Consider the following 144179-nt stretch of genomic DNA (forward strand, 5'->3'; position numbering starts at 1 on the left):
TTGTTCATCAGGGTTCTGATGTCGTCTGTGACTGAGATGATGGCGGTTTCAGTGCTGTGGTTGGTTCGGAATCCGGTTTGTGAAGGGTCGAGCAGGTTGTTGTCTTCCAGGAAGGTGGTAAGCTGTTTGTTGACGGTCTTCTCTATTACCTTGGCAGGGAAGGGGAGGAGCGAGATGGGGCGGAAGTTTTTCAGGTCGCTAGGATCAGCCGTAGGTTTCTTTAGTAGGGCGTTGACTTCGGCGTGTTTCCAGCTTTCGGGGAAGGTAGCAGAAGAAAATGAAGAGTTGATGACGGCCTGGAGGTGCGGGGCAATGATGTCGTCGGCTTTATTGAAGATGAAGTGAGGGCAGGGGTCCGATGGGGTGCCGGAGTGGATAGAGTTCATGGTGGTTTTGGTTTCTTCAGTGTTGATGTGGGTCCAGGTGTTGAGGGTGATGGCCGGGGGTGTGGGTTCGGTGATGCTTGGTTGGGTCTGGTGTCCGAAGCTGTCGTGGAGGTCGCTGATCTTGCGATGGAACAAGGTGGCGAGGGAGTTGCACAAGTCTTGTGAGGGCGTGACGGCGTTGGCGTTGGAGAACTCTTTGACGATGCTGAAAAGTTCTCTACTGTTGTGGCTGTTTTTGTCCAGTCTGTCGGTGAAAAAGTTCCTTTTGGCTGCACGGATCAGGTGGTGGTGTTCGCGGGTTGCGTTTTTGAGGGCGGTCATGTTGTCGGCGGTGTGGTCCTTGCGCCAGGCCTTCTCGAGGGCGCGACAAGTTTTCTTCGATTCTTTAAGGGTGTCAGAGAACCAGAGAGGTTTTTTGGTGATGGCCTGTTGATGCATGCGTCTGAGGGGAGCAAGGTTGTCTGCGCCGTTGGAGATTCAGTTTGAGAGGCTGAGGGCTGCGTCGTTGGGGTCGGTGGTGAGGGTAGGTTGGTTGATGGCGAGTACGGAGAGGAGTTGCTCTTCGGGGATTTTGTTCCACTGTCGACGAGGGATGGGTTGAGTGCGGAGGTGGCGGGTCTCGCGTCGGAATGTGAAATGGACACAGCTGTGGTCGGTCCAGTGTAGAGCGGAGGCGTGGCTGAAGGAGACGTGTTTGCTGGCAGAGAAGATAGGGTCAAGCGTGTGTCCGGCGATGTGGGTGGCGGTGTTCACCAGTTGCTTGAGGCCTAGGTTGGCGAGGTTGTCGAGCAGGGCGGTGGTGTTGGGGTCGTTGTTTTGTTCCAGATGGAAGTTGAGGTCGCCTAGGAGGATGTAGTCAGGCGAGGCGAGGGCGTGCGGGGAGACGAAGTCGGTGATGGAGTCGCTGAAAGGGGCGCGCGGTCCGGGGGGACGGTAGACGAGGGATCCTCTGAGGGTGGTCCTGGGGTCGGTGCGAATCTGGAAATGCAGATGTTCAGCAGCGAGAGGGGTGTCTTCGGTGGAGGTGGTGACGCTGATGGAGTCTTTGAAGACGATGGCGATAACTCCTCCTACTTGGTTGGTGCGGTCTTTTCTGGAAATCTTGTAGCCTTCGGGGATGGCAGTGGCGATGTCTGGGGCCGAAGAGGCGTTCATCCAGGTCTCCGTGATGAAGGCGACGTCTGGTGTTGTGGAGTCCAGGAGGTCCCAGAGTTCCACGGCGTGCTTGTGGACAGATCGAGCGTTGACCAGGATGCACTTGAGGTGGTTGATGCCGCGTGGGCTGGTGGTCGTGGTAGTTGCGTGGTGGAAGATGCGTTTGCAGGAGTTGCAGGCGAAGGGTCCATGGGTGCGTTTGGGGTGAGCTTGGAAGACGGAGGACGAGGAAACAGAAGAACAGGAGACAGAAGAACAGAAGAACAGAAGAACAGAAGAAACGAAGAACACAGAAGAACACAGAAGAACACAGAAGAACACAGAAGATACAGAGGACGAAGAACAGAAGGCAGAAGACCACCGAAGAAGATGAAGAAGAAGAGAGGCGACAGGAGAGGCTGAGAAGCACACAGATGAAGAGAGAAGACGGGGAAAAGAAGAGTACAGAAGAAGATTACAGAAGAGGAGCGAGGAGGAAGAACAGAGAGGAAGAAAAGAAGCAGGAGCAGGAGAGAGGGTGAGTAGCACGGGGCAGGGTGAGGGGCTCGGAGGTACTTACTGCGAGGTAGCTGGGCGGTCTCAGGAACCTGGAGGAGCTGGAGGAGCTGCAGCGGCAGGGGGAGCGACCTACCCTTGGGTCAAGGGTCACTACCACTGTCGCGCAGCGGCCGCCATAAGAGGGAGGAGGGGGGGAGGGGTCAGCTGGGGGCGAATGGGAGCTGGGGGGCGGGGGCGTGCAGGAGGTCGCGGCGGGAAAGCGGGATGGAGGGGGGACAGGTAGAGTGAGAAGAGCTGGGGGAGGGGGGTTTAAGGGTGGAGGGGGGTGAGTGTTAGGAAGTTTAGGAGATTAGGGAGAGAGATAGGAGTAGGGTTGGGAAGATAGGGGAGGGGGGGTTGTAGAGGTGGGTGAGGGTGAGAGGTAGAGTGAGAGGATAGGAAGATAGGGGTGGTAACAGAGGGGGTGGCGGGAGGGGGGGAGAGATAGAGAAATAGGTAGATAGGAGGAGGTGGTGAGTGAGGGAGATAGATAGTGAGATAGAGAGATAGGTAGATTGGTAGGTAGGAGGAGTGAGGGAGGCAGATAGCGAATGGGGTAGATAGGGGTGATAGAGAGGGGGAGGCGAGTGAGGGAGAGAGATGAGACAGGAGCAGGAGGGCAGGCGCAGGAGGAGCAGAAGACGGAGGACGAGGAAACAGAAGAACAGGAGACAGAAGAACAGAAGAACAGAAGAACACAGAAGAACACAGAAGAACACAGAAGAAGATACAGAAGATGAAGAACAGAAGGCAGAAGACCACCGAAGAAGATGAAGAAGAAGAGAGGCGACAGGAGAGACTGAGAAGTACACAGATGAAGAGAGAAGACGGGGAAAAGAAGAATACAGAAGAAGATTACAGAAGAGGAGCGAGGAGGAAGAACAGAGAGGAAGAAAAGAAGCAGGAGCAGGAGAGAGGGTGAGTAGCGCGGGGCTGGGCGAGGGGCTGGGAGGTGGGGGGTACTTACTGCGAGGTAGCTGGGCGGTCTCAGGAACCTGGAAGGAGCTGGAGGAGCTGCAGCGGCAGGGGGAGCGACCTACCCTTGGGTCAAGGGTCGCTACCACTGTCGCTCAGCGGCCGCCATAAGAGGGAGGAGGGGGGGAGGGGTCAGCTGGGGGCGAATGGGAGCTGGGGGGCGGGGGCGTGCAGGAGGTCGTGGCGGGAAAGCGGGAGGGAGGGGGGACAGGTAGAGTGAGAAGAGCTGGGGGAGGGGGGTTTAAGGGTGGAGGGGGTGAGTGTTAGGAAGTTTAGGAGATTAAGGAGAGAGATAGGAGTAGGGATGGGAAGATAGGGGAGGGGGGGTTGTAGAGGTGGGTGAGGGTGAGAGGTAGAGTGAGAGGATAGGAAGATAGGGGTGGTAACAGAGGGGGTGGCGGGAGGGAGAGAGATAGAGAAATAGGTAGATAAGAGGAGGTGGTTAGTGAGGGAGATAGATAGTGAGATAGAGAGATAGGTAGATTGGTAGGGAGGAGGAGTGAGGGAGGCAGATAGCGAACGGGGTAGATAGGGGTGATAGAGAGGGGGAGGCGAGTGAGGGAGAGAGATGAGACAGGAGCAGGAGGGCAGGCGCGGGAGGAGCAGAAGACGGAGGACGAGGAAACAGAAGAACAGGAGACAGAAGAACAGAAGAACAGAAGAACAGAAGAACACAGAAGAACACAGAAGAACACAGAAGAAGATACAGAAGACGAAGAACAGAAGGCAGAAGACCACCGAAGAAGATGGAGAAAAAGAGAGGCGACAGGAGAGGCTGAGAAGCACACAGATGAAGAGAGAAGACGGGGAAAAGAAGAGTACAGAAGAAGATTACAGAAGAGGAGCGAGGAGGAAGAAAAGAGAGGAAGAAAAGAAGCAGGAGCAGGAGAGAGGGTGAGTAGCGCGGGGCAGGGCGAGGGGCTGGGAGGTGGGGGGTACTTACTGCGAGGTAGCTGGGCGGTCTCAGGAACCTGGAAGGAGCTGGAGGAGCTGCAGCGGCAGGGGGAGCGACCTACCCTTGGGTCAAGGGTCGCTACCACTGTCGCTCAGCGGCCGCCATAAGAGGGAGGAGGGGGGGAGGGGTCAGCTGGGGGCGAATGGGAGCTGGGGGGCGGGGGCGTGCAGGAGGTCGCGGCGGGAAAGCGGGAGGGAGGGGGGACAGGTAGACTGAGAAGAGCTGGGGGAGGGGGGTTTAAGGGTGGAGGGGTGTGAGTGTTAGGAAGTTTAGGAGATTAGGGAGAGAGATAGGAGTAGGGTTGGGAAGATAGGGGAGGGGGGGTTGTAGAGGTGGGTGAGGATGAGAGGTAGAGTGAGAGGATAGGAAGATAGGGGTGGTAACAGAGGTGGTGGCGGGAGGGGGGAGAGATAGAGAAATAGATAGATAGGAGGAGGTGGTGAGTGAGGGAGATAGATAGATAGTGAGATAGAGAGATAGGTAGATTGGTAGGTAGGAGGAGTGAGGGAGGCAGATAGCGAACGGAGTAGATAGGAGTGATAGAGAGGGGGAGGCGAGTGAGGGAGAGAGATGAGACAGGAGCAGGAGGGCAGGCGCGGAGGAGCAGAAGACGGAGGACGAGGAAACAGAAGAACAGGAGACAGAAGAACAGAAAAACAGAAGAACACAGAAGAACACAGAAGAACACAGAAGAAGATACAGAAGACGAAGAACAGAAGGCAGAAGACCACGAAGAAGATGAAGAAGAAGAGAGGCGACAGGAGAGGCTGAGAAGCACACAGATGAAGAGAGAAGACGGGGAAAAGAAGAGTACAGAAGAAGATTACAGAAGAGGAGCGAGGAGGAAGAACAGAGAGGAAGAAAAGAAGAAGGAGCAGGAGAGAGGGTGAGTAGCGCGGGGCAGGGCGAGGGGCTGGGAGGTGGGGGGTACTTACTGCGAGGTAGCTGGGGGGTCTCAGGAACCTGGAGGAGCTGCAGCGGCAGGGGGAGCGACCTACCCTTGGGTCAAGGGTCGCTACCACTGTCGCGCAGCAGCCGCCATAAGAGGGAGGAGGGGGGGAGGGGTCAGCTGGGGGCGAATGGGAGCTGGGGGGCGGGGCCGTGCAGGAGGTCGCGGCGGGAAAGCGGGAGGGAGGGGGGACAGGTAGAGTGAGAAGAGCTGGGGAGGGGGGTTTAAGGGTGGAGGGGGGTGAGTGTTAGGAAGTTTAGGAGATTAGGGAGAGAGATAGGAGTAGGGTTGGGAAGATAGGGGAGGGGGGGTTGTAGAGGTGGGTGAGGGTGAGAGGTAGAGTGAGAGGATAGGAAGATAGGGGTGGTAACAGAGGGGGTGGCGGGAGGGGGGAGAGATAGAGAAATAGGTAGATAGGAGGAGGTGGTGAGTGAGGGAGATAGATAGTGAGATAGAGAGATAGGTAGATTGGTAGGTAGGAGGAGTGAGGGAGGCAGATAGCGAACGGGGTAGATAGGGGTGATAGAGAGGGGGAGGCGAGTGATAGAGAGAGATGAGACAGGAGCAGGAGGGCAGGCGCGGGAGGAGCAGAAGACGGAGGACGAGGAAACAGAAGAACAGGAGACAGAAGAACAGAAGAACAGAAGAACAGAAGAACACAGAAGAAGATACAGAAGACGAAGAACAGAAGGCAGAAGACCACCGAAGAAGATGAAGAAGAAGAGAGGCGACAGGAGAGGCTGAGAAGCACACAGATGAAGAGAGAAGACGGGGAAAAGAAGAGTACAGAAGAAGATTACAGAAGAGGAGCGAGGAGGAAGAACAGAGAGGAAGAAAAGAAGAAGGAGCAGGAGAGAGGGTGAGTAGCGCGGGGCAGGGCGAGGGGCTGGGAGGTGGGGGGTACTTACTGCGAGGTAGCTGGGCGGTCTCAGGAACCTGGAGGAGCTGCAGCGGCAGGGGGAGCGACCTACCCCTGGGTCAAGGGTCGCTACCACTGTCGCGCAGCAGCCGCCATAAGAGGGAGGAGGGGGGGAGGGGTCAGCTGGGGGCGAATGGGAGCTGGGGGGCGGGGCCGTGCAGGAGGTCGCGGCGGGAAAGCGGGAGGGAGGGGGGACAGGTAGAGTGAGAAGAGCTGGGGAGGGGGGTTTAAGGGTGGAGGGGGGTGAGTGTTAGGAAGTTTAGGAGATTAGGGAGAGAGATAGGAGTAGGGTTGGGAAGATAGGGGAGGGGGGGTTGTAGAGGTGGGTGAGGGTGAGAGGTAGAGTGAGAGGATAGGAAGATAGGGGTGGTAGCAGAGGGGGTGGAGGGAGGGGGGAGAGATAGAGAAATAGGTAGATAGGAGGAGGTGGTGAGTGAGGGAGATAGATAGTGAGATAGAGAGATAGGTAGATTGGTAGGTAGGAGGAGTGAGGGAGGCAGATAGCGAACGGGGTACATAGGGGTGATAGAGAGGGGGAGGCGAGTGATAGAGAGAGATGAGACAGGAGCAGGAGGGCTGGCGCGGGAGGAGCAGAAGACGGAGGACGAGGAAACAGAAGAACAGGAGACAGAAGAACAGAAGAACAGAAGAACAGAAGAACAGAAGAACACAGAAGAAGATACAGAAGACGAAGAACAGAAGGCAGAAGACCACCGAAGAAGATGAAGAAGAAGAGAGGCGACAGGAGAGGCTGAGAAGCACACAGATGAAGAGAGAAGACGGGGAAAAGAAGAGTACAGAAGAAGATTACAGAAGAGGAGCGAGGAGAAAGAACAGAGAGGAAGAAAAGAAGCAGGGGCAGGAGAGAGGGTGAGTAGCGCGGGGCAGGGCGAGGGGCTGGGAGGTGGGGGGTACTTACTGCGAGGTAGCTGGGCGGTCTCAGGAACCTGGAGGAGCTGGAGGAGCTGCAGCGGCAGGGGGAGCGACCTACCCTTGGGTCAAGGGTCGCTTGGGTCAAGGGTTCTCCCACTTCAAGGGAGGCACCTGGTATAAATATTGGACCTCAGGCACCAAGTCTTCAGTGTACTTCTGGACCTGTGGAGGCTCTGCCATGTGAACTTAAAATCACAATTAGCTTGCACTGTAGAAATCTAGGGCCTGATTTATACTTTTTTTTAGCGCAGCATTTGAATCAATTTTTGACGCAAAAGCGACGCAAACTTACAAAATTCAATTATATTTTGTACATTTGCACTGCTTTTATATAAAAAAATTATGCAAATGTTGCACTAAAAATGTATATATCAGCCTCCTAGTATGTTAAAATTGATGATCCAATTTGTAGTATTTTTTTATTCCCTCTAAAGAAACCTCATTATCTGAGTTCTTCCTAATCTCCTCTGGTTCTATTGGGTATCACAGTGAATTATTTATTGGATAGTACAATCTTCCTGTAATGTCTTTTGACTATTTTGCTAGACAATATCACTGAGGTCAAAACCCCGTATTACAGAATGAAGTTAAAAAGCTTTGATAACTGAAACATTATTCCCCTGCAGGCTATGATAATTTATGAAATGGTTTAAGTGGTGTCACACGGCCACATACCTTCTGTATTATCTTAACATTATTCTTCACTTATTCACTGTGAAGGCAAATGGTGTTTACTGTGGATTGGTGCAGTTCTCATGCTATCCATGGAAACATTTGCACTGAACTGCAGACACGCCAGTTGTTGTGATAACAACTAAGGGATCTACACAGTTTGCAAAATATTTGGGCAGCATGTGAAGGTAAAAATAAAGAGAGCAATAAGGACTGACTGGGAGGAAGAATCAATAAAAGCTACGAAAGGGTACAAAGATGAGAGAGGATAAATACCAACTTTTGAATGTGAGAAATAAAATCTTATATATCTCTCAGTACTGAAAAGAATAAGGTGAAACCAAAAATGCATTTAAGTAGACCGCAGAAGTGGATTAACTTCACACACAAGCAGAGGTATGTTCGTTACAAGACAAACAAAGCAAAGGTTGCACTTATACGAAGTATATAACACCAGTTGGGCATTAAATTTGTTATTTTCTGGGTAAGTTGCATTATCTGTGCACTGTGTATATAAATCACAAATTATGTGCTTCTAATATTAAATACTCAGTTCACTGACCAGCACTTTTTGCTTGATCTGACATAGAGGGGAGTGACTGCTGTCAGATCTGACAAAATAAGCATAGTTCGAAGAACAAAGTAGACCCTTTCCTTCCTAATTGCAAAAATAAAAGATGAAAAAGTGGATGCACCCAAATATCAAAAAGTTGTATTAAAACATATTAATAGAGAGTGATTTTACTCAGTATCAGTGGGTATATTAAAATGAAAGAGAATCTTATTCACTAGTTGTCACTGAGTAGTCTCCCGAGTAGATCTGGAGAATGATTAAATGAAAGGTATTATTTATAAGGAAATAGGAAAATTGGAAGATATATCTGGCCAGAGAGTTTATCAAAGAACCAGTGTCCTGCACAGTGAAATTAAAAATCATAGGCCTTATTCACAAAGGTAAATCTACACATGCAGATGTACTCACTTGCAAATTTACCCTTGTACCTATGTGTAAATATACCTTTTTTGCTATTCAACAATTTTTGTGTAGATTTACTCATATGAGTAGACTTACATGCCTTCACCATCTATATTCAGGGGGTGGGGACATCTAAGGCTGAAATGACAATTGTAAAGTACGAGTAACGTTCCCCACAAAAGCAATATCTCTACTACCAGGTCTTAGATCTTCACCACTGGCGTGGAGATCTCCACCATCGGGTCAAGGAACTTCATCTCTGGGTTGGAGATCTCCCTACAGTTTTATCAAGGGAAGTGATACAATTTATTTTCTTTTTTTATATATTAATAATTTTTTATTGCAAGACATTGTAATGAGTATTATTAAACAATAACTAATAAAATAACATTTTACAGTACATTAACTTAGCTACGTACACGTCTATTAAGTATTTCAATAATTAAAATTTAATAAATTAATTTATAAATATAATTTTTTAAAGAAACACTCATCCTCACTAGGATTTTAATGTTTCAATATTTCATTAACATTTAGCAAATTCATTTAAAATGACCATGCAATTAATTTAAATTACTTTTGTTTTTTATTAAACATCTGAATGTTTAATGTTTTAATTTCATAGTTTCTAAATAAGTTATTTATTCATTTAAAAAGTTATTGTAACTTTGTCCAAGTTATTAATTTATTATTAATTTCCAAATATAGGTATTTATTTAGCAATGTGTATTTGGGGAGATAGGTTAAATCCCTGCTTACTTTATTTTTTGAAGTTGTGTGTCTCTGAAGTTCTTTAATGATAGTGAAATATGTATCAGGGATTGTTTTGCCCATTCCAGGGTGGCTTGGATTGGATGGTATTTTACCAACAAAAAGTGGCAATACTGTGCCTGGAGTGGTGAAAGGCCTTTGTCATTTTACAGATTGGCATGGATAGCACTGTGCTAATCCTATGCTTTAAGACTTTGCTGTATAAATGGAAAAAGACAGTGTCACTTTCTAGCTTGGCATGGATGGCACAGTGCTAATCCTATGCTTAAAAACTTTGCTAGAAAAACAAATATTTTACGTGAGCAAATTTAGAGTGTTGCTGGTGTTATAAGGGTGCTCTATACTGGGGAGCTGGTCTCTGCCTGAACTTGGGAACTACGCAGAATAACATTTTTCATTTAGAAAAAATATAAATCTCTTAATTTAAACATTATTACTTTAAATATGAGATAAATATTGTAAATAAAAAATAATAATTTACAAAATTCATAAGCAATGTTATAATTTATCAATTAAAAATAGTGGATATTTAATTATTACTTAATTAACTTGCCATCTTCCACCCTTATAAACCTAGAAACCCACACTATAAATATAACTAAAACAAATAGATATAACACAATTTACATAATTGATAAGCAATCAGATAACTAATTAACAATTAGTCATTAATTGTTAATTGATTATTACACAATATACATCCCATACAATAAACCCTACAAACCCAGGAGCCGGCACCTTATATATCACTAACATATATGGTAATGACCCAATTTACATAATTATTATTTGATTAAATGTTTAATTATACATGCATGTTTCTTGTGTTTTACACGAGGAGTGCTCTCTGATGGCCACACAAGTATTTCACAACATTTTGAAAAAGATTTCTGAGTCATGAGATACCACTTATTTGAGACAGATTAAACAAAGTTGTTTAATATGTAATTTAACACCAAAAATCTGTAATTTTAAGCCCTTAGGAAGTTGTGGGAAGCATAACTTTGTGATGAAGCACATGTTGGAAGAGAAGCAATAAAACCTTAAAGTGTGACAAATAGAAATCGGACTATTGATATGATTAGAGTGGAATTTTAATTTTGTGTGCTCGGGGATGTTTCTTATTCTTTAAGGACAATTTGGTCTATTATGGGTGTCAGGTGACCACCTTTTCTTTGGAGCACTGTAATAGAAACATAAGTGTACAGCAAGTATTATTTGTCCGATATTACAAGTGAGCACGAGGGATACCCAGTTATTGTTGGACTTGTTTTAAAACACATTAAAATGATTGAAAAACAACATTCTTTACATCTATACTATTCAAAATGATAATAAAAACAATGATATTCTTAACAACAATATTTCTTAATCACCATATCTTTGTATCTCAATATATTTTCTGATACTTTTGCCTCCCAATATTTACAACTCAATATTTTCCCAAAATACCTTGTTAACCTCTACTATTTTGTAATAAGTATTCCCCACTTTCCAGCCACTCCCCCTAGGCCCTCCATATTTACTACTAAGGCCCTGCTTAGACGTTTGGCAGTCCGTGCACCCCCATGGCAGTGGTCCGCCCGCCACCGGCTTGGCAATTGGCCCACTGTATTACGATGCTGGTGGGCTTATAGAGCGAAGACCGCCACGGTCCTGCTGGCACCACCAGGCAGCGTAGGCTGCCACGGTGATGAGGCAAGACAAACAGGCTGACAGTGCCAGTGTTTCCGTCAGACACATTATGATGTTGCACACCGGCACTGTGACCGTGGTGGTCCAACCACCATGTCCAAGCTGGTGGAAATTGACAGTATAAAGCAAGCAACTCACCTGCAGGCAGCGTTAAATGTCCTATGCCACCATAGAGCCCATCATGTACTTACTGCAGCTGCTCATCGAAGGTGCTCAAAATCCACACCGCCATGGATGCACCCGATGCTAAGTACACACACATTCCTGTGTCATTAATCTAAACAAACCATTGCACTGTCATCCACAAGATATGGGGCCTATGCTACAGGCACCAAGTGCACATGTCATTGTGTCCACAGTCAAAGCCATTCACAAAGAATGACACATTCACAGCCACAACACCCCCCCTTTGGGCAAGTCACTGACACTGCACTGCAACACTCCACAGAAACACACGTCGGACCATCTCAGGTACAGGGACAGCAAAATGTAGACTACATTGTGTCACACAACAGCAACATCATAGCTACAAATACAACTGGCACCCTCACATTGCAGACATGCCATGGACTGTCATCAGATTGAACACACATATGTATGGATGTGTCATATAACACGAACACCCCTCCCCTCCCATAAAACAACCCTGCAAAGGACCTACACATCAGCCACATTGGAACAGAATGGAAGGACAATGGCATGCACAATAGTTTGAGAGACAAATATGCAAAGCTCACTATGCAAACAATACCTGCACAATAAGGATGGGGACATCAGGATCTCTCATGGAAGGATGATGCCCTGGGACACATTACACTTTGCAGATGCCTTTGAAACAACATAAGCACACAAACAGGCACTTCATGTATATCAGGAATAAACAATAGTAGAGCTAAGTGTCATGCCTATCTGCTTAATGTGAAAGTGCAAGTCAAGAAAGCAAATACAGCAGCAACAGCATGGGTCATACATCTAGATGAAGTAGCTGCAAGGTATACACATAAAAATGGACACATACACAGTCAAATACAAAGGAAGCTAGCACAACGGAACACACTTCATGTGGGGACAAACAAAACTCCAGCTTCCAAACATGAGACGAATGTACAATCCATATCAGGGGGACAAGTCTAACACCATATATGCTGACATTAAACAACACAAGATGAAATACTTACCTTACCAAACATAACACAATACAGTGACACCCAATTTGGATTAACACAAAGTCCGATATTGCAAACAACAGCAAATGGATCAGCAATTAGGCGGAAACTCACATAACTGTAGTCATACAACACAAGTTACTCACGAACAACATAAAGTGGAAAAGGAATTGCAGAACAAATGTGTACGCCCCCCAAAAAAACTTGAGTTTATTAACTCCGAATAATTCAGTACATTGGTCAGTCTAATTAGATGTCCATGTACATCACTGTGCCCACACTTGACTCTAATCACTGCTAGGGAACCTCCAGAGAAAGAGACATTTAGTGGGCAGGCAAGCACATCAGGGTTCATCCTCGGGTGGAGTGGGATCGGATTTGGGATGGGTGGTTTAGGGAGCTGGATATTATTCTTTGGAGGGATGGGCTTCTTCCTAGGGGGTGGGGTGTGGGTGCTTGTAGAGGGACAGGTGTTACAGGGGAAGATGTTGATGTGGAAGCGATGGGTTGGAATGTGGGTGGTGGCCTCTTGGGTTTGGGAGGGCAACGGAGGGAAGGGGGAAAGGGCAAGCAAAAAAAGAAAAGTCTCCTTGGGAAATGAGGAGGGTCTGCAGAAGGGGTTTTGGATTTGGAGGTTGAGGGAGCGGCTATCTTGTGTGTGGGTGTGATGACTTGGGTGTGTGCATGTGTGACATACTGTTTGGGTGGTATCTGTTGTGTGTGTGAGTGTGGGTGTTTGTGTGTCTTGGGGGCTGGGAGGTGGATGTGCTCAGTGATGTGGAAATGGTGGATGTGTGTGTGTGTTTCTGTTGGGGTGGTGTCTGTGGGTATGCTGGATGTGGTAGATGTTTGTGTGTCTGTTGGGGCTGCACCTGCAGGTAGGCTGAATGTGGTGGATCTTTGTGTGTCTGTTGGGGTAGTGTATACAGGTATGCTGGATGTGGTGGATATGTCTGTGTGTGTTGTGCTGGTGTCTGGGTGTATGGTAGGTATGGTTGATATGTCAATGACTGTTGTGGTACTGTCTGTGTATGTGCTGGATGAGGTGTGTGGGTCGGTGGAGGTGTCTGGTGAAGTGGTGGCTGATGTGTTTGTGGCTGTATGCTGAAGACCTGCATGCTGGTGTGTCTTGTGGTATTTGTATCAATGTGTGCTGCTTGTGTCTATTAAGGTGAGTGACAGGTCGGGGAATAGGGGATTTTAACTGAGAAGAAGGAGGTAGAGGGGGGAGGAATGTTGGGGATGACTGGCTGCCATTAGTGAAGAGGCCAATGCCTGAAAAGATCTCTGTAGGTCAGACATGGCACTATGGCCCTCATTACAACCCTGGCTGTAAATCCCACTTACCGCCGTGCTGCCGGCCACCAACATACCGTGGCTGCGGCGGAAATCAGCTACAGGTACTATGACCCACATCTAGAAATCCGCCACAATACAGACACCCACACAAGTCCGCCACACCAAAGGTCGGTGTTAAACTGGCGATAGTAAAACCCACACCATCATGCCAACAGAAATACTCCAACACTATCATGACCCACGAATCAACGCGTCGGTCTTTCAACGGCGGTAAACCATTAGCGGTATACAGCGCTGCAATCAAAATACAAACACATTTACAAAACACAACCACATCGGACTATTCAAAATACACACACCTGATACACATACACACACCACACACTCACACCACTATAAAACACACACCCAAATTACCCACAACCCCTTACAATGTCAATTTTGGAAGAAGCAGAGAGAGAGAGAATAGCAAAGACAACGCCAGCATCCAGAGGCCCACAACACCATCACTCATACAACATCCACGCACCTCAAAGAACACACCCCAAAACATTACCCCGCCCATCACATAAACCATCACCTTACACAAAACTCACACCACATCATGGCACCTCAAAGACACCCCATGTTTTCTCAGGAGGAGCTCAGGGTCATGGTGGAGGAAATCATCCTGGTAGAGCCACAACTATTCGGATCACAGGTGCAGCAGACATCGATAGCAAGGAAGATGGAGCTATGGCGGAGAATTGTCGACAGGGTCAACACAGTGGGACAGCACCCAAGAACATGGGATGACATCAGGAAGAGGTGGATCGACCTACGGGGGGAAGGTTCATTCCGTGGTATCCAGACACCAGGTAGCCCTACCTCCTCCACAACAACTAACAACATGGGAGGAGCAAGTCTTGGCGATCATGCATCCTGAGGGCCTCGCAGGAGTAGCAGGAGGACTGGACTCTGGTAAGGCAAATCTTTATCCCCACCCAACCTGCATGCCATCGCAAACAACAACCCCTCCCCTCACCCCCATCACCCCAACACCTCACAGATACCCCACTATCACAACCCACACATCCCAAAACCAAGCCCTGCATGTGACAACAATGTATGCATACCCATTACAGACCTGTATGGACACCCATCACCAAAGCATGTCCAGTAGAGAGACACAGCCAGGGTGCACAATCACCACTCACACAAGGGCCAAGGCAATAATGCAAGCACAGGATTAGGGGGTAACTCACCCATTGCACAAGATGGCGCACACACAGATACAATAACAATGCATTTACACCCCAACAGGACCCCTACCCAAAGTCACCGGACAGGAGGTGCCAGCCATATCCAGTCCCCCACACAGAAGAGGCCCACAGTGACAACAGCAGCTCTGCATGCCTGGATCAAGATGACCAGCCCGGCCCATCAGGGACCTCTGGACAATCGGTTCCCCTGCCACAGTCACAAACCACCACTGAACCTCCCCCCTCAGGAAACACCAGCACAGCACCCACCCAGCTGGCCCATGCCACTGTCCCCAGGACACGTCAATCAGCAGTGTGTCCACCATTACAGGGACCCCAGGCAAACCCACAAACAAAGGAAAATCAGGGACCTGGGGTCAGTGGCAGCGGGCACACAGTTCAGGGGACAGAGGCACAGGACAACAGGGAAGCTAGGACTGCTGGGTGACAGGGAGAGGACAGGCCCAGGGAACCCACTCTCCAGGAGGCACTCTCCAACATCATGGTAGCATATCACCATTCCCAGGAGGCCATGGGCACGGTACTGGCCAAGTTGCAGGAGACCCATCTGCTGCAGAAGGAACAATACCAGGGGATCACGGAGGACTTGAAGTCCCCTATGCCCCCTGGGACAATGCACCTGTGATTCCAAGAGACTGGACTCTACCATGGATATTCCTCCACCATCAACCCAGCCCATTGCACATCCTCCACTTATTAGCACTGAAATAAACACCCTTGAATCACAAAACAATCTGGAGTCAGTCTGTACTTTCACTAATGTGTTATTACAACCTCTCTGACAAATGTTAATGTTCATTTGCACATACCAAAGTATGACAGTTGTTGGGCAGCAGTGAACATAGCAGAAGGCAGAATGTGGTACCCAGATCTGTGAAAAGGAAAGGCAAAGTGAACTGTCAGGGTCCATACACAGAAGTAAAAAGGCAGACTTATACAATGTCCTACAGTATTCTGATATGAGAGGAGCAGTGCCAGTCTCTTACGTGTGTCTCACTGGAAGTATTGCATGATGATGTTGTTTCGGTTGTCAATATCTTCTTCTTCTGCCTGCTCTTCTTCACTGTCCACAGGCTCCACAGCTGCCACAAGACCAACATCAGGCCCATCCTCCTGGAGAAAAGGCACCTGGAGTCGCAAAGCCAGGTTGAGCAACATACAGCATGCCATGATTATCTGGCACATCTTCTTCGGTGAGTAGAATAGGGAGCCACCTGTTAGATGGAGGCACCAGAATCTGGCCTTCAGGAGGCCCAAAGTCTGCTCTATAATCCACCTAGTTCGCCCATGTGCGTGGTTGTAGCGTTCCTCTGGCCTTGTCCTGGGATTCCTCACTGGGGTCAGTAGCCATGACAGGTTGGGGTAACCAGAGTCTCCTGCAAATATCGAGGGGTATCTGTTAGACATACAACAACCTTAGGGACTCTCCTATACCCAGACACCTATTCAAACTGTGTTGGGACCTTGGGCTCACCTATTAGCCACACATGGTGCCTCTGGAGTTGGCCCATCACATAAAGGATGCTGCTATTCCTCAAAATGTAAGCGTCATGCTCAGAGCCACAATACTTGGCATTCACATGAGAGATGTACTGGTCTGCCAAACACACCATCTGCACATTTATCAAATGGTAGCTTTTACGATTTCTGTACACCTGTTCATTCCTGCGGGGTGGGACAAATGCCACATGTGTACCATCAATGGCACCAATGATGTTGGGGATATGTCTCAGGGCATAGAAGTCACCTTTCACTGTGGACAAATCCTCCACCTGGGGGAAAACGATGTAGCTCTGCATGTGTTTCAGCAGGGCAGACAACACTCTGGTCAACACGTTAGAGAACATTGGCTGTGACATCCCTGATGCCATGGCCACTGTTGTTTAAAAGGAACCACTGGCCAGGAAATGGAGCACTGACAGGACCTGCACCAGAGGATGGGATTCCTGTGGGATGGCGGATAGCTGACATCAGGTCAGTCTCCAACTGGGCACACAGTTCATGGATTGTGGGACGATCAAGTCTGTAGGTGATAATGATGTGTCTGTCTCCATTGTCGACAGGTCCAACAGGGGTCTGTACACCGTAGGATGACGTCATCTCATCAGCTGGCCCAGCGGATGAGCCCTATGGAGGAGAATGGTGAGCAGAGGCTCATATACCACATAGGTTGCACAAGGGTGTTCTGCACTATAGTGATTTAATCAGTGTATGGCTTCGTCTGTCCGTATTCCTGCTCAAATGTGCTGTGACGCAGATAGGTACCCTGCCATGTGCCTCCCAGAAATGGCGGCTGCCTGACCTGTAAGGAGGGACAAGGGCAAATGAGGTAACTGTGTTGGTGTTGTGCAGCATCGCGGTAGGCAGTCAAAGACCGCCACGCAATTCAGCATTGGTTATCATTGGGCCCTATGGGTTCCAGGAGCCAATGGCGATGTATGCCGGCGGTGACGGTACGCACCACTGCAGACGTGACTGCCTTTTTCTATCTGTTCACTCACTTGATACCTGACCTTCAACAGGAGAGGACCTACACTGCAAGGGCTGCTGTGACCTGAGTCTGGAAGCGACAATGGCTACAGTGTCTGGGGAAAGGGCCCCTGCATTCACTGTGGAGGAGTTGGACAAACTGGTGGATGGGGTCCTCCCCCAATACACGCTACTCTATGGTCCTCCAGACAAACAGGTGAGTACACTGTGAGCATGATGGATGGGACATGAATGTATGAAGTGGTCTGGATGGAAGACAAGTGGGAGGGGGGCTGTGGCCTGCATGTGAGGATGGTCGGTGTATGTGTTTCAGGGCATGGGTGGGAAGTTGTGGCCAATGATTAAGAAGAACCGGACAGGGGAGTAAGTTCCATTCTTACTTTACCTTTCCTGTTGGTCAGCGCCCACCAGAAGAAGAGTATTTGGCATGCCATTGCCAAGGATATGCGGACCCTGGGGCTCTATCATAGATGGAGAACCCACTGCTGCAAGAGATGGGAGGACCTGCGCTGCTAGAGTAAGAAGACAGCGGAGGTCCAGCTGGGGATGGCCTCCCAATGTGGAAGTGGTGCCTGTCCCACCATGACCCCCTGATCCTGCCGGTAGCATATCCGGAGTTGGATGGGCACTTGAGGGCATCACAGCAGCCACAAGGGGGTGAGTACAGTCTCATTCAGCTGACTCTGCACGCTGTACGAGGTGTCTGAGTGGTGGATGTGGGCTGTGGGTTCCCCTAGGCCAGGGTGAACTTGCTAGGGTAGGTCAGTTGTTAGGCAGGCTCTGTGGCACTCCAACCCCAATAGTGGTATTGCCCATCGACAACTAGTCAGGCTCCTGTGGGTTCCGGCTGTGTATCACATGGGGTTAGGCATAGTCCCCCATGGGCAGGTGATTTTCCTAACAACTGTTAGCGTATGGCTTAGTGCATAGGGCTGCTCCCTGTGTGTTATGTCCTCCAACGGTAGTGGTGCTGCTGGCATTGACCATGTGTGTCCTCTGTCTTTCCCCCCTTTTTGTTTTGTCACCCTGTCCTTGTGTGCATTAGCATCATCTGGTGGAGGAGCAGTGGCACCGGAGCAGGAGGGAGCTGCAACCCACATGGCCCAAGAGGGTGAATGTACGAAGTCTGAAGGCACCAGTGGGGCGGAGAGCGAGGGGATCTTCACGACGGGGACAGGAGGGGACACCAGTGACAGCGACTCCTCCTCTGATGGGAGATCCCTTGTGGCGGCGGGCACATCTATGCCCCCTGTAACAACAGGTACAGCCGCCCCCCCCCTACCAACACCGCCCTCCCAGCAGCCCCTCAGCGTGTTTCCCCTGCCCGCTCACCCAGGAGGGTGGGCATCTCCTTCGCCCCAGACACCTTAGGTCCTGCCCCAGTCAGCCCTGCTGCCCTCAGTGAGGAGGCTATTGACCTCCTGAGATCCCTCACTGTTGGGCAGTCAACCCTTCTGAATGCCATTGAGGGTGTCGAGAGGCTTGTGCAACAAACAAATGCATACCTGGAGGGCATTCCTTCTGGCGTGGCAGCCCAACAGAGAGCATTTCAGGCTCTGGCCTCAGCAATGTCGGCACACACCCACTAAAAGCCATCCACCTCACAATAGCCTCCAGCCCATGCACCTTCACCCAAACTCAGCAGACATACACCTCCTACAACCACTACCTCTTCCTCCACTCCCAAACCCCATCCATCTTCCCATCCCAGTGTGTCTAAAAAACGTTTCCTAGCTAACTTTGACCTCTTCCCTTCACCTCCCCCCGTCCTTCCCCTAGGGCCAGGATGTCTAGATCCCAGCCCAGAACCTCAGCCACCAAATCCTCATCCAGTGTGGTCCCTACAAGTCCAGGAAAATCGAAGGGGGCACCTATCAGGGCTGCCAGTGTGCCACCTAGTGCGGCCACGGACCAACCTATTCCGCCACCTGCCAAGGTAAAGAAGGGGACAGCATGCTGAATAGAAAAGCCTCATCAAACACCCAGCAAGTCTGCTTCCAGAACCAAAGAGGACAACGCCAAGGTCCCAGCAGCCACTTCCAAGGTGGGGAAGGGACACAGAAGCAAAGGGAAGTCAGCTTAGGGCACACAGCCTCTGGGTGAAGGATTGGTGTCACCCCTTTTGCAAGACAGGCCAGCAACCTGTTCGGCAGTGGGCACCACCGCAACGCTCGCCACCTGCACGGCCACCTGCACGGCCATCTGCACTGCCCTCTGCACTTCCCTCTGCACTGCCACCTGCACGTCTGCTGCCTCTACTACAGTCACCAGTATCATCCCCAGTGGGCAGCCTTCCAAGGCTGCAGGAGACGGCCTAAAGTCTCCCTCTACTAGTGCAGACACCTGCACCACCAGCAGCATCTCCGCTGCAGACACCGCCGCAGCCACTGCCACTGCCACCTGCCCCGCGATGTGCCCAGCCAGTGCCACTAGAGCGGACATCAGCAGCATCCCCAGTGGGCAGGCGTCCGAGGCTGCAGGAGACGTCCTGGACCCTGCACACACTACCTGAGGCACCACCACCAGCACTGGCACTACCAGAAGTTTGCAGCCTAAGTCGTCGCAAGGAAGAGTGTGGCTCTGCCTCCATGGAGTATCATGCTACCTGTTTCCAGCAAATCTCGTGGCTCAGACTCCCATGTGAGGGAATGGGAACTGCCACACCGCTGGTGCAGCATCACTGGACACCATGCCCCCTCCAGAACCAGTGGAGAACAGCATCCACTCACCCAGTCCTTGGCAGGCTGAAGCACTCTGGGCACCAGGCCCCCTCCAGAACCAGTGGAGAACAGCTTCCACTGACCCAGTCCTTGGTACGATGAAGCACTCTGGGCACCAGGCCCCCTCCAGAACCACTGGAGAACAGTATCCACTCAACCAGTCCTTGGCAGGATGAAGCACTCTGGGCACCAGGCCCCCTCCAGAACCACTGGAGAACAGCATCCGCTGAAGAGACTGTGGCTTTGCACTCCTCAGGATAATGCAGTGGGCAAACCACCGACTTGAGAGACTGTGGCTTTGCACTCCCCACGACCAAGCAGTGGGAAAACCACCCACTTAAGAGACTTGAGAGACTGTGGCTTTGCACTCCCCAGGATAATGCAGTGGGCAAACCACCCACTTGAGAGACTTGAGAGACTGTGGCATTGCACTCCCCAGGACTAAGCAGTGGGCAAACCACCCACTTGAGAGACTTGAGAGACTGTGGCTTTGCACTCCCCAGGATAATGCAGTGGGCAACCCACCCACTTGAGAGACTTGAGAGACTGTGGCGTTGCACTCCGCAGGACCAGGCAGTGGGAATGGAGCCCCCTCGAGGAGCACTGGCGTCGCCCCATCATCTGGCTGAGGTGCCCCCCCTCCCCTTTCCCCTGAGGTGCCTGTTTTTTTTTTTTACCTGATGCCCCTGCAGTGTTCTCTCCATTTTGAGGCAGGTGTCATGTGTGGGCTTCGCCCATGCTTTGTGGGACCACTGGTCCACAAACATTTAATGGGACAGTATACAGACTTGTGTACTTGCTGTAAATATTTGTATCTACTGATGATTTAAAGTTATCTTGGGCTACCTGATTATTCAATTATTACACTCATTAAACTCATTTCATTTGGTCCTTGCATTCTTCCAGGGGGTGATGGGGTGTATCTGTGATGTTACTGGATGTGTGTGTGTGTATGTTGTTGTGGCTGGGGGGTGGGAGTGTTGTGTGTATGTGTGTCACTCTCTTCCTCCCTGTGTGCTAGGTGCAGTACTCACCATCGTCGTTGCCGCCATATTTGGTGTTCCTGGTAGATGAGGAGGTAAAGCAACATGGGCAGGAACTGTAGCTTGGGCTCAATGGTGTCCTGGTTCCTCATTGAGTGTCGAGAGGTGAGTGGTTTCCGTTCCAAAACTGTTTCCGCCGTGCTTTTGATGGCGTTGGTACCGCCCCGGAAAAGGTGAGTGATTGGTGCCTTGTAATAGTGTGGGCAGTACATTGTCTTCCACCTGGCTGTTGGCAATTACCGCCGAGGTGTTTGTTTCTACCGCCGTGGCGATCGGAGTGCCACCAGGCAGGTCGCTGCCCCCATCTGCCACGCAGCCCCCTGTGGGTTGAACCTCCGTTGCCGCTTTTGCCACCTGACTACTCGCTCCCTTTTTTTCTGTACCCCTGCGCTTGGCTTCTGTGCCACTTCGTTTTTTCATTCTGTGCCCCTGTGTTTTGCTTTCTGTACCCCTGTGCTCTGTTGTCCCTCTCCCACCGTCTTTTCCCGCTGTTTTTTCCCCGGGTTTTCCCCGGGTTTTTCCCTCGCCGCTGAGCCCCTGCTGCCCCGCCCCCTTCACTCCAATTGGCCGCCCGCTCCCACCTCCCAGCTGCTCCTCCCTCCCTCTGCCCTCATATGGAGGCCGCAAAGTGGTGGTAGAGAGCGACCTTTGACCCTGTCACCAGGCAGGTCGCTCCCCATTGGCCACGCAGCCCCCTGTGGGTTGAACCTCCGTTGCTGCTTTTGCCGCCTGACTACTTGCTCCCTTTTTTTCTGTACCCTGCGCATGGCTTCTGTTCCACTTTGTTTTTTCATTCTGTGCCCCTGTGTTTTGCTTTCTGTACCCCTGTGCTCTGTTGTCCCTCTCCTGCCGTCTTTTCCCGCCATTTTTTCCCCGGGTTTCCCCTGGGTTTTTCCTTCGTTTTTACCTCGCCGCTGAGCCCCTGCTGCCCCGCCCCCTTCACTCCCATTGGCCGCCCGCTCCCACCTCCCAGCTGCTCCTCCCTCCCTCTGCTCTCATATGGAGGACGCGAAGCGGTGGTAGAGAGCGACCTTTGACCCTATCACCAGGCAGGTCGCTCCCCCCATCTGCCACGCAGCCCCCTGTGGGTTGAACTTCCGTTGCTGCTTTTGCCGCCTGACTACTCGCTCCCTTTTTTTCTGTACCCCTGCGCTTGGCTTCTGTGCCACTTCGTTTTTTCATTCTGTGCCCCTGTGTTTTGCTTTCTGTACCCCTGTGCTCTGTTGTCCCTCTCCCGCATCTTTTCCCACCGTTTTTTGCCCGGGTTTTCCCTGGGTTTTTCCCTCGTTTTTCCCTCGCCGCTGAGCCCCTGCTGCCCCGCCCCCTTCACTCCCATTGGCCGCCCGCTCCCACCTCCCAGCTGTTCCTCCCTCCGTCTGCCCTCATATGGAGGCCGCGAAGCGGTGGTAGAGAGCGACCTTTGACCCTGTCACCAGGCAGGTCGCTCCCCCCATCTGCCACGCAGCCCCCTGTGGGTTGAACCTCTGTTGCTGCTTTTGCCGCCTGACTACTCGCTCCATTTTTTTCTGTACCCCTGCGCTTGGCTTCTGTGTCACTTTGTTTTTTCATTCTGTGCCCCTGTGTTTTGCTTTCTGTACCCCTGTGCTCTGTTGTCCCTCTCCCGCCATCTTATCCTGCAGTTTTTTCCCCGGGTTTTCCCCGGGTTTTTCCCTCGCCGCTGAGCCCCTGCTGCCCCACCCCCTTCACTCCCATTGGCCGCCCCGCTCCCAACTCCCAGCTGCTCCTCCCTCCCTCTGCCCTCATATGGAGGCCGCAAAGCGGTGGTAGAGAGCGACCTTTGACCCTGTCACCAGGCAGGTCGCTCCCCCCATCTGCCACGCAGACCCCTGTGGGTTGAACCTCCGTTGCCTGACTACTCACTCCCTTTTTTTATGTACCCCTGTGCTTGGCTTCTGTGCAACTTCGTTTTTTCATTCTGTGCCCCTGTGTTTTGCTTTCTGTACCCCTGTGCTCTGTTGTCCCTCTATTGCCGTCTTTTCCCGCCGTTTTTTCCCCGGGTTTTCCCCGGGTTGTTCCCTGCCCGCTGAGCCCCTGCTGCCCCACCCCTTCACTCCCATTGGCCGCCTCGCTCCCACCTCCCAGCTGATCCTCCCTCCCTCTGCCCTCATATGGAGGCTGCGAAGCAGTGGTAGAGAGCGACCTTTGACCCGGTCACCAGGCAGGTCGCTCCCCCCATATGCCACGCAGCCCCCTGTGGGTTGAACCTCCGTTGCTGCTTTTGCCGCCTGACTACTCGCTCCCTTTTTTTCTGTACCCCTGCGCTTGGCTTCTGTGCCACTTTGTTTTTTCATTCTGTGCCCCTGTGTTTCGCTTTCTGTACCCCTGTGCTCTGTTGTCCCTCTCCCGCCGTCTTTTCCCCTGCGTTTTGTTTCCCGGGTTTTCCCTGGGTTTTTCCCTCGTTTTTCCCTCGCCACTGAACCCCTGCTGCCCCGCCCCCTTTACTCCCATTGGCCGCCCCGCTCCCACCTCCCAGCTGCTCCTCACTCCCTCTGCCCTCATATGGAGGCCGCTAAGCGGTGGTAGAGAGCCATCTTTGACCCTGTCACCAGGCAGGTCGCTCCCCCCATCTGCCACGCAGCCCCCTGTGGGTTGAACCTCCGTTGACGCTTTTGCCGCCTGACTACTCGGTCCCTTTTTTTATGTACCCCTGCGCTTGGCTTCTGTGCCACTTTGTTTTTTCATTCTGTGCCCCTGTGTTTTGCTTTCTGTACCCCTGTGCTCTGTTGTCCCTCTCCCGCCGTCTTTTTCCGCCGTTTTTCCCCAGGTTTTTCCCTCACCGCTGAGCCCCTGCTGCCCCGCCCCCTTCACTCCCATTGGCCGCCCCGCAACCACCTCCCAGCTGCTCCTCCCTCCCTCTGCCCTCATATGGAGGCCGTGAAGCGGGAGCGCAGCGGGCCCGCGCAGCTGCCGCGCACAGCGGGCTCGCCGCTGGTGCGCCGAAGGCACACCTAAGGCAAGCCCATCTGCGCCCGTCCGCGCCTGGACCGCACCCAAAACCAGAACCCTTGGAACCTGCACCCCCCGCAATGCCAGACTGCACTACGACGAAAGCACCCTCCACGCACTCAACACCAGACGAGACCACCCCTGCTACCCTGCCACCCCGAAACGCACCCAGGGGCCTTTCACCTGCCGGAACTGCAGATTCACCAGCATCCAACCCTCCACACCAGCAGCCAGAGAACCCAACCACCGCCGCTGCATCCTCCTCAACACCCGCTCAGCTCGCAAGCACGCCATCGAACTTTGGGACCTCCTAGACTCCACCGCCCCCGATGTCGCCTTCCTGACGGAGACCTGGCTGAACGCCACCTCAGCACCAGACATTGCCATAGCCATCCCACAGGGCTACAAGATCTCCCGCAGAGACCGCACCAACAGAGTGGGAGGAGGAATCTCCATCATCCACAAAGACTCCATCAAAATCTCAACGAACACCGATGACACCCTCACCACCACCGAGCACATGCACTTCCAGATCCACACCGACCCCAACACCACCCTCAGAGGAACTCTCATCCACAGACCTCCCGGACCCCGCCCACAGTTTAATGACACCATCACCAACCTCATCAGCACCCACGCCCTCGCTTCCACGGACTACATCCTCCTCGGGGACCTGAACTTCCACCTCGAGAACAACAACGATGCCAACTCCACCGCCCTGATCGACAACCTCGCCAACCTTGGACTCAAACAGCTCGTAACGACACCTACTCACGCCGCTGGACACACGCTCGACCCCATCTTCTCCACAAGCCCCCACGTCTCCTTCAACCACACCACCGAACCACAATGGACCGACCACAGATGCGTCCACTTCACCTTCAGAAAACCCTCCACACACCACCGCACCCAACAGCTACCACGCCGCTGCTGGGGCAAGGTCACCGATGACCAACTGACTACCGCCCTTGCCCTGAGACCACCCACCGACCCAGACACCGCCGCGACCAACCTCACACAGTGGATCAATGACTGCGCCAACACCCTCGCCCCTCTCGAGACCTCTACAACCAACCACACCAACAAGAAAGCCGCCTGGTTCACCGAGGACCTCCAGATCTCAAAGCACACCTGTCGGAAGCTGGAGAAGAAATGGCTCCACGACCAAACACCAGACAACCACACAGCCCTCAAGAGCGCCACCCGCAGACACCACCAACTCATCAGGACCGCCAAGAAGACCGCCTTCAAGGACCGCTTAGACAACAACGCACACAACACCAAAGAGCTCTTCAGCATCGTGAAAGAACTCTCCAACCCCAGCTCCATCACCGCCATCCCGCCATCTCAAGACCTGTGCGACTCCCTGGCCACCTTCTTCCACCGCAAGATCACCGACATCCACGACAGCTTCAACCCCGACCCCCCGCACCCACCACCGAGTCCACCACCCCTGCGACTACCACTTGCACCAGTCGCCTGACCATCTGGTCCAGCGTCAGTGACAAAGACACCATCAAAACCATGAACTTCATCCACTCCGGATCCCCATCGGACCCCTGCCCTCACCACGTCTTCAACAAAGCCAGCACAGCCATCGCGCCCCACCTCCGGAAAATAATAAAATGTTCCTTCGAGACAGCAACTTTCCCAAAAAGCTGGAAGCACGCCGAGATCAACGCCCTTCTGAAGAAGCCCAAGGCGGACCCCAAGGACCTCAAGAACTTCCGGCCCATCTCCCTGCTCCCTTTCCCGGCAAAAGTGACCGAGAAGATTGTCAACAAACAGCTGACCCGCTACCTCGAAGTTAACAACATCCTGGACCCTTCCCAATCCGGTTTTCGCAGTAACCACAGCACCGAGACCGCCCTCATCGCCGCCACTGACGACATCCAGACCCTGATGGACAAAGGAGAAACAGCCGCCCTCATCTTCCTGGACCTATCAGCAGCCTTTGACACGGTCGGCCACCGCACCCTATCAGCACGCCTCCATGACGCCGGTATCCAAGAGAAGGCCCTGGCCTGGACCACATCCTTCCTCTCCGGCAGAACCCAGAGCGTCCGCCTCCCACCCTTCTGCTCCAAAACCACCGAGATCATCTGCGGCATCCCACAGGGATCCTCCTTCAGCCCAACACTGTTCAATATCTACATGGCCCCCCTCGCCCACGTCGCACGACAACACAACCTCAACATCATCTCCTACGCCGACGACACCCAGCTGATCATATCCCTCACCGAAGCTCCCCACACCGCCAAAGCTAACCTCCACCGAGGAATGAAGGCCGTAGCCGACTGGATGAAGGACAGCAGACTGAAGATGAACTCAGACAAGATGAAGGTCCTCATTCTCGGACCCACCCCATCAGCCTGGGACGACTCTTGGTGGCCCACGTCACTAGGCACAGCCCCGGAACCCACGGACCACACACGCAACCTGGGGGTCATCCTCGAGTCCACTCTCTCCATGACCAGGCAAATCAACGCCGTCTCCGCGTCCTGTTTCAACACCTTCCGTATGCTCTGCAGGATCTTCAAATGGATCTCCTTCGACACGAGAAAAACCGTTACCCAGGCCCTCATCACCAACAGACTCGACTACGGGAACGCCCTCTACTCAGGAACTACAAACACGCTCCTGAGACGACTCCAACGCATCCAGAACGCCTCAGCCTGACTCATCCTCGATGTCCCCCGCCGCAGCCACATCACACTCCACCTGAGAGGCCTGCACTGGCTCCTCGTCAACAAAAGGATCACCTTCAAGCTCCTGATCCACGCACACAAAGCACTGCACAACACCGGACCCACCTACCTCAACAACCGACTCAGCTTCCACACCCCCACCCGAAGCCTCCGCTCAGCCAACCTCGCCCTCGCCACAGTCCCCCGCATCCGAAAAACTACAGCCGGCGGCAGATCCTTCTCCTACCTCGCCACCAAGACCTGGAACACTCTCCCCACCATCCTACGACAGACCCAGGACCTGCTGGCCTTCAGAAGACTCCTCAAGACCTGGCTCTTCGACCAGTAGCACCACCCTCTCCCCAGCGCCTTGAGACCCTCGCGGGTATGTAACGCGCTTTACAAATGCAGTGATTGATTGATTGATTGATTGATTGAAGTGGCTGTCTGTGTTGGCGACTTCCGCCATGGTTATGATTCCATTTTGTTTTACTGCCGGCCTGTTGGCGGTATTACCACCACTTTATCACTGACCGTCAGTTTTATAATGAGGGCCTATTTCTGTCTTCCAGGAAAGGATTGGTCTGCTGAAGTTGGCTGGCCAATTCCTGGATGGCATTCACAATGACAGTCTGTCTCACAGAGATACTACTCAGGAGATCAATAGCCCTCTCACTCACGGCAGCAGAGGTAAGAGGGTCTGGGGCAGAGATGCCTGTAGCAAAGGGGACACCCACTCTCTTTGGTGAGTGGGCATGGCCAACTGGGTAGGAAGCAACAGGAGGGTGACAATAGAATGGGGGTGGCAGACAATGATGGTAGAGAAGTAGGTCTTGATGGGTCCGCCACCACTAGGGACCAGTGGAGGTATAATCCAATGATGACGACATTGATCCTGTCTCCTCTGTGGCACTCCCCTCACACTCCGGACCACTGGGTTCCTTTGGGTTGGTGGGGTCATGACTCGAGGTACCATGGCCATATGCTTCCCCACTCAGTTGCGCCCTGTCTCTCTCGCTTGTTTGGGCGGATGCTGCAAATATAAAGAGGAAGAGGGTCACTGCATGTTCTTGATCACACTTGACCAACAGCTGTGGTTAGCAAACATTACCATGATTTCAAGTAGGCCCCAGCAACAGACTACATCAAAGTGTCTCATTCATGTGCCCTGCCCTGTGTGTGCATGCTAGCTCAACTGTCAACAATTGCCAACAGGAAAATCAGGATCTCAGACTACTACAGTTGCATGGGTAAATGCAATCACAGAAACCATTGAGCAAGTAGGAGACCTTTTGCCATACAATTGTAGGCCAATGACAACTTAATTCCCACAGATGCCCCTCAAGTCATGCAGACATTTATTTGTCACATACACAATAACACAACAAGAAGAAATTATGTTCCCTAAGACCTGCCCTGTTGCTTACAACAGTGCAGTAGCCTGAAGAAGGTGACATGTCACAAAGGAAACATATCAACAATGCACAATTTACCATGTATAATTGGTCCTAAGGGAGTCATGGAGGTAATACTAATTTTGCTCAGGTATGCTACACATTTGTCATGGAAATGTACACTGCAGACAAAATGTGCAAATTGGCAGGGAGATATATCTGTAAAATCCACAACACAATGAATCCACAAGCCCCAGGGAAATCAACACTAATGGCTGGCACCTCTTACAATGGCATACTCTGATTGCATCAGTAGATGCCATTAGACCTTTGTATGCTGGAGGAGTACTTGTAGAAGGCCCTCAACATGTTGCCCAATGGAAAGCTATATCAGTGTCTCCATTTTGGTCCAGCGAACCCAAATGTTGTGGATGAAAGGTCATACCCAAACACATATGATTTCAATACAACTGCAAGTCACTCCATGATGCTTGCCAACAGTCAGGTACCAAACCTTCCCCATTACACATGTGTAGTGCACTTTTCCACATTATGCGACATCAATGGTTTGGAAATGCACATTGTGTGTAAAAACTCTAGTCCCACCCATCATGTCCTTCATTGTTACTTCAGTTATACATGCCAAATGACATGCTATAATTGGTGAGGGAATGTGTGAGCCAACAATCAATAGTGACACACTCCTGTCTGTGGCACCACATGAAATGTAGCATCATTGTAAAGGTCTTATTCCAAACATAGGTTGTCATGCACATATATGTGAGGGAAGACAGGAACATTCCATGAACACAGGTGGACCATCCATGAAACAGCAGTGTACACATTTGGTCAAAATAGAAAGGGACACATGCTAACATGTTTTCACAATGAATGTTGGCAACAGTGATGGCACATAAATCATGTCAATGGACATTCCCCATTTACCAAGGGAAAGAATTGATCTGTAGCTGACCCAAAGAACAATGTATGCAATGCCACATGTATAAAGTATTGATCTGTAGCTGACCCAAAGAACAATGTACAACATTTTCACATTACAGACAGTAGTGAGGCACCAGCACTCGTTAAATACTGAAGACAAGTGGCCTCTGGGGGGCAAATGCATATTTACTGATCTGACCAGACACATGGCTGGGGACAGTGATCCATCACTTCTTTTTCTTTGGCTTGTAACACTAAGGAGTAGTGGTCTGTAGCATTGAATTTATACGCAAAACACCAAACATTACTTGATTGATCAATGTAAATAGCCATGCATTATCCCTGTGGATTATACACAGTTGTGTCCTAGGTCCCTGTGCCAATAGGCAAGGCACATCAGTATACACAACATTACATATCAATACAGAGAGTTACTCATCTATGTTGTCACACAAGGCTCATCCCTAATCATCAGGGGGAAATGTCAGCACCTAACTTTGCAATGTGACAGGCAGGAATATGCCCTATACTCACCCCCTTATGACTGCTGTGCTCTCGTCAAATGGTCATCAAAGTCCGGGTATGCCATCGCCAGAATGTGGTTCATTAGGGGGGTCATGGTCCGATGTGCGCCACACCCACATTGGCAGTGCAGTCCCATCTGGATCGCTGTGATCTTCCAGGCCCAGTCTCTCTGGTCCTCCCACCTCTTGCGAAAGTGGGCGCTCTGGTGTTTGTGGATCCCCAGGGTCCGCACCTTCTGGGCGATAGCTCTCCATTTCTCCTTCGTCTGATAAGCATTTCCCTTTATGGATGTAAGAGACAAATCAAGCACACTTTTTTACCCAAATCGTTGTATTACACATGTCAGAAATACCAAGCAAAAATGGTAAATTTATCAACACGCTACAAATGTAAAGCACAGAAGCCAATAAGTACAGGGACATGACTACACACTTTTATATCCATCTGCAGACTAACCCACTACCCTACTCATGACCTAGAATGACTAAGCAAGCCTACTCACATCAGGTAGCCCATGCTCCAAAACATTTACTGTGATGTGAGCCACAATAAAACACTACACACCTATGTGGCTTTGAGTTTGGATATTGTTCAGAGACTTTTTGGAAAAACTGTGAAAGCACTCTTAAAAGAGAGGGGGAGTTGTTCATACCTTTAGAAAAGTATGTAAAGTGTGCATGATCTGTTGGCAATAAATGACATTATTTCAAGGTACTATGTAGCAATAGTTTATTGTAATTGTATTTATATTGCGCTTACTACCTCTGATGAGGCGTCAAAGCGCTTTTCAAGAGGAATTAATGGTGGATTAGTATAGGGAAATATGAGTGCAGTATTAGTATAGGTAGGAGTTAATTTGAGCAGAGGATAAGTGAGTTTGTTGGTTGAATTGAATAGAATAATGGTGGGATAGAAGAGGGACAATTCCAGAAATGTTAACTGGGAGTTTATAATAATAGAAAGAGGGTTGGGATGAGTAAAGGAGAGATGGAGGAGAAAAGAGTCTGTGGAAAGAGGTTAAGGAGATCATAGTAGCAGAAGGAGTTTTGAATGAGTCAAAGGTGAGGTAAACGAGGGAGAATTTACTAGGGTTGTTAGGAGATCATAGTAGTAAACTGAGGTTTGGGGTGAGCTAGATGCAGTAGAGGAGGGCACAGCTTAGGCAGGGTTATTTAGAGATCAAAATAGTAGAATGGATTTGGGATGAGTCAGAGTGGGGATGGAAGATAAATTGATAGAGACATAAGGTGATGGGGAGACAGAGGAAAGCTTAAGAGGGAGTACATTTTATATTAATATTATAAATATTTTTAATTCAATTCTTTATTTTTAAATTGTATTTATAGATTGATTTTCATTCATTTGTGTTTATTTTTTCTCTAGTATATTAAGACTAGAGTAATAAATAAATAGACATGTAAATATAAAGTAAGGGAACATATGTGCAAGGAATATACTGATGGGTAAAATAATATGAGAAGTAAAGTTGTATTTTATAAGCACAGACTTTCAAGATATATAATATTTGATGTTAATTAATAAATTTACTTTTATAACATTATTTTATTTTTCCTCAATTTTTCAATAGCAAAATGCTTGCTGTTAAATAGTTAAGATAACATCTGCTCATTGTGATATAAAAAAGAAAGCAGTGATTCACAAGTATCTAATATAACAACTTGTCATGGAGCTATGCAAGGCACTTACCGCCATGCCAACTGCGGCCAACATACCGTCGCTGTGGCAGATACCAGCTACACATATTATGACACACACATACCAATCCATCACTATTTAGCCACACACTAAAGTCTGCCACACCACAGGTCAGTGATAAAGTGACGCCCACAACATTATGACCCACGAATCACCTTGGCGGACATTCAACCGCAGTAAATCATTGGCAGTACATACCTCCACGCTCAAAATACACAGACACATACAAAACAACACCACATTGGTCAATTCAAACTACACGCACCTGACACCCATACACACCACACCTACATACCCACACCACTATGAAACACACACCCAAATTACCCACAACCCTTAACGACCCTTTACGACTACAAACAATTGCCACAAGAGAGATAGCAAGACCACAGACAAGACCACAGCCACACACCACCATTACCTCTACACCACCCGCGCACCCCAAATCACATACCCCAACACATCACCCTACACACCCTCAACCACACCACTCACACTACACCCATGACACCACAATGACACCACAGGTTCTCTGAGGAGGAGCTAAGGGTCATGGTGGAGGAAATCGTCCGGATAGAGCCACAGCTATTGGATCACAGGTGCAGCAGATATCCATTGCTAGGAAGATGGAGCTATGGCGGAAGATCTTGGACAGGGTCAATGCCGTGGGACAGAACCCCAGAACAAGGTATGACATCAGAAAGTGGTGGAATGACCTACGGGGAAGGTGTGTTCCATTGCAGCAAGACACCAACTGGCTATACAGAGGACTGGTGGTGGACCCCCACCTCCTTCCCCACAACTAACAATATGGGAGGAGCAAGTCTTAGCCTTCATGAATCCTGAGGGCCTGGCAGTAGGAGGAGGACTGGACTCTGGTAAGTCAACTCAACTCTTTACTACTATCACCCCCCTACCTGCATGCCATCACATACCCACACCCTTACCCTCATTCCCATCACTCTACCACCTCCCACACACCCCACCATCACAACCCACTCATCCCAATGCCAAGCCCTGCATGCACCATCAATGCATGGACACCACTCACAGACCTGCATGGACAACTATCACCACAGCATGCAAACTAGAGGTAAACAGCTAGCCCACCAAATAACAACTCACACAAGGCAAAGCTGGCAGGGCAATAACAACCATAGAGGGCAACACACCTATGCACATAATGTCACACACAGATAAAATAACACTGCATTTATATCCCCACAGGTAACCCAGCCAATGTCTCCGGCGGAGAGTTTCCACCGACATCCAGCCCCCCCCCCCCCCAGAAGAGGCCTACAGTGATGACACCAGGATCTGGATGACCAACCTGGCCCACCAGGGACCTCTGGACAGTCGGTTACCCAGGCACACTCGCATACCACCACAGAGCCTCACCCCTCAGGAAACACCAGCACAGCACCCACCCAGCGGGCCCATACCTCTGTTCCAAGGACATGTCAATCAGCAGTGTGTCCACCACTACAGGGACCCTAGGGCACCCCAAAAACCCAAGACAATCAGGGACCTGGGGTCGGTGGCAGTGGGCACACGGTTCAGGGGACAGAGGCACAGCACAACAGGGAAGCTGGGAGGACTGCTATGCGACAAGGGGAGGACAGGCCCAGGGAACCGACCCTCCAGGAGGCACTCACTGTGATCCTGTGAGCATGCCAACATTCCCAGGATACGCTGGGCCAGAGCCTGGGCAAGTTCCAGTAGAACATGCGGCTGCAGGAGGGACAGTACTTGGGGATCAGGGAGGACTTGAAGTCCATTAACACCACCCTGTTCTCCATTGCAGGGGTACTGGCTGACATGGCAAACAATATGAGGGAAGCAGTGGCACAACAGCGGGTCCCTGACACTAGCCACACTACTGCACAGCCCTCCACCTCTGCTACCACTACTGGACAGGAGGCCACACCACAGGATCAACAGGCCACCAGCACCCCTCCAATTGCAGAAGGAGAACCACCCAGCAAACGTTCCCTGCAATCTAGGCAGTAGCCAGAGACTATTGCCAAGACCCCCGCCAGGAAATAAGACTCTCCTGAATGTCACCCTAGTGTTCCATTCTGTCACCCTGTCAACCTTGAACTGCCATTGCTGCCCTTCTTATTCCCCGTTGGACACTGCACCTGTGTTAAAAATAGACTGGACTCTAGCTTGGACTTTCCTCCATCATCACCCCACCCCAATGCACTTGCCCCCCTACTCCTTAGCACTTAAATAAACTCCCTTTGAAAAAATACAAGTATGGTGTATGTCAAATCATTTCAAAATGTATTCGATTAACAAGGTTCAAACATTGCAATTCAATTGTACAGTAAAATTTACATAGCAAAGACCTGTAGTCGGCTTCAATGAACACACAAGAAGCTATAGTGGGGCAACAACATCTGCAAAAAGAGATGCCAAAAGGAACAGTGATTGGGAATAGAAGTAGAAATCCACAGCCTGCCACTGAAAATGTCACACATAAACTGTCTATGACATGCTAAATACCACTGTCTTACCTGTGTCTCATTGGAAGTATTGACGAATGACTGCACTTCTGTTATCCTCATCCCCTGCCTCCTCATCTTCACTGTCCACAGGGTCCAGTGCTGCCACACGGCCAGCTCCATCCTCCTCCTCCTTCAAAAAAGGCACATGGTGGCGCAAGGCAAGGTTGTGGAACATACAGCATGCCACGATGATCTGGCAGACCTTCTTGGATGAGTAGCACAGGGATCCACCAGTAAGATGGAGGCAATGAAACCTGGCCTTCAGGAGACGGAAGGTCCTTTCTATAATCCGTCTTGTATGTCCATGTGCCTCATTGTAACGTTCCTCGGCCTTGCCCTGGCATTCCTCACAGGGGTCAGTAGCACCGAGAGGTTGGGGTAACCAGAGTCACCTGCAAATATCGAGGGACAACTGTTAGCCACACACTCACCTTTAGGGCCCACACCATACCCATACAGCAACATCCACTGGGTGGGAACCAGGGCTCACCTATTAGCCACACCCGGTGCCTCTGGAGTTGGCCCATCACATTTGGGATGCAGCTATTCCTCAGGATAAAAGCATCATGCACAGACCCGGGATACTTAGCATTGACATAAGAGATGTACTGGTCCGCCAGGCACACCATCTGGACATTCATGGTGTGAAAACTCTTTCGATTTCTGAACACCTGTTCATTTTGCCGGGGGGACAAATGCAATATGTGCCCCATCCATTGCCTCAATGATGCTCGAGATATGTCCCATTGCATAGAAGTCAGCTTTTACTGTGGCCAAATCCTCCACCTGGGGGAAAATGATGTAGCTGCACATGTGTTTAATCGGGGCAGCCAACAGTCTGGTCAGCACTATTCAGAACATTGGCTGTGACATTCCTGCTGCCAAGCCCACTGTCCCTTGGGAAGAACCAGTTGACAGGAAATGGAGCACAGATACCACTTGTACAAGAGGGGGGATCCCTGTGGGGTGACGGATAGTAGATATCAGGTCAGGCTCGAATTGGGCACACAGCTCTGTGATCGTGGCACTGTCAAGTCTGTAGGTGAGAATAATGTGCCTGTCCTCCATTGTTGCCAAGTCCACCAGGGGTGTGTGCACTGGGAATGTCTCCATCTCCTATTCATCCGCAGCAGTAGCAATCTATGGGGCAAAAGAGTGAGCAGTTGGTCATTATCTGTACATTAAAACAACAACAGTGCAATGCATTTTGTGATTGTTACAATATTGTGGTGGGATATGTCCATAATGTGTATTTCTGTACTGTGACGTAGTTAGAATCCCTGGCCTGTCCCCCCTCTGAAATGGCATCCGCCTGTCCTGTGTGGAGGGACATGTGGGAATGAGGTAATTCCTCTGACGTTGTGCACCGTTGCGGGAGGCGGCGAGGACCGCCGTGCAACTCTTCATTGGTTTATATTGGGCCCTATGGGGGGGTACAGTCGCCAATGGTGATGTACGCCAGCGGTGACGGTACGCACTGCCATGGACGTGACCATCATTTTCTATCTGTTCACTCACTTGCTACCTGACCTTCAACAGGAGAGGACCTACACTGCATGTGCTGCTGTGACCTGTGTTTGGAATCAACCATGGCTCGTTTGACTGGGGAATGGGCCCCTGGCTTCACCTCAGCGGAGTTGAACTGATTGGTGGATGGGGTCCTACCCCAGTACCGACTGCTGTATTTGCCTCCAGACCAACAGGTGAGTACATCGTGTGTATGATGCATGGGGTGTGAATGTATGGAGTGGTGTGTATGAAGGCCTCATGTAGGGGTGGGTGGGTGAATGGGCCCTGGGCGGCATGCAGCATGTATGCTGGGCCATGTCTGTGATACTGGGGATGGGATGGGGCATGGTAGGCCATAGGTGTAACAGGCAGGATGGTCAGAGTAAAACCTTTCCCTGTGTCTATTTCCTCTGTAGGTCAGCACCCACCAAAAGAAGGGTATTGGCGTGCCATCACCAAGGATGTGTGGACTCTGGGGGTCTAAGGCAGGCGGAGCACCCACTGAAACAGTGGGAGGACCTGAGATGCCGGGCACGGAAGACGGCGGAGGCCCAGCTGGGGATGGCATCCCAATGAAAAAAGGGTGGCTGTCAAACCTTGACCCCCCTGATAGCCCTCATACTGGCGGTGGCCTATCCGGAGCTGGATGGGTACTTGGGGGCATCCCAGCAACAACAAGGGGGTGAGTACAGTGTCCTTCATTACTACATATGCCTGGTGGGGTGGTATCCAGGTGGGGGATGTGGGCCTGTGGGTGCCTCTAGGCCACACATGACATAGCAGAGTAGGTCCCATGTTGGGCAGGGTTCTGATGTGCAAGTCCTCCAACCAAGCTAGTAGGAATCCACTACTGGGCAGGGGTCTGTGGGTCTCAGGTATGCTGCAATTGGCATTAGGTGTCCCTATCCAGTGGCTGGTGACTAGCATTGTGACTGGTAGTGCATTGCCAAACGCGAGGGCTGTTCCCTGTGTGTGAGTGTGTTGTGTACGCAAATGGTGGTGTTGGTGCTGCCACCGACCAAATGTATCCTTTGTCTCTCCACCCCCTTTTTGTTTTGTCACCCTGTCCTTATGTGCATTAGCATCATCTGGCGGATGAGCAGAGGCCCCCCGCGATGGAGGGAGCTACATCTCACAGGACCCAGGAGGCCGAATCCACCGACGGTGAGGGCACCAGGGGGATGGAGGGTGAGAGGAGCACCAAAGCGGAGACTGCAGGGGACAGTTCGGACACAGATACCTCCTCCGATGGAAGCTCCCTGGTGGTGGCGGACACCTCTGTGCCCACTCCAGCTACAGGTAAAGCTGCCACCTCTGTACCAGCAACACCCTCCCAGCAGCCCCTCAGTGAGTTTCCTGTGCCCGCTCACCCAGGAGGGTGGGCATCTCCTTCGCCCCAGGCACCTCAAGCCCTGCCCCAGTTAGCACTGGTACCCTGAGTGAGGAGGCTATTGATCTCCTGCGATCCATCTCTGTTGGGCAGTCAACCATTGTGAATGCCATCCAGGGCTGGCAGTCTAAATGCAATAGACAAATGCATTTCTGGAGGGCATTCACACTGGCTTGACAGCCCAACAGAGATCAATCCAGGCTCTGGCCTCCTCTCTGATGGCAGCCATTGTCCCTGTTACCATCCTCCCCCTCCACCTTCCTCTACCCAATCCCATTCACCTCAACCCCTACATATCCCAAGCACACAGGCAGATGAGCATGCACACAGGACAACACACAAGAGTGGACATGGCAAACACAAGCACCACACATCCTTCCACAGGCACTCACACAAACACCATCCAGAGGCAGACATACCAACATCCACTGCATCCACTGTGTCCCCACCTCCTTGTCATCCACCTCCCACCCAGTAGCATCTCCACTCACACCTGCATGCAATATATCCTCATCCACTACCACAAGCGCACCTATCAGAGCACATCCCTCACTGGCAGTCACCAGCCCCACATCCATGCACACGTCCCCTGTGTCCTCTCCCACTGTGTCTGTGCCCCTCTTCCCAAAGTACACAAGCACTCAGACACGCAACAGCCATTCACCTCACAACAGCATCCAGCCCATGCACCCGAACACAGCAGTCTGACACCTCCTACAACAACTTCCTCTTCCTCCACTCCCAAACCCTCTCCCTCTTCCCGCCCCAATGTCCCTAAGAAGCTTTTCTTCTCCACCATTGACCTTTTCACTCCCCCTCCTCCCCCCAATCTTTCACATCAGGCCAGGGTGACGAAAACCCAGCCAAGCACCTCAGCCACCCAGCCCCCGGTCACAGTGGTGTCCACAGCTTCTCCAGGTGGAAGAGGATCCCGGGCACCAGGCAGCCACACTTCAAGGAGCCACTCCCAGCTGTTGCAAGGAAGGGAAAGGAGCAATCCCCAGCTGCTGCCAAAAGGAGCAAGGAGCCATCCCCAGCTGCTGCCAAAAGGAGCAAGGAGCCATCCCCAGCTGCTGGCAGGAAGGGTAAGGGGCCTGCACCAACAGGCAGAAAGGACAAGAGGCCTGGTGCTGGGACTCAGTCAGAGCCCACACCACCAACCATGGTGGTGCAGCCATACGAGACTGCAGGGGATGGTCTGGAGCCTCCCCCCACCAATGCCAGCAGCAGCACGATCACTGCCACCCATCACCGCCGGCAGACAGTGTGTAGTACCTCGTCCATGGGCTGTTGTGCGGCCTGGCCCCTGCGAATCATGTGGGTATGACACCCAGCTGAGAGACTGTGACCTTGCACTCCCCAAGATCTTCATCACTGGGTACGATGCCCCCTCCAGAACCAGTGGAGATGCCACCCACTTACCCCATTCTCCCCAGGATGAAGCTCACTGGGCACGATGCCCCCTCCAGAACCAGTGGAGAAGACATCCACTCACCCCATTCTCCCCAGGATGAAGCTCACTGGGCATGATGCCCCATCCAGAACCAGTGGAGAAGACATCCACTTGAGATACTGTGGCCTATCACTCCCCAGGACAGAGAACAGGGCATGTTGCCCCCTCCATAGCCAGTGGGCAAGTCACCCACTTGAGAGACTGTGGCCTTGCACTCCCCAGGACAGATCAATGGGCATGTTGCCCCCTCCAAAGGCAGTGGGCAAGTCACCCACTTGAGAGACTGTGGCCTTGCACTCCACAGGACCAAGCATAGGGCATATTGCCTCCTCCAGGACCAGTGGCGTTGTATCATCTTCCAGCTGAGGTGCCTCCCGTTCCCCATCCCCCTGAGGTGCCTGGCTATTTTTGACCTGATGCCCCTGCAGTGTACTCTCTGTGTTGCTGCAGGAGTGAGGTGTGGCCTTGGAGTTTGTGATGTTGCCCTGTGGCCCACAGACATTGAGGACTTGGCAGTGTCCCTTGCATTGTACATATCTATTTACTGCTAGGTGGCTGTAGTCACTGTGGTCATCTTTTCCGACGTTGGTGTTCGTAGTGAAGCAGCACGTAGAAGAGCATGGGGAACACATGCAACTCACACTCCATGGTGGCATGGTTCTTCCTTGAGTCTCCAGAGGTGAGTTGTTTTCCTTCTGTACAGTGTTTCCGCCAGGCTTTTGATGTTATTGGTACTTCCTCGTAAAAGGTGACGGATTGGTGTATCATATTACAGTAGGTGGAACATAGTCTTCTGCCTGGCTGCTGGCAGTTACAGCCATGGCGCCTGTTGATTGCGCCCTGGCTGTCAGTGTGTTAAAGTGGCTGTCCGTATGAGCTGTTTCCGCCGTGGTCATAATCCTGCATGTATTACCGCTTGCCTGTTGGCAGTATTGACACCACTTTATCACCGACCGCCTGGGTTGTAATGAGGGCCACTGTCTTTTTCTTGTATGGTGGTGTTTTAAGGCAGCGTGTTAACCTTGGGCGGAGGTTTCTTTGTTGAATGTATTTGGTTATTTTCTTTCTGATGAAAAGTGGTCCTGTTCCATGTATAGCTTAGTGGGTGATACAAAGCAGTTCGATGGTGGATCTTCTGGCAACCAGTAACCAGTATAGTACTCTCAAAGCAGGGGAGATATGGGTTTGTGGTTTTACATGTAATAGTAGCCTGGCAGCTAAGTTCTGAATACGTTGTAGTTTTTCCTTAATAGATAGACTTGATCCATGGTAAAGGCCATTGGCATAATCCGGTTTGGAAGAGTACAAGACAGATAGCAGCCTGCACCTTGTGTGGAAATCTGAGGTGGGGAAGATGCGTTGCAGAGTATTCAAGGGGATGAAGCTTAATCGTGCTGATTTGTCCACTTGGCCATTCATTGTTAACTTGGAGTCCATGGTAATTCCAAGGTTTTCAATTTCCTTTGATACTTGAGGAGGTTGTCCCAGATCATCAGGCCAGGCAAACAGTGGGTCATTATTTTTTCAGTCGCCCCATGTTTGTATTTCCATTCTGGAAGCATTCTGTTTCAGATGGCTCCAAGTCATCCACTGATCTACGGCTCTGAAGCAACTGAAGATCTGTGAGTTTTCAATGTCTTTGGGGCATTCCACTTTAGGTAGTATTTGTTTGTCATCTGCATAGTTGTAGCATGTGAGTTGAAAATCATTGATCAGTTCTGGTAATGACATGTAGATGTTGAAAAGCATAGGTGAGATGATTGATCCTTGGGGGACCCCTACTTTTGTGAGGTAGGGTTTGTATGAGAAAGAGGGGAAATGGATGATATTAGTTCTGTTTTGAAGGTATGATGTAATCTAGTCAAGAGCAGTCCCTTCTATACCAGCTTTGTAGAGGCTTTGAATTAGGGTGTCATAGTCAACAGTATCAAAGGCAGCTGAGAGGTCCAAGAGCAGTAGTGCAGCAACTCCATTACAGTCAACTGTATTTTTAAGATCATCCCAGATTGCTAGGAGTGCCGATTCAGTGCCTCTTCCTGGTTGGAATCCAGTTTGGTAGTCTGAAAGTATGAAGTTGTCTTCAGTGAATTGTGACATCTGGGTGAATGCTGCTCTTTCTATCAGTTTGCCCAGGAAAGGTCCATTTGTAATTGGTCCGTAATTGTTGGAGTCCTGGAGGTCTAGGTTTGTTTTCTTTAATAACAGAGATATGTATGCCTTTTTCAGGTCTTCAGGAAACATTGCTGTAGTGAAAGAGTTATTGGTGACTCTCCTTACAGGTGTGGCAGCAGAAGTAGATAAGAGAATGTTTGTGAAGATGTGTGGTGGACAAGTGTCAGAAGGGCAGATGGAAGGCCTGCTTGTTTTGACCAAATGTATATATTCACCTTGTGATATTTGTTTGAAGGAGTGTAGAGACTGGGTTTGTTTACTCTTGAAGGGGATTTTAGGAAATGGGTTGGAGCTGACAGTTTTAAATAGGAGTCCAATGTGTCTGCCTCAGTTGTGTAATGAATTGCCAGTTTGTTTTTGAAAGCTTGAATAGTGGGATGACTTACTTCCATGCATTTTTGTTTTATAATTCATTGAGAATTTTATATAATTCTTTAGTTGCAGATTTAGCATTTAGAATTCTGCCTTAGTACCCTTTTTAGCTTTTTTGATTGATGATTTGTATATTCTGTTAAGTTTGTGTAGCTGATGTTTGCCTTTAATGTTGTTTGTTTTGTGCCAGATCAAGAATGATAACTATTAAAAAAAGGGCAGGAGTCAGCGATAAATGACATAACTAAAAAGGGAATGAGGAAAGAGGTAGTAAGATATAAAATGGAGGGGAAGGGTTATAAATGCAAGATATAGCCACAGCTTAGACATGGGGAGAGGGTTGGAGGAGCAAGTGAGATGACCAGAGTTAAAAGTAAAGGGAAGAGTTTGAAGGGCAAGTGACATGGCCAGAGCTAAAAGGAGAGGGAGGGGTTGAAAGGGCAAGAGAGATGGCCATAGCTAAAAGAAAAGGGAGGGGTTGGAAGAGCAAGAGAGATGGTCAGAGCTAAAAATGTGAGGGCTGTAAGGTCGAGAGCAATGGAATGAGCTGAACGACGAGGGGTGCAAGAACAATGGCCTGAACTAAAAAAAGGGCAATAGTGGTGGCCAGAGCTTAAAGTAATGGCAGGGGCAAGATAAATGGACAAGGGTAAAAAAGTTTAAAAAAAATAAAAATAAAAGATAAAAGAGGGGAAGGGTTGTGAAGGCAAGAGTAATGGCCAGAGCTACAGAGGGAAGGAAGTGCAGAGCAAAAGTCAAGGCATAAGCAATGTAAAACAATGGTCAAAGCAAAAGAGGGGAGGCAGAACAATGAGTATGGAGATTTTCTGTAGGGAGAAATACAGTTGTAGTAGGAGATTTTCTTGCGCTGCAGGAGTTCACATAGAACAGCAAGTGAAAGATTTGCTGGGGGGTTAGGTGCTGCAGATGACCACGTGATTGCCAGAGGGAGATTAGCTGAGGTGGACGAAGGGGTGTCTAATGAGGGCCAGAGGAGTATGAGGGGAGGTTACATCGACCAGAGCAAAAATGGACAAGCACTGATAGAGCCAATAGGTCTCATCTTATATATGAGGAAAGTGTGAAAGTCATCAAAATGGAGCTGACAGGGAGAAAGCAAATAAGCAAGAAGTGAATGTGTGGGAAGTAGGATGGGCACAGAGGAGAGAGAAAGTAACACAGATTGGAGTAGGGGAAGAAGCACACGAAAGACAGCAGGAAATCATACACTTGTAGAATGCTTGAACAAAGAGAAAAAAGTAGCACCTGAACAAGCGAGGTGTGGACATACATAATAATGTGCCCATGCTCCGGGGCAAAAAAGAAGAGGAACAAAAGTCCCCACAGTAAGCTAATAAGTAAGCCTATGAGAGTGACAATGAAGCCAACCAATAGTAAGCAATGGGTGGGCTTTATGCATGCTATTGGTTAACAATATGTGTCCAACAAACAGTGCCTGCGTTTGCTTGAGTTAGAGCTATTAGTGTTGTAAATTGTTTACTGGATGTTTCCAGCAACATAAATTGAAATTGAAAAGTAAAACATTTGACATAATCGAGCCGATTCAAAGCACCACGTCCGCAATGAGCATGAGTGCGAAGGACAGACGCAAAAGGAAAAAGAAATTCACTTGCAGTCAAACAACTAATTATCCATGCAACAGGGTTGATGGCCAAGGCGGTAACAAAACTGCCCCAAGGATGAACAAATGTAAAGCATTTTCCAATGATAATAAAGGATTTTTGAAAGGCAAGCCCATGAAGGAGTGATGGGCGTGCTTTGGGTGTGGTCAAAAGCCCACAGTTAGATTACAACACATCAGAGTGCTTACGCACTTGTGCTAAAAAAGGAATGGTGGCAGACCAGAGCAAAAGGTCAGGGTGGTGATGAACAGATATAAAAGGTGGAGCTTACCCAGAGTTCGCAAGTGTGTTAGGGATGTCCAGAGAGTAGGACATAGCCATTGCCAAAGCAGAGAGAAGAAGTCAGCAATAGTGTGGCTCTGAACACTGACTAATGTCTTAGTAAATAAGCTAAAATTCTTTGACATCTCTCTAGTGCCCACTACACAACTTTGGTGCTGCATTCTGTGTGTTGGTGTAAGGTAAATTTTATTGCATAGTTAAGTTTAGTCCAGAAGACTCATCGGGGCCATACAGTGCAGGTGGCCCAGAGTGCAGCTCTGTGCCTCGTAGGTGTCTTGAGGTGTTCTTTTTTATCATTTGCTGACGACCATCAGTATCAGTGAAAACAGATTGTACTTTTTAAAATAAGCAAACACTTCATAACCTCCATGTCTTGAGTGTCAGAATGTGATGGCGCAGTAAAGGGTATCAATTATTTTGTTCCTGTAACTCCACCAGCGAGAAGATTAGACTCTACATTTGAAATTTGGCAACAAATTGAACGCAGTACATTTAAAAAAATGCAAACTGGTATTTCTCAAGGTATCAATTAACTAAACATGAGTATCTATTAAACAATCAAGGAATGAATTGATAGAATCTACACAGATGGAGACCTGAGCAGCAAAAATAGTAGCTGACTGTATCCTTACAGTTACAAAAATCTAGATGGTGAAGAGGTGGTAATACAAACATAAATGTTACTGACAAAAGTTAAGCAGCATCATAAAACATGATCTATGCTTTCAAGTCTGTAGCCTCAGCAGCCAGTGTTTTGCGTCTCGTGCAATGTTGCGTAGGATGACAAAGACAAATCACAGGTCCACATTTATTTTCAAGTCAATGGATATGGTCAGATGTTGATACATATGAGGGCTTCTACTACTAGACATAAAGAGGCCGTCAGACCCCCTTTTCTCAAAATAGAGCTTATCCGCTAAAATTGAGAAACAATTGTTATAGGATACTTCAGAAGTCCTGAGAGAGTGGGACTTGATCTTAGGATCATCAAAATTTTTTCTGGCGAGGAGCGGTATCTGCAGTCGGATGTCATTGAGTTAGATTTACATAAGGAGGTAAGCCAAATTTTCGTCATAAATTACCTTGGAATGTGCCTGCAGCTTCTAATTTGAACCACTACCTACCCGTCAAAGATGTTCAACAGTCATACACTGACATCTTTCAGCTCCATGCTTACCACCTTCAGAAATTGGTAGATGGGGTGACAATTAAAATGATGACCGAACGAGAGATTAACGGGAAGCGAGAAGACTATTAGCATTTATGGACCTGACTGGTTTCTTCACAATTACATACCTGCATCTTTCAAAGATGAACAGGCAGGTGAGGACTACGGGCAGACAGATAAAGATATGCAGGTGTACGCCAGTGAGAGGATTGTGAGGTGAGGTCATAGGTAGCGATAAGTAGGTGACGGGTGACATGAAAGGGATAGGCACTGATTAAGAATAAAGAGGGTTTAAGGGCCTCCTTCCTTGTGTGTTGATTTTTTCCCTCGACCTCCTTGTCTTCTTCCTGTCTCCCCAACAATGAGCCCATGTGCCCCTAAACACACCTCACCTTCTAGGCTGGTCTTCCTGTACAGCGCCGCGCTCCACTGCACAATCCCCAGGCTCTGCAGCACCAACCACCTCCTTAAAGACACAACCAGCAAGACCCTAATGTGGTATTTGATTTACAGCCCAGAATCCCTAAAACCTAAAATCCAGCGTTTGGGAAATCAGAAGTCCTAAAGCATGACACAGCATGCAGTCCAGGGTCCAGCAATCCTGCTTTACAGTTCCTTTGGTTGTTCCTTATGAACGTTCTGTCCCACCTGCTAAACTTGTGCCACCTGTAACATTCCAAAAAACATGCTATTTCAAAAATGTGGCAATTACTAAAGATGCACAATCTAAATTGAACATATGTCAGATGACCTGGAGGATGCTTGCTCATTTCCCTAATGATCAAACAAACAGTTGCCTGTGAGCCTGGGGCTTTGCTTGGCTTTGTTGTTTTTGCTCCACTCACCTGTCTACAGACAAGTCTCCAGTCGAGTTCCAGTGTTCCTCGTCATCTGGCTTGTCTCCAGTCAAGTTGTGGTGTTGTGCTTCCGTAGCTGCTGATGATCCTGTATTTCCTGTAAAAGAGAGCAAACAAGAAAGGTGAAAAACACGGTTTGGGTTCCTTAGAAGTTTTCAAGCAACTAACTCAGTTACAAGGTGAAGAGAGATTAATCGCTTATGCATGCAGAACTAACAAGAGAAAAAAATCAGACCTCTGTTATTTAAATTATGCTGCTACAATAAGAACTAGCGCAAATGTGTTGTTTGGTGGGATTTCAAGATACACTAAAAGAGGCATGTAACGAAACACACGTTTCCTATAATAAAAGTTCCCCTGAGAACTAGGCGATTAGAAACTGAGCAAAGTAATCAGAACAATAATTGGCAAGCAATTACTCCAGAACTTTTTATAGAATAGTTTATGTCAACTCAATCTACTAATGTGGTCATTCTTTTGCAGCCCAGAATCCCTAAAATCCAGCAGTTGGGAAATCAGAAGTCCTGACGCCAGACACAACACGCAGTCCAGGGTCCAGCAGTCCTGCTCTACAGTCCACAGAGTGGAGGTCGGTATTTCTCTTCTTCTCTTCCCAAATCCCCGTCACCTTAAAGATTTATGAGAGGGCAGCGTAATCTTCATCCTGGTCTCTTTAGTCCTCACCGGGATTGGGGAATTGTCATCACCCAATAGGAGCACATGGAATTCAGGGGAGTAGCTCTTATCAGAACAATGGTCCAACACCGCAGACGGTATTTTTGGCAGCCAGGAAATGTAGTCAGATTTAGACGGGCAATTGTATAGCAGATAGTTGGGTTTCGCCCGTATCCATGTTGTGGACAGATGTGTTGACAACCACAGGCGTCCCATGTGACCCTTGTGTACTCGCCAGATAAAATATATACTGTCTGTCTTGTCTATCAAGTCAGAAATGGTATGCAACATATATTTTGCTGTAGACACACTGACAAATGTTACAAATAATGTAATTTCACACAAAGGTACCCTGGGAGAGGAAGGATGCGACAACCTCCTGTCTAACATCCACTGAAAGACCTTCAGACCATGGAGGAATACCACATCATCCAGTTATACCACCTGGAGAAGCAAACAGTAGTGGACTTATGCCATCAGTTGGAGCCAAATCGGATCATAGTTAACAGTAATCCAACCTGCATACCACCCATTGTACAAGTCCTGTCTGTATTGCACTTCCTGACCACAGGGTCCTTCCAACATACAGTGGCCCTATTTGCTGGTATGTCCCAACCTATGTTCAGTCTTGTGTTGAAGGATTTCCTCTCAGCAATGTTGAAACACATTGACATCTGTTGGACCTGGGCCTTTTTGCAAGGTCATCCCCAAACGCTGTGCCTTCTTCCTCCTATTTTTTTCTGATTTGTTTTTGTTGGCTTTAGCAATCTGGGTACTTTACCACTGCTAAGCAGTGCTAAAGTTTAGTCGCTCCCTGTCTAAGTTGTATTGATGATTGGTTTAGCCATGATTTGCATATCTGATTTACTGGTGAGTCCCTAGCAAGTGCACCAGAGGTGACCACGGTGTGTAAATCCAAAGCTTCTAGCGGGCCTGCAGATAAATTGTGCCACCCACATAAGTAGCCAGTAAACATTTCTCAGACCTGCCTTTGCAGTGTCTGTGTGGGCAGTTTGGAACTACCAGTCTGACCTGGCAAGTGCACCCACTTGCCAGTCTTAAACCTTCCCTTTTACTACATATATGTCAACCCTAAGAAAGGAGCAAGGCAGCCCTAAGGGATGAATGCAGTATATTTAAAATGTAGGGCATGTACTGGTGTGCTTTACATGTCCTGGTAGTGAAATACAGTCAAAGTTGGCTTTTACTATTGCATGGCCGATAACTCCCATAGATTAACATGAAGATTGTCTTGAAATATCTTCTAAGTGCAGTTTACCATTGGGAGCAGATAAAGAGTTGGAGATTGGGGTCTCTAAACTCACAATTTAAAAATACATCTTTTGGTAAAGTTGTAAAGTTGATTTTTAGACTGTAAGTTTGAAAATGCCACTTTTAGAAAGTGGACGTTTTCTTGCTTAACCATTCTTTGCCTCTGCTTGGCCACTGAATCCACATCTGCGTCAGATGGACAGTTGGACTGTTTGTGAATTCACTCTAGACATTGAAGCAAAGGGAGCTGATGGGTCTTCCTGGGCTAGGGTGGGAGGGAGGATTTGACACCTGCACTGTAAAGGGCTGTGTCTGGCCTCACACAATACCGTCTCCAACCCACTAACAAGTGGCTGGGCCAGGGCAAGAAAGAGACAGGGTCTTGTGCACTACAAAGACTTTCTTTTGAAGTTTGCCCACTTCAAAGGCAGAAATGAGAATACGTTTTAACCCCTTCGCTGTCAGGGCTTTTCCTCTCCTGTGCTAAGCCTTTTTTTGGCTATTTGGGGCAGTTCGCGCTTAGGCCCTCATAACTTTTTGGTCACATAAGCTACCCACGCCACATTTTTTTCCAACATCCTAGGGATTCTAGAGGTACCCAGACTTTGTGGGTTCCCCTGAAGGAGACCAAGAAATTAGCCAAAATACAGTGAAAATATTGTTTTTTTCAATGGGAAAAAGGGCTGCAGAAGAAGGCGTGTGGTTTTTCCCCTGAAAATGGCATCAACAAAGGGTTTCTGGTGGTAAGATCACCATCTTCCCATCATTCAGGAACAGGCAGACTTGAATTAGAAAACCTAATTTTTCAACACAATTGTTACATTTTACTGGGACATACCCCATTTTTAAAAATTTTTGTGCTTTCAGCCTCCTTCCAGTTAGTAACCAAAATGCGTGAGAAACCAATGCTGGATCCCAGAAACCTAAACATTTCTGAAAAGTAGACAACATTCTGAATTCAGCAAGGGGTCATTTGTGTAGATCCTACAAGTGTTTCCTACAGAAAATAAAAGCTGAAGGAAAAAAATATTGATATTGAGGTGAAAAAACAACCATTTTTCTCCACATTTTACTCTGTAACTTTTTCCTGTGATGTCAGATTTTTTAAAGCAATATACCATTACGTCGGCTGGACTCCTCTGGTTGCGGGAATCTATAGGGCTTGTAGGTTCATCAAGAACCCTAGGTACACAGAGCCAATAAATGAGCTGCACCTTGCAATGGGTTTTCATTCTATACTGGGTATACAGCAATTCATTTGCTGAAATATAAAAAGCGAAAAATAGGTATCAAGAAAACCTTTGTATTTCCAAAATGGCCACAAGATAAGGTGTTGAGAAGCAGTGGTTATTTGCACATCTCTGAATTTCGGGATGCCCATACTAGCATGTGAATTACGGTGCATTTCTCAAATAGATGTCTTTTTTACACTCTCTTATATTTGGAAGGAAAAAATGTAGAGAAAGACAAAGGGGCAATAACACTTCTTTTGCTATTCTGTCTTCCCCCATGTGTCCCGATAAAAATGGTACCTCACTTGTGTGGATAGGCCTAGCGCCCGTGACAGGATTTGGCCCAAAACACAACGTGGACACATCACATTTTCACAACGAAACCAGAGCTGTTTTTTGCAAAGTGCCTACCTGTGGATTTTGGATTCTAGCTCAGCCGGCTCGTAGGGAAACCATGCAAAACAGTGCATTTTTTAAAACTAGACACCTAGGGAAATCCAAGATGACTATACACCTAGGGGAATCCAAGATGGAGTGACTTGTGGGGCTCTGACCAGGTTCTGTTACCCAGAATCCTTTGCAAACCTCAAAATGTGGCCAAAAAAACCTCTCATTTTGGTGACAGAAAGTTCTGGAATCTGAGAGGAGCCACAAATTTCCTTCCACCCAGCGTTCCCCCAAGTCTCTCGATAAAAATGGTACCTCACTTGTGTGGGTAGGCCTAGCGCCCGCGACAGAAAAAGCCCCAAAACACAACGTTGACACATCACATTTTCACAAAGAAAACAGAGCTGTTTTTTGCAAAGTGCCTAGCTGTGGATTTTGGCCTGTAGCTCAGCCGGCACCTAGGGAAACCTAGCAAACCTGTGCAGTTTTTAAAACTAGACACTTAGGGGAATCCAAGATGGAGTGACTTGTGGGGCTCTAACCAGGTTCTGTTACCCAGAATCCTTTGCAAACCTCAAAATTTGGCCAAAAAAAACACTTTTTCCTCTCCTTTTGGTGACAGAAAGTTCTGGAATCTGAGAGGAGCCACAAATTTCCTTCCACCCAGCGTTCCCCTATGTCTGCCGATAAAAATGATACTTCACTTGTGTGGGTAGGCCTAGCGCCCGCAACAGGAAAATCCCCAAAACACAATGTGGACACATCACATTTTCACAAAGAAAACAGATGTGTTGTTTGCAAAGTGTCTAACTGTGGATTTTGGCCTTTAGCTCAGCCGGCACCTAGGGAAACCTAGCAAACCTGTGCAGTTTTGACAACTCATTTAAAAATGATACTTCACTTGTGTGGGTGGGCCAGGTACCTGCAACAGAAAAAGGCCAAAAACTTGTAGTGATTGAGGAGATAGCACAGCGAGTTGATAATCACATATTTTTGTTTTGTACATCTTTTAGGTTGACTCTGCTTAGGAGACTCATGCAAGTGAGGTATCATTTTACTTGGGGGACGGAGGGGAACGCTGGGTGGAAGGAAATTTGTGCCACAGCGGTGATCCTACAAGGAAAAGTGAGGAAAATATGATTTTTTATGCAAATTTTGAGGTTTGCCAAGGAGTCTGGGTAAGAAAATGTTGGGGGATTCAGGCAAGCCACACCTCCTTGGACTCCTTGGGGTGTCTATTTTTAAAACATTTCTGGGTTTGGTAGGTTTCCCTAGATGAAGGCCGTACCCGGGACCAAAAACATAGGTGCCCTCCGCCCCCAAACACAGGCAGTTTTTCAATAGATCATTTTGGTGTGTCCACATACTTATGTGATGTTCCAAACACAAAAATTATGAAAAGAAATGCGCTTAGGTTATGTTAAAAAGACCCCTCACCCACCAACCAAGTTGGTAGCATGCTTCAACATCGGGGTCCCACAGAGACACCTAGCGTGTCACAGGTGTGCTGCGAACCCTGATTACAGCGGAGCAGGTTTTGTAATTGTTACCACACATGCTGGTTGGATTTGGCACGAGGGTGAGTGAAGGTTCAGTGGATCAAATTTTATTAACAAGAGATTTCACAAAAATGAAATGCACTGTTAATAACTGAAAGGCCAAAAACTGAACCAACGACTCACAGCTTGTTAGCTGTAAAGGCAAGGCACCAACCGTTTTACGGTCCATTCACACACCTTTCATACATGACATGTACAAGACCATTCACGCCGGCAGCTACGGGCCCAGCACATTACAACACTTGATCGATAGACAGCGCCACTCAAGGGCCCATTACTTACATATGCCCACATGCCTGATACAGCAATCACACCAGCTGATGGGAGTGTGTTGACTGGCGTTTGGCTGGCAGTGTGTTGCAGTAGCCAACAGCAAGTCAATATGTACACTGTCAGCCAAGCGCCACTCCACACACAATGGCATCACTTTTTTTTTTTTAACAAAGAAACCACTAACTAATTAGAAATAATTACAAAACTAAAAAAACACAAAAGCTCTAACTAAGTACATGACAGAAATGCCAACCATGAAACTGAACACATGAAAATACAAAACAGGCAGTTTACACTCATGGTTGTTCCCAGTAATTCTTCTGGGTGTGGTAATTCTTGAAACAACCACCCATACACAGCCCAGGCTTTGAAGGGCAATCTGGGCAGTACATTCGAGTCTCCCTCCAGATACCTCTTCAAGCACACACTCTACATTTCTTAGCTGGAAAGTCTTTTTTGGGTGTGGGAAGAATGTGCTTGGCAAAGTGGCGATCTTTCAATCTAGCCACACCCTCCACCACAGCTTCTCTAGGAACTCTGGCCTGTTCCACCACAATAAGGCTCTCTATCACTGACTCCTGAAATTTCACAAATGTCATCTTTGACTCTGGAGACCTATCCTTAAACACAATAAAAGCATTAAAAGTTGCTAAGTGGAAGAGGTGAATTGCTAACTTCTTATACCAAACGTAAGACTTACGAATAGCAGTATAAGGTTCCAACCTTTGATTAACTCTATGTGCACATCCCATGTGTTTAATATAATCTAAAATGCACACAGGTTTGCGCACTTCAGCAACCTGGCCCCAAACAGTCACGGGGGAAGTACTCTCATCATGCATGGTACTTAGCATGTAGACATCACGCCTGTCTGAAAATTTCAAAGCTAGCAGCTCATCATTCCGCAAGGCACTGCACTGTCCCCTCTCAAGTTTTTTACAGACAAACTCCCTTGGATAGCCTTTCCGGTTACAACAAGTTGTGCCACAAGCAACAATGTCCACTCTAAACCATTCCTTGAACAACTGCACTCCAGTGTAGAAGTTATCTACATACAAATGGTGATCTTTGTTGAACAGTCGTCTACCAATTTCCCACACAATTTTCTCAGTAACTCCAAAAGTGGGAGGGCAACCAGGGGGGTCAATAATGGAATCCCTACCAGTGTAGACACGGAAACTATACACATATCCTGTTCTTCTTTCAGACAGCATATACAATTTAATTCCACATCATGCCCTCTTGCTAAGAATGTACTGCCTAAAAACCAAACGACCCTTGAAGAGGAACAAAGACTCGTCCACAGCTGTTTCTTTGCCTGGAACATAGACCTCTGAAAACTGATCTACAAAATGATCAATGACAGGCCTAATCTTAAAAGGACGGTCAGAATCAGGGTAATCTTGTGGCAAGGCTAATGCATTGTCAACAAAATGCAGCATCCTAAGAAGAAGCAAATACCGATTACGACTCATGGTTGCAGGAAATATAGCTGTTGCCATCAAGGGACTAGTAGACCAATAAGAAGCCAGTGATGGCTTCCTTATCAACCCCATCAAAAGAGTCAAACCCAAAAACCTTTTCACCTCCTCCAAATGTGTGGGAATCCACTGGGTAGCTCTAGAGTGTGGCCTCAGTCTAGGAGTATTGTCCCTAAAATACTGCTCAGCATACCAATTAGTCTGCTCAACAGTCTCCTCCAAAAACACATCATCCACAAATAACTCAAAGAAATTGACAATCAAAAAGTTCTCTGTATTGACTCTACACCCCGGGAGACCAGTAAAGGCAGGCAACTCTGGCTGCTCCATGTTTGGGGCAACCCAGAGTTCAGGTCCTCTAATGGGAAACCTTTCAGCCTCAGATTGCTATATTAATGGCACATCAGTGTCCTCCTCTAAAACAGGCCCTTCATCTGCACTGAGTGTGGCTTCCTCATCAGAAGATTCCTCTCTGACAGAAACTTCACTGCCAGAATATCTCACTTCCTCCTCTGCCTCAGATGCAGAGTCCGTCTTATAATCATGATCAGACAAAGACTCAAAAAGCATACCTGCTGAGCTGTCATCCTGCAGCTAGCCATGACCTTTCCTACGAAAATTTACTGGACAAATGCACCACCAATAACCAGCACTGTGTAAGATAAGTAATAAAGTGTAGCTTTATCGGTAGGAGTTATAAACTCAAAAACTATACCGCTCACTTGCCTGAAAAAGCTTGACTCACCAGCAACTACTCTTCACAGACACAGCAGTCACAAATGATATCCCACCAAAAAGAAAGAAGGAAAAGCAAATTAGAAATAAGACAACACAAATATCATTGTGCACAAATCTAAGGACAATTTCACACACAAACATGCATTTAGTACACCACCTACAAACATGTCATTCATGCATGGCAACAATACTCCTTTGGAGTCAATTGTTTTTCCTTACATAAAACATGCAACTATGAAAACCGCTGGTCAACCACTGCCAAAACCGCAAGGAGCCACAGCAAAAAAGCAAAAGCCTTGAACTAGAACAAAAAGGAGAACATTTTGTTTTATCACAAATGCAAATACTTTGTCAATTGACAAACACCCAACCATCAAGCATTTAGAAATTGGTGCCTAAGTGGATTCTGTCATAAGGGCAGATGGGCCTACTAAAAAATAGGCCTATCTGCCCCAAAGAGGGTAGAAATTACATTTAGTAGTGTGTCCTCATGGGGAGCGACCCTTGCCCAAGGGGCCACCCCCAAACAAAAAAAACACACACACACTATCCCTGGTGCCTAAGTGGCTTCTGCCCCCTTGGGGGCAATGGGCCTAAAAGAAAAATAGGCCCATCTGCCCCCAAAGGGGGCAGAAATTGCCTTGGTACACGTGCCCCCAAAGGGGGATCAAGGGGACACCCCCACACATAAATAAACATACACAAAAACATCCCTGGCATTCTAGTGGTTCCTGCCCCCCTTGGGAGCAGTTGGGCCTAGAAAAATAGGCCCATCTGCCCCAGAGGGGAGCAGAAATGGCCAACAGTCCAATGCCCCCCTTGCCCAAGGGGATGCACCCCACATAAATAAACATACGCAGAAATGGCCAGAACAAACATGCCCCCCAAAGGGAAGTGAGAGAGTGTAGCTTATATAATCAATATTAACATGAAATGTTTATGAACTAATGTGTAATAATGCTGCATAGAAAATGTATCAACGTATTTTGCTAAAAAGTGCGCTTGAAATGTGCCCACGGGGAATGGCCGTCAATATATACGGGAAATAATGAAACTGACTAAAAATGATCAAATGTTATATTAAGAGATGATTTTGAACTAATAATAATAGGTTATACGTTACGTTTTTGTTAATAAATCATTAGGCCTTAGTTAGCATGAGTCAAGGCCTAGCTACCTGGTTTTCATAATAAGGGGGTCATTACAACCATGGCGGACGGTGTTAAAGCTGCGGTAATACCACAAACAGGCCAGCGATAAAAAAAAGGTAATTATGACTGTGGCAGAAACCGCCAACATAGACAGCCACTTTAACACACCGACCGCCACGGCGGTACAGACAAGCAGCGCGGCGGTCACCGCCAACAGACAGGCGGAAGACAAAGTACCGCCCACATATTACAACACACCAATCCGCCACCTTTTCCGGGGCGGATTCACCGTGGATAAAAACATGGCAGAAACAGCTTTTGCAATGGGAAAACGCTCACCTGAACACACTCCACGAGGAAGGAGGCCACCATGGAGCCTGAACTCCAAATACTCCCTGCGCTTGTCTTCCTGCTCCTCTACGAACACCAGCAACGGGGGCGCCGAAGACGGTGAGTACTGCACCTATGACATAGGGAGGGGGGAGGCAAAAGTCAGGGACACACACACGCAACACCCCCACCCTCAACCCGACCCTCGCACACTACAACACACACACCAATGCATTTCCAAACATCACAGGACCAACCCACAACCCCCCCCCCTGGAAGAATGCAAAGACAAAACCAAATTACTTGAACCATTGTAATGTATCCAAATACAGTAAGCTCATATATACAGAAATATATACACATTCCAAATATATACATCACGATTAGTAGTGCAGGTATGCACATTTCAATGTCTGTGGACCACTGGGCCCACAATGCATGGGCGAGGCCCACAATAGATACCTGTCCACAAACGGAGAGAACACTGCAGGGGCATCAGATGGAAATACAACAGGCACCTCAGGGGGAAGGGAAAGGGGGCACCTCAGCCGGATGAGTGCACCACGCCAGATCCACAACGGGGCTCCATGCCCATTGATGTATCCTGGGGAGTGCAAAGCCACAGTCTCTCAAGTCTCTACAGTGGGTGGGTTGCCCACTGTTCCATCCTGGGGAGTGCAAAGCCACAGTCTCTCAAGTCTCTACAGTGGGTGGTTTGCCCACTGCTTTATCTTGGGGAGTGCAAAGCCACAGTCTCTCAAATCTCTACAGTGGGTGGGTTGCCCACTGTACCATGCTGGGGAGTGCAAAGCCACAGTCTCTCAATTCTCTACAGTGGGTGGGTTGCCCACTGTACCATCCTGGGGAGTGCAAAGCCACAGTCTCTCAAGTCTCTACAGTGGGTGGTTTGCCCACTGCTTTATCCTGGGGAGTGCAAAGCCACAGTCTCTCAAGTCTCTACAGTGGTTGGTTTGCCCACTGTACCATCCTGGGGAGTGCAAAGCCACAGTCTCTCAAGTCGATGCATGTCTCCACTAGTTCTGGAGGGGGACTGGTGCCTAGAGTGCTTCATCCTGTGAAGGATTCAGGTAGTGGATGCAGTTCTCCACTGGTTCTGGAGGGGGACTGGTGCCCAGAGTGCATCACGCTCCCCGTGACGATCCCAGTTCCGTCACTGTCCCAGCTGCACATGGGCTAACGATGCTTGAGTTGGCGGTCTTTGCTCTGTTCAGCGGTGCTTTGCCATGGCGGTCTTTGCCCTGTTCAACGGTGCTTGACTTTGCTGTCTCTGACCTGTTCAGCGGTGTTTGGCCATGACAGTCTTTGCCCTGTTCAGTGGTGCTTGACTTTGCTGTCTCTGACCTGTTCAGCGGTGCTTTGCCATGGCGGTCTTTGCCCTGTTCAGCGGTGCTTGACTTCGCTGCCTCTGACCTGATCAGCGGTGCTTGCCATGGCGGTCTGTGCCCTGTTCATCTGTACTTTGCCATGGCGGTCTTTGCCCTGTTCAGCGGTGCTTGACTTTGCTGTCTCTGACCTGTTCAGCGGTGCTTGCCATGGCGGTCTGTGCCCTGTTCAGCGGTGCTTGACTTTGCTGTCTCTGACCTGGTCAGCGGTGCTTGCCATGGCGGTCTGTGCCCTGTTCAGCGGTGCTTGACTTTGCTGTCTCTGAACTGTTCAGCGGTGCTTGCCATGGCGGTCTGTGCCCTGTTCAGCAGTGCTTGACTTTGCTGTCTCTGACCTGTTCAGCGGTGCTTGCCATGGCGGTCTTTGACCTGTTCAGCGGTGCTTGACTTTGCGGTCTCTGACCTGTGCATCGGTGTGTGGCATGACGGTCCCTCAGTGCCCAGCGGGGCTGTGGCTGCCGGTGCCCTTCTGGGCACTGACTCTGGCGGTGGTCTCCGGACCAGTGACGATAGTGCTGCCCTCCTGGGCACTGACTCTGGCGGTGGTCTCCGGACCAGTGACGATAGTGCTGCCCTCCTGGGCACCGACTCTGGCGGTGGTCTCCTGACCAGTGACGATAGTGCTGCCCTCCTGGGCACTGACTTTGGTGGTGGTCTCCGGACCAGTAACGATGGGGCTGGCGGGGGCATCCTGGCCAACGGGGAGGATGGCGGCCTTCTCCACCGTGCTGCTCTTCCCAGACTTTGGAGACTTCTTCTGCCCCTTCACCACCTTGTGAGGAGTCACAGTTGACTCGGCACTCCCCCCGGGACCCTTATGAGCGGCTTTGCCGGCAGGAGTCTTCACCCTCTCCCGTCGGGCACTGTCCAACTTCTTGTGCTTTACAGGGGGTGGACTGGCAGTGCTTTGGCTCCGTGTCACACTGGCTGCCCTGGTGCCTGGTGCACTCCATATACCTCTAACACGCACCACTGGAACCAGACTTTTTTGGGCTGAGGTGATAGTACGGGGCCTATGAAGTGGAGGGGTGGGGGTGGTGGGAAAGAGGTCAACGTTGCTTAGGAAAAGTTTGTGACGAACACTGGGATGGGTAGCTGGAGGGGGTCTGGGAGTGGAGGATGAGAAGGTGGTTGTAGGAGGTGTAACTTTAGATGATTTGGGTGCAGGTGCATGTTCTGGAGGCTGTTGTGAGGTGGATGGATGTTGGGTGTGTGGGTGCCCACGTTTGTGTACTTTGGGAGGGGGCGTCTCAGACACATTGGGAGAGGACACAGGGGACGTGTAAATGGTAGTGGGGGTGGTGAGTGCAGGTGAGTGAGGTGTGGTGCTGGGTGTTCTGGTGCGAGTCCTAGGGGCTGTAGATGTAGTGCATGCAGGTGAGAGTGTAGACGAGACTGGGAGGGAGGAGGGAGACGACGAGGAGGGGGACACAGTGGAGGCAGTGGATGTTGCTGTGTCTGTATGTGGGTGATGCTTGTGTGAGTGCCTGTGGGATGTGTGGTGCCTCTGTTTGCCTGAGCTGCCCTTGTGTGTTGAGGTGGGTGTATGCTGGTCTGATGGTGTGCTTGGGATAGGCTGGGATACAGGGGACTGGGTCTGGGTGGAGGAAGTTGGAGGGGGAGGCTAGACACATGGACAATGGCTGCCATCAGTGCTGAGACCAGAGATTGCAGGGTTCGATGAAGGGCAGCCTGACCAGAATGAATGCCCTCCAAGAATGCATTACCGTGTTGCAACTCCCTTTCTACACCCTGGATGGCATTCACAATGGTAGACTGACCAACAGTGAGTGACCTGAGGAGGTCAATGGCCTCCTCACTGAGGGCAGCATGGGTGACTGGGGCAGGGGCTGAGGTGCCTGGGGCGAAGGTGATGCCACCCTCCTGGGTGAGCGGGCACGGAGCGAAGGCTGAGGGGCTGCTGGGAGGGCGGTGCTGGTAGGGGGTGTGGCGGCTGTACCTGTAGAAGTGGTGGGCACAGATGGTGCCGCCACCACAAGGGAGCTCCCATCGGAGGACGAGTCTGTGTCGCTGTCTGCTGATCCGGTGACCGACGTGAAGCTCCCCTCGCCCTCCGTCCCACTGGTGTACTCAGAGTCTGTGGTGTGGCCCTCCATGGCCATGTGGGATACAGCTCCCTCGTGCTCCGGTGCCACTGTACCTCCGCCTGATGATGCTGATGCACAAAAGAACAGGGAGAGCACAAAAAGGGGGGGGAACAAAAGAAAGACAGGTTGAGTGCATGGCTTACCGCTACCGTTGGCGGACAATACAGACACAGCAGCCCCCTGCACTACGCCATGCTCTTGGCCTCTACAGATGCAGTTCCTGGGATATGGCCTACATGGCTATGAGTGTCATCTGTCCACATAGATGACACAGGGGCATGTATACCTGTATTTGACACTCTACAGAGGTGGGGTGGAGTGGCACATGGCCTGCATTCCGGAGGGGCCTAGCCTACGGAACTCGCCCTGGCCTAGGGAAACCCACAGCCCTCCTCCCCCTCCCAGACCCCTCCACTGCACGCAAAGTCATCAGAATGTGAGCGTACTCACCCCCTTGTGTCTGCTGTGATGCCCTCAAGCGCCCATCCAACTCAGGGTAGGCCACCGCCAGGATCCAGAACATCAGGGGGGTCATGGTGCGACGGGCACCCCTCCCACGTTGGAGGCCATCCCCAGCTGAGCCTCCGCCGTCTTCTTGCTCCAGCGGCGAATGTCCTCCCATCTTTTACGGCAGTGGGTGCTCCATCTCTGGTGGACCCCCAGGGTCCGGACTTCCTTGGCGATGGCACGCCAAATATCCTTCTTCTGGTGGGCGCTGACCTACATGACGTACAGGGGAAGAAGAGAAGTCATTAGCAACAGCACCGTCGAAGTGAGTGACCCACATCCCTGCCCTTGCCATGTGGCGCATGCATTCACACTCCTTCATGCTCACATAACTCTGCCCCCTTCCTACTTACATCCAGGCCTCTCCACCCAGGCATAGCCCATACAACTTGCACCCTATGTACTCACCTGTTGGTCTGGAGGACCGTAGAGTAGCATGTACTGGGGGAGGACCCCATCCACAAGCTTATCCAACTCCTGTGCAGTGAAGGCAGGGGCCCTTTCCCCAGACGCACAAGCCATTGTCTCTTCCAGACCGAGGTCATAGCAGCACTTGCAGTGTAGGTCCTCTCCTGTCGAAGATCAGGTATCGAGTGATTCAACAGATAGAAAATGGAGTTCACGTCCGTGGTGGTGACGTCTGCGGCGGTGCGTATCATCACCGCCGGAGCACTTCGTCATTGGCTCCTGGGACCCATAGGGTCCAATGTTAACCAATGCAGCATTGTGCCACGGTCTTCGACCGCCTACCGCGACGGTGTACAACGCCAGTGCAGTTACCTCATATCCAATTGTCCCAGTTTAGAGGTCAGACAGCCACCATTTCATGGGCCCACATGGATTCATTTACAACTGCGTCACACATACCTAGGCCTGGACTCAACACACTTACAGACAACTTTTTGGATTATGTTTTGTGTACTGTGTAGCTGTGGGTACATACCTCTGAGTTGCTTGACTCTGTGGTCGCTGTTGTCCTTCCTAGGCACCGTCAGCTGGGACATGTGAGGAGATGGCGGAATCCTCCGGTGTACCGACCGCTGGTGGACCTGTTGACAATGGAGGAGCAACCTCACCATTTAACTTCCCCCTCCAATATCTTGCATTTAAATAAACACACAGGAGGCCAAAGGTGCGTTCGATCACCCTCCTAGTCCGCCCATGGGCCTCATTGTAGCGTTCCTCTGCCCTGGTCCTGGGATTCCTCACTGGGGTCAATAGCCATGACAGGTTGGGGTAACCAGAGTCCCCTAATAGCCACACACTGTGCCTCTGGAGTTGACCCATCACATACGGGATGCTGCTATTCTGCAGGATGTAGGCGTCATGCACTGATCCAGGGAACATAGCATTTACCTGCGAGATGTACTGGTCTGCCAAACATACCATCTGTACATTCATCGAATGATAACTCTTCCGGTTCCTGTACACCTGTTCACTCCTGTGGGCGGGGATCAAAGCCACATGGGTACCATCAATGGCACCTATGATGTTGGGGATATGTCCCAGGGCATAGAAGTCACCTTTAACTGTAGCCAAATCCTCCACCTGAGGGAAAACGATGTAGCTCCTCAAGTGTTTCAGCAGGGCAGACAACACTCTGGACAACACATTGGAAAACATAGGCTGGGACATCAAATGGAGCACTAAGGGCCATATTTATACTTTTCGACGCACAACTGCGCCAACGCAGTTGTGCGTCAAAAAATCTAACACCGGCTAACGCCATTCTGAAGCGCCATGCGGGCGCCGTATTTATTCAATGACGTTAGCCGGCGTTAGCCGGCGGAGCTGCCTGGTGTGCATGAAAAAAAATGACGTACACCAGGCAGCGCCGGTGTAGGGGAATATGGAGCTTGGGCGCCAAAATATGGGGCAAGTCAGGCTGAGGCAAAATTTTCGCCTCAACCCGATTTGCGCCATTTTTTTTTACTCCCAACCCCCATTGAAATGACTCCTGTCTTAGCAAAGACAGGAGTCATGCCCCCTTGCACAATGGCCATGCCCAAGGGACTTCTGTCCCCTGGGCATGGTCATTGGGCATAGTGGCATGTAGGGGGGCACAAATCAGGCCCCCCTATGCCACAAAAAAAAAATAATAATTACGTACCTGAACTTACCTTATGTTCCCTGGGATGGGTCCATCCATCCTTGGGCATCCTCCTGGGGTGGGCAAGGGTGACAGGGGGGGTCCCTGGGGGCATGGGAGGGCACCTCTGGGCTCCTTCCGAGCCCACAGGTTCCTTAACGCCTGCCCTGACCAGGCGCTAAAAAACGACGCAAAAGCGGCTGGACGTCATTTTTTTTGACCCACCCACTCCCGGGCGTGATTTTTGCCCGGGAGTGTAAATACGGCGCACATGCCTCGGAGTCAATTTTTTAGATGGGAACGCCTACCTTGCATATCACTAACGCAAAGTAGGTGTCCACGCTAAAAAATGACGCAAACTCCATGGACTTTGGCGCTAGACGTGTCTAACGCCAGAGTATAAATATGGAGTTCGTTTTGCGTCGAATTTGCGTTAAAAAAAACAACGCAAATTCGGCGCAAACGGAGTATAAATATGGCCCTAGGAGCACCTGCAGTTGAGGGGGGATTCCTGTGGGATGGCGTATTGCTGACATCAGGTCTGGCTCCAACTGGTTACATAGTTCCTAAATTGTGGCACGGTCAAACCTGTAGGTGATTATCAAATTTCTTTCCTCCATTGTCGACAGGTCCACCAGCGGTCGGTACACCGGAGGATTCCGCCATCTCCTCACATGTCCCAGCGGACGGTGCCTATGAAGGACAACAGCGACCACAGAGTCAAACAACTCAGAGGTATGTACCCACAGTTTACCCAGAACACCAACCATACACAAAATGTGGCCTGTATGTGTGTTGAGACTAGGCCTAGGTATGTGTGACGCAGTTGGAAATTAGACCATGTGGGCCCCTGAAATGGCGGCTGCCTGACCTCTAAAGTGTGACAATGGGATGTGAGGTAACTGCGCTGGCGTTGTACACGTCGCGGTGGGCGGTCGAAGACCGCCGCACAATCCTGCATTGGTTGACATTGGACCATATGGGTCCCAGGAGCCAATGACGATGTACGCCGCTGGTGATGGTACGCACCGCCGCGGACGTGACCTCCATTTTCTCTCTGTTGATTCACTCGATACCTGATCTTCAACAGGAGAGGACCTACACTGCAAGTGCTGCTGTGACCTCTGTCTGGAAGAGACAATGGCTCGTGCATCTGGGGAAAGGGCCCCTGCCTTCACATTGGAGGAGCTGGAGAAGCTTGTCGATGGGGTCCTCCCCCAGAACACGCTACTCTACGGTCCTCCAGACAAACAGTAAGTACACAGGGAGCATGTTGTATGGGCTATGCCTGTGTGGAGAGGGCTGGTTGTAAGAAGGAAGGGAGCAGAGTTCTGCGTGCATGAAAGACGGTGGGTGCATGTGCCACATGGCAAGGGTAGGGATGAGGGCCACTCGCTTTGACGGTGTAGCTGGTAATGACTTCTCTTCTTCCCCTGTACATTTCATGTAGGTCAGCGCCCACCAGAAGAAAGATATTTGGCATGCCATCGCCAAGGACGTCCGGACCCTGGGGGGCTACCACAGACGGAGCACCCACTGCCAGAAAAGATGGTAGGACATTCGCCGCTGGAGCAAGAAGAAGGCGGAGGCCCAGCTGGGGATGGCCTCCCAACGTGGGAGGGGTGCCTGTCGAACCATGACCCCCCTGATGTTCAGGATCCTGGGGGTGGCCTACCCGGAGTTGGATGGGCGCTTGAGGGCATCACAGCAGACACAAGGGGGTGAGTACACTATCATTCTGCTGTCTTTGCCAGGGCGAGTTCCGTAGGCTAGGCCCCTCCGTAAGGCATGGCCCTGTGGCCCCCCAGCCCACTTCTGTAGAGTGCCAAGTACACCTAGTCATGCCCCTGTGTCATTTATGTGTGCAGTTGTTATCCATAGCCTTGTAGGCCATTTCCCAGGAATTGCACACTAGAGCCCAAGAGCGCGACGTAGTGCAGGGGGCTTCTGTGTCTGTCTTGTCCGCCAACGGTAGCGGTAATCCATGCACTCAACATGTCTTTCTTCTGTCCCCCCCCCCTTTTTTGTGGTCTCCCTGTTTTTATGTGCATTAGCATCATCAGGCGGAGGAGCAGTGGCACCGGAGCACGAGGGATCTGCATCCCACATGGCCATGGAGGGCCACACTACGGACTCAGAATTCACCAGTGGGACGGAGGGTGAGGGGAGCTCCACGGCAGGGACAGGAGCTGAGACCAGCGACACAGACTCGTCCTCTGATGGGAGCTCCACTGTGGTGGCGGCAACATCTGTGCCCCCCACATCTACAGGTACAGCCGCCACCCCCCCTACCAGCACCGCCCTCCCAGCAGCCCCTCAGCCTTTGCCCTGTGCCCGCTCACCCAGGAGGGTGGGCATCACCTTCGCCCCAGGCACCTCAGGCCCTGCCCCGGTCACCCCTGCTGCCCTCAGTGAGGAGGCCATTGACCTCCTCAGGTCCCTCACTGTTGGGCAGTCTACCATTTTGAATGCCATTCAGGGTGTAGAAAGGCAGTTGCAACAAACTAATGCATTCCTGGAGGGCATTCATTCTGGTCAAGCGGCCCTTCACCGAGCCTTTCAAACTCTGGCCTCAGCGCTGATGGCAGCCATTGTCCCTGTGTCTAGCCTCCCCTCTCCAACTTCCTCCACCCAGACCCAATCCCCTGTACCTCTGCCTATCCCAAGCACACCATCAGACCAGCCTGCACACACCTCACCACACAAGGGAAGCTCAGACAAACATAAGCACCACACATCCCACAGGCACTCACACAAGCATCAGACACATGCAGACACACCAACATCCACTGCCCCCACTGTGTCCCCCTCCTCGTCATCTCCCTCCTCCCTCCCAGTCTCATCTACACACACACCTGCATGCACTACCTCTACAGCCACTACGTCCCTCACCAGCACACCCACCAGCACACCCCGCTCACGTGCAGTCACCACCCCCACTACCATTCACACGTCCCCTGTGTCCTCTCCCAGTGTGTCTGTGACGCCCTCTCCGAAGATACACAAACGCAGGTACACACCCACCCAACAGCCATCCACCTCACGACAGCCTCCAGCGCATGCACCAGCACCAAATGTCACCAAAGTCACCAAACGTACACCTCCTACAACCACAACCTCTTCCTCCACTCCCAAACCCCCTCCAGCTACCCGTCCCAGTGTGTCCAAAAAACATTTCCTGTCCAGCCTTGACCTTTTTCCCACACCTCCCCCCACGTCCATCTCATAGGTCCCGAACTAACACCTCAGGCACAACTTCTCCGGGACCAGTGGTGCCTGTAGTCACAGGTATGTGGAGTGCACCGGCCACCAGGACAGCCAGTGTTTAACGGAGCCACAGCACAGCCAGTCCCCCCCTGTGAAGCACCAGAAGTTGGCCAGTGCCCGGCAGGAGAGGGGGAAGACTCCAGCCACCAAAGCTGCTCCCAGGGGTCCAGGTGGGAGTGTGGACTCAGCTGTGACACCTCCCAAGGTGGGGAAGGGCCATAAGAAACCTGGCAAGTCTGGGAGGAGCAGCACGGCGGAGAAGACAGGCATCATCCCCGCTGCCCAGGAGAGCCCCGCCAGCCCCATCCTCGCTGTCCAGGAGGGGCCCGCCAGCCACAGCCCAGCTGCCCAGGAGGCCACCGCCAGCCCCATCCTCGCTGCCCAGGAAGCCACCACCAGCCCCATCCTCGCTGCCCAGGAGGGCCCCGCCAGCCACAGCCCAGCTGCCCAGGAGGCCACCGCCAGCCCCATCCTCGCTGCCCAGGAAGGCCCCGCCAGCCACACCCCAGCTGCCCAGGAGGGCCCCGCCAGCCACAGCCCAGCTGCCCAGGAAGCCACCACCAGCCCCATCCTCGCTGCCCAGGAGGGCCACGCCAGCCACAGCCCAGCTTCCCAGGAGGGCCCCGCCAGCCACAGCCCAGCTGCCCAGGAGGGCCCCGCCAGCCACAGCCCAGCTGACCAATGAAGGACCGCCGGCCCCAGCCCAGCTGGGCAATTAAGGACCGCCAACTCAAGCACCGCTGAACAGGGCAAGCACCGCTGAACAGGGCACCGCCAACACAAGCACCGCTGAACAGGGCACCGCCAACTCAAGCACCGCTGAACAGAGCAAGCACCGCTGAACAGGGCACCGCCAACTCAAGCACCACTGAACAGGGCAAGCACTGCTGAACAGGGCACCGCCAAATCAAGCACCACTGAACAGGGCAAGCACCGCTGAACAGGGCACTGCCAACACAAGCACCGCTGAACAGGGCACCGCCAACTCAAGCACCGCTGACCAGGGCAAGCACCGCTTACAGGGCACCACCAACACAAGCACCGCTGAACAGGGCACCGCCAACTCAAGCACTGCTGAACAGGGCAAGCACCGCTGAACAGGGCACCGCCAAATCAAGCACCGCTGAACAGGGCACCACCAACACAAGCACCGCTGAACAGGGCACCACCAACTCAAGCACTGCTGAACAGGGCACCGCCAACTCAAGCACCGCTGAATAGGGCAAGCACCGCTGAACAGGGCACCGCCAACTCAAGCACCACTGAACAGGGCAAACACCGCTGAACAGGGCACCGCCAACACAAGCACCGCTGAACAGGGCACCGCCAAATCAAGCACCGCTAGCCCATGAGCGGCAGGGGCACTGACGCAACTGGGACCGTCACGGGGTGAGTGATGCACTCTGGGCACCAGTCCCCCTCCAGCACCAGTGGAGTCATGCATCCACTACCTCTGTCCTTCACAGGATGAAGCACTCTGGGCACCAGTCCCCCTCCAGAACCAATGGAGACATCTGGGCACCAGTCCCCCTCCAGAACCAGTGGAGTCATGCATCCACTACCTCTGTCCTTCACAGGATGAAGCACTCTGGGCACCAGTCCATCTCCAGAACCAGTGGAGTCATGCATCCACTACCTCTGTCCTTCACAGGATGAAGCACTCTGGGCACCAGTCCCCCTCCAGAACCAGTGGAGACTGTTATCCACTTGAGAAACTGTGGCTTTGCACTCCCCAGGATGCTGCAGTGGGTAATCCATCCACTAGAGATACTTGAGAGACTGTGGCTTTGCACTCCCCAGGATGCAGCAGTGGGCAACCCACCCACTGTATAGACTTGAGAGACTGTGGCTTTGCATTCCCCAGGATGCAGCAGTGGGCAATCCACCCACTGTATAGACTTGAGAGACTGTGGCTTTGCACTCCTCAGGATACATGGATGGGAATGGAGCCCCCTCGTTGATCTGGCATTGTGCACTCATCTGGCTGAGGTGCCTCCTTCCTTTCCCCCTGAGGTGCCTGTTGTATTTCTATCTGATGCCCCTGCAGTGTTCTCTCTGTTTTGATCTGGTATCGAGTGTGGGCCTCGCCCATGCATTTTGGGCCCAGTGGTCCACGGACTATGAATGGTGCAATACCTGGACTTGTATTATTGTGTATATATTGTTTTATAGTGTATATATGTATAGATATGTATTAGTGTGTGTGTTGTAGTGGGTGAGGGTGGGGGTCGTGGTGTTGCGTGCTGCGTGTGTGTGTGTCACTGTTTTTTGCCTCCCCTGTGTCGTAGGTGCAGTACTCACTGTGGTCTTCGCCGCCAGCGTTGGTGCTCCTGGTACAGGAGCAGGAAGACTATCGCAGGTAGGATTTGGAGTTCTGGGTCCATGGTGTCCTCCTTCCTCATGGAGTGTGTAGAGGTGAGCGTTTTCCCTTCGAAATTCCTGTTTCCGCCGTGTTTTTATCCGCGGTGAATCCGTCCCAGAAAAGGTGGCGGATTGGCCTGTCATAATAGTGTGGCCGGTACATTGTCTTCCGCCTGTCTGTTGGCGGTGACCGCCGCGCTGTTTGTTTGTACCGCCATGGCGGTCGGAGTGTTAAAGTGGCTGTCTTTGTTGGCGGTTTCCGCCACGGTCGTAGTTCCAAAGTTTTTACCGCCGGCCTGTTGGCGGTTTTACCGCTGCTTTAACACCGTCCGCCAGGGTTGTAATGACCACCTTTATGTCAATGGGAAACGGCTATGCAGATCAAGTCACAAGGTTTTGTGCATTGAATTGTATATAATTTCGAGATCAGTGGGAGTTGTTGCCTGAAACTGAGAATGAAACATGCTTAAACTTTGCATTAAGAGTGGTTGACACATTAGATGAGCTAAAATCACAGCAGGGACGTGCCAGCAAAGAGGAGAAACGCTCCTGGCAGAGAATGCAATGCGTACAGAGAGCTGATGACTTGTGGGTCTCAGAGGAGGGGAAAATGGTTTTGCCAAACAGTCTTCTGTCACAGTTTGCAAGGTTTTATCATGGTCAAGCACATGTAGGGAGAGACGCAATGATCAGGTTGTTCAAAATCGATTGGTACAATCCAAAATTCAGACAAGCTGCAGAGGTTATCTGTCACAGGTGCATCATCTGTCAGCAGATGAATGCAGGAAAAGGGACTGTGGTGAATATGAGTCGCGTTGGGAGAGCTGGTCGTCCATTTAGCAGGATGCAGATGGACTTCATTGAAATGCCTGTGTGTGGAGGATTGAGGTATGTGTTGGTGATTGTGTGCGTTTTCAATCACTGGATTGAAGCTTACCCTACTCGTAGAAATGACAGCCTCACAGTAGCAAAGCTGCTGCTTAGGGAATTAATACCACATTTCGGATTCCCGATCTCTTTAGAATCTGATAGGGGCAGACACTTCGACAATGAGGTGATTAAGCTCTTGTGTGCTGCATTGAACATTGAGCAGAAGCTGCATTGTAGCTATTGCCCTAAAGCATCAGGACTAGTGGAACAGATGAATGGTACCTTGAAGTCGAGAATGGCAAAAATATGCACAGCTACCAATTTAAAGTGGCCAGATGCATTACCCTTAGTACTGATGTCAATGAGAAACACACCTGACAAGAAGACAGGATTATCTCCACACGAGATTCTAATGGGTCGAGCTATGCGAATGCCCGCAGTGCCTGCAAATGCTCTTGTGAATATCACAGAGGATATGGTGTTGGACTACTGCAAGGGTCTGGCTGATGTGGTCCGCTCTTTTTCTCACCAAGTGGAGGCTACCATATTGCCGCCGATAAGTGATCTAGGTCACACCCTGAAAGCCGGTGACTGGGTGGTTGTCAAGAAACACGTGAGGAAATCGTGTTTGGAGCCACGTTGGAAGGGGCCATATCAAGTACTACTGACAACAACTACTGCTGTAAAATGTGCAGGCCTTCCGAATTGGATACAGGCCAGTCACACAAAGAAGGTGACGCGTCCAACTGATGAGGAACTTGAAGTGTCGAAAACAACAGCTACAGAGAAGGAAGTCTCAGGACCGGAGGGTATTCAAAGGGGAACTGAGTCTGAAGGAGAGCCCGCTGAGGATGGCTTAGTCACTCAAAGCGAGTTCCAGAGGGGTGACAGTGAGCCTATCTCAGTTGAGGTAACAGGGGAACCGACGCAAAAAGAGGTTCTCCCAGAAGCAGACGGATACGGGTTTGAAGTTGAGCCCGTAACAGACCCTGAAGGCGAAGGGAGCGCGGTGGAAGGAAGTCAAGGTGTTCTGACTCCTCCTGAGCAACTTGCAGGGCCATCAAGAGAAAACACCACAGCACAAGAGGAGGGCGCTGTTCAACGTTCTGAAAGGCCAAGCAGGAAGAAAACACATAAGGGAGATAACTGGCCGAAGCCACAAGCTGCAAGGGAGAAAGTGGTTCCTAGTGAAACAATAGAAGAAGAAGTTGACACAAGCTGAGAAAAAGAGACTGATAAATTACCAGATGTGACATTGATAACCTGAATTGACTTTGAAAAACCGATTATGACAAGCTGCTAAACTGATTTGACAAAGGGGTCCTGGAGTGAGTGAAATGCTGTAAATACTCGCAGAGAGAGAGAATTTTGTATAGAAAAAAAAAAAAAGAGCTTTATATCACCCTCAAGTGGATTGTTTGTTTTGTATTATTCTGCTATCTGATTCTTTACAGATCATGAGTTACTCTAGTGGTAATAGTAAAAAGAGTAGGATGTGTGGTTGGTTGAGTGCTGTTTTGGCTATTGTATGTGCAATAATAATTATAGGTGTGATTGTGGGAATGCCATTGGTAGATAAGAAAGTGACAAACAATGCTTCAAATCCTGAAACTGCTACACTAACACCATGGGAGAAGTTTGAGCAGGATGCAAAATACTTGCATGAGGGAACGAATCAAAAAGGGGAACTATCTACTAATGTCTTCTATCGCTTGCTGAATGAGAATGTTGACACAATGGATGCAAAGAATTGTTATGTGTGCACAAAGATTCCTTCATCAGTACAAGAAGGGGTTACTTATTATAGTATGCCACTAACAAACGGGGTAAGCTGTAGTTTGCTGTTAACAAGATTCTATGATCAAGAACATGTGCAATACTTCTACTCTAATTTAGATGTAGTCTTTTCCTTTGTGCCCGTGATTGACTTTCTAAATAAATTAGCTAAAGAACACAGCATAAAATTAGTTAGGGGTTTCTTTGAGCCGACACTGACATTTGGGGCAGCTTATGAGCACCACAATAATCTAACTTGCTTACCAACACCCGTAGAAAAGAGCTTCTTAGATCACACTGATGATAGACGAAAGGCATTAAAAGAAAGGCTAGAAAAGGGATTAGAAAAACACACACTTTCAAATCACTATGCTTACACCTCAAAAATACACAGGGTAAATTAGCTATAGATGCATTACATATAGGTAGGCTTTGTATATATAGGCCGAAATCTGAGCATGACACTTTATTTGTGGGAACGAGCGAATGCAGGCATGTGTTTTTGTTTCAGAGTAAATGGACGTTCATGTTAAATGGACAGGATCCAGCAATCCCTGGGATCTAATATATATGTGGACTCAATGCTTATTACCTTCTTCCAAAGGGATGGTATGGGACATGTTATTTGGGAATAGGTTTCCCAAAGATTTACCAGATTGATGACTTAAAGCAAATTCCTAAAATGTCTGAATTACATCATACTAGACAAAAGAGAGAGACAGCAGCTGCTGTCGTTGGTGACATATTTGGAGCCATGATTCCTTCAGTAGGGGTAATCTTAAACTCCATGAAGATTCGAAAGTTGTCTACTATTGTGGATAACATGCTGACAAACTTCAGAGGGGCTATACTCCTGATGGATACTGAACTTGCTGCGGAGAGGGCTATGACTCTTCAAAACCGGTTTGCTTTAGACATTCTTTTAGCAAAAAGTGGCAGAGTCTGTAAAATGCTTAATGAGCGCCATTGTTGTGCGTTCATACCTGACAACAGCAAAAAGATTAGAGGTATGCTTACTAACCTAACAAGAGATAGTGCAGAATTGAAGGAATTGAAGGAACCTGAAGTTTGGGAAAGAGTTAGGAAAAGAATTACCCAGGTAGGGAATTGGTTTAGTAGTATTTGGAATGGGGTTCTTGTAAAAATATTAGGGGGTCAATTGATTGTCCTGATATGTTTATTGGGATTATGGTTATCATGTCAAGTTAATGAAATAAGTAAAATAAATTTGACAAAACAAAACAAAAGAAATGAAGAAAAAGAAAAGGAGAAAATGTTCATATAAATTTGGGAAAAATCACACAGGGGGGATGATGTTGAAATGCGTATATTGAGAAAAATGAAAGGTTGAGAAGGGAAAAGTTTTGTGTGATGACAAGTGTCATCAGAGGAGGGACTGAGAGAGCGTAGCTTATATAATCAATATTAACATGAAATGTTTATGAACTAATGTGTAATAATGCTGCATAGAAAATGTATTTTGCTAAAACATGCACTTGAAATGTGCCCACGGGGAGTGGCCGTCAATATATACGGGAACTAATGAAACTGACTAAAAATGATCAAATGTTATATTAAGAGATGATTTTGAACTAATAATAATAGGTTATACGTTAAGTTTTTGTTAATAAATCATTAGGCCTTAGTTAGCATGAGTCAAGGCCTAGCTACCTGGTTTTCATTTTAAATGTGTTTTTCTTGTGTGCAGTGTGCTGACTTGCTGAAGGACATGAACTCTTGTTTTTCTTCAAACTAGAGGCTGAATGTAACTGTAGTAGATCAGTTCTAATGAAATTCGACTTGCTTGTAGAAACATTTTAGCTGAATGCAAAAGTGTAGATTAATACCAGGTACAAGGACGCCTGAACCGGTACAGACAATGGAGCCACTGACTAAAGATGTGCAAAGGACCACGAGAGTATGAAATGATACCGGATATTCCACCCACTAAAGACGTCAATCATAAAGACCAATAAACTACGTGAGAACTGTTATGGGGTGACAAATTTGATGAGCTAATTGAAACTCTATTGGAGGGAGATAGTGGGGTGCAACCCCTCATCCAACCAAATTTTAGGGGAAGGTACAACAAAAATGGGATAAAAACCCTTGACACCAGGAAGTAAATCAGAACAGGAGAGAATAGGAGACTAGGAGACAGTTAGGGAGATGCTGATGCGATTTGCTATGACCCAGACACTTTGTCACTCTGCATAGAGACTTTGCTGTTTGGTTCTTAAAACCATTCTTGCCTTATATTGCCCGTTTACACTTTACCTCCTTGTGAGGGACGTGCCCCCTTTTACCCGATTGCTGAATTCCTGATGGCGAACCAACTGATGTCCTGAGGACGAAGACCGAACCTGAGTGCTGACCCAAATACGGAGGGTAACTATATGACAATGAAATTGTAATTGTCTGTTTGCTTTTCCTTTCTAGGTACCAACTGCTTCTTTTGACAGAGACCATAGTTAGATGTTTTCCAAATTGGTGTTACTAAATTGTTTTGCATGAAGCCCAACATGCCAATACTAATTCGAGGTTAGGAGAGGGATTCACTATACTGACGCAAATAGACAAATGACTGAATCTATGCTTTGTTAAATAACGTGATGATACTCTGCTAAAGTGAATCTATGTTGACGCCGTGTTATGTTTTAATATTCATGATTCTTTCTTTGATGAAATCTTATCAGAGTTGCTATATTGTGACTATGCTAATGTGTTTCTTGGTTTTGAGATTAATAAACTTGCTAGTAGAATTGTAATCAATAGGGAATAAACTTCACAAAGTTATATTAAACTGGTGTGGTTATTCATGACTGAAAGGTCATGGTGGTTTGCCAGTTCTATTAAATGTCTTTGATTAATTTGAATTGTCGTATTACTGTGAATTTTGATGACATTATTGACATATTGTTTGACATGCTGATTAGCTATCTTGTCCTAAGGTGTCTTCAATCAGGGTCAAAAGATTCATTGGCCTAAAACGAGTCCCAAAGTGATTAAATTAGCTCTAAGGGGACGCGTTAGCAGGAGCGACCCTTGCCCAAGGGCCGCTCCCCAACACAAAACACAGCAGAAATAAACAAACAAAAAAAAACCCCGGCGTCTAGTGGTTTCTGCCACCCTTGGGGGCAGATCAGCCTAAAAATAATAGGCAGATCTGCCCCCCAGGGGGGCATAAATGGGCAGAACAAACATGCCCCCCAAATGGGAGCAAACCTTGCCCAAGGGGCCACTCCCCAACACAATACACAGGAGAAATAAACAAACAATAAAAATCCCTGGCGTCTAGTGGTATCAGCCTAAAAATATTAGGCCAATCTGCCCCCAAGGGGGGCAGAAATGGCCACAACAAACATGCCTCCCAAATGGGAGAGACTCTTGCCCAAGGGGCCACTCCCTGACACAAAAACAGCGTAAATAAACAAAAAAATCCCTGGCGTCTAGTGGGCATTTCTGCTGCCCGATCGCAATGCGATCGGGCAGCAGGAATGCTCAAGGAGACACCGGGGGAAAGGAAAAGCCTTTCCATTCCCCCGGTGCCTCTTTGTTCCAAACCACCCACCCACCCACCCGAGGAGAAACTCACCTGTTCTCCCTTGATCGCACTGGAAGCAAATGGCTTCCAGTGCGACCGGCACCCTGTAATGATCTCAGCGCGCAATCGCGTGCTGATGTCATTACAGGGGGGCATGGGGGGGCTGGGGAAGAAGGGGAAGGGCTTTCCCTTCCATCCCTGCCTTGGGGGGTGGGAGGGAACCCCACAGAGGGAGCGCTAGTGCTCCCTCTAAGCTCAGTGCCCAGGACGTAATGGTTACGTCCTCGGCACATGAGCACTGTGCAGTAGGACGCAACCATTACGTCCACGGCACAGAAGGGGCTAAACTGCTGATCCCACAATTGTAGATTACTTCTAAATCAAGAGGAAACTCTGCCAAGGAGAAGAGGTGAAGAGCTGTGAGGAGGAGTACAGCCCCTTTGCTGTGTGTGTTGTGCTAGGTTGGCCTGCAGTTGCTGCTTCTGCCTTACAGAGGACAAAGACTGGAGTTTACGGTGTATCCTGTTTATGAAGCCTGTGTGCACGTCAAATCCATCACCTGCCCTGCAGCTTAAAATTCAATGCAGTGCCTGCCTGGTGCTTAGAGAATCGACACCGCGCCTGCTCTCAATGTGGACACTTCACACAGTGTGTCGGAAATTTCCGTGCACAGACCCTGGGTGCCAAAACATCAACATAACCACACAAACCTGAGGCTGCCTGTCGGGAAATCAATGCATCCCTTCCCTGCAAGGAAAGAATCAATGTATTGCTTTCCTGGTGGTAAAAGAAGCAACACAAGCCCTCACCAGCGAGTAAAAAATCATTGAATCCCTTGCCTTTTCTGATGCACCCTTGCCCCTGCGGATTTAATTTGGACGCATACCAGGTACTTTTTGCTCAAACAAAGCATCCATAGATTTCTATGGACTAAAACTCTTTTTACTTCCCAAATTGATATCTCTTTTACAGTATGATGGATTTGTGTCATTTTGGTCTTGTTTGATTTAGATAAATATTGGCTGTTTTTCTAAACTGGTGTGAAGTCTTTTTTGTGGTGTTTTCACTGTGTTATTGTATGTGTTTATCCAAATACTTTACACATTGCCTCTGAGATAAGCCTGACTTCTAGTGCCAAGCTACCAAGAGGGTGAGCAGCAGGGGTTATCTGAGCTGTGTATCTCCTTTACCCTGAATAGAGTGAGGGTCCCTACTTCAACAGGATGTAAACTGACTGCCAACTTGAGACCCCATTTCTATCCACACCTATATCTGGTTACCCCTACGTTAGGATTTGGCCAATGTGAAGGATAACTTTTATGGTTTTTCCCACCTCCCACATGTGGTGGAGGCCATTGATGGCACACACGTTCTGTTGGTGCCACTGCAGGCCACTGAGCAAGACCATTGCAACAGAAATACCTTCTATTCCATCAACGTGCAAGTAGTCTGTTTGTCAGATCTCTACATCTTAAATGTGTTCGTTATCCTGGATCAGCCCATAATTCCTTCACAATGGGAAACAGCACCATACCCCAGCTGATGTCACAACTGCACCCAGACAGGGCTTGGCTGGTTGGTAAGTCACATCTGCCCTAATTGTGTGTGAGCAATGTCAGGTGCTACAGTCATGGAGTGAGTGACTCATTGTTGCACTCATGTCACAACAGAAGTCTCAGCATATCCAAACCATCCTTGGTTGTTGACACTGCTGAGGAATACAACTATGCCAGGGGAAGTTTGCTTCAATGAGGCCAAAGGAAAAAAACAGCAGGCAGTGGAGCGGGCTTTTGGAGCAGATTTCGGTGTCTACACAGGACTGGTGGGGCCCTCCTCTTCTCACTCGGGAAAGTGTGTCAGATCACTGTGGCATGCTTCATGCTCCACAACATCACCCTGCAGAGGAATATCCTATACATCCCAGAGGAGGGCAAGCCTGCAGTGCCACCGGGTGACAATCCTGAAATGCCAGCTGAGGATGACAGTGGTGAAGAGGACGGAGCTCACTTGTAAGAAGATCTCATCCACATCTACTTCTCATGAGTGTAAGTATGTCATGTGATGTCAGGACTGTGACGGTTCAATGAACTGTAGTTGTGGGAATGTGTGGAGATGAGTGTTTCGATGCAGCTAGGGAGCTGATACTCTGCAATAATCAGACATTTCTGACATACAAAGTGTATATGGATTGTTCCAGGTAATGTAGGACACAGAGGTTGGGTGTGTGAGACCTGTGCCAAGACAGCTTTGGGTGGAAGGTCAGAAGTGCCCATTGAACTTCTTTTGTGTGCATTGGTGGACCTGATGCATCATGTGTATCATCATGTGGTCATATAATATGTAGTCCTAGCTTACGACCAAGTCATTTTTCATTCACATTGGCTAAACACTCTTTTTTTATGACCTGTATGAAGACGTGGATGTGTTTCATCATTGTAGGCCACAGTGCCTGTGCCATAACACTGACATGTTTGTGTCACACCATCAGATGCATGGGCGTTAGAATATGATGGCCCTATGATCAGGGACTGTTGTACTGCCATCTGTCTGTATCTTGGGTTATTTGATGGTGAATTACTTTGTTGTGGTACATGATAAGGCCAACTGATGACATCAACCACATTAATGTTTGCCTATTCTAAAGGACAATGTCTGACAAATCCTTTCCTTCTGTGGTCTGAGGGCCTGTACCTGTCAATATGTTCATTTACTCAGTATGAGTCAATCATTCATGATTTCCAATAGTTCAGACACATTGACAGTCTATATGCTGAACATTGTCATAACATTTTTAGTTTGAACAGACACTTGTATGTATGTGTTTGTGTGGCAGGGTTGTAATCCTGATTTGAAAACTATTTACATGTTACATATCCCATCCGTATGGTTAACATGGTCTGACATATCTACATGGCTAAATATGAAATAAAAAACAGCAGATAATGAGTCAGTGAAGAGTGATTTTACTGTGCAGCTATGATTAACATAAAATATACCTGACATGACGTGGGTTCAGCTGCTACTGAGGCAGGGGTGTCTTGGGCTTGTTGTTCCTCTGTCAGGGACTCCCTTCCAGTGGCTGGTACCTATAGAGTGGTGTTGAAAAGCCCTGCCTCTTGGTGGTGTATATGTCCCTTAATCCCCCTGTTAGGGAGGCCATGTAGGTATTGTGGGCCTCCATCTTTTTCCACATGTCCCTATTTATGTCCCTCTGTACCTGCTTGATTTCCTGGAGTTCGGTCAACACCTGGACTATCACGCCTTGGGACACTTGATAGACTCCCCAAGACGTGGCTGATGGTGTCTTGGCCAAAAGCAGCCCCAGTGGCCTCAACCCGCTGGCCCACAACATCTCTCACATGCACCATTCCCCACATGGTCCTGTGCCCTTGACACAGAGTACCCACTCCAACTTGTTCCTGGACCCTCGTTGTCTGAAGTGTTGCTCTGCAACCCAGGATCCAGGAATGGGGGGGAGGGCACAAGATGGTGGCCACTGTGCTAGGGACACAGGTTGGGGGGGGGGTAAATGCTTGCCTGTGATGTTGAAGCAACAGGGCTGGGAGGTGATGTTGTGGGCACAGTAAGACTCACTGTTGCCATCTGACCAAGATGCCCAGATACTCCAGAATCATCTTCCATGTCCAGACATCCATGTCATCACTGAAGGCTTCATCCAGAAGGGTAGTGGCAGTCTGTCCTAGTGCAGATCCACCTTTGGATGTAAAACATACATTGTTACTGGTTGTATTGTGGCACCCACTTCCAAAAGTTTAGTGTAACAGTAAACAGAAACCTTGTACAAAGTTAAGTTATAGTTAATCCAATTGTGGCACATACCCATGGTATTAGGTGAATGGACATGGCATGTAGGAAACATGCCAACCCAATTTGACTCAAGCAGCTGCTGAGATGTGCAGGTCAATTGTACTTTGGAGGATGGCCTGAAAATGACTTCTTTCTACCAGTGCAGCCAACACAATGGAGGCAAGATATGGCTTTGCTATTTTGAGGCCTAGTTGAGTGTGATGCAGGCAGACCCAGGACTTTCTTGTCTATGTATCTGGAGACATCATGTGCATAGTGATGTGTCAATGTGTCTTCTGCTGCTGCCATGCTGGTTATTCATCTTGAGGCCTTATGAATACTTGTTGTACACACTAGGTGAGGTGTCATTCCTGTCTTCAATAGTTTCATTTTGGCATAACAAGTCAAGGTGGGGCTAGGTAATCAGAGATGTCTCTGATTTGAGCATGATCTGTGCTTGATCACTTCCGGGTGAGTACACTTCATTTGTGAGTTGACAAACACGTGTTTTTTTAACACTGTGATGGTGTTTGGAGTTACAGAAACAGGGCCTGCTGGAAGTCACCCTTTCTGCTCCCCAATATTTGTCCAATGTTCTCCCCTCAGTGGTGTAAACTTAATTTATGAGTTGACAAACAGGGGTATATGGGAAGGTGACCACTGTACTTATGGTTGGAGTTACAGAAACAGGGCCTGCTGGGAGTTGCAGTCCGTTCACTCTCTGTACTACCCAACACTTGACAACTGTTGTGTATTACAAATCTACAAGCAGGCTGCATTTATGTTTAAGCATACAGTTTCATTTTCAAGGATGCCATGGATCCTGGAATGTGTTTTTGTTATTTTGATACTTCTAAGCCCCATTTGGACATATGGCTTATGATGGGACTTGGTAAGTGTGATGTTGGGTCCAATGATACACATTGGGAGTGTTCAAACTCAGATACTGTAGGTATTGAATGTCACTGGGGTACATGAACAAGACAGTGACAAAAGGCGATCTGCGAGCATGCATGACATTGCATTTTAGTGAAAGTGTTTGTGTTGTAATTTACCAGACTCCACTCCCCCAGGCATTCCTTTCAAGCCCTCAGGATGCAGGATGTCTGAGACCATCTGCTCCAAGGAAAAGAGTATTACTGGGGCACTGGAAGGACCACCACCATCGTTCTTGGCCTACAGCTGGTGCCTGGAGACCAGAGGATGGACATTGATCTTGAGGTCGTTCTTAGCCGATGGGTAGTGAGCTTCGCTCTGCTGGCAGAGTTAGCAGAGTTTTTGGCACTCCGCGTTCTAAGCCAAAAACTCTGCTAGCCCCGGCTGCAGAGCAGAGCTCACCGTATGAGCACTGCAGCCCAGTTATTGGTCACACACCACAAGGAATGTCTGCACATGTGCTGTGTGGCACATAACTAGGCTGCAGTGCAAACTCAGCCTAAAGAAGAGGTTGGTGCTGGCCGGGTGTGGCTGCAGAGCTTCTGAAAGCTGCTGCTGAGGGGCTGCACCTGCACGAGCTGTGGATCCAGGCCTCCCTCCTTTCACTATCCTCAGCAGCCCAGAAGCGGGGGGCAGAGGGAGGCAGAGAACCAGACCGCTGGCAAGGTGGACCCAAGTAAGTTCTCATTTTGCTTTCTCTTCTATATGCAACGGGGGCCGGCACTGGGAATGGACAGTATTTGCACATGAAAGGGGTCTGTGGTCTTGGAAAAAAGGAATCTTGCCGTCAGTGTGCTACTTGAAAAGAACTGATTTTAAGTCTCCATAGTCCCTGTTAAAGGAAGTGGTGTTATGGGGTACAGTGCTGAGGCTAGCAGGGGGAGCTGGAGACCAGGGGAGATTCAGCTGACCCCACCAGATAGACATGTGTGTGGCTTGAGAGAGTGCATTAGAGCCCACTGGCAAGCAAGGCTAGGCACTTTGTGAAAATACCTGGCTGCTGGTGGTGAGCTGGTTTGCTGATGCTAGTGCTGGACCTTAAAGAAAGGGCGGTCTGAAGATGTGTATAAAAGTGCAGTTGAATCGATTGCAAGGCTGGTGCAAGAAAGGGAGTGTGCTTAGCTCTCTGAAGCAAGTTTGTGAAGGAGGGCTGCTGGTGAAGGGAAGTGTGCAGGTGTGGCTCCACGCCAGTGGGCTGTGTCAGCAGAAGAGGCCTGAAACAGCAGTTTTCGCTGTTGTTTGGGCATACCCTGGCCTAAATGCACACAAACTCGGAAACGCTAATCAGGGTTGGATATGGTTAGTACTACTGACAAAGCCCGACCCTGCTTAGTGCTTCCGAGTTCGGGTGCATTCAGCACCAGCGTGGTAGGACAGGCAGCATCCCGCTGCATTTGGAACTCGTGGAATTCCACAGAGTAGAACTCCATGAGCTCTGCCCACTTCTAGTCATTCTACCTCTTACTAATGTCCTCCTTAGTGCGCGCAGGGTGGTACCTAGTGCATTCAATCTGTCAACGGTCCTGTCCCATGTTTCAATTTCCCTACTGAGAGGAGGGTGCTGGACTTGTGCTCCAAACAATTGTGGCTCTACTCTTCTGATGTCATCCACCAAGACTCTTAACTTATCTTATTAACAGATCTTTTTTTAACATGCCATGGTGGGAAAAAAAAAAGAAAACGGTTGAAAGGAAATTACTTAACAGGGAAACTGCAATAGGGTGTGAAAGGTCAAAAGTGTTTGCAGGGTGTTCTATGGAACGTACTTTACAAAAAAAGGTGCTCAGGCTTCGTTGTCTTCCAGTGGAAATGCAAATAATTTTGGTCTGTGAAGGGGTGTTTTTTATAGTGTCCTTTGCAAGTGAGTCCACTTGGCCAATGCATGTCAGCTGCGTTGTTTTTTAATTTGTCCAATGAGTAGCGCAAGCGTGGCTGTGTTGCGAGGATGATTGCTTTTGTTCAGGAAGAGACACCTTCCTGCGAAAAACTATCCCAAGAGGCATTTTCCTCTTTCTAAGGGCCAGATGTAGGTACAAAAAAATTAGCGACTCGCAATTTGCGAGCATGTGCGTCTCGCAAATTGCGTGTCGCTAATAGGAATGCAGGTACAATTTCCGTGGACAAATTGCGACTCGCACCCGGAGTCGCAACGCAGATAACGAGTCCACTCTCTGCGAGGTCGCTGTTTGTGACCGCGCAAAAAACGGACACGCAATTTGCGAGTGGGTGTCGCAAATTGCGAGTACCATGTAAATTGATTGCAGATGCTGCAGAACACTCCAGAAACCACTCCAGAACACTCTGGAAACACTTCCTGGCACATGATGATGACATCACAGCCAGGAAGTTTACTAATACACCTGGGAGGAGGGAGGACCACACCCATTTTAAACTGCTGAACAGCCAACAGGAGGAACAGCAGCTACAATGGCAGAAACACCCAGAAAGAGGAAATTAACATTTTCTGAGAAGGAGCTGGAGGTGCTGACAGAAGAATGCTGTCAGCACTATGATGATCTTTTTGGGAAGGCAGCCCTCAATGTGCCAGACTCAACAAAAAAACAACTCTGGCTGGAAATTCAGGAAAAAGTGAACTCCCTGGGGGTCAGCCACAGGAGTGTGGATGAGATCAAGAAGAGGTGGTATGACCTCCGCTCCCGGACCAAGGACAGGGTGGCAGAAAGGCTCCGGAAAATGAGAGGCACAGGAGGGGGACCATCATCCGTACCACCACCCACACCCCTGGAGGAAAGACCCTGGAGCAGGAGGCAGTTACAGGATTCAGAGATCTGGACACCTCTGAGCCCACAACATCAACCGGTGAGTACCATGTGATATGCCTGTACCCCCATCAATGACATACCCCCACCCAACATGTACACAGGGGCATGCACAACCAAGATAGCTCCATTTCTGGGTAGCAAACACCAGAATGATGCATTATGGGCAATGTAGTCAATTAGGCAGTCAATAGGCAAATGTTTATTAGGAAGTGCGCAACAGATAGTAGACACTGACAGTCTGTTCCCCATGTCCCACAGGTCTCCCACAAGACACCACCACAAGCCACAGCAGCCAGGTGCCAACAGTCAGCCAGCCCCATGAGGAAAGCACAGGAGCTGCCACCACTCCCACCTGCACCACCAACACTATCCCCTTGATGACTACACCTGCTACAACAGTGGTTCCGGAGGCTGCGCCAGCAACAGCCAGGAGTGCCACGGTACAGCTCACAGGGCATCCACCGCTGTGCAGGCGACGCAGGGTGAGGAGAGCAGGGCTGCAGGCTGAGTCCGGGCATCCATCGACCACCATGACCGAGGCACAACTGCTACGTGGTCAGCGCCTGCAGAACCAAATGTTAGGGAGAATTAGTGGGGTTCTGCACCGCTTTGTAAGGAGCAATGGGACCAGCATGCAGCAGCTCCATGCACAATTGGATGTCATAGGCACAAACACTGGGGACCTAGCCCTGTCCATGCGGGAACTGGTGGCTGGACTACTGTCACAGAGCGAGGGTGGGCGGCGCAGGGACCGCCAGCTGCTCCAGAGGCTGGACAGGATGGCCTCATCAATTGGCAGACTGGCAGTCAACACCACTGGCCTGTCAAGAAGGACAGTCGGCCTCCAAGTGGAAATGGGCCACTTTGCAGGGGATGTGGCAAGAGGCCTGGGCCGGATCACCCATGTGATCGATCTAATGGAGGCACGGCATGTGTCCAGGGGTACAGAGGACACCCCCCAGGACAGCGAAGAGGGCTCCACTGTGAGCAGTGTCTCTGCTGGTGACACTAGGGTGCTCCGGAGTGGGAGTACCAGGCAGAGCACTGCAGAACAACCTGGGACCAGCCAGGCTGGCAGAGGCCGCCGTAGGTCATAGACTAAACCCTGTCCCTGATGTTGGGGCACATGACGGCAATGTGCCCCATGCATGGTTGGCTTTTTTAAGTCCCTGAACAGTTTGTCATTGTAAATAGTTCAATTTCTGCACATATTAAATAGTTTTTTTGTTCCACTTAACAAATGGAGTTTTTGGTCAGTAGGTGAGTATGGTTGAAGTTGACACGTACCTTCCAAAGTATTGTGTTGCAATGTGTTCCCGTCTCAGTCTGCCTTGATTTGCGATGCTCCAATCCCCATGATGGCGATGTGGTTGCTCCTGCTCTTCATCCTCGGAATCTGGGTCTGCAGGGGTGAGAGGTAGCCCACGTCGGGTGGCAATATTGTGCAGGATGGCGCATGCGACAACAATTTTGAATGCTGTAATGGGGGTATACTGGAGGGCACCTCCACTGCGGTGGAGGCATCTGAACCTTGCTTTCAGCAATCCGAAGGTGCGTTCAATCAGGTTCCTGGTCCTCTTATGTGCACTGTTGTATCGCCTCTCGCATTCATTGCTGGGTGTTAAGAACGGAGTCATTATCCATGGCCGTAGTGCATATGCACTGTCACCTGTTGGGCACAAACAGTACACTGTTAGAAAGTCCTGGTTGGTGTGCACATTGATCTGTGTGTATGTCTACAAGGTGTATGCAGCTCTACCTAGGAGGTATCCATCTCCAAACTCCCACGTTCCAGGCGTTGGTGTATCCCACTGTGCCTAAAAATGTAAGAGTCGTGGGTTCTGCCTGGAAATTTTGCGACAATGTCAGTGATGACATAATGGGCGTCACAAACAACCTGAATATTGAGTGCGTGGGTACACTTTCTGTTGCGGAAAAGATATTCCAGGTTTGCAGGAGGGCATATTTGAATATGTGTCCCATCTACACACCCTATGACATGGGGAAAGTTGGCAATCCGGTAAAAGTCCAGCTTGGTGATGTTAATTTCTGCCTCATTCCTGGGTAGGTATATGAAGTGAGACATGTGTGTGAGTAAGGCATCTGGGAATGCCCTGAGGAACCTTGATAGTGCACTTTGAGATACCCCACCTGCCACAGCAATGACCCCCTGATAGCTCCCTGAGGCCAAGAGGTGCAGTGAGCATAGCACTTGCACCTGCGTAGGGATGGCGCAGCCGCGCAGAGTCTGGCGTTCTAGCTGTGGTTTGAGTAATTCAATTAATTCAAGTATAGCTGCGCTGCTAAGTCATTATTTGTCGTAGATCTCCTCCTCAGTTTGCTAGAAAAGAGTCTGCCTTGTTCTGTAAATCTTCTCCTGTCTCTGGCTCCTCCTCCTCCTCTGCTGGGCTGCGTGGACTCTCCTCCTCACTGCTATCAGGTATATCTCTGCCATCTTGAGTAACCCAGATGCCTTCTGGGTCTCCTTTTATACTTTGGTAATGATTACCACCTGCTCTGAGTTAGTGGTAAATGGGACATGCAAACTGGGCTTTTTGCGACTAGTCGCAATTTGCGAGTTGCAATTGCATATGGTTTGCGACTCGCAAATTGCGACTTCCTATTTGAGGTCGCAAAATGGGGTCGCACATTTTGCGAGTCGGTAACGGCTCGCATCGCTTTTTGCGAGTCGGAAATGGGATTTTTGCATTCCATTTCCGATTTTGCGCAGTCGCAAATAGCGATTCTGGCCATTTGCGACTCGCAAACCTTTGCTACATCTGGCCCTTAGTGTGCTGCAGAATGCAGCACACATAGAAAAAGGAGAAAAAAAAACTAGGACAAATAAACATATTTCTCCTTGTTGTGCCCCCCCTTTTATGCTTTTGACACATTGCCAGAAGGATTACAAATCCTTCTAAATCTGGGCATGCATAAAAATGCATGGGTCTTGTGTGGGAACACCTACTGCAAAACCCATGGAACGCTTCTATGACGCAGAGTAAGGGAACTGTTTGGCCTAGACTCTTGTAGGATGTTGATGTTGTTTTTTTTAATGCATGTTTAGCACTGTCAGTGCTACTATACTAGAGATATCGACCAGGGACATTTTTGCAGAAGACCGTCAGTGTTTGGGATATTTTTGACAGTTTTATGTTTGTTGTTTTGTTATTTATTATCCTGACTGATTTTTTAACTTGATTTTCTCTTTTGCTCTTTTACTGGTGGTCCATGGGCCTAGGGTTACGCACAGGCACAATTGTGATATACAATTGAGCTTTCTCTGCAATAGTACAAGTGTTTGCTGGTGGAAGAGGAGGAAGGAGTGCCTCCTAGGCCAGGCAACCATTCTGTCTCTGTTTTCAATTTTGTGAAGCCAGTATGCCTCAAAGGCGTCCGTTTCTTTTTGCTCCATGCCCACTGCCTTTCCTTGTCATGTGCTTCTTCACCATCGTGTGAAACCAGCCATGTGCTTCTTCACCATTGTGTGAAACCAGCATGTGCCTCTTCAGTGGCCATTTTGTCTTTTTTCTAGATGCCATCTACCTTGTGTTTGTGTGTGTCATATTGTTTCTTCTGCAACATGTTTTTTTTCTCTCTGCCTTAGTTGCAGAGGCAGCAGGGACCAATCAATCATTCATGCTGACGCAGCCTATTTAGGAATGTCAGTACACAGTGGTGACTGAATGAGTCCAGTGGAAAAGAAGTCTGGATCAAATAACAAGCTAAAGAAAGCTAAATAATAAAGAAGACTTGATTTGTGACTCCATGTGAAACGCAATAGTGAGAGTTGGATTTATAACTGTGACTGAAATCCTCTTTTAAAAACACTATGCAGTGAGAATTGGCATCTGGAAAGTCGATCACGATATACCTGTGGTGTTTCTCTGACCACTGGGGTTTATTCTCAATGCTCCTTCTGTTTTTCCCCTGAAGATCTGGGTTCCAAGTTTACCTTTATGAAATCTGAAGTACTAGCAGTTAGTCTGGTCATGGTATCTGATTTTATAGCCCTAGACAATCTTCAATCTTCCTTAGTCACTACAGCCACTTACTTCTGAATTGTTGCAGAATTATTCAAAATATTCTTTAGTCCTCTGTTTTTCCTTTTTACCTCTATATTCCAGTGCTGAATCACACTGTCCAAAGTCTATATTGTTCAGTGATCAAATCATGCACATCAATCTGACTGTATGAACTGGGACTCTTACACTCTCTATTCAAATTACCACAAGAAATGTTGGTCATCACATTGAGTGTTTGGCTCTTAAAGGGCCTGATTACGAGTATGGTGGTCCGAAGATTGCCATACCTGTGGTGGCAGTCTGACTGTCCCAACCTCGGTGGTCCCACTGCCAGGTTACAATGCTAGGGGTTGGACCACCACAAGAATGCCTCCACTGCTGATATCAGCACTGCTTTGCTGATCACAACTTGCCTTTCTGCCAGCCTTTCCACGGAGGGGACACTGCCATAAAAAGCCTGGTGGGAATGCAAAGACGGGGCCACAAGAGAGCCCCCTGCACTGCCTATGCCTATGCCCCAGTCAGCGCATTCAGTGCAGCTGGCATTGGCCTCTGCTCTCTTTAAAGGCCAGAGCCAATGCCACTGCACTGACTGTCCCACCAGCCCCGTGGGAACATCATAATACGGCAGTCAGATGGTCGACTGCCAAACTCATCTCAATTCACAAGATGCACACTAAATTTGTTCAGGAAATGTATGATTACACTATCCAACATTCAAAAATATTACCTATTTAACACCTACATTCATAACATCTAATTTCTAGGATTTTTACAATGATCATATTGCAACTCAGAAATATATCAATATTAAAATATAACTTGCTGATAATTACATTCAGGTTTCAGTGTTTCTTTGATTTTCAACTAACACTTCTCACTAATTTAATGTGTATGCAGCTTTATGTTGCACCAAATTCCTTTGGGCTGCCAACAGCTGCATGCCTTCAGATCCCCAATGCAAAGCATCAAGTATTGGGAGGGATCTCCAAACATTTCTTGAGTTTACTAAGACCTGTTAATGTTGCAGAACTGGCAGTAGAGTTCCGTTAAGCATGATCATCATCCCTGGGCACCCGAAGGCCCAATGTAAAATGGTGAACATAAAGGTTTTTTTTATTGTAAACTTGAAGAATAGTATGCCTTATAAAGTAACTCAATGGGTTGGCTAGTAATATTTCTTAAAATGTCAACAGCATCAAAGAAGTGGCCATGAAACCCATCAACCAGGGCCAATGCTGAGACCACTTGTAGATAGCACTCATACCAGGATCTTGCCTTGTGATTTTGTTACAGTCTGTATTATCATTGACTATTAATCATTTTATGACACTTTCAAAAGCATTGTTCTTGGAACATTGTATGTATGTCTCTTTAGAAGACCACAGATATTTCCTTATGTTCCCTTTTTCATGTAGTTCCAGTTATACATTGTGCTTGTGGGCTGGTTGTAGTAATCTATTGTATTTGGTTGGTATTATTTTAATTAACTTAATCCACTTTTGAATGCCTCTACCTGGTGGACAGAGGTGTCCGCATGGCTCTGAAGGAACACCAGGGCAGTATTACAGAAAGTGGCACTGGAATGCAACTGTCATGAAAGCCCTCTTTGCATACTCCAAGGGCACGTTGGTATTACAGAAGTGGCCGCGGAGGCTTGTGCAGCCCCTTCTGTAATACATATAGCACTGGTGCACAGGTAGTGCCAGTGCTATCTCAATAGGGCAATCCATAATTTTCATGGGTGCGTGGCCCCATGTAAATGATGGAATCTCTTTGCTGCTGAATCTGCACTGTAATATGGATGCGGGCACAAAGGCAAAGAAACCATCAGGAGGTGCACTGTCTGCAACACAAAAAGGTGGTGCACTGTCAGTTTGCCCCTGATGCCAGCCCTCTGGATGGTGACATCCCCTTGAAGGAGAGAGCAGTCACTCTCTGCACCCACCTGCAAAAGGAGTTCTAATCCTCCTTTAAGGTGCCAGTGGATTTCTGCCTGCAGTGTGAAACACAGAGTGACTTATAAGCAGCCTGAGTTTTCAGATGCCCTAGGGGCAGCACATTGACTGTAATAGGGTGCACTCTCCATGTTTGCACATGGGGCTCTTATTTAAAGGTGCACCAACAGGAAAAATGTGCCCTATGTGTAAAAGGGTCCCTGGTAATTGTTATTTATGTAGGCCTTCACTGATGTTTTGCCCACCTAGTACCTGGTCAAACAAAAGGACAATTGTCTGATAGAATATAATGACCAAAAATATCAGAGAGACTACAATATTGCATCAAAAACATTGTTTGCCATAATATTCAAAAAATCAATGCTTTATTCTATTCAAATATAATAATGAAAGCATAACATGTATACTTACGTGCACTAAACTTGGTAGATTAAGATGATTAATACATGATAAAGCAAATATTTTATGTAGCATTGCCTTGCAACATTTCATGACACATTTAAAAAAAGAATTTACTGTTCAACAGACTTCATCCCCTTTAGTAACTGTAAAAAGCTCAAAGCTGGTCTGCACTGTATAAAAGTATACCTTTTCAGTAACTGAATAAAAAATAAGTTGTATAAATACAACAAATTCTACATAGGAACACAAAATGTAAGCGTGTCTGAGCAGAGGACTCACCACTAGGATACATGCATATATAGTAATCATCATGTTAGCCTAATGGGAAACAAATTTGGGTACAAATGGCACCTGTTAAAATGAATGTAAGGAGCGTGTGAATAGTTCTACATCTTTCCTTTCTGTATATCTCTCATTCAGAAACAAGGTCTGCAATTTTTTTACATCAGATTTGTAAATAGAAACTGGATCTGTGAACAGATCAGGTGTCCCCCTAGGCCTCTAAAATATCTCTAATATAGAACAACCATGGAATTTGTAGGCATTCCTTAACCATTCAGACAATCCTTAATAACAGATGGATTCAAGGAAGCAAGGGGAATGGACCAGAGTGAAAACCAGAGTGTTAATGGAGTTAATTTATTAACATCTTCAACATAAGGAAGACCAAGCACATCATTACAAGTTAAGGTCAAAAAAAGAGGGAGGGAGGCCCAAACAACGGTGCAGACAGCCATTCTCAACATGGTGAATTTATTGCACATTTTAATATCCTCAAATTCCTGCTTCACACAGAGCAACTGGAATAGACTGCCTTTTATGGATTTCCATCAGAGGAGCAAGAGGCTTGTTACTTATTGCAGAGGATAAGCAAAACACATCACCCACCGACTGACGTGGTTATTGGCTCCAAACAAACAGGTTATGATTCCAAGAGCTGGAGAGGTTGAAAGGTATACCCTAATAAGGGAACTGAGAAACCTTAGCCAGAGGTTGGCCATTAATTCTTATACTCTTTAAAGTTTGTCCATGACATCTATATACCCTTATTTTCAACTTGATATAATTGGTCTCCAAGTCTGATTTTGAATTTTAGTTTACACAGTCACTAACGAGGAGCTTCAGGCTATTTGGAGTGTGGGTCATTAAGACTGCGTCATCTGGGTACAATAAATCTGGTACAGGTAGAGATTTACTTACAGCCACATCCAATCCCTGCTTCACTAAAACATATTGAAAACATTAATGTAAGAAGGAATAAAAGTGATGCCAACACACAAACCAGTTTCATTCTATGCTCTAATCTAAAAAGTACAGAGAGCTCACCAATTGGATTAAAACATATTCTGGCCTCCAAGTCGCTGTACAAATCTGCAAGAGAATATCAGGGACTCATGAAGGTCCTGCTCGTGGAGGATTCTCTAAAACCTAGGTTGATTTAGTGGGTCAAAAGCACATGATATGTCCACGGAGGCCAGGTACACAGAGCGGCGCGTGGGGATAACATATTTGTCAACTATAAGATAAAGGTTCACTCACTGCTCTAGTGTACATAGGCTTAGTGGAAACCATATTGACAGGGATTGCTGCCCTCATGCTCTGAGACCCAGCCACTAATCCTGTTGTAAAATACCCTTCCCAGGATTTTCATGGTTGAGGCTATAACAAAAATCACTCTGGAGAAATGGGCTGCTGTCTATTCTGTTTTTCAAAAATGGTACAATAGTGTCTGATAAACATGAGTGTGCCATACAGTTAGCACATAACTTATTAACTATATTTATAAGTAACAGTGGCCAAAAAACAATATTACTCTTCAGAAGGTTAAAGGGAACCCTCTCATAGCCCCAAGACTTTCTAGAGAGATTCTCCTTTAAGGCCTTGTTAACTTCATAGCTCAACAGTAAGGATTTCATATTGATGGTGTAAGATTACGTTTGGAAGTAGCACATCTTGATAGGTCACCACAGAACAGATTTGAGAAACTGAGCAACATGTAATAGGCCAGGGCCCCTCACCATCAGCCTCAGTCCGACGACACAAAACTGACATCAGACACTCTCTGTTTGTAGTCTGGGTGTGTCATTGAATGATCCACTGCCTTTTTATTTAAACCTTGGGTCACAACTCAGTCGCTGTGAGTGCCTGTATAGTGCACGCAAATGGGACCCTGAGCAGGCTTACTGTGCACACAATCCTGCTTTTCAATGTCCTGGTCACTCCGGTGAGCAGCGGGTGGAATGGCAGGTGTGGGCCTATCAGCTAGGAGGAGGTGGGCACTGCAATACCAGCATGAAGGTTGAAGGATTGGGATCATTGTCACCAGTGTAATAGGCCAAGGGCCCTCGCAGTCAGCCTCTGTCCAGGGAACACAAAACTGACACCAGACACTTTCTGTTTCTAGTATGGGCATGGCCTTGAGCGGCCCATCACCGTTTAATTACACCTGGGGCTGTGCCCAGCCTCCGGGGTGTGTGCTGCAGATGACATAGGTCCAGACCAGGTGGTACTCTACACAACCCACTGTTCAGGGTTTTGTGCATTTTTAAGGTAGATGTGTAAAGATCATTATCACTAAGGACTATAATAAGCTCTCAAAAATGATTTAGCATTGAAACTAAGATCATCAAAATTGGGTAAGTACTTTTTAAGTTATGCAGTTTTACAGTTTAGAAAATGCCTCAATTCTGTGCGTAATTACACACCAAAGGAATCAATAGAGACATAATTTAAAAATGCATAGAAAATAAGGCAATGCGTTTACCAATGTCCCCTTTTACAGATAGGTTGAGGTTGTCAGTGGGCCTTGTGGACCAGCTGGAGAAGATTGTGTGGCTCCTGGTTTCAGCAGGAGCAGCTGCAGAAAGCTATTGGAGATGGTGCAAGGCCACTGAGGGAGACCACTTGGAAAAACACTGCACAGGTGGACTTCAAGGTGAGTCTGGTGGGTTCCCTTTGATTGTTAGGGTCCAAGGGGACGGGAACCCTTAGAACACAGCTGGATCTTCGATGCATGGCACAGAGTGGCCATGTGCAGAGCAAATCGGTGATCCAAGAGTTCTGCGCAAAGGTGCCCTTGGAAGCAGGAGGTAGGTTGTTTTGAGGGTTGCCAGCAGGTCAGCAGGGGCACTCTTGTGGGAACCTGGTATTTTCTGAAGTCCCTTGACTGGAGCTTCCTCCTGGTTCGTTTTCAGTCTGCAGTGGACTGTCCTTCTGGGTGTTCCACATTGAATGACCAGTACATGGGGATATTGTACGGTTTGGCAACTGGAGGTCGCAGTGCCACCAAACTTAGCACACTGGTAGATTTCTTTCTTAGTCTCTCAGGTGAAATTTGGTCTGCCTGCGATGTCTGGTTCCTTGGTCAGCAGCTGGTCATTGAACTAGACTTCACTGGTGTTGGAAAATGGGTTATTGGTAGGGCAGGTAGGTACCTACACCTAGCAACAAGCCACTAACCTCCACATAGGTACAGTTAGGTCTCAGTAAATTAATCCCAGCTCAACCCTTGGTAGCTTGGCAACGAGCGTCAAGGCTTAACTTAGGAGACAAAGTGTAAAGCATTCAAATATCACAAAACAGTAATTAAATAAAACACAGGAAACAGTTTAAAAATCCAAAACCAATTTATAAAAATAGTTTATATTTTTATCTTTAAAATGACACAAAAACGATTAAAATCGGTTCAGGGGAACCGGAGATATTAATTTTTAAAGAATTATTACTTTTCTAGCGCTTAGAAACAAAAAGCGCCAATCGGGTCATCTGGTTGCACCTCGACCGGGTCAAAGTCAAACTTTCAGGCCGACTGCGATGGAGCCCTGCTCGGCTACAGGTCGCGGGAGGCCTCGGTTAAAAAGTTACCTTCTGACTTAGTCTTTATTTTGTAGTTTTTCTTCACCGGGACGAACCTGCCAGTTGAATCCGACCTCCTGGAGCCCTTGTCCGGATACGCGATGTGGGTTTCCTCGGTGGAGACTTTTACCTTCGGACTTAGTCGTTTTTTCGAGATGAAAATCCTTCGACCGGGGTAAACCTGGATCTTGATCCGACGTCCATGGAGCCCTTCTCGGATACGATGGCTGGGAGGTCCCGGTCAACTTTTTACGTTCGGACTTAGTCTCTTTTTTGGATGTTTTTCTTTACCGGGATGAACCACGAAGTCAGGCCGGGTCGCGGTTGAGGCAAGCCGGCTAGAATTTCCGCGGCGGGTCGGTCCCTCTCTGGAGCTTTTTTACAAAATGTGTCAAATCTTCTCCAAACTTCTGGGGCTTCACCCAGATGTTCTTTTAAGGTTCTTTTGGGGTCCACAGCTCACCCCAAGGGTCCAGAAGTTCTGTGATGGTCCTTGGGGGGTGCGGACTTCAACTCCCAGAATGCACCTGGCGCAAACTCCTTTTTGGCCACTGGACAGTGGTCAGCTGGTCGCTTTCTTCAGGAGTTGGTGCAGGGGACTCTGGTTAGCAATTTTTCACCTGTAGCAAACAGGGAGTCCCTCCTTGAACCAGTTGAAGCCAGGCAAAGTCCTTCTTGTGGTGAAGCCCAAGTGTGCAGCTGGTGCAGTCCTTCTGAGTGCAGGTTCCAAGTGCAGGCCAGGGGTCCAGCAGGGCAGTCCTTCTTCTCCTTAAGTTCTTTCTTCTTGAAATTTGGTGGGGATCTGAGGTGTGGGGGCAGGTCTGCCAGTTTTATCCTTGCTCCTGGGTGAAAAGCAGGGGGGCCCTGGTTCTCCAATCAGGGACAGGGTCGTCCCCCTGTGATGACCACTTCCTGGGAAGTGTGGCAAAAATCCATCCCAGAAGGCAACAGTCTCTAAAAATCCAACATGGATGAATCTGATTTTTGGAGGTTACATCTGGCTGAGCCCACCCACTGGTGTGGCTAAAAATCATAAACACACCCCTCTCCTGCCCTCTCCTAATCTAATCAAGGGGGCACCTAATTGTCTGGGGTTGCAGGATGTGGGGGTGTTGCTGGGTGCTGCAAATGTCCTTCTCTGCCTTTGAAGACCAGTTTGGCAGCCCTCCCCCTTCCTGCCTCACCATCTGCTGAGGGGAGATTCTCTCCCCCAAGCACATTCCTTTGTGTGAAGCCTGGCCACTTCACACCTCATCAAGGCAGCCTGGCAGAAGCTGCTGCAGGCTGGCCAATCAGAGCACAGCAGCAAAAACAATGCAGAGCTGAAATTGGCAACTTTTTAGGTAAAGTCTAAACTTTTTACCTGAACAAGTTATATTAAATCCAACAACTGGAAGTTGTGGGATTTATTACAACAATTAATTTGATACCAAATTCTTGGTATGTAACATTTAAGGAGACTTTAAAATTTAAAATAAAGTCTGCGCATTCTAGCCTATGAAGGCCATTTACTTCAATGAGGGAAAAACGAATTTGGCTGTTTTTACCTCACCAGGGCTTATAAATCTATTTTTATAAAGTCCCTGCTTATAGTTACATGGCACCCAGCCCTAGGGGCACATAGGGCACACCTTAGGGGTGACTTATATGTAAAAATAAGGTAGTTTAAGACTTTGAAAGTACCTTTAATTCCAAAGTCGAATTTGCATATAACTTTAATTTAAAAGCAGCCAGCAAGGCAGGCTTGCTTTTAAAATTACACTGGGCACCTCAGCAGTGCACCTAGGTGTGCACCACCTATGCTGTGGTCCCTAAACCTACATGCCCTACCATATACTAGGGACTTATAGGTAGGTTAACTTAGCCAATTATAATTAGCCTAATTTGCATATCCATTTTACACAGAGCACAGGCCCTGGGACTGGTTAGCAGTACCCAGGGCACCTTTAAAGTCAGGAAAACACCAGCAAAAAGTGGAAAATGGGGGCAAAAAGTTATGGGGCCTCTGCAATCAGCCCTGTTTTCTCACAACTGGTCTTTTGGTCTTTGTTGCAGCAGAATCAGACCTTCACTGTTCAGCAACTTTCAGAAGTGTTGAGGTCCTCTGGGGGGTTGTAGAGTCTGAGAAACCCCTCAGCAGCGATTGTCGAGCCCTGGGACAGCAGGCATGGTTTGGTGCCTTTTTCTTGGTGAAGCAAGACTTCAGATCTCAAGCCTTGGATCTTCTTTGTTGCAGGTCTTCTTGTGTCCTTGGAATCAAAATTTCTGGTCTAGGGATGCCCACTAAATACTGTATTTGGTGGGCATTTAAGGGAGTACCTATTAGTGACCAATGGGTCAACTTTCTTAGGGTGACTACACCCACTAAGTGACCACTTCCTGTGGACAGATGTCACTTCCCTACCCTTGATTGGCTATTTTCTTCCTTGAAAGATGGAGGAAAATGAAATGGAGGGGTCATCTTGCATGCAACACCTTTGGGGTGGTGCAAGCTGGGGCTGACCACTCCTCATTTTCCTTTGTTTTGCCACCGTTGCTCCTGCCAAAAGAGGGGTTTGCAAAGGGGGTGACCATCTGCTGCCAGCAGAATGCTTGGGGTTGAGTTTCAAAGGTGGTAGGCTCTTTGAAGCTCGCTAGCAGAGCAGTGCACATTCCTGAGGAGGGAGGTGTGAACCCTACAGCCAGGAAGGGCTTTGTTCTCGGACCCAGAGAGCAGGGTTCCTGAATCTTGACTGGTGGAGGCAGACTGGTTGAGACTGGACAACAACCATGCCACAATAGTTAGCTATTGCAGGGGGCACCTCTAAGGTGACCCCTGGGTACATTTTGGAATAGGTCCAGTCCTGGTTCGAGTCTGGATTTATCATTCTGAGTTGTTTGATCCCAAACAACCCAGGGTTCAAAGTAGCCACCATGTAGCTGTGAAACTCGTACTGACCAGTGTTTATCACATGCATGTAAAATGGCTGCTCTGTTCACTTACTATGTCCCAGGTTTGGCAAGGACACAGTATGGGCAAATTGCTCATGCATCTAAGCCCACATATACAGTATAGTGCACCCTGCCTTAGGGTTGCAAGGCCTGCCAGAGGGGTGACTTACCTACATTGCATGCAGTGTACAGTAGAGAGGGCACACAGACTGTGTGCTGTGTCAAATTAGCATTTTAGTATTGCACCAGGACACTCAGGCCCGTATTTATACTCCGTTTGCGCCGAATTAGCGTCGTATTTTTCGACGCAAATTCGGCGCAAAACTAACGCCATATTTATACTTTGGCGTTAGACGCGTCTAGCGCCAAAGTATGGGCAAATAGCGTCATTTTTTTGCGTGAACGCCTTCCTTGCGTTAATGAGATGCAAGGAAGGCGTTCCCGTCTAAAAAAATGACGGCGACGCAAATGCGTCGTATTTATACTCCCGGGCAAAAATCACGCCCGGGAGGTGGCGGGTCAAAAAACCCCGCATTTGCGCCACTATTTAACGCCTGGGTCAGGGTAGGCGTTAAGGGGCCTGTGGGCTCAAAATGAGCCCACAGGTGCCCTCCCCTGCCCCCAGGGACCCCCCCTGCCACCCCTGCCCACCCCAGGAGGACACCCAAGGATGGAGGGACCCACCCCAGGGACATTCAGGTAAGTTCAGGTAAGTATAATTTTTTATATTTTTTATTTTTTTTTGGGTGGCATAGGGGGGCCTTATTTGTGCCCCCCTACATGCCACTATGCCCAATGACCATGCCCAGGGGACATAAGTCCCCTGGGCATGGCCATTGGGCAAGGGGGCATGACTCCTGTCTTTACTAAGACAGGAGTCATTTAAATGGCGTCTGGGCGTCGAAAATAATGGCGCAAATCGGGTTGAGGCGATTTTTTTGCCTCAACCTGACTTGCCCCATTTTAAGACGCCCTAACGCCATTTTCCCACTACGCCGGCGCTGCCTGGTCTACGTGTTTTTTTCCACGCACACCAGGCAGCGCCGGTCTGCTAGCGCCGGATAACGCCATTCCATAAATACGGCGCCCGCATGGCGCTTCAGAATGGCGTTAGACGGCGCTAAATTTTTTGATGCTAAACTGCGTTAGCGCAGTTTAGCGTCAAAAAGTATAAATATGGGCCTCAGTCTACAGTGAAAGTACTTTGTGCATCTGGATGCAAGGCCCTAGAGAGTGGCACAATCTGTGCTGCTGCCCTTAGGGGCCTACTCTCAACACCTCATGCTCTGGGAAACTAAGTACCATTTACAAGGGACTTATAGTGCAGATAAAGGTGTTGCCAATTGTGCCAACGCAAACAGTTTTGGGAAAGAGATCTGACCCAGGGAACCTGGTTAGCAGGGGCCCTGAGCACTAACAACATTGAGACCACATTAAATGCCAGGCAAAAAGTTTGGAAGTGGGTAGGGACTAACCATGACAAAAGAGATATTTTCTCACATAAACCACAATTATGTAAGTATGATGCTTTGAGAGATAATTTGCACCACAAAGCCATACCACCCTTATGAAATGAGGAAGGGGTAGCTGGGAGAGAATGACAATCAAAGCCATTGCATAACAAGTTTAAAATGGCAAAAGTTTCTTGGACCAAAGTCATGTTGAATCACTTGATAAATGAAAGCCATTCTGCTACCTTCAACTTTCATCCCGGAAATGGATCCCAATGCACAAAGGAAAAGTTAGACCAAAAGTTAAATTTTACTAGTTTTCAGTATTCACAAAGGGACTTACAAGTTGTATTTTTATGCCTGTGGAGTTTCCACACTCAAGGTAGAATTTCAGTGCACCTGGGACGTATTCTCTCCACTGGGGGCAGATCACAACACAGTGAAATAGCAGGGCTGATATTGGTTGTCAAAACAAATGCCTAGATTCACACATCATGAGATATACAACATCTTGCTGTACAACCAACATAGTACAAAATGCTTGACTTAAAATGGAAAACACTATGGTGCTCATTATGACATTGGCGGTCATATAACCGCCACGCCAGCAATGGTGGTAGTACTGCCGCCAGGCCGGTGGTAATGACTTCCAAATTATAACCATGGCGGTGATCCTTCCCATAGACAATAGCCAATGTACAACCCCAACCACCAGTGCTGTGTGACCACTGAACACGACTGTAGCCATCTCCAGGCAGGCGAAAGACAGGGATCTGCCCACCATGTTATGATATAGCAGAAAGCCAGAATTTCTGGGGCGTTAGCAACGCCACCAAAAGCCTGGCAGAAAGACAACATATAAAAGGAGACACTCACCTTCAGGGACATAGAGGAGTCAGTGGGTGCCATGGAACCAGAACTTAAAGCCTTCCTGATGCTGTACCACAACATGGCCGTCCAGGAGCACCAACGGCGACAAAGACGACGACGGTGAGTATAGCTGGCTAGCACACAAGGGAGGGAGGGGAGAGTGACACACCCACACACACCATACACAACCCGACAACACCCAGAACATTCTGCAGAGTAAACAATAGCAACATCAGCCAGAAATAAAGAAAGCCAGGACACATACCTTAGGTGCAACCTCTGTATTTCACTGGACCTGCGCCCACAACAATTGAGGCAACTAAATACAAAGGGCCATTTGCCAGTCCAATGTCAGCCATTAGCTAGAGGGCAATGTCCAAGGCCCAACTTGACTTCTGACAGTCCAGTCACTCCACGGGGAGGGGCATCATGGTAATGGTAGGCAGGCACCTCAGGGGGCTAGGGGTTTGAGATGGAGGTGCAGGGTTCTTTTTGGCATGGGGTCCTTGAGCTTGGGCTTGGGTTTGGAAGGGGGCAGATACTTGCCCTTAGGGTTTGGGGATGGAGGAGTCGCCTTGGGACAGGGGGCCAGAGTGCCATCCTTCTTCATCTTAGTGGCAGGAGCACACTTAAGGGGAGGAACAAGAGTCGATTTGGAGGTGGGGGTACTGGGTTGGGGGGTGGGACTTTCCTCTTAAGGGCAGGATGGGGAGTGGGAGAGGGAAGAGGTTAAGAGGGGAAAGGAAAAGCTTCTTAGGACCAGTGGGGCAGAATGTGGGAGGAGATGCAGGAGTGGAGGTAGAGGGAATGGTTGGATGAGGAGGAGGTGTGCTGGACTTGGGTGCAGGGGCATGGACAGTGTGCGTGTGTGAGGTGGTGGCTGTTGGAGGTCTGAGTGAGAGCTTTTGTGTGTCTTTGGAGGGGGGAGCAGACAGGGTGGAGGAGAACAAACAGGACTTGTGGATGGATGTTTTGATGGTGTCTGCAAGTGAGATGGTGTGCTACATGAGGTGATGATGGTGGTGGTGGTTACCGCATATGGTGTGTGGGGTGCATGTCTGCAGGTCTGCTGTTGTGGTGACTGTGGGCAAGGCTGTGCAGGATCTGGGACTGTTGATACTGTGCAAGCAGGTGTGAGTGCTGATGTGACTGGGAGGGAGGAGGAGAAGAGGGAGAGGGAGATAGTGGAGGTAGTGGCCAATATTGTGTGTGCATCTGTGTATTGGCTGTGTGTATGCCTGTGGACTGAAGTGTGGTGCCTGTGTGAGTCCTGTCTGTTGTTTTGTATGCATGCTTGTCAGAATGTGTGAGTGTGGTGGATTAAGGGAGAGGAGACAGGGACTGGGAAGAGGTAGGAAGGGGACGGAAGAAACAGGGACACTGGCTGCCTTCAGAGAAGAGGCCAGAGCCTGAAGCGATCTCTGTAGGGCCTCCAAGCCCTTGTGAATGCTCTCCAGAAAGGCAATGAATTGCTGCATCTGGGATGCCAGCCCCTGGATGGCATTTACTATTGTTGACTGCCCCACAGAGATGGATCTCAGGAAGTCAATATCCTCCTCACTGAGGGCAGCAGGGCTCACTGGGGCAGAGCCTGAGGTGCCTTGGATGAAGGAGATGCCCACCCTCCTGGGTGAGCAGGCCCGGGCAACTCGTGGGGGTCTACTGGGAGGGCGGTGCTGGTACAGGGGTGGCGGGATATGAAGTTGCTGGGGTGGTCCCAGAGGAGTTCGACACCACCAGTGATCTTCCATCGGAGGAGGAATCTGAGTCAGTTGTACCTGCTCTTGTCTCTCCCGTAGTACTCCCCTCACCGTCCGTCCCACTGGTCCCCTCGGCATTGGTGGACTCTGCCTCATGCCCCCTGCTCCTTCGCCATATGATGCTAATGCACACATGGACAGGATGATAAAAGGAGGTGGGGGAGAAAGGGCGCACACAGTCAATTACAGCACCAACAGCACAGATGGCATACACATCACTAGCACTCACTGGGACTAAGAATGGGAAGTATTGACCACAGTGACATACCATTTGCTAGGTACAACAGCAGGTAGGACCCAAACACTACCATCTTCACACCTACCAACTAAGCCCTGTCTGCCATGGCAAGCTAGCTAGACAGCAATTCCAAATATACATACCACCCTAAATACCTAAGCAAGACCACACAGCAATGTCTAAAGTGGCATATTGGGGCACCCACTGACTAGAATCCTGTACCCAAATACCATGCCAGGCAACAAATGATGAATATTACATCACTGTACTCAACCACTTGTGGTTGCTGTGCTGCCATCCAGCGCCCATCCAGTTCTGGGTATGCTACTGCCAGTATGCGGGCCATTAGAGGGGTCAGGCTCCGAAGGGCAACCCTCCCTTGTTAGGAGGCCGTACCCAGCTGAGCCTCCGTGGTCTTCCGGGCCCAGCTTCTCAGGTATTTCCTGCATTTCCTGCAGTGGGTGCTCCGCCCACACCCAGGGTCCGCACATCCTTGGTGATGGCATGCCACAGCCCCTTCTTCTGATGAGCGCTGACCTCGAGAAGAAACACAGACAGAAGGACACCATGAACCACACAATCCAGTTTGTCACAAATATGGCCTACATACTGCATTTGCCCCTCATCATGCACACACATTACCCGTATCCCTTCTTTCACATTGCCTGAAGCCATACCCTCCCAAATGACACACTGCCAGCGCACACATACATCTAATGCAGCTATGTCACATGCAACATACCCATGATGTACTCAACTGTTGGTCTGGAGGCCCATACAACTACCCACTCATGGGTAGGACCCGATCCACAAGCCTCTACAACTCCTCTGATGTGAAGGCTGGGGCCCTTGCCCCTGTTGCATGGGCCATAGCAGGTTCCAGACACAGGTCACAGCAGCACACGCAGTGGAGATGTAGTCCAGTGGAAAGTCAGGAATCAAGTGAAGTAGTCGGAAGTAAATGGTGGTCATCTCTGCAATGGTGAACACTGTCACTGACGGCGTTAATCATCATTGATTCCTGTACCCCATAGAGCCCCATGTTAGCCAATGAGGAATTGCATGGTGGTGCAGACTGCCTTCCTCCATGACACATAACACGGGTGGGGTGAGGTTACTTCCACCTGTTCCTGCATACAGGACAGGCGGTTGCCATTTCCTACTGCTGGTACTCATGTATTGAATTTAAATGTGCATCACTGGTGTCGACTCTACAATCCTAGACAATTCTAGTGTCCAACATACATACATGCTCTGTGTACTCTGATGTTGTGTTTTAATAGGTCCTGTTGTCACACCATTTTTACTTTAAGCTCACTTAGGTAACAACCACTGCGGCGGAATAGAATAGGAGGAGGAGGCAAGCATCCATGTACAGACCCCTTAGGGACTTGGCTACACTGGAGGACAGGCACATCATACTCACATATCGTCTGGACAAGGCCACAATCACAGAGCTGTGTGCGCAACTAGAACCTCATCTGCTACCTGCTATCTGTTGCACCCCAGTAATTCCCCCTTTTGTGCAGCTACTATCAGTGCTCCATTTCCTGGCAACATGTTCTTTCCAGGTGACTGTGGGCATGGCTGCAGGAATGTCACAGCCAATGTTCTCTAATGTGGAAGGATTTTGGCTGTCTTGCTCAAACACAGTGCAGCTACATCGCATCCCCCCAGGTTGATGATTTGCCCACTGTGAAGGCTGTATTCTATGCAATGGGACACATAGCACATGTGATTGAGGCCATTGACGGGACCCATATTGCCTTAGTCCCTCCCAGGGCCAAAGAACAGGTGTACAGGAATAGGAAGAGTTTCCACTCTCTCAATGTCCAAATGATGTGACTTGCTGACCAGTACATCTCCCACGACACTGCCAAGTATTCGGTATCTGTGCATGATGCCTTTGTCCTGAGGAATAGCAGCATCCCACAGCTAATGGCACAACTTCAGAGGCACAGAGTGTGGCTCATAGGTGAGCTTGACTCCCCACCAAATGTATGTCTGTGTCTGCCTACAGGAGTCATGCCCCATGCCATTGTTCAAGGATAATGTGTGTCCCTCACTTCTTCCAGGTGACTCTGGCTACCCAAACATGTCCTGGCTCTTGAACCCTGTTAGGAATTTGGGAACAGGGGCTGAGAATAGGTACAGTGATGCTCATGGGCATACTAGGAGGACTGTTGAACACACCTTCGGTCTCCTGAAGGCCAGGTTCATGTGCCTCCATCTGACAGGCAGATCCATATGCTACTCCCCAGAGAAGGTCTGAAAGATTGTTGTGGTGTGCTGCATGCTGCACAATTTGGCCCTCAGATGCCATGTGCCCTATCTGCAGGAGGAGGGTGGTGACAATGCACTAGTGGTAGCAGTGGAGACTGAGGACAGTGTGGAGGATGAAGAGTAGGGGGATGTGGACAACAGGACACATCCCATTCTGCAGTTCTACCAATGGCGCTCAGGTAAGACTGTTGAACTTACTTTACATTTCTCCATTTAAGTGATGTTCTGTGTGGCTGTAGTATAATGCCAGTCACTACCTTTGCATCCCAACTGGCTGTCACCTATGCCTTACCTTATTGCAGATGTTGGTGTGGTTACAACAGTGTAATGCTGTGATGTGTACAGACTGTTGAGACACATATGTAGGGTGGATTCACACATTACAGGACATTTGCATAGGATCATGCAGTTCAATACAGTTTAATACATTGTACATTTCTTTCTGATGGAGCACTATTACTAAAGTTGCTTCCAAGGGTGTTTATTTATAAATTAGGTACACAATGCAAAGTGCAATAGGGTAGGGTGATGGTTGGAAAAAGTCGTAGTGTAGTGAGCCAGTCTGTTTGTAGCACAGGTCCAGTGTCCAATGGGCCATAGGAAGAGGAGTGGCAGTTCAAAGTGAGCAAGGTGACACAGTGGAACACTAGGGGGACATTCTGGAGGGGCTAATTTCCTGGCAGTGGTCTTGGTCTTGGCAACTGTCTATGGTGTGTGTCTGGGTTGCAGGGAATGTTTGTGGGGTGGTTCACTTTCTACAGGGGGTGCTGGTGGCCTGTGAGTCCTTTGGCAGGACCTCCTGTCCACTAGCTGCAGCAGATGTGAAGGGTTGGTCAGTACACTGGCTAGTGGTAGGGCCCACTGGTGTGCTGTGTACACCCGCATGATTTTGGCTGTGTCACCCATCACCCCTGCAATGGAGGCCATGGTGGTATTCAAGGCCTGCAATTGTTGCATGACCTCCTGGTGGTGTTCACTCTGCAGCCGCTGGTTCTCCTGCATGATGTTGAACACCTGACCGATCCTGTCATGTGATTGTTGGTATGCCCCCATGACATTTGTGAGTGCCTCCTGGGCAGTTGGTTTCTTGGGCCTGTCCTCCCCCTGGCTCACAGCAGTCCTCCAACTTTCCCTGCCCCCCTGTTCCTGTGTCCCCTGAATGGTGTGCCCTCTATCACTGACACCAGGACCCTCATTGTCTTGCCTGTGTGGTGTGGACTTGGGTCCCTGTACAGGCGGGCACACTACTGATTGACGTGTCCTGGGGACAGAGGTTTGGGGGTGTTGGCTGGCTGCTGTGGTTTGATACAGAGGGGAGCGGCTGTGGTGGACTGGCTGTGGGATGGAGTAGCCGAATCACCAGTGGTCCTAGATGGGTCAGGGAGTTCATCCAGATCAAGACCTCCTGAGTTGCTGTTATCACTGGTGGCATCTGCTGGTGGGAGACTGGGCAGCCGTGGCACCTCCTCGCCGCTAAATTTGGCTGGGGCACCTGTGGGGATATAAGTGATGTGTTAGGGTACTTGTCTGTGACATAGGCTCTCATTACAACCCTGTTATGACCATGGCGGAAAGAGCTCAGATAGACAGCCACTTTACCACACCGCCCGCCAGGGCAGAAAGAACAGGCACCACAGTGGTAGCCGCATACAGCCAGGTGGAAGACAATATTCCGCCCACCGTATTATGACAACCCAATCCGCCACCTTTCTGGGGTGGTACCAACAACATCAAGAGCCTGGTGGAAACACTGCACAGAAGTGAAAGGACTCACCATTGGCGACACAGGGAACCTCCACGCCACCATGGAGCCCGAGCTGCAAATATTTCTGATGATCTTCAACGTCCTGCTCCACCACGAACACCAGCGACGGCGAAGACGACAACGGTGAGTACAGCTGCTTAGCACACAAGGGAGGGGGGGAGGAAATAGAGAGTGACACACACACGCAACACACACACCCCTAACACCATACACACAATCAGATGCAGTAAGAAAACATATATACCCCGTACTCCTCGGGAATAATGCAAGGACAACACGAATAGATGAAAGTGAGTGTAATAATATAAATACAGTAGAAATACGTACATCTAATCTAAAAGTATATACATATGTACAATTCAAGGGACACTGCCCAGTCCTCAATGTGCGTGGGCCACAGGGCCACATGACAAAGTCCAAGGCCCCACTTGCCTCCTGCCACAACATGGAGAGAACACTGCAGGGGCATCAGTTGGAAAATAGGCAGCCTCTTCAGGGGGATGGAGAACAGGGGGCACCTCAGCCGCCAGATGGAACAACACCACTGGTCGTGGAGGGGGCAACATGCCCATTGCTCTGTCTTGGGGAGTGCAAGGCTACAGTCTCTTAAGTGTGTGACTTGCCCACATGCTCTGGAGTGGGCAATATGCCCTGTGCGCTATCCTGGGGAGTGCAAGGCCACAATCTCTCAAGTGTGTACCTTGCCTACATGCTCTGGAGGGGGCAACATGCCCTGTGCGCTGTCCTGGCGAGTGCAAGGCCACAGTCTCTCAAGTGGGTGACTTGCCCGAATGCTCTGGAGGGGGCAACATGCCCTGTGCGCTGTCCTGGGGAGTGCAAGGCCACAGTCTATCGAGTGGGTGACTTGACCACTGGCTCTGGAGGGGGCATAGTGCCCTGTGATTTTCATCCTGGGGAGAATGGGGTGTGTGGGTGGCTTCCCCACTGGTTCTGGAGGGGGCATCGTGCCCTGTGATCATCATCCTGGGGAGGATGGGGTGACTAGGTGGCTTCCCCACTGGTTCTGGAGAAGGCATCATGCCCTGTGATGCAGATCTTGGGGAGTACAAGGTCACAGTCTCTCAGCTGGGTGTCATGCCCACAGGATTTGCAGGGGGCAGGCCGCACAGAAGCCCTTGGAGGCAGGTCTACAGAATGTCCACTGGCGGTGGTGGCAGTGGTGGTGCTGCTACTGCTGCTGGTAGTCGTGGGGAGAGGCTCCTGCCCATCCCCTGCAGCCTCAGACAGTTGCCCACTGCTGGTGGTGGTGGTGCTGCTGCTGCTGGTAGTGGTTGTGAGGGGAACTCAGGTGCCCACTGCTGGTGTTGGTGATGCTGCTGGTTGTGGTTGTAGGGGGAAGCTACTGCCCATCCCTGCAACCTCGGACAGCTGCTCACTGCGGGTGGTGTTGGTGCTGCTGGTGGTGGTTGTGGGGGGAAGATCCTGCCCATCCCCTGCAGCCTCGGACGGCTGCCCCCTGCTGGTGGTGGTGCTCTGCTGCTGGTGGTGGTTGTGGGGGGAAACTCCTGCCCATCCCCTGCAGCCTCGGATGGTTGCACAACCAAGGTTGGTGGTGGGGGCTCCAATTGAGTCCCAGCACCAGGCGCCTTGTCCTTCCTGTCTGCTTGTGAAGGCCCCTTGCCCTTCTTGCAGCAGCTGGGGATGGCTCCTTGCCCTTCCTGGCAGCAGCTGGGGATGGCTCCTTGCCCTTCCTGGCAGCACTTGAGGCAGACATCCTTTCCATGAGGCAGCCTGGTGCCCTGGATCCTTTACCACAACAAGTGGATGTGGACACTATTGGGCCCGTGGACTGGGTGGCTGAGGTGCTTGCCTGGGTTTTAGCCACCCTGGTCAGATATGAAGGATGGGGGGGGGAGAGGGAGGGAAAAGGTCAATGGTGGAGAGGAAAGCTGCTTAGGGACCTTGGGGTGGGAATAGGGAGAAGGTATGGGAGTGGAAGAAAAGGGAGTTGTTGTGGGAGGTGTCTTTCTGCTGTGTTTGGGTACAGGTGCATGGGCTGGATGCTGTTATGAGGTGGATGGCTGTTGGGTGTCTGAGTGCTTGCGTTTGTGTACCTTGGGAGGGGGGAAAGACACAATGGGAGAGGACACAGGGGACGTGTGCATGGCTTTTGGTGTGGTGACTGCCAGTGAGATGTGTGTTCTGATAGGTGGGCTGGTGATGGCGGTAGTGGATGTGGATGTAGTGCATGCTGGTGTGAGTGTAGATGCAACTGAGAGGGAGGTGGAGGAGGAGGACAGGGACACAATGGAGGCAGTGGATGTTGGTATGTCTGCATCTGGACAGTGTTTGTGTGAGTGCCTGTGGGATGAAGTGTAGTGCTTGTGTTTGCCCGTGCCACTCTTGTGTGTTGTCTTGTGTGCATGCTCATCTGCCTATGTGCTTGGGATAGGGTGGGGTTGAGGGGAATGGGATTGGGTAGAGGAAGTTGGAGGGGGGAGGGTGGAAACAGGGACAATGGCTGCCATCAAAGAGGTGGCCAGAGCCTGGATTGATCTCTGTTGGGCCGCCAAGCCAATGTGAATGCCCTCCAGAAATGCATTGGTCTGTTGCATTTGGGCTGACAGCCCCTGGATGACATTCACAATGGTTCACTACACAATAGAGATGGATCTCAGGAGGTCAATAACCTCCTCACACAGGGCAGCAGGGATAACTGGGGCAAGGCCTGAGGTGCCTGGGGCAAAGGACGTGCCCACCTTCCTAGGTGAGCGGACACGGGCAACCCGATGAAGGGCTGCTGGGAAGGCGGTGCTGGTACGGGGGTGGCGGCTGTGCCTGTAGCTGGGGTGGGCACAGAGGTGTCCGCCAAAACCAGGGAGATTCCATCAGTTGAGGTATTTATGTCCAAACTGTCCCCTCCAGTCTCTACCATGGTTTTCCCATTGCCCTCCGTCCCACTGGTGCCCTCACCGTCAGTGGACTCTGCCTCCTGGGTTCTGTGGGATGCAGCTCCCTCCATCGCCAGTGCCTCTCCCCCTCCGCCAGATGATGTTAATGCACATAAGGACAGGACGGTGGGTGGGGAGAGAGAAAGGATACACTTGGTCAATGGCTCCACCAACACCACTGTTGGCGTACACAGCACCCTCACACAAAGGGAATAGGCCTACACAATATACAATGTACTACCAGTAACAATGATAGCCACCAGGGCATGGGGAGGGACACATACCGCCAACTGTAGCATACCTGGGACCCACACAGCCCTGCCCAGAAGTGGATGCCTACAAGCTGGGTAGGAGGACTATCACATCAGAACCCTGGCCAACATGGGACATAATCTGCAATGTCAGGCCTGGCCTAGGGCACCCACAGACACACATCCCCACCCAGTGTAGGTAATAATGATGGGCACTGTACTCACCCCCTTGTGGCTGCTGTGATGCCCCCAAGCGCCCATTCAGCTCAGGATAGGCCACTGCCAGTATGCGGGCCATCAGTTGGGTCAGGATTTGACGGGCACCCCTTCCTTGTTGGGAGGTCATCCCCAGCTGGGCCTCAGCCGTCTTCTGTGCCCAGCGTCTCAGGTTCTCCCAGCGTTTTCCGACAGTGGGTGCTCTGCCTGCCATAGATCCCAAGCGTCTGCACGTCCTTGGTAATGGCACGCCATATACCCTTCTTTTGATGGGTACTGACCTGCAGAGGAAATACACACAGGGAAAGGTATTAGTTAGGCCATCCTGCCTGTTACACTCATGGCACAACATACCCCTTCGCATCCCCATTTGCACATACCTGGCCCAGCAAACAAGCTGCATGCTGCATACTGCCCAGGGGACATCCACCAACCCTCCTACCCAAGGGCTTCACACACACCACTCCATGCATTCATGCCCCATGCATCGTGCTCACAGTGTACTCACCAATTGGTCTGGAAGCCCATACAGCAGTCGGTACTGGGGTAGGACCCCATCTACTAGACTCTCCAACTATGCTGAGGTGAAGAGAGGAGCCCTTTCCCCAGTCACACGTGCCATGGTAGGTTCCAGACACAGGTCACAGCAGCACATGCAGTGTAGGTCCTCTCCTGTTGAAGGTGAGGTAGCAAGTGAGTGAACAATTAGAAAATGGTGGTGACGACGCAGGGGTGCATACCGCCACCGCCAGCATACATCACCATTGGTCACTGTACCCCATATGGTCCAATAGTATCCAATGAGGCATTGCACGGCGGTTCCCGACTGCCCCTGGGAACGACGCACAACGTCAGAGGAATTACCTCACTTCCACCTGTCCCTCCACACAGGACAGGTGGACACCATTTCAGGGGATGGGGGCAGGCCCTGTATTATAACTGTGTCACAGTTCACAATTGTACATACAGGTGCCACACATTAATTTCAAATTCAATCAATCAATCAATCAAAGGCATTTGTATAGCGCACTGCTCACCCGGAGGGTCTCAAGGCGCTGGGGGGGGGGGAACGCTACTGCTCGAACAGCCAGGTCTTGAGTTGCTTCCTGAAGGCGAGATGGTCTTGCGTTGTCCGGAGGTGGATGGGGAGGGAGTTCCATGTCTTGGCTGCCAGGTAGGAGAAGGATCTTCCTCCGGCGGTGGCTCTGCGGATGCGGGGGACGGTGGCGAGAGCGAGGCTGGCGGAGCGGAGCTGGCGGGTGGGCTTGTGGAAGGTCAGGCGGCTGTTGAGGAACTTGGGGCCCAGGTCGTGGAGGGCCTTGTGTGCGTGGGTGAGGAGTCGGAACGTGATTCTTTTGTTGACGGGGAGCCAGTGCAGGTCTCTCAGGTGTTCGGAGATGTGGCTGTGTCGGGGGATGTCCAGGATGAGTCGTGCTGAGGCGTTCTGGATCCGTTGGAGTTTCTTCTGGAGTTTGGCGGCGGTGCCGGCGTAGAGGGCGTTCCCGTAGTCCAGCCGACTGGTGACGAGGGCCTGGGTGACCGTCTTCCTGGTCTCGGTGGGGATCCACCGGAAGATCTTTCGAAGCATGCGCAGGGTGTTGAAGCATGAAGATGAGACGGCGTTGACTTGTCTGGTCATCGAGAGGGAGGAGTCCAGGATGAAGCCTAGGTTGCGAGCGTGGTCCGTTGGCTTGGGGGTGGCTCCCAGGGCGGGGGGCCACCAGGAGTCATCCCAGGCGTATGGTGATGATCCCAGGATGAGGACCTCCGTCTTGTCTGAGTTCAGTTTCAGGCGGCTGTTCTTCATCCATTCGGCGACGTCTTTCATCCCTTCGTGTAGGCTGGCTCTGGCGGCGTCCGGGTCGCTGGTGAGGGAGAGGATCAGCTGGGTGTCGTCGGCGTAGGTGATGATCTTGAGGTTGTGTTGACGTGCGATGGTTGCGAGGGGGCTCATATAGACGTGAAGAGGGTGGGGCTGAGCGATGACCCTTGTGGAACTCCGCAGATGACTTCGGTGGCCGCTGACCGGAACGGGGGGAGGCGGACTCTCTGGGTTCTTCCGGCGAGGAATGAGGTGATCCACTCCAGGGCCTTCTCCTGGATGCCGGTGTTGTTCAGGCGCTGTACCAGGGTGCGGTGGCAGACAGTGTCGAACGCTGCGGAGAGGTCCAGGAGGATGAGGGCCGCAGTTTCCCCATTGTCCATTAGGGATCTGATGTCGTCTGTGGCTGCGATGAGGGCGGTCTCCGTGCTGTGGTTCGCTCGGAAGCCGGATTGCGAGTGGTCGAGGGATCCGTTGGTCTCGAGGAAGGCGGCTAGCTGTCTGTTGACGGTCTTCTCGATGACTTTGGCAGGAAACGGGAGGAGCGAGATGGGGCGGTAGTTCTTGAGGTCGGAGGGGTCTGCAGTTGGTTTCTTCAGCAGGGCACTGATCTCGGCGTGTTTCCAGCACTCCGGGAAGGTGGCGGTGTTGAAGGAGGCGTTGACGATGTCACGGAGGTGGGGTGCGATGATGTGGTCGGCCGTGTTGAAGATGTGGTGTGGGCAGGGGTCCGTAGGGGATACGGAGTGGATGGTGTTCATTGTGCGTGTTGTGTCTTCGGTGCTGACTGGGGTCCAGGTGCGGAGGGTGGCGGTGGGGGGCATCGGCTCGGTGGTGGGGTTTGTGGTTGGTGGGCCGAAGCTGTTGTGAATGTTGGCGATCTTGTCGTGGAAGAAGGCTGCGAGGGAGTCGCAGAGGTCTTGCGAGGGAGTGATGTCATTGTTTCCGGCGTCGGGGTTGGAGAGCTCTTTGACGATGCTGAAGAGTTCCTTGCTGTTGTGGGTGTTGTTGTCCAGTCGTTCCTTGAAGGCTGTCTTCTTTGTGGCGCGGATCAGTTGGTGGTGTTTGCGGGTGGCGTGTTTGAGGGCCGTCATGTTGTCTGTGGTCTGGTTGGTGCGCCAGGTGTTCTCCAGGGAGCGGCAGTTCTTCTTGGAGGTGATGAGCTCGTCGGTGAACCAGGAGGCTTTCTTGCTGCTGCGTCTGCTGGGGGGGTTCTTCTTCAGTGGTGCGAGGGCGTCTGCGCAGTTGGTGATCCACTGTGTGAGGTTGTTGGCGGCTTCGTTGGGGTCCGTTGAGCTGGTGGGGGGGTTCTGGCTGAGGAAGGTGGTGAGCTGGTCGCCGGTGATCTTGTTCCAGCTCCTGCGGGGGGTTTGTTGAGGGTGGTGGTGGGTCGTCGTTTTACTGAAGCTGAAGTGGACGCAGCTGTGGTCAGTCCACTGGAGATTGGTGGAGTGGCTGAAGGTGACATATTTGCTGGATGAGAAGACTGGGTCAAGCGTGTGGCCGGCGTGGTGGGTAGCGGTGGTTACCAGTTGCTTGAGTCCGAGGTTGGCCAGGTTGTCCAGTAGAGCAGTGGTGTTGCGGTCCTTGTCGTCCTCCAGGTGGAAGTTGAGGTCCCCCAGGAGGATGTAGTCGGTGGAATTGATGGCGTGGGGGCTGATGAAGTCTGTGATGTCTTCGCTGAACTGTGTGTGTGGTCCCGGTGGTCTGTAGATGAGGGTGCCTCTGAGCGTGGTCTTGGGGTTGGTGTGTATCTGGAAGTGGAGGTGTTCGGCGGAGGTGAAGGTGTCATCGGAGTTGGTCGTGATGCGGATGGTGTTCTTGTGGATGATGGCGATGCCTCCTCCTGTCTGGTTGACGCGGTCCCTCCTGGTGATTTTATAGCCTTCTGGGACGGCGATGGCGACGTCGGGTGCTGAGGAGGCGTTCATCCAGGTTTCCGTCAGGAAGGCGATGTCTGGTGCTGTCGAGTCGAGGAGGTTCCAGAGTTCGACGGCATGCCTGTGAACGGAGCGGGTGTTGAGCAGGATGCACATCAGGTGTTTGTTTCTGGGGCTCGGTTTAGTAGGTGCAGTGTTGGGTCGTAGGCTGGTGAAGCGGCAGGTCAGGCAGGTGAAGGGTCCGTGGGTGCGTCTCGGGGTGGCTCGGTAGCAGGCGGTGTTTCGGCCGGCGTTGAGTGCGTGGAGGGTTCTGGCATCGTAGCTGTGCAGGGTGTGCTGGCGAGGGCGAGGACCAGGGGGTCTGGCGCTGGGTGCGGTCCAGGCGCGGACGGGCGCAGACGGGCTTACCTTTGGCGCACCTTCGGCGCTCAGTCGGTGCTCCCGCTGCGCGCGTCCGCTGCGCGGTCGCTCTGGGGGCGTCATAAGTAAGGAGCCGGGAGGGAGGAGCAGCTGGGTGGCGGGAGCGGTCCGGCGAATGGAATCACAGGGGGGCGGGCCGCAGGGAGGCAGCGGCGGGAAATCTCAGGAGCAGCGAGCGAAGGAATCTGCAGGCAGGAGGCGGCAAAGGCAGGCAGGAGCGGCAGCAGTGAGTGGGGCGACATCATGCATTGTACTGTTGTGGCTACAATGTACAGTTTGTGACCGGCTCCTCACTGTTTTGCCCCATAGATTGTTACCGCTACAGAAGAATAGGAGATGGAGACATACCCCAGTGTACAAACCCATGGTAGGCTTGGCAACAATGGAGGACAGGCACATTATCCTCACCTACAGACTTGACAGGGCCACAATCACAGAGCTGTGTGCCCAAATGGAGCCTGACCTGATATCTGATATCCCTCACCCCACTGGGATCCCCCCTCTTGTGCAAGTCCTATATGTGCTCTATTTCTTGGCAACTGGTTCTTTCCAAGTGACAATAGGCTTGGCATCAGGAATGTCACAACCAATGTTCTCAATAGTGCTGACAAGAGTGCTGGATGCCCTGATTAAACACATGTGCAGCTTCATTGTTTTCCCCCAGGTGGAGGATTTGGCCACAGTGAAGGCTGACTTTTATGCAATTGGACATATCCCCAACATCATTGGGGCAATTGATGGCACACATATTGCATTTGTCCACCCCGGGAAAGTGAACAGGTGTTCAGAAATCAAAAGAGTTTTCACTCAATGAATGTCCAAATGGTGTGCAGGGCAGACCAGTACATCTCCCACATCAGTGCTAAGAATCCTGGGTCTGTGCATGATGCCTTTATCCTGAGGAATAGCAGCATCCCAAATGGATGACCCAACTGCAGAGGCACAGGGTGTGGCTAATAGGTGAGCTCTGGTTACCACCCAGTGGATGTTGGTGTATGGGTATGATGTGGGCCATATGGCACAGTGTGTGGCTAAATGTTGTCCCTCAATATTTGCAGGTGACTCAGGTTACCCCAAACTATCATGGCTACTGACTCCTGCGAGGAATTCCAGGACAAGGGCAGAGGTATGTTACAATGAGGCACATGGGCGAACAAGAAGGATAATTGAACGGACCTATTGCCTCCTGAAGGCCAGGATTCGTGCCTCCATCTAAAAGGTGGATACCTGTGCTACTCACCCAAGAAGGTCTGCCAGATAATCGTGGCATGCTGCATGTTGCATAACCTTGCCTTGAGATGCCATGGGCCTTTTCTGCAGGCGGAGAAGGACAGAGATGGCGTGTGGCAGCAGAGGACCCTGTGGACAGTGAAGATGAGGAGGCAGAGGATGAGGATAACAGAATTGCAGTGATTCGACAATACTTCCAATGACACATGGGTAAGACAGTGTAACTTCACATTTCATTGTCATTTGTTTGTTTCACATTGTCACTGGCAGACTGTGATTTCCCATTTCTATGCCCACTCACTGTACCCTTTGGCAACTCTTTTTGCAGATGTTAGTGCCCCACCATCACTCCTGATGTGTTCACTGCAGCCAACTACAGGTCTATCCTATGTGCACATTACTGTACAGTTGATTTACTATGTATAAACCTTGTTAAACTAATACATACTTAAATCATTTGACATACTCCGTACTTTTGTATTTTTTCAAAGTGTGTTTATTGAAGAGCTATGAAGAAAAGGGGGTAGTGCAATGGGCTGGGGTGATGATGGAGGAAAGTCCAGGGTATTGTTCCAGTCCATTTGTGGCACAGGTGCATTGTCCAAGTGGACATCGAAAGGGGAGCAATGGCAGTCCTAGGTGGACAGGGTGACAGAGTGGGACACAAGGGTGACAATCAGGAAAGTCTTATTTCCTGGTGGGGGTTTTGACAAGTGTCTCTGGCTTCTGCCTGGATTGCAGGGAATGTTTTCAGGGTGGTTCTCCTTCTGCAGGGGGACGGGTGCTAGTGGCTTGTTGTTCGTGTGGCGGGCCTCCTGTCCACTGGCGGCAGCGAAGGTGGAGGGCACTTCAGTAATCTGACTAGTGGCAGGGGACCACTGTTGTAAGACTGCCTCTCTCATAATGTTGGCCATGTCTGCCAGCACCCCTGCAATGGAGACCAGGGTGGTGTTGATGGCCTGCAAGTCCTCCCTGATTTCCTGGTACTGTCCCTCCTGCAGCCACATGTTCTCCTGCACGTTGTCCAGGATCTGGCCCAGCATTTCCTGGGAATGTTGGTAAGCTCCCAGAAACTCGGTGAGTGCCTCCTGGAGAGTCGGTTCCCTGGACCTGTCTTCCCCATGGTTCACAGCATTCCTCCCAGTTTCCCTGTTGTGCTGTGCCTCTGTCCCCTGAACTGTGTGCCCACTGCCACTGACACTGACACCTGGTCCCTGATTGTCTTGGTTCCGAGGTGTGCCCTGGGGTCCCGTAGTGGTGGACACACCTCTGATTGACATATCCTGGGGACAGAGGCATGGGTATGGTGGGTGGGTGGTGTGGTGGTGTTTCCTGAGGGGGGAGGCTCCGTGGTGGTGTGTGACTGGGGCTGGGTAACCAACTGTCCAGAGTTCCCTGATGGGCCAGGTTGGTCATCCAGATCCAGGCGACCAGAGTTGCTGTCATCACTGTGGGCATCTTCTGTGGGGAACTGGAAATTGCTGGCACCTCTTCTCTGCTGACTTTGGCTGGGATACCTGAGGGGATGTAAATACAGTGTTATTGTTTCTGTGTGTGACATATTGTGCATGGGTGGCTTGCCCTCTTTGGTTGTATTTGCCCTGGCAGCTTTCACTTGTGTGAGTTGGTATGTGGTGGGCTAGCTGATTCTCTCTAGTGTACATGCTTTAGTGATAGGTGTCCATGCAAGTCTGTGAGTGGTGTCTATGCATTGGTATGGCATGCAAGGCTTGGCCTTGGGATGAGTGAGATGTGATGGTGGGGTGTGTGGGAAGGGGTGGAGTGATGGGAGTGAGGGTGAGGGTATGTGATGGCATGCAGGTAGGGGGTGATAGTAGTAGAGAGTTGACTGACCAGAGTCCAGTCCTCCTCCTACTTCTGCCAGGCCCTCAGGATGCATGACTTGCTCCTCCCATGTTGTTAGTTGTGGGGGAGGAGGTGGGGGTCCACTGCCAGTCCTCTGTACAGCGAGTTGGTGTTTTGCCGAATGGAACGCACCTTCCCCCGTAAGTCCTTCCACCTCTTCCTGATATCATCCCTTGTTCTGGGGTGCTGTGCCACGGCATTGACCCTGTCCAAGATCCTCCGCCACAGCTCCATCTTCCTAACAATGGATATCTGCTGCACCTGTGCTCCATATTAGCTGTGACTCTACCCTGATGATTTCCTCCACCATGACCCTTAGCTCCTCCTCAGAGAATCTGGGGTGTCTTTGTGGTGCCACGGGTGTGGTGTGAGTAGTGTGGGTGAGGGTGTGTAGGGTGATGTGTTGGAGTGTGTGTTGTGAGGTGCATGGGTGGTGTATTGGTGATGGTGGTGTGTGGCTCTGATATTGTCTGTGGTCTTGCTGTCTCTCTCTGGTGTCAATGCTTTGTAATGGTAAAGGGTTATGGGTAATGTGTGTGTGTGTTTTGTAGTGATATGGGTGTGTGGGTGTGGTGTGTGTATGTATGTCAGGTGTGTGTTCTTTGAGTTGTCCACTATGGTATTGTTTTGTTTGAGTGTGTGTATTTTAAGCGCAGCGGAGTGTACCGCCAATGGTTTTCCTCCATTGGATGTCCTCCGTGATGATTCGTGGATCATAATGTGATGGGCGTTGTTCTTTTGGCGTAACGGTGTGGGTTTTGATACTGCCAGTTTATCACTAACCTTTGATCTGGCGGATTTGTGTATGTTGCTGAATTCTGTCGGAGATGTGTGTGTGTGTCATAATATTGTGAATGGATATCTGCTGCTGCCGTGGTATGTTGGCGGCAGTCATCGTGGCGGAAAGTGGGATTTACCACCATTGTCATAATGAGGGCCATAGTCTGCATTTCTAGCTTTCCCAATGTTATTGCTGTTGTCCTCCCACCTTCGGTTGTGTATTGTGATTTATTTTGGGACTAGTAGTTCTCCATGCTGTGCATGCATTGGTGGTGGGTGTACATGCAGAGCTGGCAGGGATGTGCTTGCTTTGGGGATGGCATGCAGGGGTTGACATTTAGGTCTGGTAATTGGGGTGGAACACTGTGTGGGATGGAGTGGGGTAATGGGAGTCAGGATGAGGAGGTGAGATGGCATGGAGGTATGGGGGTGATATGTTGTTAATGGTGACTGACCAGTTTCCAGTCCTCCAGCTACTCCAGTGAGACCCTCAGGATGCAGTATTGCTAAGACTTTCTCCTCTCAAGCTGTCAGCTGTGGGAGAAGAGGTGGGGGTCCACTGCCAGTTCTCCTGATGGAGAGCTGGTGCCTTGCTACAATGGAAAACACATTCCCCCATAGGTCGTTCCACCTCTTCTTTATGTCGTCACTTGTGCGTGGATGTAGTCCCATGGTGTTCACCCTGTCCCCGATTCTCCACCATAGCTTCATCTTCCTGGTAATGGAGATCCGCTGTCCCGGTGCTACAAATAGCTGTGGCTCTACCCTGACTATTTCCTCCACCATGACCTGCAACTCCTCATCAGTGAAACGGGGGTGCCTTTGTGGGGACAGGGGTGTTGTGTGGTGTGTGTGTGTTGTGCAGACAGAAGGTGATATGTGATATGGTGGGGTGTGTGGTATGTGGTGCATGATGGATGTATGGGTAGTTGTGGTATGTGTGTGCAGTTGTCTCTGGGATTGTCCTGGCAAGGTGTGGCAGTCTTCTCATGTTTGCAAATGTTTATGGGTGTTCTGCGGGTGTGTTTTATAGTGCTGTTGGTGGGTGTGTGGGGTTTGCGTCATTTTGTCAGATTTGTTTTTTTTGTTCTAGCCAATCTTGTATTGTTTTGTATTTGGGTGGCCATTCCCGCCTTGGCAGTGTGCACTGCCAATGGTTTACTGCAATTGAATGTCCGCTATGGTGATTCGTGGGTCATTATTTGGAGGGCGTCATTTGGTTTCGTAATGGTATGGGTGCTAGTTCTGACAGTTTATCACGTTCAGTCGGTCTGGCAGATTTGTGGTTGCTTTCTGGCAGTTTTGTGTGTGTGTGTTGTAATCTGGTAGATTGATGTTTGCCTCCACAACAGTATGTTGGTGGCAGTCACTTCGGCGGTATTCAGAATTTAATGAGGGCCTATATGTAGGCACCCGCTGTTACATATGTGTATGTATAGGACAAGCACATTGAGGCAACAGTATAGAATGACAACATGTTTTAAAACATTGGATTACACAATTAGGGAGGGATTCTTGTTGCTTGGAGGTGAAAAAAAAAAAACGTTGCTGAACAAATGTGATGAGAGTAGGACCAGTTGGCTAAAAAGGGAGTGTATTTGAGGGGTAATTGTGATGGCCAACACACACCTCTGCAACAGTATAGATATATCAAATGTGATGCAAGAGCATAAACATAGTCATATGACAATTCATGTGGCCACAAGAACATCACAAGTATATTTGTTACAACTTATCTTCTTCAGTTGCACCTTTAATAACTACTTATCTGTCATGTAATGTCGTCCACAATCAGTTTAAATATGAATGTTATACACAAGTCAAAACTTCTAATTGAACCTCAAATTTCCAAGTTTCTCCTAAAAACTACACAAAAACACCTGTCTGTGCTTACCATCCCACACCCAGCTTCACCAGAATGCCATTAGCCTTAGAGCCAAGCACAGCCTGGCTGCATACATAAAATATGAGCAGCAACAAACAAACCCTTTCAGACCCTAAAACATGTCACTGAATGTGCTTATCGGTTTGACCCTTGAAATTAGAGAGGGGGGGCGTGGTCTGGCCGCGATCCATGATGGCCGCCTAGGAGCCGAGCTCTGTGAGGCGGCGGACCACGCGGAGGGGACGGCGGCACTGGAGGCGCACCAGAGAACCCCTGAAGATAGCAGGGGCCTGTGTGGAGGTCGGTGACGACGGATGGCCGGCACTTGCTATGCGGGAGATGGAGAGCGGAGAGTGAGAGGCGAGACCGAGGCCCTCAGCAGGCTCTCAAGCCGCGCCCTTGGGTACGGAGGTACTCCGGTGCGGAGCAGCGCGCTCCCCACTGGAGCCCGAGGAGGAGAGACACATTCTCCGTCATACTTGAACTTCGGTGGCCCGGCCGCAGCCCCCGGAGCCAGCGAGCGGCCGGGACACCACCCACCCTTCTCTCCTTTCCGGCCGGCCAACACCAGAGAAGGAGAACGAACAGCGCCGCGGCCCAACACATATGGAGGCCCGACGTTGGAGAGCCACCTACAGGTGCCTCCTCCTTCCCCCCCCCCATGGGGGCGATGGAGAGCTGGGAGCCCCCCTCCCCTTCGACTCAACTTCCTCCCCTCTGCTGAACTGGTGACAGGAGGCCCCGTCAACGGAGCCCCGGGGACGGCTACCCCCACATCCCAACCCCACCCACTACAAAGGAGGCCCTTCCCGGGAGTGGCAGAAGCCCCACAGAGGACAGAGGCGCAAGAGCTGAGCCGGTGAGGAGGAGGGGTGCAGAGGGGTGAGAGAGGTGTACGAGGGAAGGAAGAGAGAGAAAAAGAACAGTGGGGAGAGGAGGGCTGCGGGGAGCGGACCGGAAGACAAAAAACAAAGAAGAACACACCATTCAATAAAAAGAGAGACACACAAAAGAAGGGAGAAAGAGAAGGAAAAAATAAAAAATAAAAAAAGGAAAAAAGGAAAAAGGAAGGAAAACAAACAACATAAAAACAAAAGGAACACTACTACACTAACAGCAACAGCAAAAAGTCGCTGCCAACCCCAGCAGAGCCAGAACCAACGAGGCACGCAGAGTAAAGAGGGCCAAGTTTAGCAGGGGACCCCGACACCAAAGCAACTTCTCTTTCCACGGACCCACAGATCCCCAAACTAACACGGGGGCTAGAGAGCAGCAAGTAGCCCCATCCCCACACGGTCCTGGCACAGCCCAGTGGGACACTGCCCGTCACAGAGTCAACCTCAGAGCCCTCCTCGCCCCCGCCATCCCCTCTCCTCTACTCTTTACTGCCCACACGTTTATGCTGTCTGCTCTCACAGTGACACGGACGGGTACCTTCCAGACCCCCATCAGCACGGGGAAACCCGCAATGCCCAGAGGCAAGACGGCGGGTAAAGCATCAGGCAAGTCAGCCTGCCAATTACTCTTCTCCGAAGCCCTGTGCCAACAGAAGCACTCCTCCACTGCGGACTCTTCATCCCCCGCATGCCATCATGTCAGAAGACACTCAAGGAGCGTCAATGGATCGCATACTGCAGGAGATATCGGCAGTAGGTCGCAAACTGGAAGGTATGGACAATGCCATGACGGCCCTAACAGCTGAGACGAGATCTATGTGCCTGGAGATAGCGGGCTTCCAGTCACAAATCTCCAGACTGGATCATCGAGTAATGGCAGTGGAAAGTCAAGTGGCCTTAAAAACTGATAGAGATCAGGAACTCTTCTATCTCCGCAGTAAGCTAACCGACCTTGAGGACAGAAGCCGCAGAAACAACATCCGTTTCCTCGGATTCCCGGAAGGCACTGAGGGTACAGACATTCTCTCTTACTTGCGAGACACGCTCACCAAACTAGCTGACACAACTTTCAAACCTCCTCTGGAATTTCAAAGAGCGCACATACTTGGTCTCAAGACACAAAACGGAAAAGACAGCCCTCGCCCAATCATAGCCTGTTTCCTACAACACGGACAGGCCCGCCAACTACTATAGATAGCCCGAATGCAAGGCCCACTCCGGTTGGACCCCCTCGAAATCCGCCTCTCGGTGGACTTCTCCAAAGAAACAGCAGATCGAAGGAGAACCTTTCTCTCTCTCCGTCCTCGTCTACGTCATCTGGATGTTAAATTTGGCCTCTTCGAGCCAGCCAGGATGTGGATCACCAAGAACGGAGAGTCACAAACCATTTACGACCCAGAGGACCTGAAAACATTCCTAGAGGGTCTACATGACCCGACACAACCCATGGAATCAGCAACTCAACCTCTCCAAGATGCACATAACCAAACCAGGGGAATGGGCCAACCAGAAACCGCTCTGGACACCGATGGAAGATCTACCACAGACCCTCAAGCCAGGGGCAGAGACTTGGAGAGATTAATGAAAAGCTATGACGACAGGGGCCAAGTCCTACAGGCGGTGGCGATGCACACACAGCTGTCAGACAGAGATAAGTCCCAATCCCCTCTGAAACCCTAGGTGCCCGTTATCTGAAACCAAGACGGATACGATTTCTCTACATACCCTTGATATCATGAACCACAGACTGTCATTGAGATGCCACAGGCGCTGCAGGAACTTCACGGCAAAGGAGTTTTGATAAAGAGAACTGATGAGTATCCTTTTTTTCCTGTATACCCTCGAGACTCTGTAATGTTGGGATCCACCGCCCTCCAATAGACTCTGATCACCTCAGACTGTTTGAGTTGTGGAATAGTTTCTGATGGCTCCCACTGCTCCTGTTTTTCCTATTTCCCCCCCCTTTCTCCCCCTCCCGCTTGTTTGGCAACACTAATCACATCCCATACCGCTCCACCCACCTGGAATCGTGACTTAATATACTCCCCGGGAAACGTGGGAATTGACGCAATGCTTTTGTACATAATGGGATTGTCCTAGCCGGGGTGGGGCTCGATGGCCCTGAACTAAGTATGAGCTCTGGGTCCCGGCCTACTAATAGACACCGAAGTGGTCCAGAGATGGGAGCTGGTGCAAAGCAGAGTAGACTACAGGTGCTAAGATCTAGGGCATACACATGCCGCAACCCTTCAGAACAATCAAGGGGGCGAAATCCTTGCCATAGCAGCACCTGTCCCTACCCCTCCCCCGTACCCCCTTCCTTCCCCCTCCCCGAGATACAGCTAAAACGCAGCTTCAGTTCCATCCTCTCCCTCCTTCCTTTGAAGAAAAAAAAAAAAAAAAAAGAGAAAACAAAACAGAAAGGGGGAAAAAAAAGTAATAAATTAAAAAAAACGAAACAAAGAACAGAAAAAATAAATCTTATACAGACACATGGCGTGTATCTTTTCTGTTCCCCGCTCCCCTCGCCATCCCCCCTTGCCCCCAGACCCACACCACCATAAGAGCAATGTGTGCACTCAGTGTGACCCCACCCCCATTTTACCCCCCCATGCCTGCCCTCCACCCCTGCTCTCGAGCCACAAACATACACCCCCCTGGACACGATTGGAGATGCTTATGTGAGGGACTGCGGCCCTCGTAGGCGCCGCCCCCCCCCAGCGCTGGGCCCGCTGGCCGGGCTTCGATGCTCACTCGATCTAGGTTTTAGACCCGCCGGTTAAAGTTCGAGTACATCGGGACCCGAGTCCCGTTCTTTCTTCTTTATCTTCTATTCTACTCTCTCTCCTCCTCACTGACTCACTACCTCCTTTTTCTTCTCCTTTCAATTCTCCTCCGTGTTTTATATATCTGCTGCTTCCCCTCCTCTCTTCCCAGCATCCTCCCCAGTTTATAGAGCCTATCCCATCCCCCCTAGCCCATAACCCCGGGTGGGCTGACACAGGAAACAAAGATGCCCACCTCGACGGGAGCACCAGTAGTACCTCTTCGGGTCACCTCATGGAATGTCAATGGTCTCAATCACTTCATCAAACGGAAAAAAATCCTATCCTACCTCAACTCTAAACAGACGGACATCGCCATATTACAAGAGACACATCCAGGCAGTCTTGAATCTGATAAATTGCAGCGTGACTGGGTGGGTACCGTCCTGTTTAGTTGCAACTTGCCCCCATCCGATACAGGGAATGTCCCAAGGAAATGCAGGGTGGCGATCCTCTTACGTAAAACCCTCCCTTTCACGGTCGTCAGATCGTGGACTGATCCTGAGGCCCGATATGTATTTGCCAAACTGAAAATTGGTGACTCAACACTGTGTGTGGGATCCGTCTATACACCAACAGGTCCCAAACGTCTCTTTTTCCTACAGCTCAACAGACTTTTGACCGAGATAGGGGCATCCCGTTACATTATAGGAGGAGATTGGAACCTAGCTAAAGACGCAGCACTGGACAGGACGGGGCCCCTAGACACGAGCAATAATGCAGATAGAGCCATACAGACCGACGTACTCGCGGACAATGGCTTAGTTGATCACTGGAGGCTGACCCATCCGACAGACAGAGAATTTACTTTTCTCTCGCCAGTTCATGGTACCCAATCACGGATCGACTATTTCCTCCTATCCCACGACCGCGTGGCCCATACCCTTGAGGACAACATACTTGAGGGAGGCCTTTCAGACCACTCCCCAGTCACGGTAGCCATCCGCCTCGGCCTGGTATCTCCAGGCCGAAAACCCTGGAGATTAGCAATCCATCACTATCGATACCCCCAAGGTAAGTTGCAGCTGCAAGATCACGCGACCACTTTCGTCCAAGATAACCTAGGCACTGTTGATTCAAGCCGAATCATGTGGACCACAGCCAAGGCCTCAATACGGGGACAACTCATGCGGGACGCGGCGATAGCAAACAAATACAGAAAAGAGTAGCAGGCGGCACTGGAACTCGACATAGGTCGACTAACAAAACAATACACAATGCACCCCTCCCTCCTAGGCCGTTGAAACCTAGAGCGCGCCCAAATGGCCCTTAATGAGCTGTACACAACTCAAGCCGAATTCGCGCTACAGAGACTCCAAGGGAGACACTATGAACAGAGCGAGAAAGCAGGTATCCTTACCCTCTCTCAGGTCCTAGACAATGACGTGCTTAAACCCTTCCCCGAGCTACAGGAGGAGTTCGACCTCCACCCGAATCAGGAATGGAGATATCTGCAACTCAAACACTGCATTTCCTGGGGGAATATATCCCCCCCTCCAGGGGTCCCTGCCTTCACCTATAGTGAATTACTTACAGCAATGGGGGCAACATAAGGGAGTAATGTCGGGCCTCTACGATCTAATTATTCAACGACTCTACTCCCAGCCTCTCTCGTACAAACTGCGCTTCCATTGGCAAACTCGACTGCAGCAAGACCTAGACTCAGACGACTGGGAAGCTATCCTAGAGGCACTAGATAGAGGTAGCCGGGAGGCACGCTTGAAATTCTGCCTCTTTAAAGTCCTACACAACAGGCATTGGTCCCCAGCGAAATTACAAAGGACTGGACTTCTTCCACACGCGAACTGCTGGCGATGCCCAGAGACATCTTGTGACTTGACACATATCCTAGTAAACTGCCCAACAGTTCGACCACTCTGGGATGCTGTGAGCTCCACTCTGGCTGAAGTGATGTCACTCCCATCACCACTCCCTCCTGCCCTTATACTTCTACAAGATACGACCTCTCTACCAGATCTCTCTAGACCTCACAAGAGACTGTTGCATACAGCACTAGCCACTGCAAAAATATGCATACTTTGACACTGGCGATCAGAGATCCCTCCAACTCCGGAGGAATGTATCATAGCCATGACCCGCACGGCCACACATGAAAGAATCATCTACAACTTACAAGATCAAGCTCAAACATTCATGCAGATATGGGCTCCCTTCCTTACAAGGGGGCAATAGTGCCCCACCCGGAACCACCACCACTGCTCCCTTCCCCCTACCTCCTCTCCTCCCCCAGCCACCCCCCTCTCCCCTCCCCCTCTTCCCTACCCTCCCTCTCGCATTTTTCTTTCTTCCTGCACTCTTCTCCTCTCTCACCCCTCGCTTCCCCTCTCCCCTTTCTTTCCTTTTTCCCTTTCCTCCTTCTCATCCCTATTTCCCTCTCTCCTCCAGTCCCTCTCTCTCTTTCTCTCGTTCTTTTTCTTCCTCGCCCTTTATCTTTCTTTTCTCCCACATTTCCTTTTAAAATCCACTAGAGATTACAAACCATCCCTTAGCAATATCCCAATCAGACCTTCGCTGCAGACCTCTACCCCCGTGTCGTTAGAAAGATACTCGGTCGCAGCCGAAACTGGCCACAGGGTTGACAAGAGCCGCAGGCTCCACTACACGCGGTGCAATACTCCTCCCCCCCTGGTAAATTGAAACCTTGGGACACATCACCACCACAACGCCAAGTTCTTCCCAAGGTGAAACTTCCCTGTCTCCCTGTCCGAGCAGATACGAACCACCCTTTACCCTTATCTTCATCTCCTTTATCCCCCATTCGTTTAATACATGTTAGAATAGAACAGTACCTCAGGTTTTTGGAAGTACGAATGACAACTTATTAGTGTCTTATACGATTTTCATCTTCTCTAAGTTTCTAATATCTCTGATGTGTAATTATTTCTAAATGCCGGGACCTTGATCTCAACTGACCTTGTACCATATTGTATTGTTATCAATAAAAAAGTTTAAAAAAAAAATAATAAATCGAGAGAATGGTTTTAGGAGAAGGAGGAGAGTTGAGAGGATCTTTAGATAAAGGATCAACTTATTTTGAAATGCTCAACCAAGGGATTACCTCCATGTTCCAATTTCCACCTAATGTAATCTTGGACATGATTTCTGTGTCAGAGCAGGATCTTAATTCTGCTACATGCCAGTTCCTTGCCAGCCCAGCCCATGTCAAGATCCTAACAGCTATACATTTCTTTGCTACTGGGTCATTCCAGAGAGTGTCCAGTGACACTGTAGACAATTTTCAGGCAAGCCAGTCCTGATGCTTGGGTCAGGTCCTGACCTGCATAAATAGGAGAGTACATATCTACATAGGAATGCCACAGACAACAGCGGGTAGCCAAAGTGTTGTTAGGGATTGCTACCTCTTTTCCCACTTCCCACATGCAGTAGGTGCAATTTATTGCACTCATGTGGCACTTTAGCCACCTTGCCTCAATGCACACATCTTCTGCAACAGGCACTGCTGCCGGTCCAAAAATGTACAGGGTTTGTATGATACCAATGGCTGCTTTACTGATGTGTATGCAGTGTTCCCACCTAGTATACACAATGTCCACATATTCTGCAGGTTACTCCTTGCCTGGCAGCTGGAAAATTTTGCAGCATGTGGCTTCTGGGTAAGTACTCAAGCCCTATACAAGTCTGACATGTAAAAATGTTGTTTGAATATCCACAACTATTCCTAGTGAGTCCTTCCCATGACACATACATGGGACCACAAGCCGGGATAGCCGGGTCATGTGCCTGGGTCAAGACTGGCCCAAGACCAGGCCAGGCCTGTCATCACGTGGAAGAGGCTGGGCCATTCCATATTTTTTTGTCTGTCTCTTCACTGGTTGTTCCATCAATGAGGGTTGATAACTTACTTTACTCTGTTTAATACTTGGTACCCAGTAAGCTTGTGAGCATTTATAGCCATTCTTGTGGAAATGGGGAAACGAAAAATGCAAGACGGGTTGGAAAAAATCCCTCACGACTCCCCCAATGTCGCTTGATGGTTTCTTGCAACATGTGGGTCATCAGTAATGAGACAGAATTGGCACAACGCCTCATGTCTCTTTCTACTTTTCCCCATCAGTTGCTCACCTTTTTGAGTGCCAGTTACAATGGGCCAATGGCTTTTGCCTTTGGATGGCACCAAGGGACCGTCGGTGAGAGCAATCCAACGTCCTAGGGGGTTGATAATCTGGTCATTCCTCTGGAGCTTGAAATCTTGTTGGTCTCTTACAGCCAGGATGAGGATGTGATGGGAAAAAAGAAGAGGATGGAGTCTGGAGGAAGATCTAAATGCCCACGTATGAGCATTGTGGCAACTCCCTCAATATGTGATGTAGCTGTATCTGATTGAAGCATTGCTAAATTGGGACCATTACTGGAGGACCTTTATGCCAAATTTCTAACTGCTCTGAACAGTAAACTGGACCAGAGTGTCGCAAGATTGGCTGTAATTGAAACAAAGTTATCTATTTGTACACCTCTTGTGCCCTCTGGCAATAAGAGAGATGGCAAATCCTTAGACTATGTATCTAGTGCACTTACGCCCTGTATGATGTCTTGGGAACAGCTAGTCACATCTGGAGGAGGGGGGTATCAGCTTGGGAGAAGGTCCCATTACTAATTTGCTTAAAATAAAGCAGGTTCCAGTATGCTTAGTGAGTAGGGTGAGAGGAGAAAAGGGTAGGCAGGGTGAGACTGAGGCTTATATAATGACAAGTCCTCGTGACCCCGCAGCCCTAATGCCTCTTGGAGAAGAGGCTGGTGTTCGGCAATGAGGGAAATCCCAGCAGGGGTTACTAGAGAGGAAGGCAATTTAAAATGGTGAAGTTTTGGGTTATAGTCACAATCCCCCTGCTACCACGAAAGACAGATTGGACCTGCCACCAGATTGCTGACCATATGTGGCAGTATTGATAAACGTTCCCCATGTAAGCTCTGGGAAAAAAAGAAGAAACTATGGTGGTCATTACAACCCTGGCGGACGGTGTTAAAGCGGCAGTAAGACCGCCAACAGGCTGGCGGTAAAAAAAATTGCCAACAAAGACAGCCACTTTAACACTACGACCGCCACAGCGGTACAAACAAACAGCCCGGCGGTCACCGCCAACAGACAGGCGGAGAACAAAGTACCGCCCACAGTATCACAACCTACCACTCCGCCACCTTTTCCGGGGCGGATTCACCGTGGACAAAAACACGGTGGAAACAGGACTTCGAAGGGAAAACGCTCACCTCTACACACCCCACGAGGAATCCGGACGCCATGGAACCAGAGCTGCAGATCCTGTCAGCCCTTATCTTCTTGCTCCTCTACCAGGAGCACTAACGCCGGCGGCCAAGACAACGGTGAGTACTGCACCTACGACACAGGGGAGGGTGAGGGAAAAAACAGGGACACACACACGCAACACGCAACACCCCCACCCCCACCCTCACCCACGACAACACACACAATAATACAGCATGATACATTATAGTTACACCCCCCAAACCACCCGGAAGAATGCAAAGACAAAAGAAAATGAGTGTAACCATTGTAATATATTAAAATCAAGTATGCAAATATATATATATATACACTATAAACAAAATATACACTAAGCTTAGTAGTCCAAGTAGTGCTCCAATGAAGTCTGTGGAACACTGGGCCCACACAAGATCCCGACCATGACAGAGAGAACACTGCAGGGGCATCATAAAGCAAGAAAACAGGCACCTCAGGGGGAGGGAAAGGGGGGTTACCTCAGCCGGTTGAGTGCACAACGCCAAATCCACGAGAGGGCCACATGCCCACTGTTCCATCCTGGGGAGTGCAAAGCCACAGTCTCTCAAGTCTCTACAGTGGGTGGGTTGCCCACAGTTCCATCCTGGGGAGGGCACAGCCACAGTCTCTCAAGTCTCTACAGTGGGTGGGTTGCCCACTGTTCCATCCTGGGGAGTGCAAAGCCACAGTCTCTCAAGTCTCTAGAGTGGGGGGGTTGACCACTGTTCCATCCTGGGGAGTGCAAAGCCACAGTCTCACAAGTGGATGACAGTCTCCACTGATTCTGGAGGGGGCATGGTGCCCAGAATGATTCATCCTGCTAAGGACCGAGGTAGTGGATGCATCTCTCCACTGGTTCTGGAGGGGGCATGGTGCCCAGAGTGCTTCATCCTGCTTGTGACGGACTCAGTGGCGTCAGTGCCCTTGGCGCTCATGGGCCAGTGGTGCTTGAGGCGGCGGTGCCCTGTTCAGCGGTGCTTGTGGTGGCGGTGCCCTGTTCAGTGGTGCTTGTGGCGGTGGTGCCCTGTTCATCGGTGCTTGTGGCGGCAGTGCCCTGTCCAGCGATGCTTGTGGCGGCGGTGTCCTTTGCAGCGACTCAGTTGCTGGCGGTCCTTCATGGCCCAGCGGGGCTGGTGCTGGCGGTCCTCTCTGGCCAGCGGGGCTGGTGCTGGCAGTCCTCTCTGGCCCAGCGGGGCTGGTGCTGGCAGTCTTTCATGGCCCCGCGGGGCTGGTGCTGGCGGTCCTGTCTGGCCCAGCGGGGCTGGTGCTGGCGGTGGCTTCTTGGGCAGCAGGGCAGGTGCTGGCAGTGGGCTCCTGGGCAGCGGGGATGATGGCGGACTTCTCCGCTGTGCTGCTCTTCCCAGACCTGCTGACTTTCTTGTGGCCCTTGGAAGGTGTCGCAGCTGACTCCACACTCCCATCTGTACCTCTGGGAGCGGCTTTGGTGGCTGGAGTCTTCCCCCTCTCCCGCCGGGCACTGGACAACTTTAGATGCTTCACAGGTGGGGGACTGTCCGTGCTGTGGCTCCGTGCCACACTGCCCGGTGGCCGGTGCACTCTAGATTCCGGTGACTACAGGCACCGCTGGTCCCGGAGATGTTGTGGCTGAGGTGCTAAGTTGGGACCTGGAGAGTTGGGCCCTAGGAGGCTGACGGGGTGGGGGAGGTGTGGGAAAGAGGTCAAGGTTGGACAGGAAAAGTTTTTGGGAAACACTGGGATGGGTAGCTGGAGGGGGGTTGGGAGTGGAGGAAGAGGTTGTGGTTGGAGGAGGTGTTGGTTTAGTGACTTTGGGTGAAGGTGCATGCATTGGAGGCTGTCGTGAGGTGGATGGCTGTTGGGTGGGTGTGTGCCGGCGTTTCTGTATCTTGTGAGGTGGTGTCAGAGACACACTGGGAGAGGACACAGGGGAAGTGTGAATGGCAGTGGGGGTGGTGACTGCAAGTGAGCGGGGTGTGGTGGCGTGTGTGCGTGTGTGCTGGTGATGGCAGTAGTGGCTGTAGATGTAGTGCATGCAGGTGTGAGTGTAGACGAGACTGGGAGGGAGGAGGGAAACGAGGAGGAGGGGAAACTGTGGAGGCAGTGGATGTTGGTGTGTCTGCATGTGTGTGATGCATGCATGAGTGCCTGTGGGATGTGTGGTGCTTCTGTTTGCCTGAGCTTCCCTTGTGTGTTAAGCTGTGTGCATGCTGGTCTGAAGGTGTGCTTGGGATAGGGTGGGGTACAGGGGATTGGGTCTGGGTGGAGGAAGTTGGAGGGGGGAGGCTAGACACAGGGACAATGGCTGCCATCAGTGCTGAGGCCAGAGTCTGAAAAGCTCGCTGAAGTGCCGCCTGACCAGAATGAATGCCCTCCAGGAATGCATTTGTTTGTTGCAACTGCCTTTCTACACCCTGGATGGCATTCAAAATGGTAGACTGCCCAACAGTGAGGGACCTGAGGAGGTCAATGGCCTCCTCACTGAGTGCAGCAGGGGTGACTGGTGCAGGGCCTGAGGTGCCTGGGGCAAAGGTGATGCCCACCCTCCTGGGTGAGCGGGCACAGGGCAAAGGCTGAGGGGCTGCTGGGAGGGCGGTGCTGGTAGGGGGGGTGGCGGCTGTACCTGTAGATGTGGGGGGCACAGATGTTGCCGCCACCACAAGGGAGCTCCCATCAGAGGACGAGTCCGTGTCACTGGTGTCAGCTCCTGTCCCAGCCATGGAGCTCCCTTCGCCCTCCGTCCCACTGGTGTACTCGGACTCCGTTGTCTCGCCCTCCAGGGCCATGTGGGATGCAGCTCCCTCCTGCTCCATTGCCACTGCTCCTCCGCCTGATGATGCTAATGCACACAAGAACAGGGAGACCACAAAAAGGGGGGGACAACAGAAGAAAGACATGTTGAGTGCATGCATTACCACTACAGTTGGCGGACACGACAGACACAGAAGCCCCCTGCACTATGCCGCGCACTTGGCCTCCACTGTTCAATCCCTTGGACATGGCCTACAAGGCTATGGATGACATCTGCGCACATTGATTTCACAGGAGCCTGACTAGGTGTACTTGGCTCTGTACACAGGTGGGGTGGGGTGCCACAGGCTCTGCCAGCATAACGGGACCTTGCCTCCTAAATTCGCCCTGGCCTAGAAAAACCCACAGCCCACAGCCCACCTCCCCCACCCAGACACCTCCACTGCGCGCAAAATCAGCAGAATGAGAGTGTACTCATCCCCTTGTGGCTGCTGTGATGCCCCCAAGCGCCAATCCAACTCCGGGTACGCCACCGTCAGGATCCTGAACATCAGGGGGGTCATGGTGCGACGGGCACCCCTCCCACATTGGGAGGCCATCCCCAGCTGGGCCTCCACCGTCTTCTTGCTCCAGCGGCAAATGTCCTCCTATCTTTTCCAGCAGTGGGTGCTCCGTCTGTGGTAGACCCTCAGGGTCCGGATGTCCTTGGCGATGGCACGCCAAATACCCTTCTTCTAGTGGGCACTGACCTAGAGGAAAAGTGAAGTAAGAATGTAGAGTAGTATGTACTGGGGGAGGACCCCATCCACGAGTTTCTCCAACTCCGATGTGAAGGCAGGGGCCCTTTCGCCAGTCGCACAAGCCATTGTCTCTTCCAGACCGAGGTCACAGCAGCACTTGCAGTGTAGGTCTGTCACCGCCGGCGTACATCATCATTGGCTTCTGGGACCCATAGGGTCCAATGTTGACCAATGCAGGATTGCGCTGCGTTCTTCGACCGCCTACTGCAACGGTGTACAACGCCAGCACAGTTACCTCACATCCCACTGTCCCACTTTACAGGTCAGGCAGCCACCATTTCAGGGGCCCACATGGCTTAAGTTTTTAGCTGCGTCACACATACATAGGCCTAGCCTCAACACACATACAGGCCAAATATCGGATTATGATTCGTGTTCGGTGTAAGATGTGTTTACGTACCTCTGAGTTGTTTGACTCTGTGGTCGCTGTTGTCCTTCATAGGCACCGTCTGCTGGGACATGTGAGGAGATGGCGGCATCCTCCGGTGAACAGACTGCTGGTGGACCTGTCGACAATGGAGGAAAGACAAGTGATCATCACCTACAGGCTTGATCGTGTCACAATCCTGGAACTGTGTGCCCAGTTGGAGCCAGACCTTATGTCAGCTATCCACCATCCCACAGGAATCCCCCCTCAAGTGCAGGAGCTGTCAGTACTCCATTTCCTTGCAAGTGGGTCATTTCAAACAACAGTGGCCATAGCATCAGGGATGTCCCAGCCTATGTTTTCCAACATGTTGTCCAGAGTGCTGTCTGCCTTGCTGAAACACATGCGGACCTACATCGTTTTCCCTCAGGTGGAGGATTTGCCTACAGTGAAAGGAGACTTCTATGCCCTGGGACACATCCCCAACATCAGAGGTGCCATTGATGGGACCCATGTGGCTTTGGTACCCCCCGCAGGAGTGAACAGGTGTACAGAAACCGGAAGAGTTATCATTCCATGAATGTGTTGATGGTGTGTTTGGCAGACCAGTACATTTCCCATGTTAATGCCAAATTCCCTGGCTCAGTGCATGACGCTTACATCCTGCGGAATAACAGCATCCCTTATGTGATGGGTAAACTCCAGAGGCACCATGTGTGGCTATTAGGTGAGCACCTGGAAGCAAGTCAGTGGGAATGGTTGTCTGGGTCTGGGAATATCCCTACAGGTTAGTGTGAGTCTAACAGTTGTCCCTCGCCATTTGCAGGTGACTGTGGTTACCCCAACCTATCATGGCTACTGACCCCAGTGAGGAATCCCAGGACAAGGGCAGAGGAACGATACAATGAGGCCCATGGGTGAACTCAGTGGATAATAGAGTGGACCTTCGGCCTCCTGAAGGCCAGGTTCAGGTGCCTACATATGACAGGTGGATCCCTATTCTACTCCCCAAAGAAGGTGTGCCAGATCATCGTGGCCTGCTGTGTGCTTCACAACTTAGCTTTGCGACAACAGGTGCCTTTTCTGCAGTAGGATGGTCCAGATGGCGGTGTTGTTGTAGCTGTGGAGCCTGTGGACAGTGAAGATGAGGAAGCAGAAGAAGAGGACATGGACAACAGGAACTCGGTGATCCAGCAATATTTCCAGTGAGACACAGGTAAGAATGCACACCTGCCTACTACATGTACTTTAACACTACTACCTCTCTACTGTCTGTCATTTTCACCCAGTGTATGGTCACTGAGTTGTCACTTTCCCTTTGTGGGTCCCACTGTGTGACATCTGCTTTGATTCCTCATGGACTACAGCTGTGTGACATAGGTATGTTGACATTACAATTGAAAGAGCATTTTGCCACAGTAATTGCTAATACACTATTCCGAAATCACAGACTGACTCCAGATTGTTTTGTGCTTCAAGGGTGTTTATTTATGTGCTCAATATTGGAGGGGGTTGCAAAATGGTGAGGGGTGATGGTGGAGGAATGTCAATGGCAGAGTCTAGTCTATTAGTCTCACAGGTGCATTGCCCAAATGGGCATAGGAAGAGGAGCTGGGGCAGTTTAAAGATGGACAGGGTGACAAAGTGGGACGGAAGGATGACATTCAGGGTGGTCTCATTTCTTGTCGGGGGATCTTGGCATCGTTCTCTGTCTTTGTCCTGGATCTCAGGGACCATTTGCGGGGTGGTTCTCCCTCTGCAGGGGTTGGGGTGCTGGTGTGGTGGTCCTGTGGCGGTGCCTCCTGTCCCCTAGTGCCGGCGGAGGTGGTGGGCAGTTCATCGTCCATGCTAGTGTCAGGGGCCCCTTGTTGTGCCATAGTGTCCCTCCTGGTGTTGAGTGCTTCCTTCAGCACCCCTATGATGGTGCCCAGAGTGGAATTGATGGTTCTGAGTTCCTCCCTGAAGCCCAAATACTGTTCCTCCTGCAGGCGCTGGGTCTCCTGAAACTTGGCCAGTACCATTGCCATCGTCTCCTGGGAGTGGTGGTAGGCTCCCATGATGGAGGAGAGGGCCTCGTGGAGAGTGGGTTCCCTGGGCCTGTCCTCTCCCTGTCACACAGCAGCCCTCCCAGTTCCCCTGTGTTCCTGGGCCTCCGTCCCCTGGACCATGTGCCCTCTACCACTGCCCCCAGGTCCCTGTTGTTGTTGGGGTGGTGGGTTAGCCTGGGTTCCCTGTAATGGTGGACACACTGCTGATTGACGTGTCCTGGGGACAAAGGTATGGGCCCGCTGGGTGGGTGCTGTGCTGGTGTTTCCAGAGGAGGGAAGCTCTGTGGTGGCCTGTGGCTGTGTGAGGGTAACCGACTGTCCAGAGGTCCCCGATGGGCCGGGCTGGTCATCTAGATCCAGTTGGACAGAGCTGCTGTAATCACTGTGGGCCTCTTCCGTTGGTGGTGCGGACATGTGTGGACCCTCCTGTCCGGTGACGTTGGGTAGGGGTCCTGCAGGGGTATAAAAGGATGTTTATTACATCTGTGTGTGCCATGGTGTGCAATGGGTGGGTGTCCGTGTACCTCAGTGCTTGCATTCCTGTGCAAGACCTTGTGTAATGATGGTTTAGGGGGGTGTATGGGTATGTGCAGTGGCCATGCTTTGGTGATGGGTGTCCATGCTTTGTTGTTGCATGCAGGGCTTGGTGTTGGGATGTGTGGGTTGTGATAGTGGAACATTTGTGACGAGTAGGAGTGATGGGGGTGAGGGTGGGGTTATGTGATGGCATGCAGGTAGGGTGGGGGATGTAATAGTTAAGATTTGACTTACCAGAGTCCATTCCTCCATCTACTCCTTCGAGGCCCTCAGGATGCAAAATCGCCAAGACCTGCTCCTCCCATGTTGTTAGTTGTGGGAGAGAAGGTGGGGGTCTGCCGCCAGTCCGCTGAACCGCAAGGTGGTGTCTTGAGACCACGGAACGCACCTTCCCCCGTAGGTCGTTCCACCTCTTCCTGATGTCATCCCGATTTCTTGGGTGATGTCCCAGTGCTTTGACCCTGTCCACGATTCTTCTCCATAGCTCCATCTTCCTAGCAATGGAGGTGTGCTGCACCTGTGATCCGAATAGCTGTGGCTCTACCCGGACAATTTCCTCCACCATGACCCTGAGCTCCTCCTCAGAGAACCTGGGGTGTCTTTGCCGTGCCATGGGGTGGTGTGGGTGATGTGTGGGGTGGTGTGTGTGGTGATAGGTGGAGTGATATTTAGTGGTGTGTTGTGTGAGGTGCGTGGAAGTTCTGTCTGTGATGGTATTGTGTGCCTGTGGATGCTTGGTAGTTGTTTGTGGTGTCTCTCTCTGGCCTTCGTTCTGGATTTTTGGTTGTAGGGTTTGTGGGTGACGTGGGTGTGTGTTTTATATTGTATTTAGTGTGTGGGAGTGGTGTGTGTATGTGTATCAGGTGTGTGTATTTGCAATTGTCCAATGTGGCTGTGTTTTGTATGTGTGTGTGTATTTTGAGCGTGGCGGTGTATACCGCCAATAGAATACCGCGGTTGAAAGACCGCCGAGTGGATTCGTGTGTCGTGATAGTGTGGGCGTATCTCTGTTGGCGTGACGGTGTAGTTTTGTTTTCTCCACTTTATCACTGACCTTTGGTGTGGTGGACTTGTGTTGGTGTCTGAATTTTGGCGGATTCTGTGCTGTGGGTCATAATAGCTGTGGCGGAGTTCCGCGGCGGTGTGTTGGCGGTCTTCTGCACAACAGTAAGTGGCTTTTACCGCCAATGTTGTAATGAGGGCTTATATCTGAATTGAAAACTAAAGTGTGCCACTGGCTAGCACAAAACACAGATTTCAAATTGCATGAGTTTAGCGATAATCTGATGTTAGAAGAATTAGATAGATTGGACCACTGGCTAAAACTAAACGTGGGGATTGTGTTGTAGTTAGCTGAAGGTATCTGGCGCTTGTGGAAAGGCTGATCTATTGGAGTAACACGCTCAACCTAGATAGGTTGAATACAGGCATGAGGGTTGTCTTGTTGTTTTTTTTTTTACTCCCATTAAGGGAGACATAACCCCAAGCAAGAACGACGGGCTTGAGGTAGGCCCAAATGAGTTGCGGTCACATTATAATGTTTTTGTCGACAACAGATTTCAGATCTTTATCGATCTCAAAAGCCAGGACTGACTCTATAATGGCTACAGCACAAGGCAGGAGCCAAATACTGAGCAAAGTTTGGTACGGTTCTGCTTCGTGAAGCCTGATACAACATCGGGGGCATCAAGGGGAATGGATCTTAATTGCAGGGCTGGGGACCTTGTGCAGATATTTCCTTCTTCCAGTTCTCCAGCTGTAATATTTTGCAGTCGGTTCTCAACTCATCATGCTGCACCAGGAATAGAACTTAAAGCTAAGGGTGGGTGACATGTCAATGCCCAAACCTCAGTAAATAAGGAATGTATTGTACTATTATCCTGGAACGTAGCAGGGATAAAAGACAAAATCACATATCAGAAGTGGGGATTGTTTATAAATAAATACAACCGAATTCTCATGCAAGAGATGTGGGCCCTGGACCATGTTCATAGCCTGGGGTGCACAAATTATAGCATTGAGGCATCACCCTCATAAAGGGGACATCTGTCCAGTGGGCTGATCATTTGGGTCAAAAACACCTTGAATTTGGAGATTAAAAGACTGGATGTGAATAGTCAAGACATCCTGGGACTAACAGTAAGGGGAACAGGTGGGGCTTAGGTGTATATATACAATATCTCTAATCATACCACATAGCCCAGTAGGTAATCACCTATTTTGGTGACATTGGATTGCCACCTGTATAATAGAAGAGAAAGGCCTCCATTAGAAGGTCTGGAACAATGCTATGGTGACGAGGACTTGGCCAGAGGCATTCTTGCCTTAGGATCAGAGCCTCTCTCATCCTGGCCATAGGCTGCTGTTCAGCTTTTGTCCTTAGCACTGAACCAAGGGGGATGGGCAGGCAATGGGAGATCCCCCTCAGATGTGAAGTGCTCTCCCACTTTTAACCGTGGGACAGTAATAAGTAAGATCGATCATGTACTTTTGGATCTGGACCTTTGGAAATGTGCTGTGCATTTTGAAATTATAAAATGATTGGATAGTGATCATAATGGGCCGCAACTCCTGATGAGAGGGCTTTTCTCAGGTAGGCCAATAGCCCAGGGACCTATGTCAGTCAAGAAATCAGTTAAATGGGAGAAATTGTGGCTAGATGGGGAGGTTTTCATTAGTATTTATAACAAATTTAGTAAGTGCTTGAGTTTGAGCCTCACAGATAAACCAACCTTAGGGGAACAGCATGCAGTCCTATTTTGTGCTTTAAAAGATCTGTGCTGTAGAGATGTACTTGGATGGTCCCAATACTGCACCTGTCTTAGTGGTATAATAAAAGATGCCAGGAAGTTAAGAGTGAGCCATGGCTTTAAGGAATGGGGACCAACGGAGGATTAAGGCAGTAAGGAAACTATAAGCGGATTACTGCTAGGCGGAAGCAGGAATGGATTGATGGAAACTGGATATAGTTAGTGAGGGCTGCCCACGTTTGGGACCTTTTGACATATATTGGCCCATGGGTGTCTAAGATCTAGCAGTCCATTGAAACGTGTAGTACAACCCTGCCAATTGGGTAGACCACTTCACTAGAATCTATACTCCCCCCACCCATGGAGACCAGAGAGTGGAAATAGTAACTAGTAGGCCTCATAGGATCAGAGTAGAGGGGAGCCTTTATATTTCTCATTGTATGAAACTCTAAAAGCCATCTGTGCAATGTCTCAGGGCAAAGCACACTGACTTGATGTGATCCCTGGGGATTTTTTTAGTTCAGAACATCTAGATTGGGGCCCATATATCATTCGATTTACAAACGATATAGCGGCAGACGGGGCTCTTCCTGATTCCTGGGCTCACACAGAAATCATACCTGTGTACAAAAGGGTGAAAGGAATATTCAAAACAACTGTCTACCAATCAGTTTAATCATTCATCTACAGAAGATCTTGGGTAGACTAAAGGTCTGGATGGATGAGGCCTCAATTCTTTTCCCTTTGCAGGTGGGGTTTGGGTTTAGGTCAGGGGTGAGTACCATTGACCAAGTCTTCTGGTTTGATGTTATTGCATCGAAATATCTGAGGCAAGCAGGCAATCACTTGTAGTTGACCTTTGCGGACATAAGAGCTGCTTTTGACTTAGTACTGAGGCGGCTTCTTTGGTCCACACAGGCCAATATGTGTATGGATGAGAATTTATTGGACACTTTAATAAGACTCCATGAAAACACCACAGCTCAGGTGAAAGCATGGATGGACAGTGATCATACAGAACTGATTCCGGTCCACCGTGGAGTCCTCCAGATATGTGTCTTGGTGCCATCTCTTTTCTTACTATATATAAATTATGCTGTTGATTTATTTGCGCAATTGTGTCCACGATTCCATGAAATTGGCTGGTATATCAGTCCCCGTACTGCTATTCACTGATAACACTCTTCTGATTTCTCGTACGTCGATTGGTTCTAGAATCTTCTGAATACGTTTACTGATTTCTGTGAAGTCCATTTATTAGAGGTTGACACCATCAAGACAAAAATCATGTCTTTTAATTGGCATAGATCATGGAGAGGGAGATTCAGCATGAAGGGGGAAATGCTGCAACAGGTCGACACATTTGACCATCTAGGAAGGAGGGTTTACAAATCTAGATCTTGGAAGTCCTCTATAGAAAAAAGTGGAATGGGGCTGGCACATGATACTTCTGCCATCAACAAGCGGTTCCAGGGGACTACTTCAAAAGAGCTATCCACAGCAGTAGAGATCTAAAGGGCAAAGCACTGGCTGCTGCCACTCCACTATGTGCCACTCTAATATACCCCACTTCACTATATGCTGCAGGACTTTACACTACTCTACTGTATGGAACTCCACTCTACACCACTTCTCTCTATGCTGTTCAGGTATATGGCACTTCACTGTACTTCACTCTACTGTAGGCCACTACATTCAATGTTATTCCACTCTACGCCACTCCAATATATGCTACTCCACTGTATGTCACCCTGCTCTGTGGCACTGAACTCTTCACCACTACAGTCTTCACTATTCCACTCCTTGTCATACCACTGCATGCTGTTACACTGTACACCACTAGAGTCTAACCCCATGCACTCTGCCCAACTCCACTCTTCAATAGTCCACTCTATGGTATTCCATTCGACACCACTCTATTCTACCCCACTCCAGTGTGTGCCATTCCACTGTACAACATTCCACTGTACAGAACTACCCTGTACCTCACTCCACTTTATGCCACTCCACTCTATAACACTCAACTCTATACCATCCCACTCTATTCTACTCTATGCTGAACACCACTCCACTCTACATACTCCATTCTACATCACTCTACTGTATGCCACTCCAGTCTAGACCACACCACTTTACACCAGTCCACTGTACACTGCTCTTCCATATGCAATCCCACTCTACCCCCACTCCACTCTATGCCATTCCAATGTACACCTTTCCACTGTATGCCACTCCAGTCTACGCCACTTTACTCTATGCAATTCCATTGTATTCCACTCTACTGTCCACCACTCAATGGTATACCACACCACTCAATGTTATTCCACTTTAGGCAACCTTACTGTATAAAACTATGCTTCACGCTATTCCACTCAATGCCACTCCACTCTACGGCCCTCCAGTTTATGCCACATCACTCTACACTATTCTGGTGCACGCTAAGCTATTCCACTGCATGTCCCTGCATTGTACCTCACCCCATTCCATGCTACTCCACTCTATACCACGCCACTAAATGTTATTTTACTGTACGCCACTCCACTTTCCACAATTCACTCTCTATAAGTACACACTACACCACTGTAGCCCACACCACTCCCCTGTACACAACTCTACTGTACGCTACTCCACTCTACGCTATCCCTCTCTACTCCACACCACTGTACTCCATGGCACTCTACTCTATTCCACTGTAGGCTACTGCACTTTACACCACTTTTACTCTTTGGTATTCTACTGTATGCCATTCCACTGTATGCCACTCCACTCTATGCTATTCCACTCTAGGCCACTCCACTTGACACCACTGCACTTTATGTTATTCTACTGTACGCCACTTCACTGTACGCCACTTCAATCTATGTCACTTCACTCTCTGCTACTCCACTTTACACCAAACCAATTTCTTATATTACACTGCACAATCCACTATACAACACACAACTCTACTGTATGGCAAATCACTCTACAATATTCCACTCTACTATATGACACACCACACCACTCCACTCTGTAACACTTTACTCCACTATACCCTATACCACTCCACTCTACTACACTCTACTCTATTCAACCCAACACTACACTCTAATACATTACATTATATGACACTCTTTTCCACTATACTCTACAACACTCCACTTAACAACCCTCAACTGAATGACTCTTGACGCTATAATTTGAAACACGCTTTTATTAAAAAAATATAAAAACATTTAAATTCAATTACAAATGAAAGGCTAAAGATACGTGATAGCTAGGAAACCTCTAAGTATTTTGTTCATGTAAACCCAACTTTAACGATATACATATTAGAAATTTTAAAGTGATAATAATAACTGAAAATTAGGACTCATGCACCACTTTTACTTTTCTATAAGTTACGCTCTTCAGTTCAGAGTGTTTTTGCATCAATTTCCATACTAAATTAACTCACCACTCTACAATGCACCGTGTTATCACAGATTATGTCATTTGAGATGTCATCATGATATTATGAATGCTAATATTTTGCATTGTATAAGTGATGTAGTAGGCAATGGTGCAACTAGTGCATAGAGAAGGGATAAGTTATAGTTATCATAGTTTGGCAATTTACAACATGGGAGGAGGAAGTCTTGAACATCCTGCATCCTGACGGCCTCGCAGGAGTCGGCGGAGGAATGGACACTGGTAAGTTGAAGCTTCACTATTGCTTCCCCCCCACCTGCATGCCAAATCATACCCCAACCCTCACCCCCATCCTCGAACCCCACCCTCACCCCCACCCCCATCCTCACCCCCACCCTCACCCTCACCACCATCCTCATCCCCACAACCATCCTCACCCCCACCACCATCCTCACCCCCACCCCCAGCACACCTATTCCCTGCCAATGTCTCACCATCACAACCCACACATCCCAAAACCTAGGCCTGCATGCGTCCACTAAGCATGGACACCCATCACCAAAGCATGCCCAATGCATATACACATCCCCCCCACAAGCCACCTTCACCAAAGCCCCCACACACGAATGCCAGCACTTGGGGACACGGGAACCCACAGATACACCCATATGCCACACATTGAAACTATAACCATACCTCTATACCCCTGCAGGACCCGACCGCCAACACACCGCCACGGAGGGCCCAGAATTCTCCACACCCCCCACCCAAGAGGCCGTCAGCGATGACAGCAGCTCTGTCGACCTGGACACCGATGACCAGCCCGGACCATCGGGGACCTCTGGACAGTCGGTTCCCCTCAGACAGCCACAGGCCACTACAGACCCAAACCCCTCTGGGAACACCAGCACAGCTCCTACCCAGCGGGCCCATGCCTCTGTCTCCAGGGCACGTCAATCTGCGGTGTGTCTACCACTACAGGGCACCCAGGATAACCCACCACCCCAACAACAACAGGGACCTGGGGGCAGTGGTAGTGGGCACACCGGCCAGGGGGCAGAGGCCCAGGGAAACAGGGCAACTCGGAGGGCAGCTGTGCGACAGGGGGGGGGGGGCCCAGGGAACCCACTCTCCACGAGGCCCTCACCACCATCATGGGAGCATACAACCGCTCCCAGGAGACGATGGCGACGGTACTGGCCCGGTTCCAGGAGATCCAGGTACTGCAGGAGGAACACTATCGGGGGTACAGGGAGGACATCAGAGCCCTCACCTCCACCCTGGTTACCATGGTCGGGCTGCTGCAGGACCTCATCAACACCAGGACGGACACTCAACAACAACAAAGGCGCTAGTGGTCAGGAGGCCCCCGCACAACAGCAGCCCACCAGACCCCCACCTCCTGCAGGAGAAGAACCACCCCGCAAGAGGGCCCTGAGATCTCGCAAGAAGACAGAGTAGGATGTCAAGACCCCCGCCAGCAAAGGATACCACCTGATGTCATCCCACTGTCCCACATTGTCACCCTGTCCATCCTTGAACTGCCCATGCTCCATCTCTCCACAGGCCTCTGGACAATGCACCTGTGTGACTGTTACTCTGGACTCTGCCATGGACATTCCTTCACCATAGCCCCCACCCACTTGAAACCACCCATCCCATTTTGAGCACTGAAATAAACACCCATTTAGCACAAAACTATCTGGAGTCTGGCTGTGATTTCAAAATATTGTAATTGACATGACAGTGCAAATATGTCCTTGTACATAGTGAAGTCAACAAACAGCTGCCACAAAGCTGTAGTCCATGGGGAAACGAAGCACAGGACTCGTAGTGGGGACCCCAGATCTGAAATAGGGAGGGGAAAGCCACAACTCAGTCATCATACACTGGGGCAAATAGACAGGCAGCAGAGATGCAGGAGAGTAGTTCACATTCACTAAATTATGTTTGAATTGTTACCTGTGTCCTATTGGAAGTACTGTTCAATGATTCTGTCCCTGTTGTCTGTTTCAGCCCCGTCGTCTTCCTCCTCGTCACTCTCCACAGGTTCCACAGCTGCCACTACACCACCGTCTCGACCATCCTCCTGCAGGAAAGGCACCTGGCGGCGCAAAGCCAGGTTGTGAAGCATGCAGCAGGCCACGATGATGTGACACACCTTCTTAGGTGAGTACATTAGGGATCCACCTGTAATATGCAGGCACCTAAACCTGGCCTTTAGGAGGCCAAAGGTGCGTTCGATCACCCTCCTAGTACGCCCATGGGCCTCATTGTACCGTTCCTCTGCCCTGGTCCGGGGATTCCTTACTGGGGTCAGTAGCCACGACAGGTTGGGGTACCCAGAGTCCCCCAATAGCCATACACGGTGTCTCTCTAGCTGTTCCATCACGTAAGGGATGCTGCTATTCCTCAGGATGTAGGCGTCATGCACTGACCCAGGGAACTTGGCATTTACATGCGAGATGTACTGGTCAGCCAAACACACCACCTGGATGTTCATGGAATGGTAACTTTTTCTGTTCCTGTACACCTGCTCCCTGTCTCTTGGGGGAACCAAAGCCACATGGGTCCCATCAATGGCACCAATGATGTTGGGAATATGTCCAAGGGCGTAGAAATCACCCTTCACTGTAGCCAATTCGCCCACCTCAGGGAAAATGATGTAGCTCCTCACGTATTTCATCAGGGCAGACAACACTCTGGATAACACCTTCGAAAACATGGGCTGAGACATCCCAGAAGCAATTCCCACTGTTGTCTGAAATGACCCACTTGCCAGGAAATGGAGTACTGACAGGACCTGCACCAGAGGGGGAATCCCTGTGGGTTGGCGGATGGGGGACATCAGGTCGGGCTCCAGCTGGGCACACAGTTCATGGATAGTGGCACGGTTAAGTCGGTAGGTCAGGATAATGTGGCGTTCTTCCATTGTCGACAGGTCCACCAGCGGTCGGTACACGCGAGGATTCATCCGTCTCCTCGCCAAACCCAGCGGATGGTGCCTAGGAAGGACAACATGGAGCACAGAGTCAAGCAACCCACAGGTACGTACTCACAGCTTGCACAGTAAACGATTCTCTATGCAGTGAATGGCGTGTCTGAGTGGCTATGCAAGGCCTAGGCCTGTGTGACGCAGTTGAAATTGAGCCATGTGGACCCTCGAAATGGCGGCTGCCTGACCTGTGAAGTGTGACAACGGGATGTGAGGTCAATGCGCTGGCGTGGCACACCGCGGCGGTCGGCGGGCGAAGACCACGGCGCGTAGCCGCATTGGTTAACATTGAAGCCTATGGGTTTCAGGAGCCAATGGCGAAGGGCGCCGGCGGTGGCGGTACGCCCCGCCGCGGTACGCACCGCCGCGGACGTGACCGCCATTTCCTATCTACTTATCCACTTGCGACTTGAACTTTCACAGGAGAGGACCTATACTGCAAGTGTTGCTGTGACCTCGGTCTGGAAGGGACAATGGCTGCTGCGACTGGGGAAAGGGCCCCTGCCTTCACTGGAGAGGAGTTGGAGAAACTTGTGGATGGGGTCCTCCCCCAGTATGCGCTACTCTACGGTCCTCCAGACCAACAAGTGAGTTTAATTCAATATGGATTTGGGGCCACTGGCTGGCTTGGGGGCCTGGCGGGGGGCCTGGCGGGGATGGGGGGCATGTTGGGGCTGGCGGGGGGCCTGGCGGGGGGCCTGGCGGGGATGGGGGGCATGTTGGGTCTGGCGGGGGGCCTGGCGGGGATGGGGGGCATGTTGGGCCTGGCGGGGGGCCTGGTGGGGGGCCTGGCGGGGATGGGGGGCATGTTGGGCCTGGCGGGGGGCCTGGCGGGGATGGGGGGCATGTTGGGGCTGGCGGGGGGCCTGGCGGGGATGGGGGGCATGTTGGGCCTGGCGGGGGGCCTGGCGGGGATGGGGGGCATGTTGGGCCTGGCGGGGGGCCTGGCGGGGGGCCTGGCAGGGATGGGGGGCATGTTGGGCCTGGCGGGGGGCCTGGCGGGGATGGGGGCATGTTGGGGCTGGCGGGGGGCCTGGCGGGGGGCCTGGCGGGGATGGGGGGCATGTTGGGCCTGGCGGGGGGGCCTGGCGGGGATGGGGGGCATGTTGGGCCTGGCGGGGGGCCTGGCGGGGATGGGGGGCGTTGGGCCACTGGCAACGAAAATGCAGACAAACTTGAACGTGGTATTTCTCCCTCCCTGTACGTGTCACATAGGTCCGCGCCCATGAGAAGATCGGGATTTGGCGTGCCATCGCCAAGGAAGTCCGGACCCTGGGGGTCCACCATCGACGGGGCACCCACTGCCGCAAGAGGTGGGAGGACATCCGCCGCGGGACCAAGAAGACCGCCGAGTCTCTGCTGGGGATGGCCTCCCAACGTAGGCGGGGTGCCTGCCGTCAACTGACCCCCCTGATGTTCCGGATCCTGGCGGTGGCCTACCCTGATTTGGATGGGCGCGTGAGGGCAGCACAGCAGACACAAGGGGGTGAGTACAAGCATCATCTACTCTGTTGTCGCGCAGTGGAGGTGTCTGGGTGGGGGAGGAGGGCTGTGGGTCCCCCTAGGCCAGGGCGATATCTGTAGGCTGGGCACCCCCGTAAGCCCCTGTGTCCCCAGCCACCACCCTCAGTAGTGTGTCAGTACAGCCATCCCTGGGCCGTGTCATCCATGGGTGCAGTTGTCAACTCTAGGCGTGTAGGGCATGTTCCACGGAATGCGTAGCGGACCCCAAGTGCGCAACTTAGTGCAGGGGGCATCTGTGTCTGTCATGTCCGCTAACTGTACCGGTGATCCATGTACTCAAAATCTCTTTATTTCTCTCTCCCCCCCCCCTTTTTGTTTGTCTTTCTGTGCTTGTGTGCATCAGCATCATCAGGCGGAGGAGAAGTGGCATCGGGGCAGGAGGGAGCTGCATCTCACATGGCCCAGGAGGGCCATGCCACAGAGTCTGACTGGACCAGTGAGACGGAGGGCGAGGGGAGCTCCACAACGGGGACGACTGGACCCTGCAGCGACACGGACACGTCCTCGGAAGGGAGCTCCCTTGCGGGGGTGGCACCATCCGTGCCCCCCGCCATTACAGGTACAGCCGCCACCCAGCGCACCATCTCCGCCCTCCCAGCAGCCCCTCAGCGTTTGCCCAGTGCCCGCTCTGCCAGGAAGCCGGGCATCTCCTTCGCCCCAGGCACCTCAGGCCCTGCCCCTGTTACCCCCGCTGCCCTCAGTGAGGAGGTCATTGACCTCCTCCGAACGCTCATTGTTGGGCAGACTACCCTTTTGAATGCCATCCAGGGGGTGGAGAGGGAGGTTCATCGCAGCAATGCGTACCTGGAGGGCATTCATTCGGGTCAGGCTGCCCATCAGCGATCGTTCCAGGCTCTGGCCTCAGCACTGACGGCAGCCATTGTCCCTGTCTCCTGCCTCCCTCTACTAACTCCCTCCTCCCAGTCTCCTGTTCCTCTGCCTGTCCCACCCACACCATCAGACCAGCCTGCACACACCTCAACACCCAAGAGCAGCTCATCCAAACATAAGCACCACAGATCACGCAGACATTCACACAAGCAACATTCCGATGCAGACATGCCAACAGTCACTACCACCTCTGTGACCCCCACCTCCTCGTCTCCCTCCTCCCTCCCTGTGACGTCTACACTCACACCTTCATTCACCTCACCATCAGCCAGTGTTTCCATCACCAGCATACCCTCCACTCCAGTCCGCACACGTGCAGTCACCACCCCCACTGCCATTTACACGTCCCCTGTGTCCTCTCCCACTGTGTCTGTCACCCCCTCTTCCACACCACACAAACGCAGCCACCCACCCACCCAACAGCCATCCACCTCACGACAGCCTCCCGCTCCTGCACCTGCACCCAAAGACAGCAAACTTGTCTCGCCTACAACCACATCCTCTCCCTCCACTCCCATACCCACTGTACCTACCACTCTCCATTGTCCCAAGAAAATCTATCTCTCTACTGCTACCTTCTTTCCTGGCCCTGAGCCCCCCCTCCTTCTCGTCGGGGTAAAAAGAGCACCTCAGCCACCACCAGCCCTGCAGCCCCCTTGACAAGGGTGCAGGGGTATTGGAGCCCACCAGCCCGCAGGTCTGGATCTTCGCCCAGCAGCAAGGGGACAGCCAGCCCACCCCCTGGGAAGAGGAGCAGAAGGCGGAAGGGCCACCGCCGGAGCCCGGATTCGATATCCCCCCAGGACACTAGCCAGCCACCGTCAACAGCCACAACTCCAAAGGGAGGAAAGGGCCACAGACTCCCGACTAAGGAGGGCAAGGGCAGCAAGGCGGAGAAGTCAGGCAGCAGGCCTGCTGCCCATGGAGGACCCGTCACAGCTGCCCAGGAGGAGCCCGCAACCCCCATAGCCGCTGCCCCGGGAGGAACCGGCACAGCTGCCCCGGGAGAGCCCACCACCCCCATAGCCGCTGCCCAGGGAGGACCCAGCCCAGCTGGCCAGGAGGGCCCCACCACCCACAGCCCAGGTGGGCATTGAAGGAGCACCATCCCCGCTGCCCAGGAGGGCACCACCAGGCAATGAGCAGTTGGCCATAGAATGGCCGCCATCTCCAGCACCGCTCCGCTGGGGCCCGCCGTCTCAAGAACCGCTGAACTGGGCCCTTCAAGGCAAGAACCGCTGAACTGGGCCCTTCAAGGCAAGAACCACTGAACTGGGCCCTTCAAGGCAAGAACCGCTGAACTGGGCCCTTCAAGGCAAGAACCGCTGAACTGGGCCCCGCCGTCTCCAGCACCGCTCCGCTGGGGCCCGCCGTCTCAAGAACCGCTGAACTGGGCCCTTCAAGGCAAGAACCGCTGAACTGGGCCCTTCAAGGCAAGAACCACTGAATTGGGCTTCAAGGCAAGAACCGCTGAACTGGGCCCTTCAAGGCAAGAACCGCTGAACTGGGCCCTTCAAGGCAAGAACCGCTGAACTGGGCCCTTCCAGGCAGGAACCGCTGGCCCTTTGGCAGACGTGGCAGGGCAGGATCTGTCTCGGGCAGGGCTGCAGGATGTCCTCTGGCCAACATGCCTCCTCCAGTGGCAGTGGAGTCTGTTATGGACTGTTTGGACTGTGGCTTTGCTCTCCCCAGGATGGCCCAGTGGGCAGGCCACCCACTGTATGGACTGTTTGGACTGTGGCTTTGCTCTCCCCAGGATGGCCCAGTGGGCAGGCCACCCACTGTATGGACTGTTTGGACTGTGGCTTTGCTCTCCCCAGGATGGCCCAGTGGGCAGGCCACCCACTGTATGGACTGTTTGGACTGTGGCTTTGCTCTCACCAGGATGGCCCAGTGGGCAGGCCACCCACTGTATGGACTGTTTGGACTGTGGCTTGGCTCTCCCCAGGATGGCCCAGTGGGCAGGCCAGCCACTGTATGGACTGTTTGGACTGTGGCTTGGCTCTCCCCAGGATGGCCCAGTGGGCAGGCCACCCACTGTATGGACTGTTTGGACTGTGGCTTTGCTCTCCCCAGGATGGCCCAGTGGGCAGGCCACCCACTGTATGGACTGTTTGGACTGTGGCTTTGCTCTCCCCAGGATGGCCCAGTGGGCAGGCCACCCACTGTATGGACTGTTTGGACTGTGGCTTTGCTCTCCCCAGGATGGGCCAGTGGTCATGGAGTCCCCTCGTGGATCTGGCGTCGTGTACTCAAGTGGCTGAGGTGCCCCACCTTCCCTTCCCCCTGAGGTGCCTGTCCTTTTTTCTTTCTGATGCCCCTGCAGTGTTCTCTCCGTGGAGTTCTTGTCGTGGGACTGGGCCTTGCCCCTTTGCTCAGGACCCCTGTGGTCCACGGACAGTGGTTGGACTACATTTAGTAGCTGTATATATTTTGTACATAGTTTATTTATTTATTTGGATTACTGCTGTCCATTTTTCAATATATCTGCCCGTTTGAGATCTCTTCTTTTGGTCTTTGCATTATTTCGGAAGGGGGGGGTTTGTGGGTTGTGACAGTGATCTGTGGGAATGCATTGATGTGTGTGTTGTAGTGGGTGTGGGTGGGTGGGTGTGTGCCGGTAATCTTTTGCCTCCCCTGTGTCGTAGGTGCAGTACTCACCGATGTCTTCCACGCCGCCGGGCGTGCTCCTGGTACAGGAGCAGGTATAGGAGTGCGGGGATGACCTGCAACTCGGGTTCCATACTGCCGGAATCTCGCGTGGTGTATGTGGAGGTGAGCGTTTTCCCGTTCGTAGTCTGTTTCCGCCGTGTTTTTATCGGCGGTGCTCCCGCCCCGGAAAAGGTGGCGGATTGGTGGGTCGTGATAGGGTGGGCGGTACATTGTCTGCCGCCTGGCTGTTGGCGGGGACCGCCGCGCTGTTTGTTTGCTCCGCCGTGGCGGGCGGAGTGTTAATGCGGCGGGCTGTGTTGGCGGTTCCCGCCAGGGTCAGAATTGCATATTTTGGACCGCCGGCCTGTTGGCGGGTTGGCCACCGCTTTATCACCGACCGCCAGGGTCAGAATGAGGGCCCAAGTCTTAAGATCTTTCTGCGAAGTGCTACTACTTGTTTGCTGACCAACAAAAAATGAAGAAGAGGTCACCCAGAAAAGGCTCATACCAAGAAAGTGGCCAGTGAGGAGAAGTTTGTTTCCACAAAAGGGGTCAACACCCTGATCCTTTTTCCACCAAGGTACACAACGTGGTGTACCTGATGCATCCTTTACCACTTAAAATCCAAAGCACATCTCTCTCATTGTTGGTGTGACTTCA

This window comes from Pleurodeles waltl, chromosome 4_1, assembly GCF_031143425.1.
Source record: "Pleurodeles waltl isolate 20211129_DDA chromosome 4_1, aPleWal1.hap1.20221129, whole genome shotgun sequence".
Lineage (NCBI taxonomy): Eukaryota > Metazoa > Chordata > Amphibia > Caudata > Salamandridae > Pleurodeles > Pleurodeles waltl.